The 108807-nt window shown below is 41.5% G+C and overlaps 1 protein-coding gene across 1 annotated transcript; it reads left to right on the top strand.

The window, feature by feature from the left end:
- Nucleotides 1-37278: 37278 nt before the first annotated feature.
- On the top strand, nucleotides 37279-108090 carry SMS (spermine synthase). Its single transcript, XM_008170208.4, has 11 exons — nucleotides 37279-37540; nucleotides 65373-65493; nucleotides 75905-75998; nucleotides 78413-78477; nucleotides 80459-80634; nucleotides 82147-82301; nucleotides 83106-83195; nucleotides 84305-84419; nucleotides 87775-87854; nucleotides 102818-102933; nucleotides 105013-108090. Exons 1-11 carry the CDS (start codon nucleotides 37486-37488, stop codon nucleotides 105053-105055), a joined length of 1110 nt encoding a protein of 369 aa, XP_008168430.1. The 5' UTR covers nucleotides 37279-37485; the 3' UTR covers nucleotides 105056-108090.
- The last annotated feature ends 717 nt before the right edge of the window (nucleotides 108091-108807 follow it).

Below are 108807 nucleotides of genomic sequence, written 5' to 3'. Positions count from 1 at the left end.
TGCTTCTCAAAACTGGTCCGCCGCTTGTTCAGGGAAAGCCCCATGCAGTCCAGGCTGGTTTGTTTACCTGCCACATCCGCAGGTTCGGCCGATCGTGGCTCCCACTGGCCGTGGTTCACCGCTCCAGGCCAATGGGGGCTGCGGGAAATGGCAGCCAGTACGTCCCTCGGCCCGCGCCGCTTCCCGCAGCCCCCATTGGCGAAGCTGTAGACGCGGCAGGTAAACAAACCGACCCAGACCGCCAGGGGCTTTCCCTGAACAAGCTGTGGCCCGACTTTGAGAAGCACTGGCCTATTGTGTTCATTGATGGGCCGTCAACCTAAGTATTCCCTTCACAATGTGCTGGCTACACTGGATGTAAACTACCTTGTGGGTATTACTAAGAGTGCAGTAGTGACTAGGCACAGAAACTTCCAGGCATGGATTCCAGAAGTGCTCCATGAGGAAGAAACAGTGGTGGGAGATGTACTGGGTGAGCATGGGGATCTCTGCCACCTCTGGTGGGGTTCAGGGACTTTGATCTTTTATTGAGGAGAGAAAGTTGGAAGGCTCTTGTTAAAGAGCAGGGGTGGCCAACCTGTGGCTCCGGAGCCATATGCGGCTCTTCAGAAGTTTAATATGCGGCTCCTTGTATAGGCACCGACTCTGGGGCTGGAGCTACAGGCAGCAACTTTCCACTGTGTCGGGGGTGGGGGGTGCTCACTGCTCAACCCCTGGCTCTAACGCAGGCCCTGCCCCCACTCCACCCCTTCCCACCCCCTCCCCTGAGCCTGCCATGCCCTCACTCCTTCCCCCTCCCCCCCAGAGCGTTCTGCAGGCCACAAAATAGCTGATCGGGAGGGAGGGGGAGGCACTGATTGGCAGGGCTGCCGTTGGGCAGGAGGCGCTGGGAGCGGGGGTGGAGGAGCTGATGGGGGACTGCTGACATATTACTGTGGCTCTTTGACAATGGACATTGGTAAATTCAGGCTACTTCTCAGGCTCAGGTTGGTCACCCCTGCTCAAGAGAGAGGGGAGGAATGGAAATGGGAGAAGTTTAGGGAGAGGGGGTCTGTAGAGGGGGATGATTTACTCAGCTATTCTAAGAGCTTGTCTACACCACGCAGCTTTTAGCGACAAGACTGTGTTACAGCCTTGTCGCTAAAAGTCAGTGTGTGTAAATGCTCTTGGTTGGTACTTGGTTGGCACTTTTTCCGACAAAATACTTCCAGCCCCACAAGCGGCATTAGCTTTGTGCTCCTGCTGACAAAGCGGTCTTCACACTGCCACTTGCATCGGCAAAACTTTTGTCTTTCGCAAGGGGGCTTTTTTAAGTACCCGTGAAAGACAAATGTTTTGTTGACAACTTCGCAGTGTAGACATACCCTAAGAAGGGTATCCATGTCCTTAGGGCTCTAAGAGAGAAGCTTGGGGTATACGTTTTAACACTGGGAATATAAGTGCCATTTAATAATATCTAGATTAGATCTAGTGATTAGTGTTTTGACTTTTGTCCTTGTAAAGGTGACCTGCAAATGAGATTAACAAAATTCCATCACCTTTAGTAGCATGTGCTTAATACCCCATGTAATAAATCAGGGACAGTAAAAGCCAATCCTATTAGGTGCTGAGTGCCCTTAAATCCCCCGGAAGTCCTTGGAGTTGATGGCACTATTTCAGGGGCCTGAACCTATGACTGCTGCTGCCTAGGATATTGTTAATTATAATTTCTTAAGTAATGTTTTTTAAAAGTTTTCTGCTATACAAAGTATAAACAAACAAGGCTCTTTACCTGAGCCACTCTTCCCCTTTATATTCTCCCCCTGCTCCATCTTCTGTTCTTTTCCATTTCATCCTTCGTCTGCCCTTCTTCCTTTTCCTCAGTCTTAGGAATAGTTTACATGCAAACTTTCAATGACATAACTAAATCCTTTTTAATTCACACCTCTTGTTCTGGTGCAAGTCCTTGGGTAGACATTCCTAGTTTGGAATAAAAGTGTCCTATTTTGATTTTAAATCCACAAAATGCTGACAGAGACTTGCAGGAAACAACAAAAGGTGTGAATTGAAACCAATATAGTCATTTTGGTGCATGTTAATATGTAGACTAGCCTTTTCTCCTATATATTCAGCCCCATTTAACCAATTTCCACCCCACAGCTATTTGAAAAATAACCACAATTGTTTTAAACAAACTAAAAACACCTCAGTATTTCCACAATGAACCAGCATCAAAGCCAACTCATGATCTTGTGATTGTAACCTGTGTCCTCCACTCTCTTCTCCCCATGCCTTTTATCATTGTCTTCACATATGGTATGACTATGTCTATTGTCTGTTCATCGGAGCAGGGAATTTATTTTGCCTTAACTGCTTTCAAAGCATCAAGCATGTTTTGTGTGCTACATACTGATGAGAAAAAAAAATAGGCAAAACAAAAGAAAACATATAGCATGTTCTTTTCTAGGACTAGGCCAAATTTGTTATGTTGGTTAATTGTGCCAGGTTTCGTACATAGCTGAGAGTGTTTGATCACATATTATCTTTGCAAAGGGATCAAGGCCCTGCATATGTCTTTTCAATTATTTCAAGGGAATATTCTTTAGTAAGTAACCTAACTGGCCTCTGCATAGCACTTTAAGTGCATATAAATAAATTGAAACAGCATTTTCTCACAGCCAAAAAAAAATCTACTGAAACAGTAGTGATAACACTTTAAAGTGCTATAGCTCTGTGTTTTATCACACATTTGAGTTGGATCCTGTTGTCAAGATGAAGTTCTGCATAATTGGTGTTTGCTTATTTTTCTTGTATCATCCCCTCTGATGTATCCACCTTACATTCATGAATTTAAAAAGAGAATTAAGGGGGAAATGTCTGATGAGCTTTCTTAAAGTATTATGACAGGTTCTCAGTGATGGTATTGTGTGCAAATGGCTACCTATACTCTTACAATATAGCATTTACAAATGTAACTATTTTAAAATTAATAGCTAGTCCTTTGCGAAAGTGTTGATATTTTCCTCTGGGGAGGATGATTATTTTCCTTAGTTCTTGTGCCTTCTTTTGCATACTTGCTAAGTATTGAAGATCAGCCATGGGCCTGATCTGCACTGGGATCCTCTAGTGCCAGTGTGACTCTGGTACCAGTGCAGAGTATCACTAAAGTCCCTGGGGGGTCTCCTCAGGTACAGGAATCCATGCAGAATCCTAGCCAAAACTTTTTCCCCTCAGTCTGTGTTCACTCCCTAGTTGTTAATGAAGTGAAGTCATCGTGCTGAGTTTGTGACATAATATATAATTACATGTCACACACACACACAATTCAGAAAATAAGTGGCCAGGACATTTCTTTATTGTAGAAATATTATTTTCAACATTAATATTTAATTGTGTCAAATTTTATTAAATATATCAGGTTATTAGGAAAATGTTCTCATTTAAGTTTACTCCATCATGAAAGTTCCCATTCTAGATCAAAAACATATTTAGAAGTCCAAATAAAACACAGGAAGTATATATTACACTTGAATTCACTGTGCATTTGATTAGCTACCATCAAATATGACCTGTTTTATGCAGTTGGTTATAATGACCCCTTGTAGCCTTAAAACAAACCTTCTGTGTCTGCCGTAAGAGATGTTGACATGGCACCATAGGGTTATACTGGTACAGCTATGAGTTATCAGAGGAAGGACGGTCTGGCGGGAACTAACCTAGAACTTGGGAGACCTGGGTTCAATTCACTGCTCTGCCATAGACTTCTTGGGTGACCTTTGGCAAGTCCCTTAGCCTCACTGGGCCTCATTCTTCATCTGTAAAAACAGGAATAACAGCTCTTCCCCTATCTCACAGAGATTTTGTGAGGATCAATGCATTTAATATTTTGAGGCACATTCAGTTACTGAAGGGGTCACATAGGTACTTGGGTGGATAAATCAGTATATTTTTTGCATTTCCACTATCAGTTTACCCAAAGACTGATACTGTAATAGTAGTTATGGGGAAATGCCTTTTGGAAACAATCCAGGGGAATGGGTGTCCAGATTGCTTAGGCAATATTCTAAGTGAAATTGAAGTCTTAGAATGTGCAGTAGTCTCCAGGTCAGATTAGAGGCATACTGTTAGGGACCCTTAAACTTGTGTTCTCATCTCTGCTGTGTCTGTTTTGGAATATAGAGAGCTTCAGTCTCCAGGGCTCTCAATCCAATAATATTCACAAGCGTGTGTGCATGCGCGCGCTCTCTCTCTCTCTCTCTCTCTCTCTCTGCATATATTACAAAATAAGAATATGGTATTTCTTGTTTGTGAAATGTGTTTTAAGAGACATAAGTTTGAAATCTAATCAACTTTTTTTAAGAGCTAAAATCTTAATTTAAAAATAGTACTTTAATTTTTTATGAGTGTTTTCTTCATCTGTAACAATTGATGGAAATCACCACCTTCTTCCCACAAAACAATTAACTCAACTTCATGATTTGCACATGGCTCTTTTTGGAGATAAGAGCTTACAAACAAAGGAACTTTGAAATTCTCTCTCCAACTCCTACAGTACTCCAGATGTTTGACCTTGTTGTATCTCACAAAAGAAACTGTGCCTAGCCGGCTGCTGATAAAAGATAGCTATTCTCCTGCCCTAGAGCAGTCAACTATTTCTACCAAGAACTTCAATAATTAACCAGTTGAATTAGGCATTTGAATAATAGGTTTTTATTTCTGCACATTAGTAACCTATATTTCAGGCATTAGAACACAGTGTTCTTAAATCTACCATTAAACATGGTATTTTTGTGTTAATACTGAGGTAACTATACCAGCTATCAGAAAATCATAGGTCAACAATAAATTAAGCTGATGAAATAAACAGGAAAATGTCCAAACTGAAGACATACCATTCCTAATATTCGTGCATGTTTTTGGCTATTAATCTGTAAACAGAGGGGGCCCGATTCTGCCACCCTTATTCATTACAGGCTTGAATCCTGCACCATTGAAGACAATGTGTGTTATGCCATTGATGCCAATGAGTATGGGATCAAGCCTTTAGTTCCTTAGCCTACAAGTAGTCCAACTGTACTCATTGAGACTGCTCTTGGAGTGAAGTAACAGCAGAAGTAAAAGTGGCAGAACTGGGCCTGCAGTGTAGGTCTGAACCAGTGTGTGTGTCTCTCATCCTTTTCAAATTGATAACGTACCTCTCGAAGTTAAATATTTTTACAATTTTCTGTGTGTTTCAAGACGTTGACAGAATACTTGACCTGAAAAAGTAAAGGTATGTGGGGAAGCAAGTTTTTCTTTTCTTTTGATTGTAATCATTTTTTCAAGACCTTGCCATCCCTCTGATTACCTTTTGTGACACATCCACCTCCAGAAGTCATGAGCAATAGTTTGAAAACACTCATCTAGTGGTTAGGACAGCAGGAGACCTGCATTTAATTCCTGGTATGATCTTGGGCAATTCACCTAATCTACCATGTGCTATCTGTAAAATGAGAATAATACTTTCCTACTTCCAAGGGATGTTGTGAGGATAAAATCCATTAGTGATTTGAGGTGCTCATAGCACCTCAATAAATAGCTATTTTATAGCTGATAAATGAAACCAAAGGAAGGAATTAAAAGCACAACATATAAATATTAAATTGAACAGTTTGTGACTGAGAATTAAAATATAATAATTTTAAAGTTTTAGACTGCCTTATTCCTTCTTTCTGTACATATCACACGTGAATAAATACATAGTTTGGCTTACCATAGGGCTATTTCAATGTTGGATTCTAACTGATTGCCTTACTCAAAAGGTACACTTACATCTGATGGAGGGTTCACATTGATTGCATTTCTATAAGGAGTACTGTCTCTAGTTATAAAGATTGTTGAGTGAACCTGAACCATTCTTGTATTGAAAATATTTTAGTCTAATGACATCAAAACAGAAGATCACTTTTTTGTGCGATAATGTTCATTGAAACATTATCAAGGAATGGTATAATAAATGGAGTCTATGCCAATGAGTTGGAATGGTGATGGCTGGCACTATTAACCTATACATGTTTTTAATCAATTTCACTCAAAAGTTAAATGTTTATTACTAATATAATGTTTAAAAATACTCATGAGTAATTTGGTCTTCAATTAGTTGCAGAATGCAAATCTCTCTGTAAATCAGTCTCAGGAATGCAAACCATAAAAAGCAAGGAAATAAGCAGGTAAGTCATTCAACATCCCAATTACCTTCCTTCTGCCTCCCTTAAAACCGTCTTATCTTAACTGTCAGTTAACAAAACTTTTTAGGAGGAATTTCCCAATTTTGGGGGGGGAGGGGAGACAGTAAATGGTGGCTGCGTGGATGGAGAGGTGAGAGAAGTCAGGGGCATCTGTGACCGAATGCACCCCAGGCATTCGCACCCTACACGCTACTGTAATAATCGTTGTATAAGATGTGCCTTGTGAGGTATCACTTGAAAACTACTAACTCACTGGTCAATAATACCATGATGAAATGTGTATAGCAACATTATATGTTAAGTTATAAGCTGAAATTAGGTTTTAAATGTGTTTACCAAACCAGTCTGGGTAAGCCAGTTTCTCAAAGAGAAAGGACAAGCTGACACCTCTACCCAGGTGTCATCAAAGTTGATGGCAATCTCTGTCAAGTGGTCATTCTTGGGCAAGGAAGGGGGGCAGAAACAAACAGTTCTGCATCTTAGCAAACAACAGCATAGAACTTCTTTCACCACCAGACTCCTTGTATCTCTCCTCACAGTGAGAATGAATTTTATCTAGAGGTAACCTTCAGGAAAATGCATTTCAAAGGGTGACTGAACTGCGAAAGTGAAGGGCAAAAGCATGCCAACTTCTCTATCCCTATCCATCTCTCTTTCACCTAAGAAGACAATAGAAACAGCCTTTGGGAGAAAATCTTGGCCTGAGAATTTGGTCAGCAGTGTTACTGGGAACATGTGGTAGGGGATTTCAACTTGAACCAAGTCTAGTCTGTTAAATTTTAGTATTAGGAAGCGTTTTATTTTTATTTCTCTTGTAACCATTTCTGACTATAATGCCTTATATTTGTTCTCACTAAAAATCTCTTCTTGTAGTTAAGTAAATTTGTTTTATTCTTTAATCAGAACTAATCCAGTGTTGTGTTTAAACTGAATTGTGTGGGTAACTCCAATTAAAGTAGCAAACTCTTGGACATTGATCCCCTTAAAGGACAACAAACCTAAAATATCTGAATGTCCAGGAGAGGGCTGGACAGTGCAGAACACAAGTTTTGGAGGAAAATTTGGGACTTGGAGTGTGTTGGGTCACCCTGCAAGTGGTAACAAGACTGGTGGAAACCAGTGTGAGACTAGAGTGTTCTGGCAGGCTGCAGCTATACACAGAAACTCAGGGTGTGGCCTGCATGCTGTTTGTGAGGGGCCCAGGTTGGGAGCTACATCAGCAAAGCATTGTTGCAGAGCAGGGCAAAGCATTGTTATACAGCACCTCACTGGTTAGGAGACCGCAGAAAGACACAGCATCCCAGAAAGTCATAGCACCAAAGACAGAGGTCTTGAGTTGGAGGAGATGGTAAATGAAGGTCCTGTGGAGGAAGAGAGGAAAGATGAACTGCAATGTGTGGAGCTCAGAGAAGTGGGAGGGAAGAGGGATGACAAGGGCTAGATGCTGTAGAAGGGAGATAAATAAGAACCATGCTGCTAGTAAACATATACACCTCTACCCCGATATAATGCTGTCCTCGGGAGCCAAAAAATCTTACCACGTTATAGGTGAAACCACATTATATCGAACTTGCTTTGATCCGCCGGAGTACGCAGCCCCCCCCCTCCCTCCCCCGGAGCACTGCTTTACCACGTTATATCCGAATTCGTGTTCTATCGGGTCGTGTTATATCGGGGCAGAGGTGTACTAAAGGAGTTATAACTAACCACTACTTTCCTTTCATTTTCGTGCGTCTTTGTTTTTTTCTCTCATTCTATGAGGTAAACGTAGCATTTCTGAATTTACACCAACGTTGTACAATCTGCTTTTAACGTGCCATGTTACTTCTGCAACCTCAAATGTAGCCCATGCAAAGGACTGGTTTTACAGCAACCTTTCACCGTTCCTGCCACAAAATTCCAACTCTGCTTGGATGCCTCCCTAACACAGGATTTCCAGCTCATTTCTCTCATGACTGAAATGCTGAGTGATACCATCTTTATATGTCCTACAGGAGCAGGCCAGAGCACAAACCAAATATGTACGTTTTTAGATTCTTCCCGTCACATTTTAAAAGTCAGTTTAAGCCTACAATGTTAGTTTTGTGAAACAGGTTTTGCATAATTAAATATCAATGGGAATTTCCCCATGATATTTGTAAAGTGCCTATGGCAACAGATTTTTGTTTGTAGTTAAACATTTCCTGCAGTGTTTGCAAACAAACACTCCACCCTTGTGTTCCTGCATGAGAGTCAAAAGGAAAGGGATGATGGTCCTGATCCAAAGCCCACTGAAGTTGATGGAAGTCTTTCTTTCATTGATTTAATTGTGCTTTAGATCAGGTCATATTAGAGCTGGTAAAATAGTATAGAAAGTGATTTCTGAATAAATGTAGAGATTTCACTTTACGGTTACTTTTGAGGGGCTCATGAGCATTCTGCTGACAGGAGACATTTCTGAGGATATTTGTGACTCTTGTACATGTTATGAAATTTTAGCCTGATGATTTTTCTAGAAATGTATTTGCTAATCACCATTCATATGTTTAAACAGATTGGCAATCAGAGAACAGAAGAAAATACCATATGACTCAGGTGACCCAGTGCATATAAATACCAACAAGCAGAAGTGAAGGTCAAAGAGAATTAGTTTTCAAATAACTTACAAATTGACACTTATTGCTACAGACTATTCAGTGGATACTTTGGAAACCAGAATATCCAAATTATTAAAGTATCAGAAATCTGATTCAGTTCATGAATGATTCATAAACTAAAAAGGGCTAAAATTACAACTACTATTAGTTGCAACAGATAATTTGATTAGCTTTACTGTCTATAAGCAATGAAATGAAACTGGCTAATCTATTTTCACTGTCAATAAATAAATTTATATTTTAACAGTTCTTTGTTTTAACAATCTATATAAGAACATGTAGAAACATAGTTAAAAAAATCTAACATTTTCCCTTGAATTACAAAAACACACCAACATACACAAACCACACTCTCATTGGCAAATTCCCTTAGCTTTCAGAGTTGCCACCAGTCTTCTGAACGCTTAATCACTCTATTATTAAGAAAAATTGAGAGAGAGGGGGAAAAATTCTGTCTGGAAAAATTATATTCATATGGTCTCACTACATGAAGTAAGGACCCAAGTGTAGGAATCCTGTCAGAATGACATTTTTAGAGATGCAGAATTACAAGAGTAATGTTGTCTTCTTGCGTTCCCTTTACTGCCCTCTTGGCTCACACCCTCTGAGGGTGGTTTTATGCAGCTTGTTGCTGTGAAATTACAAATTGTTCCAGTAAATAATGTTTCTATACATCTGATAAATACTGGCCTGGCACAAGCTCTGCACAAGATTGTAGGCGGGGAGGCAAAGTTTTAAGAGATTTGCCAGTCCCATCCCGTGTGCAAGTTAGGCTATTCCTGGCTGTCCACCACTCAAGGGCAATTTGGGCCTTTTTCCCCTGGGAACACTCTGCCCTGGAGTTAGGAATATCAATGGCAAAGAATCAGAGGGGTAGCCGTGTTAGTCTGAATCTGAAGAAGTGAGGTTCTTACCCACGAAAGCTTATGCTCCCAATACTTCTGTTAGTCTTAAAGGTGCCACAGGACCCTCAATGGCAAAGAAGTTGCTACAGTGGCTTTGTGCCACCCAAAGCTTCCACAGAGAAGGGAGAATCCACAGGGGTTTGAATCCACTGGCTGTTTTGTGCCTCTGAAAAGAAGCAACCATAGCAGGGCTGAAACTCTAGACACTAGTATTTTTGCACTTTTTAGACACTTAGAAGTAGGAGCCACAACTAATTAATTTGTTGGCTTTTATTGTGACTCCCACTTTAACATTTATTTTTATTTTTGAGTGCTATGAAAGTTTAGTTTGAGGCATCAGGAATAATCTAGTCTGGACTTAGAAGTCTGTGAAAATGTTTGCTGCAATTTGATGCTTGTGCCTGTCACTCAAGTAGACCCAAGCAGAAATACTGGGTTAGATCCTCAGCTGGTGTAAATCAGCATCGTTCCCCTGGCAATGATACAACTACAGTGCTTTATAGCAGCTGAAATTCTGCCCCCTCCCCCAGGTAAAAATTCTGCATTTCTGCAACAAACAGCATTGTGGTTTATGTTGCTGGTCTTTTTGAAGGGGCAGCAGGTGAGGGATGCATCTGGGAGCCATTTGCCTTCCCCCATCCTTCCAGAAGGACTGCATGCAATTCACTTTGGCTCCAGTGAGCGCCATTCTTGTAGTTGGCTAGAATGGGCCACCTGAAAGCAATAGGAAGCACTTCCTCGGTACACAGACACTGTTGAAAACTTTGCTTTTGCAATACTCCCTTCCCTTACCAGCTTTGGGAGCTTGTGGCCTGAACTTGTTTTCCCCACACTTTAACACTTTATAATTCCTTGTCCCCTACAGCACCAGGGTGGTTGATCTACAGTGCTTTCGGTATGTCCTATATTCAGATTAACTAGTTTACCACACAGAAGGCTACATGTACAGGATTCCTAGCCCCAGACGCTTAACATACTTTCTTAGGGCCAGAATCCCTTATTTACATGAGTAGTCTTTATGCTCACATTGACAAAATTATCTCCTTTAAAAATATGTAAATAGATAATAATCCTAAATTTTGGAGAGAAGTAATTTATTTGCCCTGTAAAGAAGCTAACAATAAGCAAAACCAAAATACAGTGAAGTCAGTTAGGGCTATGTGAATAGATTACTAGTGAAAGGTGACTATTAAAGACATAGCCTATGCACACTGCTTATTATGGATGCCATTGAACATATGATTACAACTCTGCTCAGACTTTCACAGATGATGCTCAGTGTGCTTAAAAATACTGCATAAAACCCAGTTATCACTTTTTTTATTTCACTTATGTAGTAGAGAGAGCTTGGGGCCTGGTGCAAGACCTGAGGCCTGAAACACAGTCACCAAAATCAGGGCCTGTCATAAAGCAGACACTTGCTTACAAGTTCACTATCCGGTACACGAACTTGGCAAAAACACAGCTAGTGCTGCAAAAACACAAGCACTCCTAAGAAGTACTAGGTATTCACAAACACATTCCAGGAAAATTGCAGAGGTTAGACCACAAAGAATTAGTGTTGCTAACAGTTAAACACCAGACGTGTGAATAGCATTGTGCTTATGTGTAAACTGTGTCTTAATTAATTACTTTACTTTTGTTAGTGCATCCAATATGAACACTGGATGAGGTGTGTAAGGTTGATGTATCTTTCTTTTTAGATTATCAGTACATATGTTAGCTTGTTTAGATGGCATCACACAATCTATATATTTCAGGCAACATTAAAAAGGATTCACGGTTACATATTTTTAAGGAAGACAGTTTTCTAAAATCGTTGAAGAACATAATTGTTGGTACAGCTTATTGTAAATGATGAGGAAATAAATTTAAAGTGGCAGGACTTCTAATACTTGTAATATTTGTCCAGAAAAATCAACAAGGGAAGACCCAATGTTTTATTGAAGAGCAGAGAAAGATTGTTTACTCTCTGAATCCCCCCTATTACAGTAGAACCCCAGAGTTACAAACACCTCGGAAATGTAAGTTGTTCATAACTCTGAAATATTGGTAACTCTGTTGGTAACATTGTGGTGGTTCTTTTCTAAATTTACAACTGAACATTGAAATCTTAATACAGCTTTGAAACTTTACTATGAAGAAAAAAAAATGCTGCTTTCCCTTTATTTTTTTAGTAGTTTATGTTAACACAGTACAGTATTTGCTTCTTTTTTTTTTGTCTCTGCTGCTGCCTCATTGTGTACTTTCGGTTCCAAATGAGGTATGTGGTTGACTGATTAGTTCATAACTCTGGTGTTCCTACCTCTGAGGTTCTCCTGTAACAGATTTAGGGATGATTTAGAGCATATGCATACAGCATAATAAAAGGACGGGTCACAGGCTGATTGTGTCCCAGAATAAAAAATCTAGGAAAAAGGTAGTTTAGAATATATGAAGTCATGCTAGTGCATAATCTTGCTACTCAAAATCTATAATATGACATTGATGGGGTCCAGGTATATGGCACTATTTGGCACAATGTTGTTCAATACATAATTTACCATACCTTCCTCTGCCCTCACCCCATTTTTCAGCCCCCAAATCTGTAATTCTCCATACACGTGGTTTAAAAAAATACATATTGCTTTTTCAATTCGCAAGCAAAAACAGTAAAAGTTGAAGGCCAATGGTCCAGTACATAAGTTTATTACTGTAGGGTTGCTTTTATGTATGCCTATGACATAGGAAAATACAATAAAATGTGCGGAGAAATCTGAGTTTTAATCTCTCAATGGTTTATTCTGCATAGTGAATTCTTAAAAATAAGCATAAGAAAAAACAGACTGTCACTTTAATGCTTTCAGGTGTCTATTCTAATCCATGGCACTTGGTGCTTCATGGATTCAGTGAGCTGTTCCACTCTTGGTCTTTTGGCACGCTGTGCATCACAACAGTGTGGTCTGTGATACAGATGGGCCTACAATAAGCAAAACAGAATATAAAGTAATTAAACATTCTGCACTTACAGCTTTAGAGTTATGTCCATAGGCATGCCCCTGCATGATGCCTTGCTGAGTCATAAGGTGTATCCCTGGCCTTCTCTCAATGGGTCAATTGTATAGCTGATGCCCCTTGATGGGCCGTCAAGCAGGCTAGCCAGTGCTGATGCCAAATTGTCTGGGGATAATCACCCAGATGCACAGCACAAGTTTGGAACTACAGACATACCATACATATAATTTACAATACAAACACATAAACGAGATTATTACACCTGGAAAATTATAACATTTTTGCAAAAAGAACAGGAGTACTTGTGGCACCTTAGAGACTAACAAATTTATTAGAGCATAAGTTTTCATGGGCTACAGCCCACTTCTTCGGATGCATATAGAATGGAACATATATTGAGGAGATATATATACACACATACAGAGAGCATGAACAGGTGGGAGTTGTCTTACCAACTCTGAGAGGCCAATTAAGTAAGAGAAAAAAAACTTTTGAAGTGATAATCAAGATATCAAACTGTCTGTACTGGGCTAAGAAGTGTGAGAATAGTTACAAGGGGAGATAGATTCAATGTTTGTAATGGCTCAGCCATTCCCAGTCCCTATTCAATCCTAAATTGATTGTATCTAGTTGGCATATCAATTCCAGCTCAGCAGTCTCTCCTTGGAGTCTGTTTTTGAAGCTTTTCTGTTGTAAAATAGCCACCCGAAGGTCAGTCATTGAATGACCAGACAGGTTAAAGTGTTCTCCCACTGGTTTTTGAGTATTATGATTCCTGATGTCAGATTTGTGTCCATTAATTCTTTTGCCTAGAGACTGTCCGATTTGGCCAATGTACATGGCAGAGGGGCATTGCTGGCACATGATGGCATATATCACATTGGTAGATGTGCAGGTGAATGAGCCCCTGATGGTATGGCTGATGTGATTAGGTCCTATGATGATGTCACTTGAATAGATATGTGGACAGAGTTGGCATCGGGCTTTGTTGCAAGGATAGGTTCCTGGGTCAGTGTTTTTGTTCAGTGATGTGTGGTTGCTGGTGAGTATTTGCTTCAGGTTGGGGGGGTTGTCTGTAAGCGAGGACAGGTCTGTCTCCCAAGATCTGTGAGAGTGAGGGATCATCTTTCAGGATAGGTTGTAGATCTTTGATGATGTGCTGGAGAGGTTTTAGTTGGGGGCTGAAGGTGACAGCTAGTGGTGTTCTGTTATTTTCTTTGTTGGGCCTGTCTTGTAGGAGGTGACTTCTGGGTACTCGTCTGGCTCTGTCAATCTGTTTTTTCACTTCAGAAGGTGGGTATTGTAGTTCTAAGAATGCTTGATACAGATCTTGTAGGTGCTTGTCTCTGTCTGAGGGATTGGAGGAAATCCGGTTGTATCTTAGAGCTTGGCTGTAGACAATGGATCATGTGGTGTGTCCTAGATGGAAGCTGGAGGCATGTAGGTAAGTATAGCGGTCAGTAGGTTTCCGGTATAGGGTGGTATTTACGTGACCATCGCTTATTAGCACAGTAGTGTCCAGGAAATGGACCGCTTGTGTGGATTGATCTAGGCTGAGGTTGATGGTGGGATGAAAATTATTGAAATCATGGTGGAATTCCTCAAGAGCTTCTTTATGGGTCCAGATGATGAAGATGTCATCAATGTAGTGCAAGTAGAGTAGGGGCGTTAGGGGATGAAAGCTAAGGAAGCGTTGTTCTAAGTCAGCCATAAAAATGTTGGCATACTGTGGGGCCATAGCAGTGCCGCCGACTTGAAGGTATATATTGTCCCCAAATGTGAAATAGTTGTGGGTGAGGACAAAGTCACAAAGTTCAGCCACCAGGTTAGCTGTGACAGTAACGGGGATACTGTTCCTGTTCCTGAAGATCACTGATGGATTGTAGTTTCCTCAGGAAGTCAGTGGTGTCTCGAAGATAGCTGGGAGTACTGGTAGCGTAGGGCCTGAGGAGAGAGTCCACATAACCAGACAATCCTGATGTTAGGGTGCCAATGCCTGAGATGATGGGGTGTCCAGGATTTCCAGTTTTATGGATCTTGGGTAGCAAACAGAATACCCCTGGTGGGGTTCTAGGCATGTGTCTGTACAGATTTGTTCCTGTGCTTTGTCAGGGAGTTTTTTTTTTAGCAGATGGTGTAGTTTCTTTAGGTAATCCTCAGTGGGATCAGAGGATAATGGCCTGTATAATGTGGTGTTAGAGAGCTGTCTAGCAGCCTCTTGGTCATATTCCAATTTATTCATGATGACGACAGCACCTCCTTTGTCAGCCATTTTGATTATGATGTCAGAGTTGTTTCTGAGGCTGTAGATGGCGTTGTGTTCAGCATGGCTGAGGTTATCGGGCAAGTGATGTTGTTTTTCCACAATTTCAGCCTTTGCACGTTGACGGAAGCAATCTATGTAGAAGTCTAGTCTGCAAAAAAAAGGTATTTTTGCAGATACCTTACACAGCATATCTGGTATAACTCATTGCAATTTTACAATATTCATAATATCCTAAAGTATCCCCCAGATTCCATACAGTGTCACACATGCAGACATCTGAAAAGCAGATAGCAGTACAGAGTGACTTGTTCAAAACCCAGCCATCCAAAACTGTTTTGGTTTTTATTGCAGTTGTCCATGCTAGAGTAATAATCTTCCTTACTCAAAAGAAAAATGTTTCCATCATTAATTTCATGCTGGAGAAACCCCACATAGCATGCAGTTGTTTTAATAAATCTATGCAGTTGCACTAATAAATAAATATTTTTTTATAAAGTGCACTGTAACTGAAGACCCTTGTTAACTTAACACTATATGATGCAGAATTTTTTTTTTCTTTTAAAGTTTGCTAATTCTGCATGGCAACATTGTGAGTATATTTCACGGATATTTTCCTTCCAATAAGAAAATAAGTTCATGGGTTTCCCTCATTACCAAAATGAAACCAAAGGTTACAAATATCTGTACATGGAAAATTCTCTTGGGAGTTAATTGTGTACACAAATCTTAACTTTCCAATTATATTTCATATGTCAGTTTTTTGTAATCTAAAGTAAATGGTAGATACTAGAAAGAAATTATCTTTAGTGGTCTGTAATCTTTTTTCACCATACTTTGCTGGGATACTATGCAGTTTTAGAAATCTACGAAGCACTGGCAAAGCATGCTATCAGATGAAACATATGTAGTAGAAGTCAAGATGAGGTTAGATAGTCAGTTTATGGCCTAAGCAATGCTGCAGTGGTTTGTTCTTTGCTTCTTGATAACTAGGGTTACCATACATCCGGATTTTCCCAGACACGTCCGGCTTTTTGGTCCTCAAATCCCCGTCCGGGGGGAATTGTCAAAAAGCCGAACATGTCCGGGAAAATACTCCCAGCTTTATTTTGCCGGCATCCCTGCCCCTGTCCCCTACTTACCTTAGAGCGGCTCCAGCAGGCTGCGAGCTGCAGGTGGATTCCCCCGCTGCTGCTGCTCCCCCAGACACCTCAGTTCTGTGCAGCTGAAGAGCCGAACTGCCCGAGTGCTACCGGCTTCACGGTTTGCCGGGCAGCCCCCAGACCTCCAGACCCTGCGCCCCCGGCTGGGCACTTCCCCTCCCGGGCTCCAGCTGTGCTGGGGACGTGCCCGGCCGGGGGGCGCAGGGTCTGGAGGTCTGGGGGCTGCCCGGCAAACCGTGAAGCTGGTAGCGCTCGGGCAGCTGTTTCGCATGGCTGGGAGGGAGGAGGGGGAATGCGGGAGGCTCAGGGGAGGGGGCGGAGTTGGGGTGGGGAAGGGGCGGGGCCAGAGCCCTGTGGAGTGTCCTCTTTTTTTAATGTTTAACTATGGTAACCCTATGATAACCAGTGTGGGGGGATCAGAAGCACAGTTTGTGACTGGTTGGAGAGTTTAACCTCAGTGTTACCCACCAGTCTTGGAAGTATCTGCTCTACCTTTTGCAGCCTGCCCTGACCTTGGCATTTCCAGTGAGAGCTGCTCTAGGCACACAGGGTCACAGCGTCTTCCTCAGTATTTTGAGACTACTCGTTTAATGTCTAATTGTCTTGCTTCCCAAACCTCCACTGAACTGCTGTTAATGCACTATTCTTGCAATTTCTATCAGGAATCCTGTATACTACTTGAAAAATCTTGCTTGCTTCTCCCTTCTTTGGAGGAAAACCTTCCAGATCCTGGGTGCTATCAGAAAGTAAAGCATGTTGCACACTGGGTTTTGTATATCTTAAACATTTATCTTTGGTGTGGCTCTTGATATTACCTAGAATCCATAAAACATAACAATAACCTCTGATAGATTTTTTGAATGTTTTGGCAACCTCCTATTCAGTAGATATTCCATACATTTTGCATCTATAGCCTTGAAGAAACCTTGTCTTTGTCAGTGGGTAAAGACAGCTTTTGAACCACTGCTTAATCATTAAGGATAGCTATGTACACAAAAATATGTCACTTTGCATTTAGCAGCAGTACCTCCAGTTTGCACTTGCCTGTCGAAGTTAGGAGGAAAGACTAAAAATATGAAATATTTGTCTATTGGCTAAGTGACAATTCAGAAGGTATAACAGTTTACAAGTATTTGAAAGATGATGGAGGGGGAGAGAAGAATTATTTGGGATATACAAGGGATGGAATTCAGAATAAGGAGATGGCATTAAGGAAAATTCGGGCTGAATATATGGAAAATCACCTACTAGAGAGATGCACTGAACTGTTGAATTCCCTTCGGAAGGAAGTGGAAGACTTGCTATTGTCATTATTTATACTACAGTAGTGTCTAGAGGCCCCAACAAGCTTTGAGACCCATTGTTCTAGGCACTGTAAGTACACAAGAAGAACTGTCCTGAAGAACTTATAATCAGAGTAGACAAGACAGCAGTGAGAGAAAGGAGGTGAGGTTACCATCGTTTTCCAAATGGGACATTGAGACACAGACTGTGGTTTTTCCAAGGAGAGACAGAAAATCTGTGGCAGAGCCAGGAATTAAACACAGATCTCCTAACTCCCAGGCAAGCGCTCTAACCGCATGACCACCCGTCCTCTTTAAGGGACACTGACCCATGTTAAAGACTGAACAAAGCACTAGCGCATTGGCTGGGGAATGGACTGGATGACCAAACAGGTGTTTTTTCCCTGGCTCCTTTGATGCTATCACTGATGTGGCTTCTGAATTTTGAAATAACTGAAATTTTACTTTGTTGACTGCTAAAGCCTCATGCCAAAATCATTTCACCTTTGATAAAAAAAACATCATTAGAAGAAAACCACTGCTTTCTCAATGACTGGCACAGTTTTGATACCTGACTATGAAAGCTTTTTTGCTCATTTATTGCCTCTCAGATTGCAAAAGACTTTCTTATAAAAGCTCAGTGGTCATTTCTTTGCTCCTATCTATTTCTTAAAATTTGCTCTAGTTACGGTTGCACTAACGGTGAAGTTGAAGAATTGAGAAGGTGAGTCACTCAGGTTGAATGTATGTATGTATAGCCCATTAACCATTCTGCTCAGCTACTCTTTATCCTATCACTTAATCACTTTGAAACCAAAGTGAAACCAAAGTGTATATTATTTCTTGTTCCATCAATCGCTAAGACAAACAAGTTTGTGTACATTTACAGCAGATAATGCTGCCCTATTCTTATTTACAATGTCACCAGAAAGTGAGAACCGGCATTTGCATGGCACTTTTGTAGCTGGCATTGCAAGGTATTTACGTGCCAGATATGCTAAACATACATATACCCCTTCATGCTTCGGCCACCATTCCAGAGGATATGCTTCCATGCTGATGAGGCTCATAAAAAAACAACGTTAGTTAAACTTGTGACTGAACTCCCTGGGGCAGAATTGTATGCCCGCTGCTCTGTTTTACCCAAATTCTGCCATATATTTCATGTTCATAGCAATCTTGGATGATGACTAAGCACATGTTGTTCCTTTTAAGAACACTTTTACTCCAGATTTCACAAAATGCAAAGTCTTAAAAGAGCAATGCTCCAATGTGAAAACTAGAGAACTCGAACCACCAAAAAAGAAAATCAACCTTCTGCTGGTAGCATTTGACTCAGATAAGGAAAATGAATATGCGTCGGTCTGCACTGCTTTGGATTGTTATCGAGCAGAACCTGTATATGCATGGATGCATGTCCCCTGGAAAAGTGGTTGAAGCACGAAGGGACATGTGAATCTTTAGCGCATCTGGCACATAAATATCTTGCGATGCCAGCTACAACAGTGCCATGCGAACGCCTGTTCTGACTTTCAGGTGACCTTGTAAATAAGAAGCAGGCAGCATTATCTCCTGCAAATGTAAACAAACTTGTTTGTCTGAGCGATTGGCTGAACAAGAAGTAGGACTGAGTGGACCTGCAGACTCTAAATTTTTACATTGTTTTATTTTTTAATGCAGTTTTTTTGTCCATAATTCTACATTTGTAAGTTCAACTTTAATGATAAAGAGATTGCACTACTGTACTTGTATTGAGTGAATTGAAAAATACTGTTTCTTTTGTTTTCTTACAGTGCAAATACTTGTAATCAAAAATAAATATAAAGTGAGTACTGTACACTTTGTATTCTGTGTTGTAATTGAAATCAATATATTTGAAAATGTAGAAAACAGCAATAAATATTTAAATAAATGGTATTCTATTATTAACAGTGCGATTAAATCAAGATTATTTTTTTTAATCGCTTGACAGCCCTAGTGATTATTAAATGCCCAGATCATAGCAGCATCTTCTTCTTCAGCAGTTAGGCATCTACCCTGCTACTTTGGATTGCGAATATTGTCAAGAAAATAAGGTGGAATAAGTGCTTGATGCATCCACTTCTTTACTGCCTGCAATTTAACTTTGTTGTGGGACATATCTTTCTTCAATGTCTCTTGAAATTCTTTCCAAATTTCAGCAGCATCAGCAGTACAGCAGCAATCTTTCTGCAGTTTGTCCAAGGCTATGGAAACTGGTTTCAGTATGTTCAGCATGTCTTCTACATTTCTCTTTAGTCCGGCATTGATTACTTTGGCTGTGATAGTTCCATCTATTTTGTCATTATTTTTTTCACAAATTGTCATCAGAATAGGCCAGTTCTTTGTAAGTAGTTCAAAATAGTCAACTACTAAATTCCATTGTACATTCGGTGGGAGAATTAGTTTGGATCCTCCTCCTCTTTTCAGCAAAGCTGAAGCAAAGTGGTTATTACAGAAGTATTTTTTTCAATTTCAGTGACATTGTCCTTTATTCCTGGAGTTGTACTTAAGATTTCTTCTCATTTTGGCTGCATTTGCATCGTCTGTGCCAAAGCTATGCACTTGACACTTGAATATTTGTTCAGTTTGTTATAGCTTTTACTTTAAATAACAAAATAAAAATCCAATTTAGATACAAACATCTGATTTTATATCTACATCTATCTATCTATTATTTTTAAATCAATTTGTATCCACCCCGCCAGGAATTCCTGGGTGAATGGTTACTATCGCACTAAACAATGCAAAAATGTCCCAAGAGGCATCATGCCGCATGGAAACATGTGGCACTCTGGGTTACCTGCCCATAGTGCACTGCACTTTACACTGATGCAAGCACTCCTGGTGAGTATGTGCTTTGCTGACACATGCAGCCAGCTCTTTATGAGCAATATACAAACTTCAGTGGTTGTACACCGATGTAAGTTGCATCAACCAAAGTTTGTAGGGTAGACATGGTCTGAGTCTGTAATCCACTGGAAAAAACAGGGCAAGGTGTGCCTCCTCAGTACCAATTGCTCGTCATAGTGCATTATTGTGCAATGATTCATTAAAAACAATTACATATAAAAATAATATGTTTAAAGAAACATAGTGTAAGTACATCCCAGAAAGGAAGCCATGGTGTTGACACTAATAAATGACACAATTACTAAAAAAAGAAGAATAGTTTCCTACAGAAATGATGACTCTACATCTTTTATATATGGACGATCACATTCATGGAACCTGGGAGGGTTCCAGTGTGCCCCTTCTGGAGAAGTCCTACGAGTTCATGAAGCCATCAGAACTGCAACAGCATTTAGGCTGGGCTTTTTCAAAGGAGCCCAAAGGAGTTAGATAGATAACACCTATTGATTTCAGTGAGAATTGGGCACTTAATTCCCTTAGTCTTCCTTTGAAAGTTCCCCCTACCCCCCAAAATAATCACATGAGGATGAGCAGAAGCCAGCCAAATAATTTCAGAGGAAAAACAATCTGCTATATAAAGAAATAAACCAAGTTTTTACATAATCCATTTCTGTTTCGGGAATGTCAAGTGTTATTTCACTATACCACATGTTGTATCGTAGCATACATATCACAGCTATTTTGTGAATATTCAGACTATGTACCAGAACAGTTTGCCATATGATGGTCATATAATGGTGATATTTCTGATGGCTGGATCACAGGACTGAAAAACTGGGAAATACTGTCATAATCTGTATTATGCAGTGGATTTTGTACCCCTTTGGTGAAAATACTGACCCATTGAAGTCTATGGCAAGACTCCTATAGACTTCAGTGGAATCAGTATTTTGCCCCTTATTTGCAGTGCTAGTGGTGATGGTGTATAATTAGAATTTTATTCTATCTGTCCATTATACATTCACCTGTTTTGCTGGGCAGATGTGCATAGGCTTACATACAAGTTCACTAAAATTATACCAGCTAGAATTAAGCCATGTGCAGTATAATAACCTTACAAAAGGGCGTGATTTCCAGGTCACGGAGGTTAGTTTTAAATATAGTCATGTTACTTAGTATTTGTATCATCATAGCACCTAGGACCCCTAGTCATGGACCTGGACCCCATTGTGCTAGGTGCTGTCAAAATACAGGATGAGAGAGTCCTTGCCCCAAAGAATTTACAATCTAAGTGCAAGACAAGAGACAACAGATGGATACAGACAACTAGATGGGGGAGTACAAGGAAACAATAAGACAATATTGGTCAGCATGACAGGAAGTAGTTTCAGCACACCAATGGCTTAACAGTTGTCAAGAGTTTTGTAGACATCATGGAAAAGGAGGGTTTTATGAAGGGGGATAATGCATTAGTTTTGTGGATGTTTATGGGGAGATCCTCTGAAATGTGAGGGGCAGCATGGGAGAAAGCACAAAGGCGGTTGTTTGATAATTTAACAATTAGGAGATGGAGGCTGGTATCATGGGTTGACTGCAAGCGGGAGTCAACATCTCAATAGCAAACGAAAGACAATAGCTCAAGTAGGGATAGACCATGAAAGGCCTTAGCAGTGAAGATAAATAGCTTGATGCTAAAGAAAATGGGGAGCTAGTGGAGGGATGAAAAGCAAGGGACTAGGATAATGAGCAGCTGCATGGATATGAGCAAGGCAAGATTGCATTTGTCAAGGTGAGAGAAAAGGAAATGACAGTTATTGAGATGTGAGCTGATAATTCTGGATGAGAGTTTTTAGCTGTGTGGCTGGATAGGAAACCATGTATTTCAGACATGTTAAGCAGAAAGAATAGGCAAGCTTAGACATACCCTATGTGAGGACCTAGAGATTGGTCTGAGTCACAGATGATACCTGGGGTACAGGCCTGAGTGTTGGTGTGGTGGTTGTGGCAGGATGATGATGGGATGGAGATGCCAACATTTCAGGACTGAATGTGAACCACTCAAGCAGTACCTGTTTACTTATGATGTTTTAAAGAGAGTCACACCACTGTGTTAATTAGTTCACTTTTTTGTTGTTCTGTTTGGCATTCTTTATGAACCCTTACCTTTGATTGGGTAAACCCCAGGATAGTTCTGCACAGCAAAAAGAAAACATTGGGCAAACCTAAAAAGGCAGGAAAGGTCACCTCACCTTGGAGGTAGAAATCTGCCCAGAAACACAAGGGCTCAGCACAGCATACTGGTTGCTGCCCACCCCAGTGGCAGTCTGTGCCTGCTCTTGGTATCATCAGAGAAGACAGAAGCTAGAAGACACCTGCAAGACATCTACCTATTCCTGACACCTACTTTTTCCTGAGATCTCCGCTGTGGCATGTCATCCTGTGGTTCCTGGTTCCCTGTTGGTCCTGGTTTGAGTTCCCGAGGCTCCGGATCCAGATTCGTTTGGCTCCATTCCTCCACAAGACTGAGTAAAGTAAATGACTTACTTGTGGTCTTTTATAACCCATGTATGCTTTTAGTTTGGGTCTGGGCTTAAAGCCTATTTGGGTATTAAACCACCAAGTGTTTATAATTAAGGCTGAGAGTTTGTCACGGAAGTCAAGATTTAGTTAGGGGTATATAGTACAAGTCATGGACAGGTCACGGACCGTGAATTTTTATTTCCTCCACATGACCTGTCCATTACTTTTACTAAAAATACCCGTGACTAAAATGTAGCCTTATTTATAATAAACCTTATTTGTTTTTGACCCTTAACACTGATTAATGTGATTTTTGGGGATTGCCATAGTTTATAGAAGCTAATTTAAGGGGGAGAACCTGTACGGGAGGGGGACATAATAAAGAATTATCCTAATCATTGGTAACAACTGAACTGGGGGAAGTCACTAGCTAAGCACCTGGAACCAGAATTTGTTGAAGGGCTAAATCAGTTTTTGACAGCAGTAGCCTCTTCTGCAGGCATGGAGAGACTATTTTCTTATTTGGACTAATTCATTCAATGTTGAAAAATCAATTGGGAGTTGAAAAAGCAGGAGAACTTGTCTTTTTCTTCTAGCATATGAATAAAAACAAGAAGGGGGTAAAAGAGATCTAGTAGCTGTAAAAGTTTGAAGGACAGCCTAAGTAACTAAAGAAACTGTCTTATTTTCAAGACACTTAGGGAGTAAGAACTTAAGGGATCGTCATTTTGTTAGGCATATTTGAAAATTTTCCCAGGCTGACCTGAAATAATCAGTTTAATTCACTGACTACAGTAAATCCCTCTGTTCCTTTAATAAATCATTTAGTTGTAAATGTGAAACATAAGAGAAGTTTATGTATCCAAAATATTTAAGATTGCTTTATTCAATAAAAATAAATTATATATGATATTTGTTTGTTGAAATTCCAGTTATCATTCTAATGCAGCTTGACACAAACCCATGAGCAAAAAGTGAATTATCTAGTAAACAAGAAATATATCATTCACCATTTTCTAACATACTAAAAGTGTACAATTAATAGGATTGAAAATATAAAAATATATATAATTGCTTAAATAAATGTATATAGGAATAGTGTACCCTCCAAGGTAGCAAAAAGATGTATCAATTCCATCAAGGCTCTATTTAGTTGTAAATCCACATATTTTAATGGTTATATCAACCTATGAGAATTGGACCTTTCTTTAGAAAATAAGTGAAGTACAAAAGTTGATTAAAACTCATGATTTAAATCCAGGCTTTCTATTTGGTGATTTAAATCACTTTGATTTAAATTAATCCACCCTGATTTCTGGGAGACAGGGATCAAGTTCCCAGCATGCAACTTTCTCTGTTCCATAATACCTTCCACATCCCATAATTTTCAGTGTTTGGGTCTCCGCCATCTCTGAGAGAAGCATGGAGCCCACAGAGTTCAGCACTAGTCTCATTAATGTTTCAAATACAGGACACACAATTCCCCAGCATTTGCAAGCCTTCGGGGAATACTACAACAACTGGGATCACATCGAGGAGAGTTTGTTGATGGACATAGTGAAAAAAATTCCAGATTATTTGTGGCATTCATGGAGCAGCTGCAGATGGCAGAGGGCCACTTCTGGGTCTGAGAAGCATTGACTGGTGGGATTGCAGATTTGGGACGATGAGAAGTGGCTACAGAATTTTTGGATGTGAAAGGCCACATTCCTGGATCTATATACTGAGTGCACTTCAGCCTTCCAATGCAGGGACACCAGGATGAGAGCTGCATTGACAGTGGAGAAGTGAGTGGTGATCATGCTCTGGAAGCTTGTAACACTAGATTGCTACCAGTCAGTGGGAAATCATTTTGGATGTGAAGAATCTACAGTGAGAGCCATTGTCTTGTAAGTGTGTAGGGCCATTAATTATCTCCTGCTAAGGAGGACTGTGACTCTTGGCAGTGTGGAAGAAACAGTAGATGGGTTTCTGAACAGTGCTGGGACATTAGACGGCGTACGCATCCCTATTTTAGTACGAGCCCACCGTGCTACTGACTATATCAACAGAAAGGAGTATTTTCCCATGGTTATGCAAGCACTAGTGGATCACCAGAGGTGCTTTGCTAAAAGTTGCATAACACTTGCACCTTTAAGAACACAGGACTCTGCAGAAAGTTGCATGCAGGAATATTCTTTCTTGATTGACGGATTTACCACTGGCAATGTGAAAATGTCAACCGTAATTCTGGAGCCTTGGTCCCCTGGCTCACGAAGCCATACACTGGCCACCTGGAGAGCCCCAAGGAAAGATTCAACTAATGGCTCAGTAGGTGCAGAATGACAGTGGAATGTGCTTTTAGTAGACTGATGGGTCACTAGCGTTGTTTACTCATTAGATTAGATCTCAGTGAGTAAAACATCCCAATGGTTATAGCTGTATGTTGTGTACTGCATAATATATGGGAAGCAAAGGGGGAAGAGCTACTCTCAGGGTAGAGGGGAGTGGTGGAGCAGATGCCTGCTGAATTTGAGAAGCCAGATGGCAGGATTATTAGAAGATCTCCACATGGAGCTATGTGTTTGAGGGAGGCTTTTTCACAGTCAGCCACCGTAGTGTACTCTTGTGCTATCTTGAGATACTGTCTGTCTTGTGTACTTTAAATTATGTATATTTTGCTTTGTGCCTGCTGGTATCTATTCCGTTGTGCCTGCTGCAAATTATAAATACTGCTGGGCTGGGGGCTTTGCTTGCCGCTGTGAACGGTGTGGTACTTGTTGTATAAATATGGCTGGGTGTTCTCCTGATGATACAAATTCTGTGGTGCCTTTTAAACATCCTCCATATAAGGGGGAGTAGAAAAATAAAACAATTAAGAAAAGACCATCTTACTGAGCAATAGTATTGCATAATTAATAACTTAGCAGGACTGGTTTCTGAACTGTGTTCTTTCCCTATCTTCTCTATTACGTTCCTTTCCCTCTGTGGACTCTGTATAGTCACTCTGCCTCCCTTGCTGTCTGAATGATTTTTATTTTTATTTCCTTTCTATTTCCCACCAGCCCCTCCCCACATGGTGCCTCCTTCTGCATGAACAGTTTGATCAGTAGTACTATTATTTTCTTCACATAATTCTAAGCGAGATTCACTGATTAAGTAGATATTCTTTTTTCTGCTTTACAAAATTTGTAAAAGGCTGAGCCGGCATGCAACCCAGCTAGAACTAGAGGGCAACCAAGAAAATAAATGGGGCAAGACCCACTGGTTGAGAACCACTTTTTTAATAACAGCATAGGCTTCATTCCACTTTCACACCACTACAATCCCAGTATGAACCTTAACTAAGTCACTCCTGATTTAAACAAGTGCACCATGTGTACAGAACTAGGGTACCAGATAACTGGTTGTAATTTACAATAGTATTTATTTAAGCAATTAACTTTTTTCTCAGTTTGCCAAAATTTTCCAGAATTGTCATGTTGTTTAAGAACCCTTAGAATCTAAGATATAATTTGACTTTCTAGGTCTCTTGTTACAGAATTGAAATAAGTAAAGACAGGTCAAACTTTGTTGTACTTTCCTAGAATTGTAAGGATGTATTTAATTATTCAACCCAACACCCAGATTTTTAAAGGTATTTAGGTGTTTCCGAAAATGAGACTTGGGGTCCTAAGTGCCTAAATCACTTTTGAAGATGGCGAAGTTACTTGGGCCCAGATCCTCACTTCCTTTGAAATCACAGGGGTTAGACGCCTAAATACCTTTGAGGATCTGGATCTTAGGCTTTTCTAATTGAGTGGACCAATGTCTAAATACTGTTCAAAATCTGTGTCTAAGTCCCTACATGAGGGGAGGGCAAGGGAGAGATCTTGTGTTTGCTTTAACAAATTGTAATATACTCAGATATACCAGGGGGGTTGGTATCAGAACCTAGATAGATAATTAATAAATTAAAGGCCCAGCTTTGTCAGAGTAGTGAATTCCATTCTTCTTTGACAAGCGTGAGCTAAACAGATGACACATTTAGAAAATACATTCTACTTAAATTCTCTCTCGCATTACAAGACATAATATATGTAAATGCTTATAAATTCTCTGTAAGCTTTACCTTCAATTCCCCACAAAATACGTTCTGAGATCCTGCCTTTTCCACATCCTTCTCTTCCAAAACAGGACCAGAAAAATTTAGCAGACTTCTATGAACCAGAAGCAAATACTAAAGACTTGGAAAGCCAGAGGCATATCACTGGTGAAAAGCCAAGCCCATGTCTGCAGCTGAAGGGAAGTGTAAAGGGGATGGGATTTCTATCAGAGCATTGCACCACAATTTTGTCATATGTGTTTCCAAGCCTAGGTATGACTACTTTTCTGTTACTAACCAGTACTCATTTTAGGGTGATCTTAAAGGTTGGCACACTTCACAGTGCATATTCACAGTGTGGTTCGCCGTCCCAGGCCAATGGGGGCTGCGGGAAGCGGCGCGGGACGAGGGATGTGCTGGCTGCCACTTCCCGCAGCCCCCATTGGCCTGGGACGAACCGCGGCCAGTGGGAGCCATGATTGGCCAAACCTGTGGACGCAGCAGGTAAACAAATCGGCCCGGCCCGCCAGGGTACTTACCCTGAAGGGCCACGGGCCAAAGGTTGCCGATCCCTGGTCTAAAGTCAGGTACGAGAACATGAGGAATACACAACATGTGAAAATTTCGTAATTTGACTAGTATCACATCAGAATTCTGTGGCACAGGCAGGAATAGAATCCAGCTCTCTAGGGCAGCACTGAACTACTTAAACCATCCCTTCTCTTTCTGCAGTCCCCTACCTCATTCACTACACCAGGGATCGGCAACCTTTTGCCTGGAATGGCGAACCACTGCCAGTGGGAGTTGCGATCGGCCGAACCTGCGGACGCTGCAGGTAAACAAACCGTCCCGGCCCACCAGCGGATTTCCCTGATGGGCCGCGTGCCAAAGGTTGCCGATCCCTGCACTACACACTTAATTTCTGCAACAAATGGAGCAGGAGTAGTGTCCTTAACTTACACAGCCCTGATTCATCCCCAAAGCAGGTCCAGTCTGAGCACTGAAAGAGGCAGGAAACCTTAATTCTGGCATTTGCTAGCTTTCAAGTGCTTGACTTTACAACCTTAATAATGTCTTTTAATGTATGTAGTATTGTGTGTGTAATATAACGAGAGAAATTGAGAAGCTTGCAGCATTCTGAATGCATACACAGCCTTCAAACTTCAGAGTGGAATATAGTTTATGTATATTGCATAACCCTCTCTCCCCCTCTAAAAATACAAAACCAACCCCACAACACTGTTAAAACACCTGGCATGGAAAATTTCAGCCCACTCACTTAAAGTCTGGCTAAATTACAATGAACAACAGGATTTATAATGGGAAGTGTCAAACAGCCTTCATAGTAGGCAGTGCTACTAGCCCCACCTATAATTAAATTCAAAATGTTTTTAATTGTATCATATAAAAATTGTCCTAGGAAGGCAATAAATGTATACTTCATGCATATATATAAATGCCAAATGAGAAAGAGTTGTTTTGGAAAATCCTATATATTTCAAGTCACAATTAGGAAAGCACTTGTTACAATTTAGATGCCATCTTCATGTCTTATTCTTGGGCAAACTCTAGCCAGAGGTAACTTTATACTTTGGATTCCAGTGCTGGGGTGAGGGTTCCCTTACCTTTTGCCCAATTACCTTCTGGAATCTGGAAACAGTTACGGTGTTCCAGTCACACCCTCATTCCCCAGCCTATTCCTAGGGCTCTTTGGGATGGTGGTTACGCCAGCTCCGTGCCACAGGCACTCCTGTGCCACAGCGGTTCCACGGGGGCTGTAACCTAAAAAGAATGTCTCAGGTGTGGGAATCTCCCTCACATCCTCACATTCTCTGCATTGAAGATTGATACAAAGACTTCATTTAGCTTTTTTGGAATGACCTTATTTTCCTTGAGTGCTCATTTAGTACCTTGATTGTCCAGTGGCCACACTCACTGTTTGGCAGGCTTCCTGCTTCTGATTTACTTATTTAATTTTGCTGTTAGTTTGTGTCTTTTGCTAGTTGCTCTTCAAATTATTTTTAGCCTGCCTAATTATACTTAACTTGTCAGAATTTATTCTCCTTTCTATTTTCCTCAGTAAGATTTGACTTTCAGTTTTAAAAGGATGCCTTTTTGCCTCCAACCACCTCTTTTACCCTATTGTTAAGCCATGGTGGCATTTTTTTGGTTTGTTTTATTTATTTATTTGGGGTATACATTTAGTTTGAGCTTCTGTTATGGTTTTTTAAAATAGTTTCCAAGCAGCTTAAAGGCATTTCACTCTTGTGACTATTCTTTTTAATTTCTGTTTAACTAGCTTCCTTGTTTTTGTGTAATTCCCCTTTTGGAAGTTAAATACTACTGTGATGGGTTTCTTTTGTATTTTCCCTACAAGAATGTTTAAATTTAGTTTCTTTATGGTCACTAGTATCAAGCAGTTCAACTACATTTTCTTGGGCCAGGTCCTGTGTTCCACTTAAGCCTTAGGCCTTGGCTACACTCAGGACTTCCCAGCGCTGCCCAGCACAAGTGTAGTCGCGCTGCCAGCGCTGCGAGAGCTCTCTCGCAGCACTGTAAGTACTCCACCTCTCCCAGGGGAATGGCTTGCAGCGCTGCGAGTGAGCGTGCAGCGCTGCAGGCTCTGATTACACTCACACTTTACAGCGCTGTACTCGCAGCGCTCGGGGGGGGGGGGGGGGGGAATGGAATGTTTTCACATCCCTGAGCGCAGCAAGTTGCAGCGCTGTACAATGCCAGTGTAGCCAAGGCCTAAATCAGGAATTGCCTCTCCCCTTGTGGGTTGAAACTGCTCCAAGTGGTCATTAATGGTGTCTAGAAATTTTCTCTGCATCCCATCCTGAGGTGACATGAACCCAATCAATATGGAGATAATTGAAATCCCCCAATATTACCGGGCTTTCTGATTTTGTAGCCTCTCCAATCTCCCTGAGCATTTCACAATCACCATCCTGATCAGTAGTATATTCCTACTGCTATATTCTTATTGTTCAAGCATGGAATTTCTATTCAGAGATTCCATGCTACTGTTTGATTCATTTCAGTTTTTTACTATATTTGACTGTTCTTTCCATCACATATCATGCCACTCCTCCACCAGCACAACCCACACAACCTACTTTGTCATTCCTATATATTTAATACTCTAGTATTACTGTGTCCCATTGATTAACATCATTCCACCAAGTTTCTGTGATGCCTATTATATCAATATCCTCATTTAATACCAGGCACTCAAGTTCATCCATCTTAGCATTTAGACTTCTAGTATTTGTAAATAAATAAGCACTTACAAAATTTGCCAACATTTAATTGTCTGCTTTCATGAGATATAATTTTTATTTGACTGTTTCTCTCCAGTTCCTATCTGTACTTTATCTACTTCTATCTTCTCCTTTTTTACTAGGATAGAGTATCCCTTTTATTAAATCCTCACCTTAAGAATGTCTGTGTCTGAACTGTGTGCTCCTCTGCACCTGTCAGCTTTCCTCCAGCCATTAAGAACTCCTCTACATCCTTTTTAATTTTACATGCCAGCAATCTGGTTCCATTTTGGTTTAGGTGGAGCCCATCTCTGCTGCAAAGGCTCCTTCTTTCCCAAAAGGTTCCCAGTAAGCCTTAATCCCTCCTCCTAACACCATTATCTCATCCAGTGAGACCCTGCAGAGCCAGTTAGACAGGCAGAACCTCATGTGGAATTGAAAGCATTTCAGAGAATGCTATCATGGAGGTCCTGGACTTTAATCTCTTACCTAGTAACCTACATTTGACCTCCAGGACCTCTCTTCTACCTTTCCCTCTGTCACTGGTACCTACATGTAGTACGACCACCACTCTTCTACAGCTCAGCTCTCCGGCCAAGTCATGTAATAATTCACTCTTCTTCTAGGGTAACTAAAGGTCCAATTTAAAGTTCAAAGTGTCCAAACTTCTGCTCATCTCAAACGCTCATGAAATCTTTTGCTTCTTGGCCCCTGTAGAGACACTCTTGAACAGCTTCTTCCCCAGCAGGGTTACCCCCGTTTCCCTTTGCTAGGGACTCTTAGGGTATGTCTACACTACGAAATTAGGTCGAATTTATAGAAGTCGGTTTTATAGAAATCGGTTGTATACAGCCGATTGTGTGTGTCCCCACATAAAATGCTCTAAGCGCATGAAGTCGGCGGACCGCGTCCACAGTACCGAGGCTAGCGTCGACTTCCGGAGCATTGCACTATGGGTAGCTATCCCACAGTTCCCGCAGTCTCCGCCGCCCATTGGAATTCTGGGTTGAGATCCCAATGCCTGAATGATGCAAAACAGTGTCGCGGGGGGTTCTGGGTACATGTCATCAGGCACCTCCCCCTCCATCAGAGCAACGGCAGACAATCGATTCATGCCTTTTTAACTGGGTTACCTGTGCAGACAACATACCACGCCAAGAATGGAGCCCGCTCAGCTCAGCTCACTGTCACCATATGTCCTCTGGGTGCCAGCAGACGTGGTACTGCATTGCTACACAGCAGCAGCTAATTGCCTTTTGGCAGTAGACGGTGCAGTATGACTGGTAGCCTTCATCAGCAATCTGGGTGCTGGCAGATGTGGGGCTGGCAGAGGTGGGGCTGCATTGCACACAACAGCAGCCCCTTGCCTTTTGGTAGAAGATGGTATATTACGACTGGTATCCGTCGTCATCGTACTGCAGTGGCTGTCAATCATGGGCACCTGGGCAGTCTCGACGATGATGGCTATCAGTCGTAGTATGCTATTTTCTGCCAAGCGCCCAGTATTTTCTGCCAAGCACCCAGAAGATGCCGAGGGCTATCAGTCATGCTGCACCGTCGTCTGCCAGTTTAAGATGTAAAAAATAGATTTGTTCTGTATTCATTTGCTTCCCCCTCCCTCCGTGAAATCAACAGCCTGCTAAACCCAGGGTTTTGAGTTTAATCTTTGGGTGGGGGGGGCATTCTGTGTGACAGTTGTTTGTGTTTCTCCCTGATGCACAGCCACCGTTGTTGATTTTAATTCCCTGTACCTGTATGCCATGTCGTCACTTGTCCCTCCCTCTCTCCCTCCGTCCATCAGATACTAGTTTCGCGCCTTTTTTCAGACCAGACGCGATAGCACTGGGATCATGGAGCCCGCTCAGATCACTGCGGCAATTATGAGCACTATGAACACCATGCGCATTGTCCTGGAGTATATGCAGAGCCAGGACACACCAAAGCAAAACCAGGACCAGGCGAGGAGGCGATTGCAGCGAGGCGACGAGAGTGATGAGGAAATTGACATGGACATAGACCTCTCACAAAGTACAGGCCCCAGCAATGTGCAAATCATGGTGTTACTGGGGCAGGTTCATGCCGTGAAATGCCAATTCTGGGCCTGGGAAACAAGCACAGACTGGTGGGATTGCATCGTGCTGCAGGTGTGGGACGATTCCCAGTGGCTGCGAAACTTTCGCATGCGTAAGGGCACTTTCATGGAACTTTGTGACTTGCTTTCCCCTGCCCTGAAGCGCCAGAATACCAGGATGAGAGCAGCCCTCACAGTTGAGAAGCGAGTGGCGATAGCCCTGTGGAAGCTTGCAACGCCAGACAGCTACTGGTCAGTTGGGAATCAATTTGGAGTGGACAAATCTCCTGTGGGGACTGCTGTGATCCAAGTTGCCAGGGCAATGAAAGACCTGGTGATATCAAGGGTAGTGACTCTGGGAAACGTGCAGGCCATAATGGATGGTTTTGCTGAAATGGGATTCCCAAACTGTGGTGGGGCAATAGACGGAATCCATCTCCCTATCTTGGCACCAGAGCACCAAGCCACCAAGTACATAAACCGCAAGGGGTACTTTTCAATGCTGCTGCAAGCCCTGGTGGATCACAAGGGACGTTTCACCAACATCAACGTGGGATGGCCGGGAAAGGTACATGATGCTCACGTCTTCAGGAACTCTGCTCTGTTTCGAAAGCTGGAGGAAGGGACTTTCTTCCCGGACCAGAAAATAACTGTTGGGATGTTGAAATGCCTATAGTTATCCTTGGGGACCCAGCCTACCCCTTAATGCCATGGCTCATGAAGCCATACACAGGCAGCCTGGACAGTAGTCAGGACCTGTTCAACTACAGGCTGAGCAAGTGCCGAATGGTGGTGGAATGTGCATTTGGACGTTTAAAAGCGCGCTGGCGCAGCTTACTGACTCGCTCAGACCTCAGCGAAAAGAATATCCCCATTGTTATTGCTGCTTGCTGTGCGCTCCACAATATCTGTGAGAGTAAGGGGGAGACATTTATGGCGGGGTGGGAGGTTGAGGCACATCGCCTGGCCGCTGATTACGCGCAGCCAGACACCAGGGCGGTTAGAGGAGCACAGCAGGGCGCGGTGCGCATCAGAGAAGCTTTGAAAACGAGTTTTGTGACTGGCCAGGCTACAATGTGAGACTTCTGTTTGTTTCTCCTTGATGAACCCTCCGCCCCACTCGGTTCACTCTACTTCCCTGTAAACCAAAAACCCAACCCTCCCCTCCCCCTTCGAGCACCGCTTGCAGAGACAATAAAGTCATTGTTACTTCACATTCATACATTCTTTATTAATTCATCACACAACTAGGGGGATAATTGCCAAGGTAGCCCGGGATGAGTGCGGGAGGAGGGAAGGAAAAGGACACACTGCAGTTTAAAACTTTAACTCTTATTGAAGGCCAGCCTTCTGATGCTCGGGCAATCATCTGGGGTGGAGTGATTGGGTGGCCGGAGGCCCCCCCACCGTGTTCTTGGGCGTCTGGGTGAGGAGGCAGTGGGACTTGAGGAGGAGGGCTGTTGGTTACACAGGGGCTGTGGCGGTGGTCTCTGCTCCTGCTGCCTTTCCTGCAGCTCAACCATACGCTGAAGCATATCAGTTTGATGCTCCAGCAGCCGGAGCATCGACTCTTGCCTTCTGTCTGCAAGCTGACGCCACCTATCATCTTCAGCCCGCCACTTGCTCTGTTCATCCCGCGATTCAGCCTGCCACCTCTCCTCTCGTTCATACTATGCTTTTCTGTAGTCTGACATTGACTGCCTCCACGCATTCTGCTGTGCTCTTTCAGCGTGGGAGGACATCTGGAGCTCCGTGAACATGTCATCCCGAGTCCGCCGTTTTCTCCTTCTAATCTTCACTAGCCTCTGTGAAGGAGAAACATTTGCAGCTGGTGGAGGAGAAGGGAGAGGTGGTTAAAAAAGACACATTTTAGAGAACAATGGGTACACTCTTTCACGTTAAATTTTGCTGTTCACATTACACAGCACATGTGCTTTCGTTACAAGGTCGCATTTTTCCTCTTATATTGTGGGCCTGCTGGTTTGGTGTGAGAGATCACTCACGCAGTGCCAGGCAACAGATTTCGGCTTGCAGGCAGCCATGGTAAGCCACAGTCTTTTGGCTTTTTTCACCTTCTTAACATGTGGGAATGGTTTCAAACAGTAGCGCCCTCATTTCCCATACCAAGCACTCATTGGGTTGGCCATTTAAAATGGGTTTGCAATGTAAAAGGAGGGGCTGCGGTTCCCGGGTTAACATGCAGCACAAACCCAACTAACCCCCCTCACTCCCAATTCTCTGGGATGATCACTTCACCCCTCCCCCACCACCGCGTGGCTAACAGCGGGGAACATTTCTGTTCAGCCGAGCAGGAACGGGCACATCTGAATGTCCCCTTAATAAAATCACCCCATTTCAACCAGGTGACCGTGAATGATATCACTCTCCTGAGGATAACAAAGAGAGATAAGGAATGGATGTTGTCTGCATGCCAGCAAACACCAGGACCATACGCTGCCATGCTTTGCTATGCAATGATTCCAGACTACGTGCTACTGGCCTGGCGTGGTAAAGTGTCCTACCATGGCGGACGGGATAAGGCAGCCCTCCCCAGAAACCTTTTGCAAAGGCTTTGGGAGTACATGAAGGAGAGCTTTCTGGAGATGTCCCTGGAGGATTTCCGCTCCATTCCCATACACGTTAACAGACTTTTCCAGTAGCTGTACTGGCCGTGATTGCCAGGGCAAATGAATCATTAATCATTAAACACGCTTGCTTTTAAACCATGTGTAATATTTACAAAGGTACACTCACTAGAGGTCTCCGGTGTGCCCTCAGGGTCTGGGAGCACGCCTTGGGTGAGTTCAGGGGTTACTGGCTCCAGGTCCAGGGTGATAAACATATCCTGGCTGTTGGGGAAACCGGTTTCTCCGCTTCCTTGCTGCTGTGAGCTATCCACATTATCTTCATCTTCCTTTTCCTCATACCCCGAACCCTCTTCCCTTTGTGTTTCTCCAGTGAAGGAGTCATAGCACACGGTTGGGGTAGTGGTGGCGGCACCCCCTAGCATGGCATGCAGCTCTGCGTAGAAGCGGCATGTTTGCGGCTGTGCCCCGAACCTTCCGTTTGCCTCTCTGGCTTTGTGGTAGGCTTGCCTTAGCTCCTTAATTTTCACGCGGCACTGCTGTGTGTCCTTGTTATGGCCTCTGTCCTTCATGACCTTGGAGACCTTTTCTAATATTTTGCCATTTCTTTTACTGCTACGGAGTTCAGCTAGCACTGATTCATCTCCCCATATGGCGAGCAGATCCCGTACCTCCCGTTCAGTCCATGCTGGAGCTCTTTTGCGATCCTGGGACTCTATCATGGTTACCTGTGCTGATGAGCTCTGCGTGGTCACCTGTGCTCTCCACGCTGGGCAAACAGGAAATGAAATTCAAACGTTCGCGGGGCTTTTCCTGTCTACCTGGTCAGTGCATCTGAGTTGAGAGTGCTGTCCAGAGCGGTCATAATGAAGCACTGTGGGATAGCTCCCGGAGGCCAATAACGTCAAATTCCATCCACACTACCCCAATTCCGACCCGCTAAGGCCGATTTTATCGCTAATCCCCTCGTCAGAGGTGGAGTAAAGAAACTGGTTTAAAGGGCCCCTTAAGTCGATAGAAAGGGCTTCGTCGTGTGGACGTGTCCAGGCTTAATTCGATTTAACGCTGCTAAAGTCGACCTAAACTCGTAGTGTAGACCAGGCCTTAGCAGTTTACCTCTGAGGAACTCCCTGCTACTTTTAGGCCCTAACTCATTGCTCTTCCCCTCCTCCCCTAAGCCTCTCCTCTCCTCTCCTCTCCAGGTGATTCAGCTTGACTGCCTCAGACTCTTCCTGGAGGGGAACTCCTCTTGTTTCTTTCTCTAGAGTCCACCTTTCTTCTGAGTTCCCAGCTCTGTTTGAATAGTACTCACCCTGCTTCACCAGCACAGCTGGGGTTAGTCTTTCTAATTAAGCCCCATTACACCCAGTGGGGTCATTAATGAACTAATGGCAGCTCCTCAGTAACTCTAGGGATAGCTGCTAAATGATGGGCAGAGCTTGCCTCAAAGGGCCAGCTAGTCCATGACACATGTCTTATTGGCTGCTATGGTCTGGTTGCATGTTTCAGTCGAGTTTTTGGTAACCATGCCACAAAATGATACATTTCTAGATGTCAAATCAGCCACAGCTGCTTGAACTAAAATTTTTACTACCACCCATTGTTTACATGTTGCCTCTTTCATCTGCTGTTTGTGGTATGCATCGTCTCATCTTGCAATTCTAATTTTATTCAAAGATTTTAAAAGTTTCCTTACAGCAGCCTTTCTTAAATGTTTTGAAGGAGAGTGACAGCAGCCTTCCTACTAGGCAATGAAGTTAGGACTGGGAGAACACTGGGAACTCTGTGGTATTTCTGTGAAACAAGTCCCTGGGAGAACTCAGGGGGTGGGAGTGTATTTTTGTTGTGGCAGCACAGGTGGCATCTGTCTGCTCCAAAAACAACTGAAGGTTTGGGAAGGGTCCAACTCTAGAATCCATCATGTTCCAAAGAGAGGCGCAGGGCAGCAAAGGAAGCACATAAAACTAATACAATCAGTTCTTTTGCAGTACTGTTGTACATAGGAGCCCCAGTCATGGGCTGGGCACTGAACAAGCACAATAAAAAGATGGTTATAGGTTCTTACTGTGTCCCTAAACCTCTGACTGCCTTCTGGCTCACTTGATGATTACCTGTTGTGTTCATTCCCTCTGGGGCGCCTGGCATTGGCCAGTCGGAAGACAGGATACTGGGCTACAGGGACCTTTGCTCTGACCCAATATGGCTGTTCTTTCGTTCCTTGCTGGGCTTACAACCCAAGGAACCAAAGTATTGCGCTCACTCTTCCCCTCTCCTGGTGCTGGTACAGCGTGGGCGTGCCAGGGAGGGAGAGGGGATATTGCCTGGGCTGGGAGCGCAGCAGGGCGCCAGGGTTTGTTTGCTGTTTAATTACTGCCCAGTGTCTCCCAGACCTATGGGCGGCAGTGAAGGGGGAAGGCTGGGACCCCCCCCCCGCAAGGTTGGGACTCCGCGGCCCGCCTGCAGCACAGCCTCGCCGCCGCGGTTGCGCTCCCCTCCGTGTGGGCTGGGCGGCGCTGGCGGGTCCCTCCCCCTGCGCTCCCCCAGCCCGCCGCACACGCGGCAACGCAGCAGCCCCACGCCGCACACAGGCTCTGGCAGTGGCACTCGCAGCGCAGCAGCAGCGGCCGCCGCCACCAGGCATGGCACAGGGCTCCGCCTCGCCATGGCAGCAGCAGCAGCGCGACACAGAACCCTGGACTTCCTGCTCAGCGCCCCAGGTCAGCGCCCCCGCCCGCCCCGCTCCCCACTTGCTAGCGCCCCCCGCTTGCACCTCCCCGCCCCGAGCGGCGGCTGGTGCTCCGCCTCTGGCCAGTCAGACAGCGGGCCAGGGGGAGCCGGCCCCGGCCCGCTCCTTGCTGCAGGCCCTCCTGCTGCTCCAGCCGCCGCCGGGCTCTGCCCATCAGCCAGCGGCCACATGCGAGCGCTTCCCTCCCCAAATCCTTGCGCTCCTTCCTTCCAGATCTCCCCCCCCCGCACCCCACTCCTTCCAGGCACGCAGCTGATTCCCCCGTGCAGGCATCCGGCTGCCCCTCCCCCCGGTGTGTAGGTTGCTCCCCCACCCCCGCCTGCACGTCTCCTGTGGTCTCCCCTCCCCCATGTTGTAGGGCCCCCTGGGGTAACCCCCCTCAGGCATGCAGATCTCCCTGTCCTTTATATATGCAATTGCCCTCGCCCTTCAGGCGTGCAGGTTCCCCTTGCCCTGTGTCTCCCCGTACATGCGGAGCTCCCCCGCCTCTCCCCAGGCATGCAGATACGTCCGCCACTCCGGGCGCGCAGCTCCCCTCGTGCCTCGCCATGCAACCCCTTTGCTGTCCGTCTCTGCACAATTCATCTCCCCGACCCGTAGGGAAAAAAATACAAAGTCCGCTCGGCATCGGCAGCCAGCCTAGCAACGCACCTAGTGCAACTCTGCTTCGCCAGCCTAGAGTGTTAATGCAAGTGTTTAGTGCAAATAAGTGGATTGTCACTTAAAATTGTGTGCGTCTGGGGGAAGGATGTTGCTTCTATTAAGCATTTCTTTGCCGCGTGCGTGACCTTTTTCTGTCCCTTGGCTGGGTGACTTTCTCTTGGCGAGATTATTTTTATTTTTCTGCGTTTATCCTGGTGGGAAATGGGATCTGGCCAAGGTAATGCTTGGCCTAGTGTGGAAGTAAAGCGAGGCAAAATGAAGTATTTGTGTTTGGGAGGGTTGGAGGGAAATACAACAATATGATATAGAGAGAGGAAACAAGGAAGTGCCCGGATTGGATTTTCGGAGACCTGGTTTGGAAATGTACATTGTCGGCCTCTTGCAAATGACAGGGGTAGCTAAGCTAGAAAAGACTCAAGTTTTGTTTTTAATTGTTTATCCCTTTGTTATGGTGCTATAGGAAGGGAGTTGGTGGGGGTGTGCATTCATGGCTTACATGCTGTGATTTAGCATGATGACTTCAGTCTGTGGGGTTGACTTATGTATGTACTTGTCTGTTGGACCATATGAACTGGAACCATAAACTCACTGAACATTATATCTCACCAAATGAGGGTCAATCCATCCTCATCATTGTATCCACTCATGATACTCCACACCTGAATGTAGCCATTATATGAACAACATACTCTCTTATCTCAATATCTGTACTTTGACCTGTTAACCTTTGATCCCCCAATCGGGGATACTGCCGATTATGTATTCCTTAGCCATCAAATCTTAAATTGAACTTTGCGCCCCTTGATAATCTGTACGTTATTCCCTGATAACCAGAAACTTCTACACTTAAACTCTGTACCGTTCACTTTTTAAAAAACATCTTAATAAAATGTTTAGATCTGTTCTTATTAAAAACTAGATATTTTTGATAAAAACCTCCTATCCATATTAGGCTTTCTGAGGTTGCCTTGGGGAGGAGACATTACTGGTAAAATGGGATGTCCTGAAAATTTGACCTGTGGCATTTCATTATTTAGTCTGTTATGACTTGTCAGTGAAATGCTAAAAGTGGCATTTTTCTCTTATTTAAAATGGGGTAACAGGAAATGACCTGCTGATTTTTTTCTGGGTCAAAACAAAGTAGAGGGACACACATCCAACATAATTTATTATAATTTTGTAAGCTATTCCTGAATTTCTTATCAGATGATGGTGTGCAGAATTCCTGGCAGTAAGTAGTGATAAAAGTGAGCTGGGGATCAGATTTTAACTACTGACTACAGCCACAGACTGGTCAGTTGCAGGATGGGGAGGCAGGTTCGAGCCAAAACTCAATAAAAGTATTAACTTCATTTGGTAAACTAGGTGGGTGATATATTTCACTTATGGAGAGCGTTGTAGTAAACTTTGAGTGCCAATCAAAGTCTGTAAATTGAAATTGATAGCTTTGTAAGGAGGCAAGTAAACACTTGATTACCTTGCTAGTTATTAATTACTCTGACAATATTTATTTTAAATAATTTTTTTTTTAGTTGTTGAATGCACCCTTTTTTACTCCTGGGGGAATTCTGCGCTACTGCGCATGCACATAATTTATGTCCCTTGCAGTTTTCTTTGCTTCCCTGCAGAAAAATGACTTTCTATCGGGAAAGCAAACGGAAGCCACAAGTGCGGTCATGTGACCCTCCCCAGAAGTATGTTGCGGGGCAGCTGTCAGAGAGGTAGGGGTAGGGGGTGGGGCTGGGGAAGACCTGGCTGGTGGCTCCTATCCTGCGCCTGACTCAGCTGCTAATCCCAGCTGGGCTGGGGAGGATAGGACTCCCTCTTCCCCTGCACTGCATCTAGGGCTGGGTAAGACCCACCCCCAGATTTCTCCACCAGCTACAGGAAGCTCTGCACACTTACCCTCACCCACCACTTCCTGCATCCATCGCTAGGGGAGGAGGTATTCATGTACAGGGAGCTGCTCCCCCATCCACTCAACCCCCATGCATCCAGATCCCCTTGTACCCAGACCCTCCCGCTGAGCCTCACTCCCTGACTTGGAACCCCCCTGATGAGCCCACTCCCCCTGCACCTGGACCACTCCAACGAGCCACCCGCACCCAGATCCCCACATCACTGAGCCCCAGCCAGTTGCACCTGAATCTCCACTCCAATGAGCCCCACTCCCCCAGCATCTGGACCCCTCACTTAGCCCCCCACATCCAGACGCCCCTGTCAAGCTCTATATCCCCCCACACCCAGATCCCCAACCACATTCAGCTGGACCCCCCTGCAGAGTCCCATTACCTTTGCCCCCGCAACCCTCTCCACCCACCAACAAGCCCCTGTGCGTCCAGATCCCACCCACACCCGGATCCCTGAGCCGCCCGCACCCATATTGCCCCACACAGAACCCCCTCAACCCACACTTGGATCCCCCCGCACTAAGCCTCTCCATGCTTGGATCTTGCCTGGCCACACCTAGTGCACCTGACATGGAGGGGCAGGGTCCTGGGGTGGTTCTGGGGCAGGCCCATTCCTTGAGCTGTGTGTGGATTGAGTGCAGCCTCACCGCTGAGTCTGTGTGTGTCGGGGGGGGGGGGGGGGGGGGGCTGCACAATGATCTCCCACCTCTGCAGTCAGTGGCCTGTGCTCCCCAATGCCACGCTGAAGTCGCTACATTTATTTGACAAATATAATTTGCAGAATTTTGCACGGAGTTTTTATTTTTTTGGTGCAGAATGCCCCCAGGAGTACTTTTTCCAGGCTGTTTGGGTTGGGGACAGTGTTAAACAAATCCTTTTTGGGAATTCTGTTTCAGTGAAGATATCATAGATTCTAGAAGCTTCATTGCAATCCATAGCATTTTTGACAGTGCAGGATAATACATTTTTAGAGAACCATCAAGATATCACAGAAGGGAAAATAATTGTAAAAGTTTGTGTACTTTAACAACATAGTCTGTCCTTAATACTTTTCTGTGTCTGCCCCCCTCCCCCGTCTATGCCTGTCCCCGTTAACAGGGGCAGTGTTTTCAGGTGTTACATCTGCCTTATTGTGTCTTTAAAATCCTACTTTCCTATTGTTTTTACAACACTTTTCTCTTTCTAGTTAGTGTGTGTGAAGTACTCACCTTAACAACAAAAGGGGAAGTTGACTAAACAGGGAAGAGTTGTCCAATACATAAGTGAATGAAGAAAACTACTTTTATTCTTGTGTGTTTCTGCAACAACAGTAGGTTAACAGTCTTTGGAGAAAGAACAGGAGTACTTGTGGCACCTTAGAGACTAACAAATTTGTTAGAGCATAAGCTTTCGTGGACTATGCATATCCGAAGAAGTGGGCTGTAGTCCACGAAAGCTTATGCTCTAATAAATTTGTTAGTCTCTAAGGTGCCACAAGTACTCCTGTTCTTTTTGCGGATACAGACTAACACGGCTGCTACTCTGAAACCAGTCTTTGGAGAGGAGTGAGTCTCTTTTCCCCAGATGACAGTGTCCTCAACTCAAGTTGTGTTTTTTTTTTTTTTATATTGAATTTCACCTCTAATATAGTTGTGGCCCAAAACAAAATATTGGTATGATTTCTGTAATGAAACCAGTACATATAATCTATAGAAATAAGTTGGATATAAAGGCTGAATCAAAGGTTATTAACTAGCTTGTTTTTTATCTCCTATATGGGCAATACAATTTTTGAACAGAAAAATAACAGCTGCAGCTAGCAGTGTTGCAGGGTGATGGTAATGTGCTCTGGAATGTCATGAAACTACTAACAAACTGTTGATGTATCTTTGAACTGTTTTTGTTCGTTAGAGTAATGTGCGTTATCTGTACGCCTTACATTGCTCTGCAATCGGACAGCAACTGGAGAGTCTTGTTTTTAGTATATAACTTTTCAAGTGTCTCCTGCTCCCAAATATATCATTCCAGGCTATTGAATGATATTGTGGTTTAGGAAATGTTAATGTATAGTAATATATTCAGTCTTTAAAATCATGACTCTCTCTCTGAATGGACAGTTTATATAAAAGTAAGAAGACGGTGTGATACCTAATTATATCTAGTAACCGCGTGATACCTAATTATATCTAGTACTTGCAGTAGCTGAAATCTACCTAGACAATATAAAGCAGATGATTAAAAAGTATACTTAGGCTTCTTTCCTCTGGATACAAGCTAGACTGGGCTTTTTTATAGCAGCCTGTGAGGGATTTAGGCATTGCAGCACCTACTGGAATTCCTAATCCTGAGTTAGGCAGCCAGGCCAGCTATACAATGTATGGGGAGAGAGAACCTAAGAAAGGGATTAACAAAAGACAACATGTTCAGTGGGGAGCCACCTAAACTCATCATTTCCCATTTGGCTAGGGGAGGGGTATTATTGTGTAAGCTCCTCCCCTCAAAGTGGGTTAGGCAACTAACTCCAGGCCAGAGGGAGACATCTTCCTCCACTCAAGGTTCACAGTTGTGAATCCTCTCATAGAGTTAGGTGCCTGAACAGGGTCAGCCCTCTCTGCTTGGTGATCTCAGAACTTGGGTGACTGTGCATGTGCCTAGCTGCTGAAATGTAGGTGCCTCAGGGACTCTTAACTATGGAAACTTTGGTGCCTAAAGTGCCTGGGTGCCTACAGGATTAAGCAGTGGCCAAGAGGATTTTTATGAATTCCAATGGTATCTAAATGTTGGTATGTAAAAGGTGGCATTTACAAAACTCCTGGCAGGTACTGCTTAATCCTGTAGGCACCTAAATTTCCCCCCTGTTAATTCCACCCTTAATATTTGGGAACCTAACTCCCTAAGGCATTTATGAAAATCTGATTGTGTAAGCATATGCATAACTTTACAAACTATGATTAAGCACATGTATAGATCTCCATAGGATTGGAGTCATAGAGATTTAAACAATATAAAGTACTAGCTACCTGTTGGACCAGCAGTTCACAAACTCTCTGTTGAATGAACACTTGCATTTATTTGGCAGACCAGTGCTTCCTCCATCTAGCTTCTCCTGTACCTCATGGCATTGCAGAAAGACAAATCTGATCTCCATCTTTCCCACCCGTAATTTGAAATGGGAGAGGATATGATTTTGTATTTAAAACTCTTAAGTGGGAGGGGAGGGATGGAACGTTTAGTTGAAATACCTGTCAACAAGAACATGCAAAGTCTCCATCCTTCTCCCACCAGCTTGTGGGATCATGACATAACAATTAGCTAGTCCTCCAGAGCCTCATCTAGGAAAAACAAGGAATTCAAGACTTTATGGTTATCTAGGCTGACTTCCTGTATAATATAAGTCTGGTAAGTCCTGGACCAGAAAAATATTCAGGCTCCCAAGTGACAGAAAACAAACCACATCCCTTGCTAAAGAGATGGCAAGAGCTATACTCTACTTTAGAGCTTTGATAGAGAACTTGGCTGTAGACCAGGTTAACTAATACAAGAACTGTGACGTTAAATATGGTGGTGTTTGAAGCTTGTTAGGGTGAGGGCCAGATGAAGTATTTTCATTTTGTTCTTGTCCCTCTATTCGGCACATCTTGGATTCTTTTCTGTACACAAATCTGTGTTTCTTGAGTGCTCTTTATGGACTTGTTCTCTGCTACACTGTCCTGTATTAGTTATTTTAAACAATTTTTTTTTGTTGGGGGGGGGGAGGGAAGAGGTACTGTATTAGCATCTTCATTTCCTTTGAGGTTTTATAATTTCCTCTTCCTGTTCTTTTAATGGGTTTTTCTTTTCCTTCTTGCTGGATGAAAGACCCACAGAAACAGGAGTAAGTGTCTGTGTGGGAGGAAGAGTGAAACTAACTCCACATAGTCAATTATCACAGTAAACAAAAGGGACTTTGCCCTCTACTCTTTTGGTTATTGTAATAATGGTAGTGGTTTTTAATTAGATGTGTTGTGTGGATTTTTAAGTTGATATCCCTTTAATGCTTCCTCCTGTTAGATAATTTCTGTTACATATTGTAGAAATAGATAACATTTCTTGCATCTAAAGAAACCATGATAAACTGCTCAGGGTGGTTGTGACAGGGTGCTGAGTGATAAGCACTTGATCAGCCCCACTCCAGCCTCAATCAAGGGGAATGGATTGGAGCTGGTTGCTTGTCTGCCTGGTAACGAGCAGCACCTGCCAGCCTCATTAGCCAGGGCTATAAAGGCAGGGAGGGAGTGGGGAGCCGGGAGCCTTCTGGTTTGTTGCTGGTCAGGCCTGCACTTGGCAAAGCTGGCTGCGAAACCTCTATGTAGGTGGAAAGTGGTGGTGGGAAAACAACTGTAAATAAAGAACACTGGTTTTGCATCAAGCTGAGGCATTCCTGACTGATTGAAGAGGGCAACAGGGGCCAAAACCAGAGGGACCTAGCATGCACCCCGCTACAGTGGTAAACTGCTTCATCAGTCCAGATTTTCTGCAGTTAGCAACGGAGCTCAGCCCCAACTGCTGTGAAGAACTATGCTCCTACCTAGCGCATCTTCCCTGCCCCCAGTTGGTCTCATTCAGGAAATCTAGTCAGGTGTCATTGGTCCATTCCTCCTCTGCAGTCCAACAAACAGCCTGTATTCATTCCAGGGTTCAGCAGCCCATTTACAACACTGAAAGTACTAGACATGACAAATACTAATCATGTTGCTTAGGCCGTGGCTACACTCGAAACTTCAAAGCGCTGCTGCAGGTACTCCACCTCCACGAGGGGATTAGCTTACAGCGCCCAGCGCTGGGGCACTGTTTACACTGGCGCTTTACAGCACTGTAACTTGCTGCGCTCAGGGAGGTGTTTTTTCACTCCCCTGAGCGAGAAAGTTGCAGCGCTGTAAAGCACCAATGTAGCCAAGCCCTTAATGTACTTCTGGAAGGCTCTTGGATACTGTGGTTTAAGAATCTGACAAGAATACAACTCTACCCCTATATAACGCGACCTGATATAACACGAATTCGGATATAACACGGTAAAGCAGTGCTCCGGGGGGGCTGTGCATTCCGGCGGATCAAAGCAAGTTTGATATAACGCAGTACGATTTTTTGGCTCCCGAGGACAGCGTTATATCAGGGTAGAGGTGTAGTAATAGAGCTGGTGTTGTATGAACAGACATATCAAAGTCCTGAATCAAACAGCTTTGTCTGCTAGTTCTATTTAATATTTTTGGATGAAAGGGCCAGGTGACATTATGTAAAATGTGAACAATTTTGGTGTGCTAATTGCTATAACAAAATAGTGGGCCGGATCCTCAGCTGCTGTGAATAGACATGGATCTAAAGAACTCAGTGGAGGGGAGCTATTCTATCTACCAATAGAGTTGAGTTTGGAAAAACATTCTGCTTCTTAGGAAAACCTGTGTTAAACATTCATTCTTTTTTATCAGCTCTAGTTACAAGTGGCAGTCAAGAAGAAGCAAATATCTTCTATTAAATCTGTTAAGCTTGTGGAGTGGGGTGGAGCTTCATTCAAGCACACTACTACCAGGAAACTGTTTCTTGGGGCAACCAGGTGCAGAGTTTACCATGCACACAATTATTTTATGAATTTGTACTAATTAATTTACAAGCATACTGAGAGAATATTTTTTTTGGTCTTTGGTCAATCAGTGAATTTCAGGCACTTAGATGCATTCTCTTCCTCATGCATTGGGATTTGTAAGTAACATCCCAGGCATGTTTACCTCAGTACGTTCTCCAGTGTTGGTATTGGAGAACTTGAAATACTAAGTGGGCTTGAAATGTTCAGTTTGTAGGCTTTCCCTTACCATCTGCTGTTTGGTCTCTTGCAGTAGGAGTTCATTAAATATCTCCCTTCTTCCCACAGCAAGATGTTAATTGGACCAAACACGAACACCATCCATATGGTCCTAAATGGGGATATGCCCATTATAAGGCTAGATGTGTAAAGCATAAAAGGATAATGCATCCGAAGAAGTGGGCTGTAGTCCACGAAAGCTTATGCTCTAATAAATTTGTTAGTCTCTAAGGTGCCACAAGTACTCCTGTTCTTTTTGCGGATACAGACTAACACGGCTGCTACTCTGAAAAAAGGATAATGTCACTCACTGGGTTAGCCCAAAATGAGACCTATCTTTTCCTTAACTGTTTGCAAAGTCTATACAAAGTTCTCTCTGTAGTTAAAAAGGCCGCCAAGTAAGAATTGGGAACCCTATAATAATGAGTGTGTGCGCGCACATGACTTTTGGGGTGGGGGAGAAATGATAAAAACATTCATACTTCAGTTTTAAAGTGTTAGTGGGCTTATTAATGCTAAGCAAATAGAGAAGGGGAAATGATTTTAAAATACCTACTGTTATGATTGGAAGCCCATCAGCAGTACTTGCTACTCTGTTGGTTCTGCAATATCTGTTAGCTGCTATTTCCCAGAGCATTGCTGGCATTATGAAGCTGTTGTACAAACAATAATGCTTAGCTGTAATAGGATGCTATGTAAATTGAAGTCCATTTTTTAAATGGTATACTTCAGCCTCACTCAAATTCTAGGAGAAACAATTTTTTTTCTTTTACAAGCCACGCTCTTTTTTTTATACTTTTTAGACTATTAGTCTAAGACTAATTTAAATAAAATAAAAAATTAAATAAAATAAAAAACAAAACTTGCCCAATAGTCTACTGTATTGTCTACTGTAAAAATAATTGATGACAATAATAATGTCTTGTGTTTGTATGTAAAGAGCCTATTTCCCCTATTATGATAATGATGTACTACTTGGTGATTACTCCCTCAATAGCCACGCTAATGATTCGAATGTATCTGATGGCAGAAAAGCAGACTTCTTTGAGGAAGAAACTTGATCTGAAAGGTTCTGAGACTGGTTATTTCCTTAAAGTACTAGCACTAATTAGAACAGTAATTGAAAGAAATTAAAATATAATCTCCAGTCTTAAAACTCAGGATGACTTGTGTTTATTCCCACCAGGGTGTGTTTGTCTCCTCCTCTTCCCCACCCCAAGACTACATTTGCAGAGCACCGGTGGTGGGACTGCTAGTGTAGACAGTTGTTCATTGGCATTTTAACCACCGTGTTGCGTATTCCTGCTCTGAGGAGTTTTGGATGACACAGTGGACAAAGGGCTAGTGGGTGCCTAGGTCTAAGTATGCTCCTGCTAGGAGTGGCAGAGCTGAACCACTGGCAGAACTTTGCCAAAACAGCCTAGCTTAGATACTGCTGATGTTTTTCCATGGCATCTGCAGTCTGTGTCAGGACTGTGGAGAAGATGATACAATCTACAGTCACTTGCATGGAGTGCTTGACTCATAAGTACTGCTTGCTTACAAAAGGTTGGCTAATGCTGGTGGGGTGGGGGGGAAGGGAGGATGGGAAGGGTGCACTGTTGCAGTCATCCCAGTGTAAACTACAGTAGTGCAATTCTCCGGCATAGATGCAGCTAGAAAGAAACTGAGTTGTATTCAGTTTCACTCATTGCAGGGATAACTTCCTGTGGTGCAATAGAGCAGGAGTGAATTCTCCTACAGGCTTGGGAACCAGTGTTTTAGTCTGCTGTTTCTATACTCTCCTCCAGGATTGGCCTTCCAAGGAGTTGCTGAAAGTATGTGTGAAACTTGATTTCAGATTACAGGCACTCTGTTTTTGTCTTGACTTGTTTTTGTTTGCTAACTATGAGTATGTTTACACTTTGCTAACTATGAGTATGTTTACACTGCAACTCCCCTCTGCCCCTCAAGTAGTGAGTCTCAGGCCTGGTCTACACTAGGAGGTTATGTCGAATTTAGCAGTGTTATTTTGAATTAACCCTGCACCCGTCCACACAACGAAGCTATTTAGTTCGACATAGAGGTCTCTTTAAATCGATTTCTGTACTCCTCCCCGACCAGGGGAGTAGCGCTAAATTTGACATGGCCATGTCGAATTAGGGTTAGTGTGGATGGAATTCGACGCTAATAGCTCCGGGAGCTATCCCACAGTGCACCACTCTGTTGACACTCTGGACAGCAGTCCGAGCTCGGATGCTCTGACCAGCCACACAGGAAAAGCCCCGGGAAAATTTGAATTCCTTTTCCTGTCTGGCCAGTTTGAATCTCATTTCCTGTTTGGACATCGTGGCGAGCTCAGCAGCACTGGCAACGATGCAGAGCTCTCCAGCAGAAGTGACCATGCAATCGCTGAATAGAAAGAGGGCACCAGCATGGACTGATCGGGAAGTCTTGGATCTGATCGCTGTGTGGGGCGATGAGTCCGTGCTTTCAGAGCTGCGATTGAAAAGACAGAATGCGAAGATCTCCAAAGCCATGACGGAGAGAGGATAAGCCGGGATGCAACGCAGTGCTGCGTGAAAATCAAGGAGCTGAGACAAGCGTACCAGAAGACCAGAGAGTCAAACGGACGCTCTGTATCCCAGCCCCAGACATGCCGTTTCTACGAGGCACTGCATTCCATTCTAGGTGCGGCCGCCACAACTACCCCACCACTGTCCGTGGAGTCTGACGATGGGGTATTGTCGACGGCCGCTTCCTCGGAGCTGTTCGCGGACGGGGAAGATGAGGAAGGAGATGAGGCGGACGAGGCAGTCGACAGCGCTTTCAACGCTGATTTCCCCGACAGCCAGGATCTCTTCATCACCCTCACGGAGATCCCCTACCAACCCTCCCAAGGCGGTAACCCGGACCGTGAATCAGGGGAAACATCAGTAGGTAAGTGTTTTAAACATTTATTTTGAATAGAATAGGCCTGGTATGTTAGCGATGGGTTTTTAATGATTAGTTTGCCCTAGGCGCTTAACTTTTTAGTCCTTGCCAGTGCAGCTATTGGAAAAGACTATTAACACGTCTGGGGATAGAGTAGAAATCCTCCTGGGACATCTCCACGAAGCTCTCCTGGAGGTAGGGTGAAAGCCTTTGCATCAGGTTCCTGGGGAGAGCGGCCTTATTGCCTCCTCCATGGTAGAAAACTTTTCTGTGCCAGGCTAGCAGCAGGTACTCCGGTATCATTGCCTGGCAAAGCATGGCGGCATACGGCCCTCGTGTTTGCTGGCATTCATGCAGCATGCGGTCTTTCTCTGCCTCCGTAATCCTCTTCAGAGTGATATCACTCATGGTGACCTGCTTTGAATTAGGGGAATTTTAATATGGGGACTGATTGCCTGTTCCTTTAAATAACTGTAACCAGCGGTTTACAGCCACGCGGTAGGGGCGGGGAGGCGAACCGTTCCTGCTGAGCGGTTCACGGGCAGCATGCAGGGATCTTTCCCGGGGACAGCCGCGACGGGGGTGGGACGGGGTAGAGTTCATGCCGGCCAGATCGCCGGCAGCAGGAACTGGCCAACGCTAGGAGCATTGCTTGGAACATGAAAGGAGGGGACTGCTGTAAATTAAGCTTTAAGCAGCCAAAAGTCTACGGCTTACCATGGCCGGCTGCTGGCAGAATTCCGTTGTCTGGCCCCGCTTGTGTGATCTGTACAGCAAGACCCCAGGCACTCAAGGTGAAAACAGAAAATTCGACCTTGTACTGAGTGCATATGTGATAGGTACTGTGCATGGTCTTGTTCACAGAGAGAGACTATATTCATTGTTTGCAAAAATGTATCTTTTTGAGGCATTCACTCCCTTTTTCCCATCCCACAGCTGCGAGTGTCTCCTGAGCTACCCCAGCATCCTCCTCCCAGAGGCTGGCGCAGATCAGGCACCGAAAGAAAAGGACACGGGACGAGATGTTCTCAGACTTACGGTCTGTTCCCGAGCCGAGGCGGCACAGCAGACCCAGGGGAGGGAGAACATGTCGCAATACCAGCGATCACACAGCGAACGGGAGGACAGGTGGCGGCAGGAAGACCAGCAGGCAACTCAAACGCTGCTTGGACTAATGAGGGAGCGAACGGACACGCTCCGGCGCCTTGTAGATGTTCTGCAGGACCGGAGGCAGGAGGACAGAGCCCCGCTGCATTCTGTCTCTAACCACCCTCCCCTGCCACAAAGTCCCATCCCCCCCTCACCCAAAGTCCCAAGAAGGAGGGGTGGCAGGGGCCGTGAAAACAGTCACTCTACCCCTGCTGACTGCTCAAATTGCAGAAGGCTCTTATTCCCAAAGATTTGATACGTCCTCTCCTTCCCTCCAAATGCACCTCACCCAAGCCCCCGTCCCAGTTTCATCCCCTAACTGTGTAGTTCTTAATAAAAAATACGTTTCTGTTAATTACTGTTTCCGTCATGTTCTTTTAGAGGACAGTGTGTTTGAAGGGTGGGAAGGGGGTTGGTAATTGGAGAGGACAGTCACCTTTACCAGGGTACAGACATGGGGGCAGGTTCAGCAGAAGGTCACACACACATTGCAGTCACTAGGCACACTGGTCAGTCTGGGAGGTGGTTTTCATGTTCTGTGTGGGGGGGCTATGTGAGTTTGTGGCGGGGGAGGGCGGTTACAGATCTTGTGCAGCGGTCCTTAGCCTGATTTCCATTTTTTTTTTTTTAGCACACATTTCTTTGCTGAACCTGCCTCTTCTGCTGCTTTCTTCTTATTATTTATCCTTTCTTTTATTTCCTTTACCCTAAATAAACAGGAACAAATGAAAACTCTAACCTTGAATCTGTTATGGTCTGCTTAGCAAGTGTTTGGCGTGTGAACCTCAGCTTGCTGATATCGGCGTGCAACTCCTGACTACGCTGGAATGTTTTCTCGAGGCATCCAGAACTGTAGGTTGCAGCGTAACCCCTCTGCCTCAGTGTGAAACAGAGATGCTGGTGCTAAACTCAGCAGGCCATGCTATGCTCCTTATTTATTTATTTATTTATTTATTTATTTATTTATATATATATATATATATATATATAAATGTATAACCCTCTTGTGTACAATGGGGTTGTACCAAGGTAGCTGGGTGGCAAACAGAATGACAATCATTCTATTCAAAGTACAAAAAGGATTAGAATCCAGCTCCCCTTTTTGCTGTGTTGGCATTGCAATACAAAGAATACTAGAAATCAATAAAAACTTGAGTAGACACGTAGTAGATATGCTGAATGAGGTGCCTTTTCACATGTTACATTCTGAAAAGTGACGACTGCTTTAAGCAGAGTGGATACAAATCAGTTAACAGATTTTGTATTTAAATACATTTTTCTTTTTAAAAATAAACCTGTCAAATTAAACTTGAAATTATGACAACTTACATTAATGCCTACGTTTAGTTTAATCTTTTAACCATTTAAATAAATATGCGTTAGATGCTAAGGAGGGGAAAAGTACTTTCAATTTCTGTTGGACAGAAAATCTTTTGCCTCTGGCTGCAAAAGCACCACCTTCCAGGCTTCCGCAGTCCTCGTTCTCTCTGTACAGGTAGTGATAGGCACACACCAACACCCGAATCCTTGGAGCGATCTCTGCCGTGTTCAGTCCCGTATCCACTGGACACTCTACACAGTTACCAGATCTGCCAATCACAAAGGAACAGCACTTGCCAGGTTGTTAGTTTCAGCTCAGGATCAGCATTTTGCTTAACATCACAGTTAGATAGATGTATATTGAAAACAAGAATAAATTTATTATCGAAGATTCAAGTAATAGTGAGTAAGAATAGTGGAAAGAAATGCCTTCATCTTAAACAAAATCATTAGATTCTTTCTAGAAACTAAATTCAACTAAAAGGTTAACCTCCTGTCAAAAGACGCTTATCTCACCCAAAGTCTTGTGCAGCCAAGATTGGCTGAGACCCCTACTCTTATGAATGCAAACATGCTGACTGTTTATTTCATAGGTGCAGAATACCAGGTTATCTTCTTTGCCATCTAGAAATACCCCCCCAAAGTTTCATTGTCTTTACTCCTAGACAGGATAACTCTCCAATGTTTTTTTTTTTCCTGCAGGCTCCTTTCCTGTTGACATTCTTTGTTAACATTTGACTTTGTATGTAAATTGGCAACCATTGTGTTAGCTAACAATGCTTAATTTATATCCCGACAGAGAGATGCACATTTCTTACCTCCTGTCTGGAGGAACTTGTCTGAGGCATGTCACCTTTTGATGACCTATTTTTTACCTTATGTGCTTAAGAACATAATTTTCTGGTACAGATACATAAGTCTTTGCATAATACATGTACATACATTTCACAATGACATTTTATGACCAGTGTGATACTGGCTTTCATTTGAAACCTCACATGACATGCTTTGGCGAACTAGAATGTGCACACCAGATTTGAGATTTGTGTAACCCCTCTCTGTTGACTTTAAGAGGTTCTTGGGTCACATGCATATTCCAACAGTAATAAAAAAATCTGAATAAATGTATACTTAAACTATATAACTACTTAAATGTGTATAGATAGTGCCTCCTCTTAGTTAACAACAACAAAAAAAAAAGTACCGAATTTTGGTACTTGGTTGCATATCAATGAGTTTTAATTGTTATATCAGCCAATGAGAATGAACCAGTACTTATTTCCCTAAACAAAATACGATTGCAGAGTGAGATTAAAATCGAAGTGCCTTAAATCATTATTAAAATCAGCAAGCAGGAAACCTTGCTTTCATCACTGATGTTAATCAATTCATCCTGGCTTTAAGTAATTATATAATAGTACAGTAAAGTCCTTGGTCTTGCCCTTAGGTACCCTGTATCTTGGAAATGGAATTAAGTAGTTAATATCTTGCAGTATTTTATTTTCCAAGACACAGAGGTTGACAGTACAGTGGCATGACTTGAATACTCAACTACCAGTGCTCGAAAAAGTTATTGGATGCCTACTAGCAGAAGGCCTGAATCTGATAGTCAAAGGTAGATATGAAAGATGAGGGAAGCTCAACAGGCGTATATGGGGGATCAATAACATTCGAACAAGGCCAGAACCCCTGCTACCTTGGATTCTGGGTAGGGGGAGGTGCTTGAGGCTTCATCTCTCAGCGTCTGGGTAATAGGTGTTTGAAACTCAATCCTTCCCTAGCTGCTGGAGGAAAGCAGCTTTTTGTCTTTCATTCCCTCATAGCTGCTGAAAGAATGGATGGAGGGTTTCTGTTATTGAATCCCTCTCTCACAACTGTTAGTTGCAAGGGAGAGATCGTGGGTCTCTGCTAGTGTATTATTTCCCCCCTCCCTCCCTTCTTCCCCTGCCTCTCTTTTACTGGGACATATCCAGTGTCTGCCTATGATGCTGCTGGGTTGCTTTCCCAAGGATCAGTAGCTTGAAACTGATGTGATTCTTGATAATGTCACAGGTGTCAGTAGGGTTCTGAATAGCAGCAGGGAAACTGGTCAGTCTCATTTAATTTCACTCTGCTGCTACTTGGCAAACTTAAGGATGGCAAAAGGGACTGGAGCGCATCTGCGAGCCCAGAAAACACATTGCTTTGTCTTACATTTGGATAGTTTATCATTTTAGCCAGAAGGACTAGTAAACTTTTTTTAATGAAAGATTAGATTCTGTAGAAATGGCTGGCTTAAGACCTCACGCTTGCCGGGAAAAGTTTTCCATTTACCATTGCTGAGTAGTTTTTGCATAGTGGTGTGGTGTGTTCAACCCAGGCTTTGCTTGAAGAACAGGTCTACATGCAAACTGTTGCTGTAAAAAACAATCCGTTGTTCTAATTACAGCTGGTTGGGTGGCAAAACAGCCCTTTCTTTATTTCTGTCAATATCAAACTTTTGGAAAATCTCTATTTTTATTTGCACCCTTTTGTTTTGGTGCAAGTCTCTGTGAGCATTGTCTATGAAAGAAGTGGTATGTCACTGTGCCAGTGCGCGCGCGCGCTCTCTCTCTCTCTCTCTCTCTCTGCTATCTTGCAAGAAGTATATCTTTTATGGAATCAGCATGCCAAATTCTGACAGGCATGATTAGTGTCTTTTCCCTCTTGGCTAAACTAAGCAAAACCATAAAATACACCTCTACCCCGATATAGCGTTATATCCGAATTCGTGTTCTATCGGGTCATGTTATATCGGGGTAGAGGGGTACTTAAGACAATAAGAAACAACTTGTGTGTGTGTGTGTGTGTGTGTGTTTTAATTGCATTAGGGCAACTGTTAAGTAGGAGGAGTCAAAAATAGAAAAGGGATGGAGCGGGGTCATTGAATTCCAATGAGCAAGGAATATTATTTGTACTGTACACAAGCCAGGAAAAGTACTTCTCATATTGAGGAAATGTAGTTAGGTTCGGTGAGTCAAGCAACTGTTTTGGAGATCAATTTATCATCTCTGACAAGTGAGGCTAATGCATGTTTATGCAACTAAAAATCAAAGCAGATACTGAAGGGTGTGACCTTTGTTTGTGTTTCAAACTGTGAAACAAATGGCCCTCCCTTCCCAAATAGCTTAAATCTCAACCACCCTGAAAGTATTTTAAATCTGGCTTTGCTAGATCCTGAACTGGCTGTAGGATAGGCAGACTTTTATTGGGATGAAGATTTTTCTAGTGATGACCAGTTACAAAAAACATCCTGTGGGCTGGTGACTCTTGGGTCTGATTTGATTTGTCTGTCTACGCTGGCCCTGATCCTTCAAGGAGCACTGTAATGGTGAACTCTAATGCCCACTCAGAGCGGCCTTGCGGGATCATGGCTTAAGATGGTTAAACTCCTCAAGGCAGGGAGCATGTCTTCCTTGTGTCCTCATGAGCTCCCAGTGCTTAGCAAATAAAAACATGGGTGGGACTTCAGATGAGCAGGAGTCCAGAGGCCAATAAATACACCCCATACAAAAGGAAAAGTTTTTTTTTTTTTTTTTTAAAGAATTTAATGCCAAAATTGAGACATTTTGTAGCCAAATAGACCAACTCAAAGCAAGATTTAGGCAGATTATGTCTAAGGCCTTGGCTACACTTACCAGCTAGTTCGACGGCTGGAAATCGAAGTTCTGGGTTCGACTTATCGCGTCTAGTCTGGACGCGATAAGTCGAACCCGGAAGTGCTTGCCGTCGACTGCGGTACTCCAGCTCGGCGAGAGGAGTACCGCGGAGTCGATGGGGGAGCCTGCCTGCCCAGTGTGGACCAAGGTAAGTTCGAACTAAGGTAGCTGAAGTTGCGTACCTTAGTTCGAATTAGGGGGGTAGTGTAGACTAAGCCTAAGCCACATAGTAAAAACACCAGCACCTTGTCTAAGCGAGTGTTCCCACTGTTAGAGTTGCACCAGTGGTCTCAAGAATAGGTCCCTACCCCCACCTCCCGTAGACAAAATGCCTAGATTTAAGTACATTATTTGGGCACTGCAGTACTATTTCCCATGTTTTAAATAACACCAATAGTACACTAGATGGTTTGACTTGGTATTCCGTCGACCTAGCACTGTCTACATGGGGATTTGGGTCAGCATAGCAACAACACTCACGGGCGTGCATTTTTCACACCCCTGAGCGACCTAGGTTATGCCGACCTAACTTTCTAGTGTGGATCATGCCTAAGTCTCCTCATGTTTATTTGCAACTCTGGCTTTCTCTGTCGTACGTTATCCAGTTTAGCTTCTAAACTTGTTGGGGCAGTGACCATATCTCTCATCTGTAAAGAGCCATGCAAACTATGGTACTATATAACCAATGCTTATACAGCTATGCGATTGTTAAGAATGGGAAGTAAAAAATGGGCTATCCAATTGAAACTTTAGATAGGCAGAATGGAATTTCCTCAGGATACTGGGATTATGGTTTCTAACAGACTTCACATTCTGCTTTTACTGTGTTTAATTATAGGCTATGATGTGGGGGGCTGGCTACCAGTTTCTCAGTACACAGTCATGACTTGTATAGGTTTGAAACATTTTAATCCATGATAACTGTTCTTGTGGCAAAAGTTTGCCATTCATCTTGTTTAAAATGAAGTTTTTGTCTTTGAAGCCAGACAGAAATATGTCCTTTAGTGTCCTTTTTAAAGACTGAGTAAATACATCCTGCCATGTCACTTTATCAATTCTCTCAGAGCCGAAGTCATTAGATGCAGTTGGTGCAGAACTTCAAGCGATTAGATGTCTCACAAAACTAATGCCACTGTGAACATACACATTTTTAATTATTATCAAGACTTTCACCCATGTTTTAGAACAATGTCCTCTAACTTTTGTATCTAGCACAATGGGACTCTGATACTGATTGGGATTCCTGGATGCTACTCTAATACCAGTAATTATTAACAGTTTTTTAATTCTATAATCTGAGAATTGGGACTATAAATGTGCTTTAAAGGGACCTCAATTTATACATCACATTGGATTTTTTACCTGACCCTTTACAGTTTACTTCATGCATCTGACAACCCCTTAAGGTATTTGCAATGTGAGCAAAGGCAGAGTGTAGCAACTAAACAGTCGTGCTTTGTTTTGTTTTACATGTACTGATGTCTTAATTTTCACAACTGTCCACTCATTTGTGTATCTTGGAGGGGAGGGAAAGGGAGGGAGAGACTTTTTTTTTTATTTTAAATGTTATTTCAGTTGACAAAAATTATCAGGGAATTCAGGCACACAGTTGCTCCAGATCTCCTCCTAACAGCATGGCTTGCAGCAACATTTTAAAAAAGAGACAAGGTTTCTCTTATACTCCCCTTCCTGTGTGAATACAAAGAGAAAAGTGAACATCTTCCTTACTAGGATTCAAGAAAAAAAGACAACTACTTGAGTAGCTGTAATATAATGGAATGCAAATAGACTAGATCCATAACTATGGTGAATCTTGTTCATGTTCATTATGTTGAATTGCTGGCAGTGGTCCCAGTCCTGTAGCTCCTACTCATTTGTATCATATTGGCCTTGTAGCTGGAACTCATCAAAGCATTTTTGTTTCAATACACATGAAAGAATAGAATCGTGCTTGCGTCTCATAACTATATTCAGTTTGCACTGCTTGTGAGAATTAAACTTAGCAAAAACTTTAGTCACTAAGGCCTTTTCTACACTGCCACTTTACAGCTCTGCAACTTTCTCGCACAGGGGTGTGATAAAAGCACCCCCATGAGCACTGCAAGTTACAGCTCTATAAAGTGGTAGCGTAGACAGTGCACCAACGCTGGGAGCTAGTCCCCTCATGGGGGTGGTTTTTTTACAGCACTGGGAGAGCTCTCTCCCAGCGCTGGTGCCGCGACTACACAGCCAAGTTAAAGCACTGCCGCGGCAGCGCTTTAATGTTGCTAGTGAAGACATACCCTTAGGAAAGCTGATGTTGCTCTGAATTCCCACAGGTAGCAAAAGTTTCAGAGCTAAGGTGCAGTTTTTACACAGGCCTGGTTTGCAGTAAAAAATTAGGTTGACCCAGCTACATCACTCGTGCGGAAAAAAAATAATCCATGTTTCTGAGCCCTGTAGTTAAGCCAACCTAACCCCCGGTATAGGCAGTGCTAGGTTGATGAAAGAATTATTTCATTGACCTAGCTACTGTGCCTCAGGGAGGTGGATTACCTATGCTCACAGGGGAATCCCTCCCATTGGCATAGGTAGTGTCTACACTGAAGCACTGTAGCAGCGCAGCTGTGCCGCTGTAGCATTTCAAGTGCACACAAGCCTTTAGTCACTTTTCAAAGTAGAATAGCAGTTCAACGTTAACCGGCAAAAAGTAAAAGTTCTCTCTTCTTGGTTTATGATATGTAAATAAGATCTGACCCAAATTATAATCCTCCCAACCCCCCCAAAGTAATTAACTTCTTTTTCGGTGACTTGGTTGGAGATATGGATAGGTAGGACTGGAGTAGAAGATTTCTCAGTTTGAAAAGTAATCTTCTGAAAGCAGTTCTACCACCTGCAATGGCTTTATCATTTTTTTTTAAACTCAGTTTCAAACAGCGTACATAAAAATTCCTTCCTTTCTGGGTTGCTCTTGTTTTCACTGTCTTACCACATCACTCCCTAGTGGGGTGTGGTATTTTGTTTTGGTTTTTACTTTCTCCCTCTCCAGTCCACCAAGGAGTACTTCAGCAAAAACAGTGAAGTCAAGACATGCAAACATAAAAAGCAAAGAAGAAATCCTTTTAGGTCTTCTCCATGCAAAATTTCCCTTTCTTTAGCAGTCACCTTACTTTTATTACACTATCTCCTAGAAGCTCCAAGTGGGCTAAGCATTATGAGTATTAAAGAAATTCACTTTTACTCTTGGTCTGTGTACATTGTGTAGTTTCTATATTCCTATTTTGGTAGCGTAATTTTAGAACTTCACTACTACTGTGACAATCTATTAAGAAAATGTAGCCCTCTGAACCCATCTCCCATATTCTAGACGTGAGAAACCTAATAAAACAGAGCAGGTGCACAGGAAAACCCAATGTTGATCCACTTTCCTATGTACAATTGTATAATAGGTGGGTCATTTCCACCCAGCTTCATGAGTATTCTGCTTATTCAGAGATATAAATCAACTTGAAATATTGGGTGGCTGCTCACATGTGGAAATTATTAAAAATTCAGTTCCCAAATGTCTTGATAGTCTTGGTACAGAGCTGTGCTTCCTGCATTCTGTGTCTGCATGGACCTAGTGTGCATAAAACAAAGCATTTTCCTATGGTGTTTTTCTTTCAGAGAACAGAATGCTTCTAAACTTAGTATTGGGGGAGGTGTTTGTTGCCAAGGCCAATTGTTTTTAGTGGACATATTTTCACCAACTTGAAGCAAAAAGTAGCTCAGTTGTTTGAAAGCTCATGTTAGAATGGGGTTTGTTATGCTCTTCAGTTTCTTCTTAAAAACATCCCTTCAACAAAAGCTACAATTAAAAGCTATTAATACAAGAACGAACAGCCTCCCTACACTTTAGAAAACCTGGAAGCCTAAGACTCTACTCAAAATAAGTAAATATGAGAAACATAGTTAATGAATAAATTGTATTGCTGTTCTGAGAACCATCACGTTTAGAGATGAAGTCTCTTCGGAGGTGGCTGACCTCCAAAATTGCCACCTCTTCTTAAGAGTATATAAATTCTTAGTTTTATAAGCTCCGCTCCTGTAATCTGCTCAAGTGGGTGAATTTGCCCTTCCTTCCCCCCACCACAGCACTAAATTACTTGTGGGATGGGGCCAGAAATATTGCATGCTATCAGTTAAATGAAAATGTACCTCTTAATTATATGACTAATGCACTTGATTTCTGTCATTTCTTCAGCCGTACATAATCCACAGATTTATTTGCCACTTCCTAAATCAAAAGAGTGCAGTGGGGGGCCTCTGCCCTTCCCCCTCAACCCCAATTCCTGAATGTACATGTGCTGACAAATACACATGTTGGTAATACACATAGCTAGTGTCTCTATAGATATAAATTTCATAGGGCCACACTGTTATATCATGGGATATATACAAGGTAAGAGAAAATGATATTGTGTGGTAAAGGATCAGACTTGCTGCTATTGGAGCCATGTAACTATGGACTACAGAGCACTGGTTTTATATATTTGCAAGTTCAAACTCATGCAGCCAATGCCTTGAACTGTCACAAGTTGTCAGGCACTCAGATTGCTTTGCCCAGGCCACTTATATATTTTCATTGTGTGGAGGGTGAATACATACTAACACCCATTGGCATAAATATGTGTGCTTATACAGTAGTATTTGCATAGGTACGATGTTTCAAACCATGCATATTCAGTGTCATATCTTACATTAGGTTTATGAATTTTGCTTTGTGACTTAGTCCATGGATTTATTTAGGAAAACAGTCTTCAAAATTGGAGAGGTATTAAACAGTGGGGTCTTTGTGACACTCTATACCTTGGGGATGGGGGAGGCGCCTTGAAAGCCCCATATTCATAATTTTTATGTAATTGTGATATTTCATATAAAGCATGCCAGGTAAGGACTCATGGGAAGGGCTATGATCTGCTGAAAGCCATTGTTCTATCTAAATGTGTATATAATTAGCACATCTGACGTTATGAAATTTGTGTTGTATGGTTGTCAATAAAATATGCTGTGAATTGGGAAATTGCCCAGATATTAGATCCCCAGAAACAACAACAAGTGAGCTAACCAATGCCTGTAGTCCAGCAAGGGAGTTACAGATCAGTGTTTCACCTGCACAGGGCCACACCAAGGGAATTTCTCAATCTTGCCTGGTAACTTTGCCCATCAGACATACCTGGACTTGTGTTCTCCAAGCACATGGAATGAGGATATAAAATAGAGGACAGAGGCCTCATGGTTTGTCCTGCATCTTCCCCCCCACTACGCTGAAGGCAACAAGAACGCTGGAGCTGAGGAGACTAGTCCCGAGACTAACAGGAAGAGCCTGCATATGAAAGATTGTAACCAACCTGCAGTATCCAGTGGGGTGAGAAAAACTGCTTAGTCCAGATTGCCTAGTCTAATAAAGTTGAGAATTTAGACTGCGTGTTTATCTTTTATTTTCCTTAGGCAAAAGTCAGAGTAGTTACCAGTCACTTAACATTTAAAATCCATCTTTTGTAATCAATAAACTTATTCTAATGTTTGTCCTTATCAGTGAGTTTGACTGAAGTGCTTGGTAAATCTGCTCAGGTAAATCTGCACTTTCCTTTGATGAAGTAGTGAACCAATTAATAAACTTGGATTGCTCCAGAAAGGGTCTTGAGCAGTTCAAGATGGTATATTCCCTAGGGTACAAGGCTAGGAGTGGGGGGGATTTGGCTGGTGCCTTTCTCTTGTGATTCATGAGTGGCTCTGGGAGCATTCATGCAATCTAGCTGGGTGTGGGGCTCCACATGCAATTGTACTGAGTGGTAACAGCACATGGAGGAGTTTGCTGCTTGTCACCAGTAAGTAGGGTGACCAGACAGCAAATGTGAAAAACTGGGACGGGGTGATGGGGTAATAGGAGCCTATATAAGAAAAAGACCCCAAAATAGGGACTGTCCCTACAAAATAGGGACATCTGGTCACCCCTACCAGGAAGACATTGTGAGAGACAACCAAAATTAGTGAGTTAAGGGGGCACAGTGGTCCCACTGTCCCTGGTTGCACCCCGTCACAGTCTTATTTAATTTGTTTTATCTGACTAGCAAGAACTAAACAGATAGAAGTTGATGTTGTATTTTTGGAACCATCACATTAATTGTGTTCATACCTTGCAATGAGTTTTAAGGAGCCTCAGTCTGTTTATCTTACAGAAAAGTTTAAGACGCAACTTAATTGTGGTGCAGGAGTACCTACAAAGAGAGAACAAACCAGAAATTTAGAGGGCTTTTTTTAATTCAGAGGATAAAGACATAACAAGATCAAATGGCTCAAAATTAAAACTGGAACAACTGAAACTGGAAAAAAGATGTGTAATAAACAAGACGGTAATAAACTATTGGAACAGATTACCAAGGGATGTTGTTGGAAACTCTGTCTTACATGGAGACTTTAAATCAAGGTTGGATGTCTTTCTAAAAGAGATGGTCTGGTTCAGCTGCAAATTATGGGGCTGAATGCTGGAATTACAGTGAAATTCTATGGCTTGTATTGTGCAAGAGGTCAGATTAGCAGATCATAATGTTTTTTTTTTCTTTTTTTCCATTTTGGCCTTAAGACAGCATTTAAATTCATTGATTTTTATCAGTGAGCAGCCTTTTGGCAACTGTAACTTCAGAGGAATGTCTGTAGCTATTCCAAACTGCCTCTTCTAGAAGCATGTTGTTATGCACAGACTGGATGCTTAAAACTTATGCAGATGTGACATCATTGTACATAATAGTAATTCTTGTTTTGTATTCTTTGATATCTAATCCCTTGCATCTCCTTTCCTTTCAATGCATAAATGCCAAATACTTAGATAATTATTAATTCTGTACTTGACATTTTAAATAAATGCAGTTTGTTAAATTTCCATGTGAACTGTAAAGAAATTTCTCTGGCCTGAACATGCATCAAAATTTGAGCTGAATGGAAAGGCTTTCTTTCACTTGAGTTGCTGTTATGGTCAGAGGATACACTTTGCCTTGCCTGGGGTTGCTCACTATATTGATCCTCCCGCTCTGAACTGGGGTAGGGGGGCAAGTTCACTTATTTTTAAAACTGGGTTTGGGGGGGGGGGGGGGACGGACGAGGTGGTGGGTGTCAATATTCCAAATACTTCTTGGCTACCCAGTGGTTTTGATGATGCAGCTGCTGCAGCAGTATCCAAGTGAAGGTCTGGAATTTATTTAGGGCATGTCTACACTTAGCTTCAGTGTAAACACTGCCTACTCTGACAGGAGGAGTTGCTCAGTTGGCATGAGTAATCCACTTCCCTGAGTGTGTTAAATAGGTCAGCGGAAGAATTCTACTGTCAACCTTGTGCTCTCTACACGGAACTTAGGTTGGCTTAACTATGCTTCTCAGGGGTTTGGATTTTTCACATCCCTGAGCGATGTAGTTATGCCGACCTAATTTTCAAATGTAGACCAGGCCTTTGTGGTTTTCACTCTAATCTGCTGGCCTGGAAAGTGCTGTGTGTATAATTAAATTAACTAAGCACCCTCAGTTTCATTTTCATGCTCCTGTAGCACTCTTATGATCTTGTAGGAGAAAGCAAGAAGGAAAGGAAAGAAAGTGGGAGGGAAAAGATGACGGGAGGGGGTAGTAGTGGGGAGGATGTGTGCGGGATGGGATGGACAACACAAGAGACAACACCGAGGGCAGAGTCTAAATTAAAAAATGCAGAACCAGTTTTCTTGCCAGGGAGTGGCTGTACCAGTACTAGCAGTGCAGACAACAGGCACAGGGGAGGGTGTTCAACACCCAGTCATGAAAAACTTCTTTCATGACACTGCTATAAACTCCTGAGTCTAGTCTGTGCTAGTGCTTACACCAATGGTGTATCTATACTGCTGCTGGATAGGAAGTATAAAAATTGCTAGTGGATATGGAGCCAGGGAGAGGTCTAAAACTTCCTAGAAAATGTGGAGTATGAAAGAAGGCAAAAAAAAAGTTGTTTTTTTGAGGAGAGAGGGTAGAGATTGCATTTGATTGTTTCAGTTATCATTATAATGGGAATAGTTAATTGAGCTAATTTGCCAAAGAAACTCGTAAATAAAATCTCCCCAGTAAAGTGTTTGAATTTACACCGCCGCTTAACACTGCATGCATATTGTGGAGGTTTGGAAGGAGAGTCCACGTTCACTTGTGCACATGTGAACATTACACATGAGTAAAATTAGTAGCCATGTCAGCACACACATTCTTCAGTGCTTTTCAGTAGAACTTGTTTTGTCTTAATTCTAATTAAGCATAAATTGAAACCGCGGGGAGTGTAATGAATGAGATGGAGAAGATAAAAGGTAAATGTGAACTCTTGCTTTGTTAGCTCTAACATTATTTGATCTTTATCTAAAAGGCAGTGCCTTCCCAGATTAATACATTTGGCAAGAGAGATGAATCACATCATTCTTGTGACCTGGTTGACAGAGAAAAATAAGGGAAATATTTTTTTGTTCCTCTCTAGTATTTCAGTTGGTTTGGTAAAATTATATGGATGATAGCCGACACGTCTGAGTACAGCTCTTACATAATGTCAATCAATAATCAGATTGGCAGTGTAGTCTTTGTACATGGTGGAAGATAGAGGTTCCTAAATTTTAGGGCTTGTCTACCTGGGGAAACTGATCATCTAAAGCAGAGTAATTGTTGAATCGTGTCTGCATATAGCTATATTGGCATAGCTATAGTTATAATTATTCCACTGTAGCTAAACAATACATTTCCCTGTGTAGACTAGCTGCTTGTTTTGCTATGCCTGTCTTGCTGGATGGTCTTAGGGCAACCGAGGTTTAATTGGGGCTTGGTGTCTTTTTTTTTTTTTTTTTTTTAAACTCGTCTCAGGTTTAGTGCAATGTACATCAAAACCTGAGTTGTATGACACTTTTCTACTAGTTTTGCACTGGGTCCCATGTAATTTTATCAGAGTCACTATTTTAGCATGGAAAACTAATTCCAAGGTCAACTAACTTAAGTCACAATTTAGTTTTAGCATTTCACTCTGATGCAGCTTCTAAAATACCGTAACGAGGAAGCAAAAGATGCAATCTCTTTATTTTATGCACACCAGACTTTTGTGCTGTAACTGATTGTTTTAGCTATAAAGGGATGATTACTGATTTACAAAAGTAGATTTATCTCTTTTTTTGGAGATAACAGAGCAAACGAGTCTCAGATGTTACTTGCATTAAACTCAATGCGATCACACTAGGGTTGACTTTGGACAAATGTTTATGTATATTGGATATGAACTCTAGCAGAATAACTGGATTATCGTTGGCAGGTTATAATGGCCTCCTCTTAAATAAGGGAATGACAATTCTGCTCCTCCATCTTTTGGGATTGTCTAATTAATATAAGTAAATAACTAAGGGAACAGGCTCTAAGTAATTTCATTTTAGTTTAGATTTCGCCTGTGAAAGTACTAAACCCTGGAACATCTTTAGTTTGATGACTAAGGTCCTGAGCCTTTATTGAGTTCTGTGCAAACAGACCTCTCTGTACCACAGACAGGGATCAGCGCATAAATCACTATTTTCTTGATTGAAAAGTGATGACCAACAGAGAGCACCTGCAGATTGAAGTCTCAGTTGGAGGGCTTCTTGACAGTCAATTAAAAAATATAACTCACTGTTGGTATTGGTGGTGGTGGTGTGAAACGTGCTTTAGCACTTACTATTGCTTTGTATCCCTTAGCTACAAACTTTCACCTTAGAGCTTCCTTCTTCTCCTGAGGAAAATCGTCTTATTGCTCCAAAAAGGAATCAGGAAAAGCTTGACTTGTGTTTTGAGTAGAATTGGTTGGCCCATCTTGCCCAGTCAGTCATTGTTATTGGAGAGAATGTTAAAAGTCCCAACCTGGGGAGAAATGTTTTCACCCCTCAGCCAAAAGGCCAAGATTGCGAGGTCATCCAGTACAGTAGCTTTTCTATTATCAGGTCTCATAATAATTAAAATAGTACAAGTCTGGAGTCTTGCTTTCATGATGGTAGAAGTGGTTGAGTAATATTAATCCTATTAAACTACACTTTGCCCTATAGTCACCGAAATCTTAAAAAAAAAAATATGTCTGATGGAACTTCCTTGACCAGAAAGATGTCATAAAGGAGGGGACAAGGCACCCCCATAGGGTAAGGTTGCAGACTCAAAGCCATTGCCTCAGTGGGGGGACAAGGGCGGTCCAGAGTATAGCTGCCAGACTGCAGCCAAGAACTATAGAACCTTTTTAAAATATAAATAAAGCAGCAGGTGTGTGTAGTAAACTTAACCTTTGTTTGAGAATGTCTTAACTGACTGTATTTTCCCTCCCTTCCCTTCATCTTGCAGCTGATTGCAATGCCGTTCTTAAAGGTCTACAGCCTGTTTTTCAAGAGCAGGGAATGACAGAAACAATTCATAACTGGGAGGATCATGGTTACTTAGCAACTTACATCAACAAAAATGGCAGGTGAGTTGGATATTGGACCCTGGGTTCATATTCTGTCCAGATGAGTGAAGGCATCTATGAGCATAGTTATAACTGTGTAAGAAAAGCAGCATTAACACCATCTGAGCTTCTGAAAGCAATCTATAAAAGGAACTGTATATCTGAAAACCTCTGCCCAATCCTTCATCCCCTAACAAAACCACACACACGCACCCAAAGGAACAAAACAGTTGAGTACTGGCTGAGACATAGTTTAAATACCGTACCTACCTAAAACTTTTTTGAACATATTACATTTAAAAGGTGTCTTGCTGTGTCCTTGTAGTTTTCATTTTACCTTCTTCCCTATCTTTATTTGTTTTTTTTCCTTATTTTAGATCATGGGGTGTCTCTTCCTGTTTTTCAACCTTATTTTTCTCCCTGTCCATGCAGTACTTGCTTTACTTCCTTCGCTATATATTTTTTCTCTTATTTTATTTCTCCCTTGTGGCTCCCAAAAGGATCATGGAATCTCCTCGGCTGAGCTGATCCACCGCACCTGTGTATGTGGGTGGGTGTAGGGGGGTCCTCCTGTTGTAGCAGAATGAAATTAACCCAAACTTTGTCCAGTCCCATTGCTGCCCAAAACTCTGAACAGTAGCAGTGAAAACTGACCACTCTAATCAGTTTACCCTCTGTTGCAGCATAGGAAACATCTCAGAAACAGACAGCCAGGAACTATTTCTCTTCAGACTTAGGTCAACCTGCATTAAATCACTTAACATTCCCAGTGTGAACTGAATTCCATCTTTGCAGTCAAAATGGCTAGGTATTTTTTGTAATGAGATCATAAATTCTGCAGAAATCCAAAGTTACACTCCTTCCAACTCCCTTTGAGAGAACTTCCTACTTGCCATGGATTACTGTGTTTGAAGCCCTGCCATCATTAATCACTGCTGCTTTAGCCTCAGGAGTCTCAATTTTCCAACGATAAGATCGTTATATGTTTAACCACGTTTTAGCTTTAGAAAATTACAGCATGTGAATGATACATGTACTAACTGAAGTGCATTCTCTGGAGAGAAGAAAAATGAAGTCCTCAGGGCTTCTGTTTTCCCCAGATCTGAGGAAGAGTTCTGTGTAGTTGGAAAGCTTGTCTCTCTCACCAATAGAAGTTGGTCCAATAAGGTCACCCCTCCCTGGTCTCTCTAGATGTATTAACTTGGTATTTTTGCCCCTTTATTGCCATCGCTTTTGGCTATTTTACAAACCCATTGTTAATTCCTCCCCCCCCCCCCCAAAATGGTTATGGTATGAGTGGGACACACTTTCATATAAGCAGATCTAATTGAGACAAACTAATAAAACCAGGCTCAGTTTATGCCCCTTAGCTGTTTTACCATGCAGAAATAGATTTTTTTTTTTTGAAGGACTGCATATTTAAGTATAATTGGCCTATTTGACGCTTCACATCACCAATTAGATTAGCTTTACTGCATTCATGCCTGACCATTTTGTAACTTTGGCTCATCCTTGAGGGCAGAAACCAAAAGCTGTGCAGCTTGACATGGGTTTTATGCTTTGTGGGTTTTGTTGACTTTTTCATTTTTGTTTGTTTGTGCTGGCATAGGCATGCTAATCTAAATGCAGTGGTGCAAGCTCAGAGTATGGAGATGTTGCAGTTTATCCTAGTTTGCAAAGTGAGAAGTGTCACCATGGCTGTATGGGGTTTTCTTGTGGGACTTCTTTTCTTTCTCTCTTTCTTACCCAATTTTGAGCTGTACCAGTGCAAAATCATGGTTTACACTATGGCAGGGAGTTTGTGATAGGAACTTGCACACACTGTTATATCAGTTTAGCTACACAGGTACAAAAATACTCAGTGCAGAAAAGGCCTTATATCTTCCACTAAAAAAGATGCTTCTTGAATCTTCTGTTATCTAGAGGCTTGCAAGACTGCAGTGCTCTCTCTCTCTCTCTTTTTCTTTTTTTTTTTTTTTTTTTGTAAACTGAACCCTCTTTACTAAAAAGGTTAAAAGGAAACTCCAAATTTTGTAACTTTTGTTACAGCCCATTAAAACATTCGTGGACATAGTTATACGTTTAGTCAAATGTTAGCTGGACTTAAGAAAACCCTAAGGCCGTATATATACTAGAATGTACTGCTTTAATTATACATGTAGAATTTGTACGTTAATAAAACAATGTCTTGACGTTTACAGTTAGTAACTTCGTACATTGTTCTGTCATGCAGCTGTAGTTTGGCCTTTGTCAAAAGACCTTCATATTATTCCATAGGCAGTGGCTGGAGTTAGTTACCTAACAAAACTATTTTGGCTTTGGCAGGAAACCTTGTAACTCTGATATTAAGGCCTCAGTAGAGGGTGCTGTAATCGGACCCATCTTGCTGAACAATGTCTCTTCTTTGTGGGCCTGAACAAGGAGCTTTCATACTGGATTTCTGGGTCTTGTCAGGCACAAACACTCCACGCTGAGTGGGAGGTGAAGCCCAGGAGGGAGAATAGTCAGCCTTAATATCAAAGTAATTGCTTTGGGTAGTTTCAGTACTTCTCTATGCCCTGAACCAGGCAAAGAAAGCTGGGCCAATGCAGAGCTACATGCAAAAGCGCTAAACCTAGAAAAACGAAAATGTTTTGAACAACTCACAAAAATATTGTTAAACACTGTGTACGCAATACAAACTGTAAAATGAGCATGCTACTCTTTAGTTGTAGTATATTAGAGATTCAGAGTATTACCGTTGCTGTCGACAAAAATTTGTCTGACAAAGACATTATCTGAACGGCCCTTTGGAAAGCTGCAGCTGTTAAATGAATCAGAGCTGATTTGCGGATTAAGCCACACTTTCCTGTTGTCATTGCCAAAATAACAGAGCCCCGTTCTTCTTTGTCTGAAGTTAAGCTAGCAAAAGTCACATTTGGCAACTCTACCTGGTCCATTTAATTCATGATTTACTCTGACAAAGAACCTAATTGAAGAAGGCTCACTTGAAAAACATTCACTAATCATTTTGTCAACACAAACGTAGGGGAAATAGCCATTCACACCCCACACAGAGGCAAGACACTGCCCACTTTAACCAATCAAATCATTGCCAGTAGTGGTGTGAATGAATATTTTCTTTGCTGTACCAGCCTCATTGACCAAACACTGAGCCGGCAAATACACCAAAGCTCTCACAAGTGCATTGTGGGACCTCAGCAATTTTTGTTTCTGATCAATACCTTTAAAGTCACTTATGTAAATTGCATTAACTTTTAAAAGGGTGCCTTGTGTTAAGCAGCACATTTCTACCTGAAATGTTACTGACTCTCATTACAGGTAGTACATCACATTGTAGGGAAAATCATTACTGCACTTTCAGTGTATTTTTACTTTGGAAGGTGCCAGCACATATGCACATACAGCAAATGAACAAGAAAATAATGATGAAAAGAAAATGTAAAACTTCAAAAATTGGCAACGGAATTCAGGGTGAAGGGGGTACTAAAGATAGTATCTGTAACTGTTTGTTTTATTTTTTTTAATTGATGGTGCCATATAAACGAATGCTGTATCTTACTGTGTTCTAGTGGCAGCTTTGATAGTGTGTGTGGGTAAACTTGAGACTTGCATGTGGTGCCTGGGCAGGCAGTGTATCGTCTGCCTGCACAACTGCTTTAAAAGCAAAATCCTTCTTTCTCATAAAAAAATAAATAAATAGATGAGATACTTCTCTGAGTAACTGTGACCTTCACTGTTTTTTAAACCTCTGTTCAGCCTTGGAACAGAGTAGAGCACTGTGATTTATTGGCGTTTGTGTCAACCACGCTGGTGGTTCTGTAGATTATGATTCTGTGTTGTCCTACAGCAGGAGGGTGAAGGATGTTTTTCATCTCATGTTAACATCTCATTAAAAAAAGCTAGTCTGGACACTCTCCAACCCTTTGTTTCAGGGCTTGTCTTCACATACAGCGCTTTAGTGGAGACGCTCCTACTCTGACGGGAGAGCTTCTCCTGTCCGTGTAGTGAATCCACCTCCTTGAGAGGCAGTAGCTATGTCGTGGGAAGAAGCCCTCCCATTGACAAAGCACTGTCTACACTGGGGGTTAGGTGGGTTTAACTTTGGCCCTCAGGAGTGTGGATTTTTCACACCCCTGAGCAACTTAGTTTATACCACGATAGGTCTGTAGTGAAGACCTGGCCTCAGGCTATAAATTGTGTGGTTTACCCTCGGAATCATCCTAAGGTCAGAAGGCATAATCAGATCTGTAGTCACTTGCTAGCCCTGTCACTGTCTCTTGTAACATTGGGTATTTCTTAAATGCCTTCATTTTCCTATCTGTATAACTAAAATAACTACTATGCAGGAGTGATGTAGCAATGGCTTTCATTCATGTTTGTTGAACGCTCTGAGATTCGGTGGGAAATGCTAATAGATGTGCAAAGTTTGATTTATTAAAATAATACCATTGAAATGTCTCAATCAGGATTGGCTTCTGTTCCCTCCCCTATTATGAGGAATACCTAAGTTACAGAAGACAACATTTTAAAAGTGACCTGTCTAGGAAAATATTTAGGCTGCTGTATGATATGCAAAGAAGGCCTGAAATGGGGGTGTGATGTGTTGTCTCCCTCCTCTCTCCCCCATAGTCCTCTCTCAACCCTTAATTGAAGGGGTGAGGGTGCTGAATCCTTCGCAAGGCGGACTTCTCTTTCAGTTTTTTTTTTTAATTTAACAGGACTTAACTAAACTCTTGACCCCAAATCTCTGTCCCACAGCTTCAAGCGGTATAAATAAGTCACTTCCTAGTTCACAAGTGTAAAGATGTCCTCTAAAAGATCTCCAACCACCCCTAGCAGAAGGCCTGACAAATCAACCAATGTAGGCGAGACCTGAATGTCAAATGTTAGAAACAAATAAAACAAGCAAACCCTGCTCCCATGACATATGCATGCTCTCACCCCATCTCTCCCCCCCCCCCCCCCCAAAAAAAAGCAGCTCTGTGATTCCTTCAACCTGTGTAGAGAGAAGGGAAGGGTGGCTGGCAGCATCCAGGCCCACAGCTGCAGCAGCACCAAGGCCCCATGGCTGAGCCTGATTTCTGTTCAGACTCTACCTCCACTAGCACTTATAGGAGGGAAAGACTTGCTTGACTTGGGCTGCTTCTCATCTCTTTTCACTTCCCCTCTACACTGCCACCCCCCACCGCCGAAACTGAATTTTAATTACAGAAGTAAGGTGTGGGAAAGGAGAATAAAGCAGTTTTCTTCATAATCTTGTAGATGAAAAATGTGTTGCCTCTGTTAAAATATGAACAGTATAATCTGGCATTTAAACAGGCAGGACTATTTTATATATGCAGCATTCTGCCAAGTGGACTCTTCTAGCATATTAAATAGTTGAAGTACCATCTAAACAGGCCAACAATTGCTTGCATCTGGAATTACTAGAAAACAAAATCTTTGTATATATGTTCCTGTGCGCAGGGAGTGTCACTTCAGGAGCCTCAACCTGATAGACCTCTAAGTGCTACCATAATAATAAATGTTTGAATATTTCTATTTTACAGACTACATTGACTATTTTCAACTAGTCTCGTCATTAATGTAAAAATTAGTCTTGTTTTAGAACTTACAACATTTAAACTCCAGTATTAATCTACTTTTCAATCTTAAAAATTGCTGATCTTAGAAGTGACACCTTGAAAATTCTCTAATGATGTAAGTAACTACAGGTCTAATGCAATACCATTTCAAGTTGCTGAAACGTCTCCCTTTGATTTCAGTGAGCTTTAGATCTGGCTCCAAAGAGGACTGAGTTGGTGGGATGTGGTAACAAGATACTGGGTTAGATTCTGCTCTCATTTGCTTCCCGATAATTTTGTGACTTCAGTGGGGTTAAACTAGTGAGTGTGTCTTATTGAAACACACACACACACACATGCGCACACACACACTCTCTCTACCTACCTACCTACTTACTGACCTACCTACCTTTAGGTGAGAGGAGACTAGCCCATTGAGCCAAGTATCCCCTTCTGGTTGTCTAACCAACTCAAAGTTAGATCTAACTTAATAATGACAAAAATTTGTTTCCTTCTCTATAGTCTTTTTTTTATATATATATATGAGAAATACTGAGGCAATTCTACCAATTCAAGAAAATTGAACAGCTTTTGATGGCAGCCACCCTATGGTTACTTACAGTGTGATCTCTCACAGTGTGACCGGTAGTAAGAGAACACTTACCTTAGGAAAGAGGATGAACTTTGAACAGAAATGCATAGTAACCGTTTTTGATTTTGCTGAGTCTTATTTACTGAGGAAGCTAACAAGTCTCCTGGCCACACCCTTGGACTGTTGCTGCCCTACTGTTGTTAATGGGTGTTTTTCTAAACCCTATGATTGCAGTGATTTGACTATATCTGTTTTTAAACCTGCTTAGTTAGTGGACACACTTAAATCAGTTTTAGCTTAACTTGGTAAACAAGTAAATCAGTAGCCAGCAGGGGTTTCCATCAGTTTAGCTAACCAGATTTAAAAACTAACTTTAGTTAAACTGGTGCAACTTGCCTTCAGAAAAAGGCTAAGTGTGTCTTCTGTTTAGAGGCAGGAAGTATGGGTTAGATTTACAATTTGAATTAGGGGGACCCTATGAACTACTCAGATGCCAGTTTTGGGGAAGAAAGGAGGCGTGACAGCAATCTTTCACTCATGTAAAGCCTAAAAAGTCCTGTGGCAACAGTTAAAATAACAAATAGATAAAATCCATGTAGGTCTAGAAAAGCCTCTGCTTTATATTCTAATACCTGCTATAAAATAACCTTGCCTTTATATTGTGTCTTTACTTTAAATTTTTTACAAAATATGTATGTATTGAGGAAGCACCTCCCGCAGCTCTGAAATGAGCCACATTGGAGGTGAAACATGGCAGTTGTTAAACCGTAATAGCAATGCCTCACTTTAGGACAAGAAATTGAAATTGCAGGGGGGGAATTTGGGTAGAGGAGATGACTACCCAAATTAATAACTGGTCAATGGGAGGTGAAATACCTCCAATTGTTACAGTATGGGGATAAATGTCTGAAATGGCACATTTGATAGTGCAGCATTCTATGGCACCACCTGGGAGCATGGGTTTAGTACAGAATAGTAAGAGTGCCACCTAGCTACATGCTCTAGCACTACGGGTCGTGGTTAGGGATTGGTCTGAATCAATTGACTTAAAAAGTCAACAGGAGTACTTCCATTTAAGTATTTGATCAAAAACCATGTAGTCTCCTGGACTGAAGGCATTGTACATACCTATAGGGCTAGTCTATTGCATGCTTGGGCACAGGCGCGCCGCCAGCTTTTCTGACGCCCTAGGCGGTGGAAGGTGCCTCCCCCCCCCCCCTCAGAGGCTCTGAAATACCGCCGCGGTCGCCGCCCCCCCAAGTTGTAGTGCCCTAGGCGACCGCCTAGGTCACCTAATGGGTTGCGCCGGCCCTTCTTGGGCAAGCACACTTTATTAAAATCCTTTTCTGTAGTGGAGGGTGTCCAGCTGTTGGAAAAAGTTGTCATGCAGTCTTCTGCATCCATGTTTGACTACTTCTTTCCAGCAGCATTGTTGCCAGCCAGGGTTTCTTTTGTAATGTGCCCAGAGTGCCTTAAGAAACGGACCAAGAGAAAGGGCTAAAAATGCTTTTAGGGACACACATGCATAAAGGCTACAGAACGGTAATGGCAGCTCTTTATAGAACTGTTTTTTGGGAAAAAGAGGAAAAGATCACAAATGTTTTCAGTCTTTTATGTTTCTCCCCTGATAGGTGGCCTGAAATCTTGAATGTCAAAATGTTTTGACCATCTCTAGGTTCTTAATTTAATAAGTTCTATATATGACTGAGGAGTTATCCTTTTCTGGTAGCCGAAGACTTGCTTATACTATAGCAAATCTTGCTTTGCTGGAGCCAATCTCCTGCTAACTTTTACCAGATCCTAGCCATCCCACTCACAAAACAAAAACTACTCCAGAGTTTCCTGGCTTTGATGTTGCTTCTGTAGCATTTGTGTACACGGCAATGCTATAGTGTGAAGAATCTTGCAAAAACACCAGCTCTTACACCCAAGCATTGATACTGGTGGAGTGTTCAAGGCGGTCAAAGTAAAATTGGGGAACATTCTGATGGGCTGGCTCTGCCATATAAGAATGGATGGGGGGAAAGATGGTGAATCTGAAGACTGCAGTCCCCATGATTGCTTTAAAAATAAATGGCATAACTTTGTTGGTTTTTACTGTTGTACATATTTCTGAAAAGCTGAAGAAAGTCTCAGTGTGCGTGTTTTGCTATTGCTCATGTCCATCAATGCACTGAACATGCTTATAACTAAGTTGCTCTATTGAGGATTGTCACTAACTTTTTACTAGAGTATTGATATGGAAGAAAGAACCAAACCATTATTATTAGAACAAAGTACCTGAGAGTGCTTTCTCCTGAGAGAGTGGTAATCTCACAGTGTTTCTAAAGTGATGGAGCAGCATCCTAGTGACTAAGCTGATCTTAGAATTACAGGACAAACATGAATCTATCACAGGAGTGGCCAAACTTACTGACCTTCCGAGCCGCATACAATAATCTTCAGAAGTTTCAGAGCTGCAGGACGTGCACAACCTGCCCTGTGGGACGGCACCTGCTAAGGTGCAGTTCTTCTGGCCCACCGCCCCCTTGTGGGGCTGAAGCCCTTAGATTCCCCTCCCTGCAGGGCAGAAGCCCCTAATCCTCCCACCTTGCTGCAGGGCAGATGCTCCGAGCTCCCCTCCCTCCCCTCCCCCCATCTGGTAGGCAGAGAATGGAGAGTGCGTGCGGGGTCCATGAGCTGCACTTTAACTGTAAAAGAGCCGCATGTGGCTCACAAGCCACAGTTTGGCCACAGCTGATCTGTCACATCACTGTTCGTCTACTTTCCTCCATCAAACTGAACTAGCAGGTTGCTTATTATGCAGAAGTTATTTACTAGATAGTAGGAGGAAAAAGACTGGTCCAGTGGCTTTGGTGAACCATGGTTTTAATGGTGTTAGTTTACAGATGTCTCATAGATAGTCTTAAATATTAGTGGGAAAGGCCTTGGGTGGACTGTTTCTGATACCACCTGGTTCAGAGGGAAAACTATAAATCTACATATTTTAAAAAGTACTTTATAGACCAGGGGTCGGCAACCTTTCAGAAGTGGTGTGCTGAGTCTTCATTTATTCATTCTAATTTAAGGTTTCACATGCCAGTAATACATTTTAACGTTTTTAGAAGGTCTCTTTCTATAAGTCTATAATATATAACTAAACTATTGATGTATGTAAAGTAAATAAGGTTTTTAAAATATTTAAGAAGCTTCCTTTAAAATTAAATTAAAATGCAAAGCCCCCCTGACCGGTGGCCAGGACCCAGGCAGTGTGAATGCCACTGAAAATCAGTTCGCGTGCCACCTTTGACACACGTGCCATAGGTTGCCTACACCTGTTATAGACGTTACTGTAGATTTTTAAAAAAATTACTCCAAAGAGGTTATGCTGCATATCCTTCTCCTAAGTCAGGTCCTGTAATAGAGACTTTGGTGAACTGAGACATTGTAGGCTCTCTCTTAAAGGGACTGGAGTTCCATCTTAAAGGCCTTCTCTTCTTTGCTTAAAAAACCCCAACAAACCAAACCAAACCGAACCCCACTGATATCCAAAGCAAATGGCCGATTGATGGCCACTAGAATAGAGCAAATGGTTTTGTTGTTGTTGGTTCAGTTCATGTCATCCATGACCTCTCCCTTTTTAGTTTTTAGGGTAATCGCTTTGAAGCTAAAATTACTGGAAACTTTTAATCACTTAAAAAGTTTCCAGTAATTAAACTTGTAGAAACTAATTACCCGCTCTTTACTTAGTACTCGTTTTGTCACTTAATTGTGTGTGGTCATCTTCTCCCCCCCACATTCCCCCAATACGCTTTTTATTTATTATGAATAGTCATTAATCTGTTAACATGAAAGCTGTCTGCATGAGGTGGCTCTAATACTTTAAGTTCTCTTGAAGTGAAAGGGAAGGGAATAGCTAATTGTTTTCTGAAACTTGTTTTGTTTTTAAATATCTAACTCTCTCAACAAATTAACACATGCAAAGAATAGAGACTGATGTGCAGTGCATTTTCCTTCTTGTTATGTCTGTGTTGGTTTTTATGCACTGCTGCGGGTTTGTTTGTTTGTTTTAAGATTAGTTGTATGATCCTTATAGGGTGGCTGGCATGCCCCTGTCAACTCTGTTGTTCAGTTACTTTTTGAAAGAAACAGAGAGAAAATCATTTGTTGACAGTGGAGCTGGATAAATTACCAGACTTCTGAATTGCATTGTATTACGAAACAGTGTTTCCTTTTGGTAAACCACAATGTTGTTAATAAATGAAATCCTAATCACTATAACTTTGCTTTGTAGTTTTTCCAATCTGAGAATTTACCCTCATGGATTAGTATTGGTGGATCTGCAGAGCCACAGCGATGATATGAAAGGAAGAGATGAAATTGATCATGTAAGTATACCGTTAGCCATCTCAAAGCACATAAAAGAAATCCTAGCAGCTTCTTTGAATATGTCAGGGTGGATCCTACTATAGGTTCATGTGTCCACAAGATCTGAGTCTTTTAAATAGCAGTGTCTGTTGGGGCTGGCCATGCATCCTGTTACGTCGTTGTCCTCTCATGCAAGAGTAAAAGTGGCTGCCACCCTCCCCTTGCCTCTTACCACCCGTGGCAACAAAATAAAACCATGGCGTCCAACCCACTACCTCTTAATGTTGGGTAAATCTTCTGCCTAACTCAGTCTACCTGATTTAGACTCAGGAACTAACTAACTAACTTACTCTCTCTGTGTATATATACACATACTTGCTCTAGTATATTAATAGAACAAAATCTTTCAGGATGTCTTTTTGTGGCCATATGAGGCTGCTTAGGACATTTTATCTAGATAGGTCACCAGAAGGCTGGTGTACCTCTCCCTCCAGATATGAAGGCCCACTCCACCAGGGCACAAACAGTGTCTTCTGCCAGTTTCAGGGATATCTGCAAGGCAGCAGTGTGGAGTAAACCACTGACTTTTGTCAAGCTTCATGCCCTTAAGTTAGCAGCCAGGTCAGATGCCCAGTTTGGGAGAGCTGTACTGCAACTGCCGTTGAACTGAAGCACCTTATTCACCATCCAGAGGTGACGCTGCTTAGTGGTAGTGCAACCTTCCACATGCTGCTGTGTCTTAATGCCAAGTTGGAGAATCAACTACCTTTTTACTTAGAGAGAGAGCCTCTGTATGCCCATTTGATCCTTGGCCTGCAGGCTGATATTGTCAATAAATGTGCCAATTGTGATCGTAGCTGCTGTAATGTGGATACTGTTCACTAGGAATTGGGCTAAGACTGCTAACTTCACATTGGCTTCTTATTGTCATAACATTGACCAGATCTGTATTGGTAACTTACAAGTGAAAGGCTGTGTGTCATTACTTTCCTCTTGAGATACCCAGTGTAACAGGGTGTGTAAACACCGCACTGAAAGGGCCAGGGCCAGTGTGGGCTCTGTGTGCTAAGGTAGCTATGCCAGTCATGCATGGTAAAAAGGAAGTTGCCGTCAGCAAGGAGGAAGCCCTGAGAAGGAAGTGGCTGCTGAAGCATTAGGAGGAACCTCCCAATGCCAGAGATCCTACACCTCCCTTGCTTCTCCTCCTCCCCCTCTCCCCCCCCCCCCCCCCCTCTGCGAGGAGTCAGGTGAAGCCCAGGAGAGAGAGACTGGCTTGGCCACCTGGCCAAGAGTCCATAAAGCTGCTACCCAGGCACTCCCAAAGTAAGGTGGTGCTACTGACCTCTTTCAAACTCAGCCTCAAGCCTAACCCCGTCCTTCCATCTAAACACAAATTGTGTTAACCCAGGGCTTGGACCCAGGCTCTCAGGCTTGGACCCAGGCTCTCAGGACTCCACGAGCCTGAGCCAAGCCAGGATTCAGGGTTCGAGACCTGTTGCTTTACAGGGTAGACATAGCCCCACTGGACTTGTCCACCAAAGGCATTCCATGCTCCCATGTGCTGACTTTCTTTGTCCTCTTGACAGTCATGTGTGGTGGTCACTCATGGTTTCCCACACTACACCATGAACCAAGGGTTAGAGGGGCCATGTGTTGGGAGGGTACTAAGAAAGTTGGGTGGCTGGACTCAGGCCCACATAATGCAGTGTAGATGCTGGTTGGGACCCAGGGTTCAACAATTCCTAACCTGGGGTTACAAATGAGTGTAGACACTCAAGCCGTAAGTTAACAAACTCATGGACTGCTAACTGGAGTTCTGCTGGCTCTGGGCTTTTACCTGTCGGATATATCTTCTCAGCAATTAAACATCTGTGGCTGGCTGGGTCAGATGACTTGGACTTGTGGGGCTGTAAAATTTCTGTGCAGACATTCAGGCCCAAGCCTGATCATCTGTACTGCAAGTTTTCAGCCCTGCAAGGCTGACTCAGGCCATTTGACTCGGGCTTATGGGGCTCGGGTTGCAGGGCTGATAAATTGTGGTGTAGGAGGTGTTCTAGCTCAGGCTGCAGCTTGAGTCCTGGGACCCTCCCACCTCACAGGGTCCTAGAGTCCAACAGCCAGCCTGAGCTGGAAGTCTGCACTACTGTTGAACAGCCCCACAGCCTGAGCCTGGCGAGCCCAAGTCAGCTCGCACGGGCCAGCCACGGGTGTCTAATTGCAGTGTAGACATACCCTAAAAGGCTGGGGGCTTGGCTGGGCTGACCTGACCTCGGGGTGATAATTGGGCATGGCCAGGGGCCCCAACCCAGCTGTATAGACACCACAGGGAGACTCTTTTGACACCTTATTTAACACTATTTCAAATTACTGTATTGTGGGTGGGGAAGTGTATTTCTGACCTTTGTAAACTCAACATCTTTCATGTTTCTTACAGCTACTAAATAAGATAGAAGAAAAAATGAAAGAGTTGTTTCACAGCAGTATCAAAAGGGTAAAGCGGTATGTTTTTTTTAATGTATCATCGCCTTTTAACTTGATTTACATTAACATTGAAAGTGAGTCAAATCCTGCTTTGTTACACAGGTATAAATAGGGCCTAATTCTTCTGAAGCCAGGGAATCACTCTGGATTGACAGAGAATTTGGTTTTGATCCTGTAGTGTAGTGGACAGGTCTGTGGACATACCTTTTGATTTACTGTTAATTTTTGTTTCTAATCCTCAGATTTATTCAAACAGATATGTAAATATATTTTTGTATACTCATTTGAAAATTTCATATGGCAGTTAATTTCTACAATAAATTACCTGTTCAAAGAAACACTGTCAAGCTTGGTAGGTGCAAAATTGACTTTTTTGTATCTAGCAAATTCCACGACTTTTTTTTAACTGAGAGATTTTTGGTTCCCAGACACATTCTATAGTGCTGTGTTGGAGTTTGTAAGAAAACGCAGTTTTAAGTTTCTAAGAGGCTATTAAAATCAGCAATAATAAATTATTGCCTGTATAAAAAACTGTAAATAGTCAGTGTGTGTTTATATATATATATTAGTGGGAGCATGTCTGCTTTTTCAGTTCCTATAAATGTGGTGGTTTTATTTCAGAATTGATAAATATCGCCACTAGGCTTGTTAAATTGTGTATAGCTTAAGCCATTGTGTAATACTAATCCTTTGTATACTATGTAATAATTATGGTGCATGAAGAGAGAAAGGGAATCCAAAATGAAGAAAAAGTAGTCTGAAATATTTTCATAACAATTGAGTTGAATAAATAAAAAATTGGAGAAAATAGCATTTTAATTTGTTTGATATTTTGATGTGCTCAAATGGTGAGGCTATCTTGTCCATGTGTGTTAATTTTATAAGGATAGCAAAGGTCTTTCACTCTGGACGCAGAACAGCCAGAAATTGCAGTTCCTGATTTTTTTTTTTTTGCTTTCTCGTATTTGTGCATGTGTGTGTAATATATAGATTTTTTATTTTTTTACTTTCTCCCACCGTGTATTGCCATCTAGTGTCTCTCAGAAGGTATAATTTTGATTTTTGTCCTTTAGAATCACTGGAAATTCAAAAGATGAATTCATTTATTTTTTCAAAAAGCATAATTCTCCTCAATAGGAAACAAATTAAATCAGTGTTTATGCACAGACGCATAACAAAAGCATTTTGATCTGTTGGTGTCACCTTAACGTGAACATTGAATGTGAATTTGTCTTTTTAAAGCTAACTCATTTTTTAAAACTGAACTTATACTCGATTAAGAAATTGTAAAATGACTTATTAGATTCATCCAACTTTGAGGCTACATATCTGAGCCAGACTTTCAGAAATTAATGCAAATTCTGGTGAAAACATCCAAATGTGTTTCACATCTACGTTAAGAATAAAGGCAGACAGTACTTAAACTTGTTTGGTGTCTTTTTGCCCATGTTCTGCATTTGTGTTATTAATTTCGGTTTCTAGTTTCAAATTAAGTGTCTAGTGTTACACAAATCCTCTTCCCTGCTATAAAAGACTGATTCACACACAGGTTTTGCTAGAATAGTGCTAAATTAAAGTATCAACACCCAGATTCTCCTGTAGACACTAGCAATCCTTGTATATTTGACTGCTCGCTAAAATATTTAAAATAACCTTCATGACATTACACACAAATTGGAATAACTTTGTATACAGTGCAATCTTACTGAATACAAGAAAAATGTAAAAATCACATTTGCAGATTTTTATTTTTTTGTATGAATACTATTTGGATAGTATTTTCTTGCAAAATCGTAGATTAAACATGTATTTGAGTAGGTGTCCACTACATTCAGTTATGTAGTACTGCGTTCCTAATGATGATAAGAAAATGTTAAGTACTATGGGGGTGGGAGAGCATCTCTCATGTACTGCATTTATGCTAAATTAAAGGAGAATGAGGAATGTTTGTTAACTTTCAGATTGAATTGTGAATAGTTTTTGTTTTTCCCTTCTTTAGATTGCCAGCAATTGTGAGAGGAGAAGCCATTGATAGATACTGGCCCACGGCTGATGGGCGTTTGGTAGAGTATGACATAGATGAGGTTGTTTATGATGAAGAGTCGCCTTATCAGAATATTAAAATTCTACATTCGAAACAGTTTGGGAATATTCTTATCCTCAGTGGGGATGTTAGTAAGTATGGTCTCTTTACAATGTGCTGTTGGTCTGAAGCTGTAGGTTATTTGGATTCTATCTTATCAGAACACACCTTTGTAAGTTTCCCATGGATGTTGTGTGGAGTTATTGGAGGGAGGGAGGGAATGAGTGAGAGAGAGAGAGAGAGAGAGAGAGAGTGTGTGTGTCTGTGTCTTAAAGGCATTTTTTTCAAAGTATCAAACAAAGTATCAGAGAATAGTGAAGAGACCTCTCTTATATTTATTTAACCCTTTCCCAGTCTATGCAACCTCTGACAGTTACTTTAAGGGACAGGAAAGCAAACTCAGTCATCCATCTTCTAAACAACTGCCCATTATTTTAAAGGACTAATGAAATGATTTTCCCTAGTCTGCCTTAGGGTTTCATAACCTTGTTAGTTGGCTTATTTTTCCCTTTAAAATATTTGGGCCTTTGGCCACTTGCTTTCTCTTTGTTAACTGATTTTCTTTGGTTGAGGCCAGCTAGGGGCAGCCAATTAGCGGTCTCAACCTCCCCATCAATACTACTACTTCTTCGAGTGCTTGTACTTGTCCATTCCGATTTAGGTGTGCATGCCCTGAGCACAGCTGTCAGAAATTTTCCCCTAGTTGGCTCAGCTCTGGCGCCTCCTGGTGCTGCGTGAACATAGAACCGATATAAGGGGCCCCGCTGAGCCTGCGGTCTTCAGTTCCTTCTTACTGCCCGTGAGGGCTGTTGGAACTGCCCTCTTTGCCTTTGCAAAGTGCCTTTAGTGGTTCTTGCTATAGTTTTCCTGTACATAGTTTCTTAGTCTAGTTTTTAGTTGTTTTAGTGTAGTAGGAGTAGGGCTCTTTTCCATGCCCGGAGCGGCTGTCCGTTCCTCCCCCAGTACCAGGGCATGCCTCGGTCACTGGGGCTTAAACAGTGTGCTTCCTGTGGCAAGCCTAGGCCTACCAGCGACCCTCACTTGAGTTGTCTCAAGTGTCTGGAGGAGGGCCACAGGAAAGAACACTGCCAGATCTGCCGTGATTTCAAACCCCTCTGGTGTGCTTTGCAGGCATCGTGAAGACATATATATATATCTAATAAAATGATAGCCCAGGGAACTGCTCAATTAACTGAGGTGTAAGAAAAAGTCAGTGAATTAGCAGAGGGTATGCAGTAATGCCCCCACCTGCAATTGGCTGCTTGCGGTCACATCTGCACAGAGTTCATTGACTCTAATGGGGTCATCATGCAGATCTACCCATGCAGAGTAAATGATGGGATGGGGGCGGAAGTAGCCGTAAAAATTCCATGCCGGGAAAGCCCTTAGTTCTGGCATGTCCTCACTTTGGAGAGCTGGACTTTATAACATTAACACTTGTAAGCATGTTGGTTTTTTTTGTTCTGGAAGAATATAAAATCCATGCTGGTTTTCTCACAGACAATACACAGCATTGCTTTAAGATGCATCTGGTCTACTGTATTTAGTGATTAATGACTTAAAAATGCAAAGCTTCTGACCAACTTTCTCTTTGTTCCTTCTAGATCTGGCAGAGAGTGACTTGGCGTATACGCAAGCCATAATGGGCAGTGGGAAAGAAGACTACACTGGGAAAGAAGTGCTGATCCTAGGAGGTGGTGATGGGGGTATACTATATGAAATAGTCAAACTGAAACCAAAGATGGTCACCATGGTGGAGATATCCTTTCAACAAATGACCATTCATTTTAATAATACAGCATACTCTTCCTTTTGTATCTTGGGACCTCAAATTAAATGTCTCGTATATGAACTTGTGTTGGGAGACTGGCTCTCTCTAAGCCAAAAAATAGGCATGGTTTTAGACCCAATCACTGCAGCATGCAGGCACTGACTGTGAGATTTGATCCTGGCCATGGAATATATAGTTCCAAGTTCCTAATCCAAACCGTAGCTCTGGGACAGCATTTTCTGCACTTTGAGCTGAATCCCGGTTTTCTTATTTAGGTAACTTAAAGCCATTGATGTCAGTGGGAATGTCACCTGATTAAAGACTTCAGGATTTGGTTCTTAATGATGATGGCACATGTGTCTACCGTATCCTCTTTCTCAGATATCAGTTAAAGAAAATGATCCAAAGGTGGCTTCATAAATAAGATTTCAAAGTTCCATTTTCCAGATATGATTTGCTGTTAGTCACTGTACATAGGAAATTTCATTAGCTATAAACCAAAATAATTATCATCATCATTGTACTAAAACATTACGCTTTTAAAATGTATGGTAAATTATGGTGCCAACAGTGCTGGTTGGAAAGAATTTTTTTTTTTAATATAAATAATATCTTAAACCTCTAATTGAGGTTGGGAATTAATTCCTAAACCTAGATGTTGCAGGAAATTATATTACTATTACTATTCCTCCATAAGTTTGACTGTATCTCTTTGATAAAGGGGAAAAAAACCCCAAAACTTTGGTTAATAAAAGGTGAACAGAATTTAATGCTCCTTAACAAACATCAAACATTGACCAAATGGTGATCGACGGGTGTAAAAAATACATGCGTAAAACATGTGGAGATGTATTAGACAATCTTAAAGGAGAATGCTATCAGGTAATTTATCTGTTACCTTCATTGCAAGTAACATCTAGATTTAGATCTGGCATGAATTGTTTTGGGAAGTTTTTTGTATGCCATCTGGCTTAACATTTTCTTTCCTACTATTTTAGGTTTAATCCATATCTGCATTTCTGAATCAGAGTATATTTTGCACGAGGGTTTAGATTAAAAACACTGATCCATTAATTTTGAAATATTTAACTCTCCATCTCCAAACCCACTCTGCTTTTTTAATATTTACAACTCACACTTGGAATAATAAAGAAACTTGAGGCATAATAATGCATATTGCCATCTCCAAACCTTGTTAGTAGCTGAGTGAAAATAGGTAATATTAATATAAAAATAGAGTGTGGTATCTAATATCTCCCAGTATAAACTGTCTGAGAAGTAATGCAAATCATAAACTTAAATCAATGCTAGTGCATCATTCAGAATCTCAGGTATAGTTCACATGATTGGGGGGTTAATTTAGTTTTATCTGTGCTATTATTTGCTTGAAATCTGTTGGCAAATTCTATTCATATGAGTAAATATTCTATACCTCCTCCCCATTGGAAAAAAGAAGAAACAGGGTTACTGAGAAGGGTATGTAACATATCTCGTCTGTCAGAGCAGGTAAACTAGCCCATATCTACTGGATCATAGTTCGGTATCTGAACTGCAAGGTTATTCTTCCTAATGACACATCCTTGAACACTAGCTAGTTTTCTTGGAGAAAAACTAGCAAAAATTGCATGATATTTTGTGTGTGTCAAGTGCCGTTCATCCAAGGATCTCAAAACTTGCAATTATCTTGTGAGGCTATTAACTACTTCCCCATCTACAAAATTGGGAATAACAGAGGCACAAATGATCTAAGTGGTCACCCAGCAGTCGGTGACAGAGCCGGGAATGGAAATTCTGGTTCGCTGCTGCATCACTCTGCTGCCCCATCCCCCCAGCATTGCCTTCTATATGGAGATATAAAAAGCTAAGATTAGAACCTTATGTTAAAGTCAGGCTTAATTCTGACCCTTTTCCCTATTTTAATTCCTATACATCATATTAGTCTAGTCAGTTTAAGAGGATTTTGATCACTTATTAAAACAATAATTTTTTAGGTTCTAATAGAAGACTGTGTTCCAGTACTGAAGAGGTATGCCAAAGAAGGAAGGATGTTTGATTATGTAATTAATGATCTGACAGCTGTTCCAATCTCCACATCTCCTGAAGAAGGTTAATTCTTTGTTTATAGTAACTGTTTTTAACACTTTGCTTTCTTGACAGTTTGCAGCAAAATATTATTTTGGGGGTTAAAATGAGGGGGATTTTTTTTACCTTATGTGATGCTTCTTGGGGGTACCCTGGGCTGTGAGGAACTTTGCTGCCGCTTCTGCCCCACCCCCTGCCCCTCCTGGCTTCACCTTGAGGAAACCTTGTCTGTACCTGCCATGGGTCAGCTCCCCAACTCCATGGGCAACACAAGCACACTCGTCTAGGCCTACTCAGCCCTGCTGACATTCTGCAGGTTAGTGAAAGGCACACTCCAACTCCGGAGCATCTGTCTGGATTGCCTAGCTCTGTGGGGCTCTTGGGTCACAACTAGTTCTATCAAAAGCTAAATAGCAGAGTGCAGCGATGGGGTACATCTACACTGCAAAAAAACGCCAAAACAAAACCTGTGGCAGTGAATCTCAGCCTGGGTCATTTGATGCAGGGCTAAAAATAGTGTTGATGTTCCCACTTGGGCTGGAGCTCAGGCTCTCAGACCCCCGCCCTCCCGCTGTGGGTTTCAGAGCCTGAGCTCCAGCCCAAGTGGGAACATCTGCACTGCTATTTTTACCCCTGTAGTGTGAGTCTGAGTCAGTTGATGTGGGCTCTAAGATTCTGCCATGGCTTTTTTTCCCCTGCAGTAGTGTAGACATATATCCACAAGTACGTCGTTCCCCCCCCCTCCCCCCTTTTCTGGATGTTGGTGGTGACAGGGACCTAGTCACTGCACAGCAGTGAAGCCAACTGTACACTTACTAAGAGTTTATTTCAGTCATGTCAGAGTCTCATTCAGGGGTATGTGGGGTGGTATTCACAGCAGTTTCTATAAGTAACATGCTCTTTTGAGACAAGAGATGTTCTCATAATTAGGAGCACTAGGAAGAAAAGTAAGGGGTGGGGGGAAAAGAGTGCACATGCATGCAGGTGGAGAGAAGAATTGTGACGATCAGGACTTCTAAATTTTAGCATTCAGTTCCTGAATTGGGAGAAGGAGGAAGTGAGAAGTACTTTCCTTGCAAATTTTGAAGTAAATGTCATAGCAGGATCTTTATTTTCCCCCACCTCCACTTCTCGAGTTGAATTTAAACAGTACAGCTAGTTTATAAACTATGGAAGACTTTGGAAACACAAATCTGTTTTTTACAGCTTGCCATAGATTTGTGACCTACAGAACTTGAATGTACATTTTCTTTAATTGGGTCTTATGAAATTGGGGGACACACTATATTTTATGTTCTCAGGAAGGGAGATATGTTTTATGTTTTTGAAAATAAATATAATAGTGTCGCACTATATTTGAGTTGCTGCTCTAGCATGTACGTTTTTGGAGCATTTTTTGCCCAGATTTCTTTTCTCTTTGGAGCATTTCTTCCCTCTCCTTCCTCCCGCCCCCCAGGAATTTACTTCCTCTCTGGGTGATGGTACAATATAAACTACTGTACTCATACTGTAAGTTTTGGCAATTATTTTATACAGAACCCAGAAGTATGCTGAGCTCTGCTTGAAGACAGCCACTGCCTTAAATAGCACCAAGACTCAGACCTTGATCTTGTAGTTTACCCCATCAGGCACATCCCTGAACTCATGCACAATGAACTGCATGATCGGGGCCTATATTTAGCTATGATGCAGTGAATGATTACAGCAATGTCCTTCCTCATTCCAGTGTGAGTGCCACTGAAAATCAGCTCGCGTGCCGACTTCGGCACGCGTGCCATAGGTTGCCTACCCCTGCTTTGGAGTAATAATTTTTAGGCTTTTGTATATTAGAATACATTTCTAAAAGGTCAATGTTTAAGCTTCTGATTTTTATTTTTAAAATACTGCTTTTGTTTCATATCAGCCCAGATATCACGTAGAGAAAATTGTGCGAAAGAGGATTTTTATAGATTGTTTAAAAACATTTTTTGGAGAATGCAAACGTTTGATATGTTTAGATTCAGTGTTACTAGTACCAACTCAGGGCATTTTTCGGCTATATTTGGATTACAGTCCAGATGACTCATTACACTGAGTAGGGGGGATACAGTATGCAGGCAGACTAGGGAAATACCCTTTTGTATTTCCCTAGTCTGTATTTTGTCAGTAATATGGAATAACTGCAAAAGACCCTGCCTTTCAGTGCATATTAGATAAAGATGGGTTGATTTCATAGCACAGCATGAAAAAACTGTCTCCAAACATTCTATAATGGCTCCTGGTCCTAATTCTACTGGTTGTTGTTGTTTTTTTTAACTCCCATGCTGTTGCTTATTCCTTGATTGATATTTTTGGGGGGCGGATAAATCCAATAGCAGCCCCCAAGCAAGACAGACAAAAAGCAAATATGGAAGGTTGCTGAGCAAGTCTGAAAGTTGAGGTAGTTTTTTTTCAAAACAGTTGAGGACTTCAGAATTATTATGTGCTATATCACTATTCTATTAAAATATGGATATGGAACACTTTAGGGAACATACGATACCTTAACTATGGAGAATAGAATTTTCCTGGCAGAAGACACGGTGTGGATGGAATGGCTAGAAGAAGTTGAAGTCTTATTGTGCTGTATGTTGAAGGACAGCAAGATCTCAATATTTTCATTAGGTGGCGCTATTTTAGATTTCTCTCCAGTAATGCCTTCAAGATGACAGATAACTATTGGCTTGAGTTGCCGATTGCAGTTATGCTTGCGAAACAAGTTAAACCTTCATGAGGGTTAGTTTAATGCCTGCATCCAATGACTTAAAGAATCACCATTACATTCTTTCTCCTGCATATTTTTCTTATTTTCAGGACTCTGGAGCTTTTCATCCTGAACTGCTTACCAATATGCACCTGGCAGTGTGAAAAATTAGAACTGAGGGGGGAATGTCACTTACGCATCTAACCTCCGTAGTTTAGGATTGCATCCTTGCTTCCTCTGTGCCCTTGGCTGAGTGGAAACTGCATTACCTTATTGGTAATGAAATACTTTTCTATTTGCATTCTGGGCTTAAAAAGTCCAGTTACTGGCATTGAAGACTTGATTTTTTTTTTCCTGAAATTTTCTTTGTTTACCACTTTAGTTTGACTTTAAGCACAGTCAGCTGAATAGTGGGAACTCATGAAAATAAGTGTGGGAATTCACACTACAAGCTATGCAAAGTCTCTCAGAAATTCTAAAAAAACCTGACAAAAATCCCAGGAGCCCAAGTGCTGGTAATCAACACTTTATTTAAACTAATGATAGAGAAAAATAATCATCCCGCTGAAATACTCAGCAGCAGTGCTTAAATATTAGTTATGTAATGCTTAACAAGCCACTAGTACTTGAAGATTCTAATTCATTCTTTATATCCAGATTCTACGTGGGAGTTTCTACGATTGATTCTTGACCTTTCAATGAAAGTCCTGAAACATGATGGAAAATATTTCACGCAGGTATGACACTGTGATTAAAAGAAATAATTCTACATTCCTTCTCTATATATAGTGACTTACATTTTCAGATCCTGAAAAAATACTGGCTGACTTTTTCTTTAATATATTGCTAGGGATATTTATATGAAACATGGTCTTTGCTGCTGCTGACTCATTTGTTTCTGGTGGTGCATGTTCTCAGCTGAGGTCATAGTGTATTTGTTTTGACATTTATAAACACTTCTTCAGGAACTAGTTGGCTTGTCACAGAGGATTATGGCTTCAAGTGGTGTTTAAAAAAGCAAGAATTGGTGAATTGTTAAACAAAGAACCATATTCATGCCAGTGGCTCTAGTAATATAAACAAAAGATGAAAACTTATGTTGTCCATAAGGCATGAGTGAGTTGAAAACTGACTTACTGGATGCTGAACCAGCAATAAATGGAGAGTTAATAATAAAGAACACCTCCCCATAGTATGTTTAGATTGCTAGCTCCAACTTCAAGGACCAGATTTGCAAATATAAATTTTTGCCTGCATTTTTTCATCCACAAAATTAGAGGCAACTTTTGAAAACCTGGTCTAATTTTGGCACTTGTAAAAACACTTCAGGTGAAGACAGTGGCAAAACTCTGATTTCCAAGGGCCCATTAATGTTGAAACCTTTGGCCTAATATTTATTAACTTAAAGTTTTTAAAAAATATAAAAGCCCTTTAATATATTAACTGATGTAAAACCACTTCAAGTGTAATTCTAATCAAAATTTCACTGGAAGAGACTTTTTAAATATTGTGATGCTTGCTCGGGGTGCCCCAAACCATAAGCCACTGTTACCCCTCTGCCTCAGCAAGAGAGAGTTTTGCTGGAGCTTTAACTGTGTGTCAGCTCCCTGCCATACCAGTGTGTCCACCTCACCAACAAACTCCTTGAGATTCTGTCAGTCGTAACCTAGCTTTGCAGGTAACATTCAGTGAACCCCAGTTCCCAAACCCCCAGGAGAGCGTTCCTCTGCAGTATCCAGCTCTGGATATCACTGGACGTTCACAGAAATCACCAAGTTTACTGCCTCTAAAGAGACAGTGCGTGCACCAGCCTGTTAATTTAGCTGAGGATCCACACTTTAATGCACAACACGGGGATGATTTTCTGATAAAACCAAAAGTAAGTCTATTAATAAGAATAGTGATGTAAGTGAGAGTAAGCAAGGATAATAGAAACAGAAAATGGTGACAAAAATAAAACACATTTTCTAGTGTCTAAAATTTAACAGATTACAATCTTGGTCTCAGGCAATTTCACTGTTACAGTCAGATCAGTGTCTTTAACCCACCCACCTTTCACAGATTTCTGTGTTCATTAAGTGATGGCTTCTTGGTTCTCTTTATACTTCTCCAAACTCACTGTTTTGTCTCCAGAAGCAGGATGACCCCCTGCTGTTCATCTCATCCCCCTGTTGACTCATATGTAAATGGAGTTTCCATTGTTTTGGTTCCATATTGCCTTATTTACATTAGGGAGAGGGAGATAGCTACCTTCCCTCCGGTCTGAGAGAAACCCTTTGTCTGATCAGACTTGAATGCACAATATCAATAAGTATCCATGCTTCCTCACAGTGTTAATACATACATTTCACAATGATATTCATGATCAGTGTGTTGCTGGCTTTCATAAAAGACCTTACTTAATACACATTTATACAGTAACTCCTCACTTAGAGTTGTCCCGGTTAATGTTGTTTCGTTGCTGATCAATTAGGGAACATGCTCATTTAAAGTTGCGCAATGTTACCTTATAACGTTGTTTGGCAGCTGCCTGCTTTGTCCACTGCTTGCAGAAAGAGCAGCATGTTGGAGCTAACTGGTGGGGGCTTGGAACCAGGGTGGACTGGTAGCCCTCCTATCAGCTTCCTGCTCTCTCAAGTTCCCTGTGCAGCAGCCGCCCAACAGGCTATCAGTTGCCGGCAGTTCAGCTGTCCCTCCCCCCTCTGCCTTGGAGCTGCTCCCGGGAGCCTCCTGCTTGCTGTGGCGGGATGGAGGGGGGCACTAATATCAGGGTGTCCCCCTCCCCCTGCCACCTGCTTATCCTATCTCCATAGAGCAGGGGGCGGAGGGACAACAAGACAGGGCTCAGGACAAGGGAGGGAGCTTGCAGGCAGTAGCTGCTGTCTCAACTTCCTGATCTAAAAAGGTAATGTACTTAGAGTGGGGTCAGCATACTTAAAGGGGCAATGCACGTCTCTCTCACAGGGTGTGTGTCTCTGTCAGCCATGCTGTCTCCCCTCCCTGCATTCGTGCTGCCTTGTAGAGTGTGGGGCTACATTAACAACAAGGTGTTAACCCTTGAGGGCTCAGCCGAGTGCTAGTTCATCATTTAGCAGTAAGGCATTCCCTGGGAAATATCCCACCCTCTTCCACCTTTTGACTTCACCACCTCAACCAAGCTTCATAATCATCATTGTTGTGTACAGTATTAAATTGTTTGCTTAAAACTTATACTGTTTTTATACATATATAATACAGTCTTTTGTCTGGTGAAAAAAATGTCCCTGGAACCTAGCCCCCCGCCATTTACATTAATTCTTATGGGGAAATTGGATTTGCTTAACATCATTTTGCTTAAAGTTGCATTTTTCAGGAACATAACTACAACATTAAGCAAGGAGTTACTGTAGTAAAATAGTATTGTATACAGTATTCAGTTGTTTGTTTGGGAGGTTTCAGGCCCCTGTTCTTCCTCTGGGATGTCTGGACTCTGCTTATCACAAATATGTAGTCATAACTGCACATACAGTTTTGTATCATTGTTTTAAACATAAAATGTTTGCTGCTATTTTCTGTTCTCCAGCACATATCTGAACTGTAACTCTTAAGGTATTTTTTCCTCCCTATGAACTCAGCATAACTTGTCTTTTAATATATCTATCATGCAGGTGTAGTATGTTGAAATATTTGTTTTCACTTAGTACTCTACAATAATTCTTGAATGGCGAACAAGCCATTTGTTGGTCTGTCTGTGAACTTAATGTCTGTCTAAGCTAGGTGTTTGTAAAGGAAATGGCTTTTATGCTAGATTGCAGTGCATAAATGCACAAAAAAATAAGGTTGGCCTACAAAACCTCCACTCACCACCACCGCCACTTATTTTGTGTTGGTTTTCATTATTGCCCACTTTAATGTCATCAGAGTTTAACTCATTTCACTTGTATAATGTAGTAAAATCAGCCTTCTATAACTGTAAACTTTAAATTGTATCCATGGTTTTAGGTATTCATGACGAATCTGCCAATTTTAATTATTTTAGTAAAAGTTAACATTACCAACAGTAACCACTGTGGTATTGGAGCCTAGTTTAAGTATATGTTGAAAACTGCAGCGTGTTGAATGCTATGATGTGTTGATAAATGCTGACTCTTTAATTTGTCTCTGTATTGCAGTTTGCCAATCCTTGTGGTTTGGTAGTGGAGGGTTGTTTAGTTTATAGATTCTGTTACATAGTGTTACTCCAATTTGCTATGTCTTAGACTGCTGTCTGGGTCTGTATGGTGTAGCTTGTATTTACTTAGCAAAATAACTTCATTTTCTCAAAGAAGGCATTTGTAAAAACTGAGATTGCCTTCCCCAGGGAGCTAAAAACTATGGGTAAGCCTAAAAATAATGTATTAAGTGGCACCAGAAAAAATAATGGTTTATTTGCCCATCTATTCATTCTGGCTTGTCGCGACTCCCTATGTTACATCTTGGCTTTTTCCGTGATGAGCAGACACTTCGCAGTAGAAACCAGGGTGTAATAATGGAGTAGACCTCCTACTTATTACTGGCCAGCTGCCTCACCGTAGCTGACTCTACAGGGCTCCAGCTGGAATCTGCTGTGCTTTGTGCTGTAGTGCTGGTGTTTGAACACTGGCTGTAGGGGTCGCCAAGCTTTCAGTACAGTCAGCCTTTCAAGTTGGAAAGCTGTCAGATGAAGGGCTGTCAGTTTAGAATATTGTTTCTTCCCAGTGTCTGGGCAAACTTGCTGCAACAACATAGCTTTATTTACAAACCCAAACCTTCCATCTACTTTGGGGTATGACTTTCTCAATGTCTAGCTTGTGTTACAGACTCAGATTACTTGTTAGCAATGATTTGTACATATTTCACTGTGCTAAAGTTTACCTTTTTAGTATCTTAATGCTTTTTAAAGCAAATACACCTGGGGGTGGATTGATTTTTTTTTTTTTTTTTTTTTTAAATCAGCAAGCTGGAAACCTTAATTTAAATAATCACTGGTTCTTAATTTTGTTTTGCATATGTACCTTTTTAGTTATTCTCCTAAAGAAAGGTTGATTCTCATGGGATAATAATAATTAAAACATGTTGATTTGCAAACAAATATAGTCTTTTACACTAAATTAGGAACTTTATGCTAACCAGGTGGGTACACTATATCTGTACATGTTAATTTAAGCAATTATATAGGTTAACATGTGTTTAGGAAGATATTTTTTATGTTAGAAAATGGTGAATGATATATTTCTTATTAACTAGATTCATTTTTTACTTGTGATTTGTGTTTAAGCTGAATTTGGATGGAAATTTGCATTCAATTAAAAAGGCACAAAAACAGCATTTAACATTTTTGTTTTTATTAGTTAAATAAAAACTACCTTACATGTGATGGATATAGAAAAAAAAAGTTTATACACACTGATTATACTATACCAGAGGTGTATCACTATAAGCTAACAGTACAATTATATGTATTGCACTACTTTAGGCTCAGCAGACTGCACCTGCAGATACAGTTTTATGTAGTGCAAATGCACATGATGTAGAGCCCAAGGGTATCAAATAGATAGCTCCTTAACAGTAGCTAGGGAAGTTAAAGAAATATCAGCAGTTACTAGCAGGTAAATAAATACAGAAGTGCTAGCGGGAGGGAGGTGGTAATAACTGTAGGCCGCAGGATGAAAGTCTGAAAGAGTAGTAATTGAGTGTACCTTGATATTGCTTCATGATTTTTATCCTCCACATCTAGCTGTATAATATCCTCCTTTTCCAATATTCTAATTACTGTTCCCAGGTTAATTCAGTCTTTTATGAATTTGTTTATGTGCGGTACATATGTAGTGCTTTGGTTTGTTCTGAAATCAGAACTTGCTGTTTTTCCCCTTATTTCTTAGGGGTTTTTTTTTTTTTTTGAGAGAGAGAGAGAGTATAATATGCATTAAGGGAAACTGGTCACGTGCTACTATTTCTAATTAAATAACTTAAGTTCCAAATTCATGAAAGCTTCACTGGCACACCAACATCCTTGTTTCTGCATGACTGTGTTGAGCAGATAATACATCTGTATACTTCGCATGAGCAAGAGGGCATGAAATAAATGGAACTGTAGGTGTAATTGGCTAGGAGTTTGTCCATCAGTGTTCTTCAGGAAAGTTGTGAAATATATGCAGAGGCAGTCTATTGTTTATCTCTCAGGTCTTCATTGCCAACTGGAGTTGAAAGACTCCAAAGGGAACTACATCTGGGGCCAGATCCAAAGCCCACTGAAATCAATGGGAGGCTTTCTGTTGATTTCAGTGGGCTTTGGATTAGGTTCTTGCAGAGAAGAATTATCCAGACAAGATGTATGTCTCTTGGAGGGTGCGCGCAATGAAGGTAGTAAAATGGAGTGAGGCTTCATTTGTTTGTCTTTTTTTCCTCTCCTGCAAAATTTGCACGTTATTCTCAACAGAATTGCATAATAGAGAGGATTGGGGGAACATTTAGCCAGGTTCTGTGATGTAAGATTTGTTCATTATGCTTTTAAACAAGGCGGGTTTGGTATTTTTCTAGGGTTTGGCAGGAGGCTCTGTTGTACCAGGAATACATCATGAAAAGGGGTAGAAATTAGATTGTATCTTACATTCTTTTTACAACTGTGATTTACATAGTTATACTGCCCTCTCAAGATTCTCGAAGTATACTTGTTCTTTCCAAATTTTTCTTCGCATGCATTCCATTCCACAGCTTGATCATTCCTTAGACATTCAGAGACTGAATACAGCAGTGGCTCTCAACCTTTCCAGACCCCTTTTAGGAGTCTGATTTGTCTTGCAAACCCCAAGTTTCACCTCACTTAAAAATTACTTTTTTGCTTACAAAATCAGACGTAAAAATACAAGTATCACAGCACATTGTCACTGAAAAATTGCTTACGTTCTCATTTTTACCATATAATTATAAAATAAATTAATTGGAATGTAAATATTGTACTTACATTTCAGTGTATAGAGCAGTATAAACAAGTCCTTGTCTGTATGAAATATTAGTTTGCACTGACTTCATTAGTGCTTTTTATGTATCTTGTTGTAAAACTAGGCAAATATCTAGTGACCTCTGGAAGACCTCTGAGTACCCCCAGGAGTACATGTACCCCTGGTTGAGAACCACTGACTTAGAGAATCTATGAGTATTGTGCAGTATGATCTTGTACCACTAGGTGGAGACAAAAGACTAATATTGGCTAGCAACTTCTCAGCACACCAGAGTCCATGGAAAAGTTTTGTGTGAGAGAATTTTGAAGATTTATTTGCATTAACAAGAGTGCTAGGACAGACTTGGCTAGTTGTAGGATTTGTTTTTATATTGTAGATAGTTATGGAAGACAGTTTGAAAAGAGAGGATTAGATTTTTAACATGGCTAATAGTTGTGGTAGTGTAGTAGTAACCATGTGACTTTTTATCTCCGAATATGCTTGACACATGCGTACAGCACATGAAAACTATTCAGTTTCCTCTCAGTTGTTCAGCTTGCACTCTTGGCTCTTATAACCTCACTCTTTCAGTAGTTCCTCAGGCATCATAGTTCTCCAGCCATACACAAGACCTGAATCTCCAATGCAAAAAATCAAACCAGCAACTTCCCCCAGCATGTTGTGAGGTGCGGAGAGACCCTGTCAGTCCTTTATATATCATAAAGAAGCAAAAAGGGCCTGAAGACATACTACTGAACACAGTCCCATTGATTTGAATAGGAATGCATGCAGTACTAAGGGTTTAAAGGGTTGGCCCATGGTGTAATTACTGTTTCTTTCATCGTTTCCTCTCCCTGTGAAGCAGAGAAGTGAAGTGATTTGCCAAAGGCTACATGGTGAGGGCTTGATCCTATGAGGGGCTGAGTACCCTCCTCTCTTATTGGAGATAGTGGGAGTTGAGGGTGCTCAGGATCTTGAAGAATAGAGCCCTGAGTCATTGACCAATCTTAGAACTTGGGACCTCCTGACTGAGTCCCATATGGTCATTCTTTCCAGACCTCACTAGTTACAATGTTGTTTGGGCCATGTTTCTGTTTCATGCAGGGTAAAATATCCTTTTCCTAAAGGAATAGGGTTGGATTTTCAAAATTGCCTAAGTCAGTCCGTTTTAACCTGTGATCTGTGGATCCCTGGGGGTTCACAGACTATGTGTAAGATTTCCAAAGGGGTCTGCACCTCTATTTGAAAAATTTTAGGGGTCTGCAAATAAAAAAAGGTTAAAAACCACTGACCTAAGTGACATAGGAGCATAAGTTCCACTCCTAAATCACTTATGTGCTTTTGAAGTGCTTTTGAAAATCTCACTCAGAGTTGTCCTAACTGCCTCAAAACTACCGTTTTGCATGCTGTCCAAACCTGTTGGAAGGTTCTCTAACAGCTGATGTATGATGGTTGTTTTGTTATCAGTCATCAGCTGTTTTGTATAACCCAACCATTTTAACTGATAGCCACTATTCTTGATGCCAGATACTTGCCCTGCCAATCTAACCTTCTCAGCCAATAGCTGTCATCTTGAGCCTGTTTATGAAATGAAAACTTCAAAAATATTTTTGTATGGGAACTGCACTTCCTTGTCTGGGTCATCTTTCCTGTCCAGATAAAAATGTTCTCGGAATGTTTATGGTGGGTTTTTGTGCATTCCACTAACTACTGTTGTGAGGATCAGATTTCTTCCCCCCATCGCCATCTGTCATGCTGCTCCTTCCCAACCACTCTCCAATATAATAGAAGTCTGCCCTTGTAGATTCTTCAGACCCGTTGGGCCATTGCCTCATAGCTGCTCTTCTCTGTGTGTGTGTGTAATTTCTTGTCAGTTCTTTCAAAATTCTTCTGACCAACACTACTACTTTTGAGGCATGGTTCCTGTGTGTGTGTTTGTGTGTGTGGTCCACACATGGGTATGCATGTGCACCATGCACACCCACATATGGAATCTCCCACCACACATAAACACTTACTTAGCCAAAATGATTTTCTGTCTTGCTGTAGAATAGATATCTTCTGGCCCTTAGTCACGCTGAAATAAAAGGGAATATTGGCCGAATTCAACTGCTTCCTTTGTCCTAGTCCCATGTAAGAAAAGAGCTATTGATATTACCCTTCCTTTTTCCTTCTAGTAGGAAACCTGGCTGCTACCACACAAAGCATGGTGGTAGGGTGTGCAGTCATGTGGCAGAGGAAAGAAAAAATGTTGCAAGGGATAGGTTTATCTTAAAATATGAGGTGGGGAATTGTTGACACTAATATTGTGTATGTTGTGGGGATTTAACTGGAGCTGATTGAAGGTTTTTGAGGAGCTTCCTGGAGGCGGGATGGGGTAGGGTATGGTGCATAAGAAAGGGACAAACTTTTCATGAAAAGTTTTGACCCTCTCTGTATTCGCTATTCATATTGCAATAGTGCTTTGAGGTCAGCCTGGCTGGTTCTTCACTGTGCATATAATAAATGATAGCCTCTGTCCCAAAGAGCTTACAGTCTCTAAAAGGTGAGACAATTTACATTTGGGGAAAGGCATGGACAGTGAAAGGTGTAAGTATTCTAATCCATGTAAGAATGTATGGGGTGTTTAAATCTTACTATATAGAAATATGTAGTCTTTTTATAATGCAAGTAAGCTTACTTAAAATTCCCCATGTCTAATATGCTTGAGAGTTACAAATCATGGTAGGTACTCTCCTGTTCAGAAAGCTGCAGAGCTATCTCATCGTGGCACCTATAAAGAAAAAGCCAAAACAAAAATAAATTGGGAAAAATTCCCTCAAGACGGTTACAGTACAAAATAGAAAAGACTTCTCCAACTCTGTGGTGTGCTGAAAGCTTTTGCTGAACAAAAAGGGGAAAAATTAAGGGCCTGATTCTGATTTCACGTATTACTGTATAAAACAGGAGTAATTCCATTAGTCAACCTGTTTAAACTGCATTAAACGCAGTATAAGTGAGATGGAATGAAGCCTCTCGTTTTGTCTAATATTGCCCATTACTGAATACAAAATGATGGAAGAAAAAGTGTATTGCTTCAGCCTTGAATTGTGTTCCTTAAACCTACACTCATTTTTTAACTATTTCCCCTATCTGACTGAAGATGGTCATTTGTGTATTAGTCTTGATCCTTGTCTGAATAATTTCAGTGGTGCAGGAACGTCTCCTAAATTTGCTCTAACTTGGCATCATAACTGCAACCTAGAAGTAATCTAAGTGAAACTTTTTGCTACAATTCATTAAACTATTCTGTTTGCCTGTCAACTCTGGTTGTCTGTCAACTGTTAGCGAGGGGGGATGTTTTTGGATAATTTGTTTGATAATTGGAATATCCATATCTAAATTTTCTAGGCAGTGTTTTTTGTTTTGTTTTTGGCTTGTTAAATAAAAATAGACAATTACTTTGAAACAAAAGCAATATAAAACCTACATTTCTATATGTCAATTCAAACAGGGTGTTAAAAATACTGTAAAATGGAATGTGTCTGACCACTCTTAGGGCAAGTCTTGATTTGAGGAGTGGGAGTTTGTGGGTTTGACAAAATGTAGAAATTACACACTGAAGTGTTTTGTTCTTTCCTGTAATTTGTTTGCCACATTGGCTATAGTGATTCCTCTGTCGTATATGAAGACAGGAGAAGAGATTGGATACTAAGATGACAGTCTGGGAAACTAGTTATAGCGATATATATATTTTTTGTGTGTCATTGTGTGCCTTATTGGTCTCACCATTAAACTTCCTCCGTAATGGTGGTATGTTCCATAAATTACCAAGAGCTATTTTCTATTTGTGAATCTTAAATTACACACACAAGCTGTTTTGGTACTCTCATTGAATTTGATGTCAAAACAAAATTATATGGTTGGGAAAGGACAGCTGAACCAAATAACCACTGCAGTCCTCTGGATAATAATAGGTTACTAAACGAGTACTACAGTAGTCTCTTCAGTGTATTGCTTTATACAGTTGTGCTAAGTTAAAGTGCCCAACTCTTACCTTTTATAAATTTCTTCTTTTCCATTTCTTGATACCTATAGTATTCGTAAACCTGTTCAGAAATAAGTATGAAATATTGCAATGTGATGTGTGCAGTCTTGGGCCATGTAATCAAGAGTGTGTTTGCAAATGAAATATCATATCAGTTTTAATGATCACTGTTTTACCCAACTCTCTTTGGCATTCCAGCAAACTGAAAGTGAGCACATTAAGGGTAAAAGATGACGTTTAAAAAAATACTTTGTAAGACAGAAAGCTTTCTTTATTTCATCCATGGAACTTACAGTATAATGCAAAAAGTCAAGGTACAATAAAATAAAAGTGGGATGGCATCTCTCCCTATCTCCCTTCCAAACTTCTCTGAACACTTTCAGATTTGTTTCAAATACACCATAGTGGAGAGGATCCCTGTAATAGTAGGAAGCAAAGAAACTGTTTCATACCTTTTCATTCCCAAAGTCAAAACAGACAGGTTGAGCTTACTTTCTAGATATTATCTGGGGCTGCCACACAGAAGAAACAGTTTTGAAAGAAACTGCTCAACTATACTAGATTAAATATAAGATTTGCTTGGTTCAGTCTGTTCTCATTATGTATGTCTGTTGTTCGGGCTGACTTTTTTGTGTCTGTGTCCAAAAATAAGCTTATATTAAGTTAGGGCTATTTTTTAACAAATTAGAAGTCGTCTTGGAAGAAGAAACACAATAGTAAAATTCTCATTGGTGTCTTAAGTAAAGTCTATTCTCAAAAAACAAAACTCTGTAATGCTTTAGCAAAACATATGAATATTGTATGTGAAAGATCATTTGAAAGTGCTGTGTTAATTAATTCTGTGTTTTTATCATCAAAGTCATTAAAAGAGCTTGATCCGCTTCAGATGAGAGGACTTTGAGAATACCCAATAAAGGGTGACATTTAAGTCTTTAGAATGAGAACCAGCTATATAGCAGTGGTAGTATTTCATGTCTTTCCAGTCAGGTACAAATCATGCAAGTAGTCTGGAAGGAAAAAAAGAAGATACCTTAATTTTTTTTAAATCTCGGACTACTCCAAAAGTTTCTCAAAACAGGTGAAAAAAATTGCTTTTGCTTAGGCAGAGTTTGTTACTTTAGGCTTTTCTGCCTTTGTCTCTTTTCCATGCAAATTTAAGATTTAAAGGTCTTCTAGGGTTATGATGGGTAGGTTTTGGGGCATGTAAGGAGAAGGTCATTCTAGAAACTGTGAAGCTGGTGCTGATGGTTGAATTATCCAATTCTTAAAAATGTTTGAAAGATTAGAATACAGCTTAGTGTCTGTTTAATTAAGACTAATGGTCTATTATTATGAGCTCTACAGTAAATAGTGACAATGTTGAGGCTTAGTTCTTCTCAGGAACATGTTTTTAGGGACTTTTGCTCAGACCATATGTCAGTAAGATTTGATTATACTGTTACATATAAGTTCCTTTTTTTTTGTCTTCTATGATAAATGTGACATATCCATTGGAAATTATAAAAGGGTTAAAAAGCTATTGTTGCTACTGAAAGTAGACTTGAAGATCTGTTAGTTCGTGCTTCTAGTGACTGGAGGTCTGCAAAATATAATCTCTTTTCCTGCCACTAAGTTAGGCAGCATTGCCTTTTGTTTAAGTGACAGAGGTAAGTAGCTTTTCTCTCTTAGATGGAAGGTTTTCTGTTCCAGTCCTCATCTAGATAGCTGATAACCATATCTACTTACCTGTGTGGTCCTGGGCTCCCTGTGCCGCACTGCAGAGTCGGCAGAATCCAGACGAGGAGCAAATAAGGGAGTCTGCAACTGTATAGATCACCTGCCATTATGATGGGGGAGGGGGAAGGAATGCAGTAGTGATTCCTTGTGCAGGTCTGCAAATCTGGAGAAAGGATCCACTCCCTTCTTCCGACCCTTCTTGGAGATCTCCAGTACAGGCTCAGAGTGTGTGTGTGTGATGTTATTGATTTATATATATTTATTTATATTATATGTTATTTAATTATATATAAATAACATCACACACTCTCTCTCTCTCTCTCTCTCTCTCTCTCACCCTCTCTCCCTACTGGAGATTTCCAAAAAGGATCAGAAGAAGGGGATGGATCCTTTCTCCAGAGTTTCAGACCTGCACCGGAATCACTACTGCATCCTCAGCCACACCACTCCTCCCCCCCTCCCATAGTGTGCGTGTGTATATGTATACATATATATAATGCCAGCTCAGGTTTTATTGTTCATTTTTTTTCTCACTTGGACCATCTGGATTTTTTTATTTCATACAAGTCTAAGTCCGATGTAGCTATGTTTGTTCCTTGAAGAAGAAACACCTTTTCAAGTGCCCTCCCATGTTCCCCTTCCCTCCTCACCCCAAACACACACACACACACACACACTGCTCATATTTGTTTTACAGGTTTAGTTTATTGCAGCAGGGGTAAAATCTTACTAAGCTGACCCCAAAGATTAGAGATCTCAAATTTACCTTTAGCAAGAATGTGCCAATAAAGATTTCTTGTATTAATCTATTGAGGAGAAAACTGAATAAAACAAAAACCTTGCATTTACCCTCTATGTAACTCATAACAAAAGGGAATTTCCTTAAGCAAGGGCTGTAATGCTGAGAGACCTCAGCAGACCAGCCAAGGCTAACTTCATTTTTTTTGTTTTTGTTTTGGTTTAGTATTCTTAGCATATCAACAGATGACATCTAAAGCAATGTTTAGTGTCTTCCAATTAAGAGTATTTTTGAAGTATAAGATGCACTCAGATACTCTGCTGAATGCTAACATAAAAGTCCAGACGTAAGATTGATTTGAGAAATAAAGGGAGTGTTTTCTAGTGTGGAATAACTAAACATTCTACTTGTAAAGAACCAATAGACTTTTTGTTATAGACCATTTTCTTAGATGTTCCCTTAAAATAGAACATATGCATGTTGTGAAGGAAATTGTTGATTGTTTGAGACAGTAGAGATCCTGAATTAGTTCCCCAGTTGACTTTTCTCTAACAGGGATGTGCTGAATGGGACTCCTGGAAACCTTTTGGTAAATCTCTGGCACAACCAAATTTAAATGAAGACTTCCTTGTTTCTGATGGAGTCTTGGGGGCTGCTGAACTATCCCTGTCAGATGACTTATCTCTGGGAGTCATAAAAATACTTCTGAAGAACCCTTTAAAAATAAATAAAAGGAAAAAACCCTAGAACTTTAGAATGAGCAGATTGCACCAAATGTATGGTGTGTTTGTATCTGTCTCTTGAAGGAGGAAATGCCTCTGCTGAATCTTCATCCCATGTCCCTTCAATGGGTACAAGCCTGGGTTGGACTGTCAATATATGCTCAATATATCTTTCAGGAATAAAATATAAACATTTCCAGCAAATGTCACTGAATAAATTTGTTTATCTAGCAACATTACAGCTTTTCCTAGTTAACGTGATGAGAGAGCATGTTTTTGTTTAGCTGGGAAAACAAATGAACTGCAAGTACGTGCTTAAATGGGGAATTGTTATTGGGGCACTTTGTTAAAACATTGGCAGAGCATCTACTGCTTCAAAATTGGTTGTATTGCCTGCAGTTCTAGAATTGGTACCAAAATCCACAAGTGGGATGGCTACCATGGAACAAATGACAAACATTTTTGATATGGAACTCTTTCTTAGACTTTCAGTTACTACCTAAAATAATAGCCTACACTATGGACTTACCTTCTTTTCCTGAGATATTCAGAAGGGATTGACTTATCCCTAATTTTTTCCAAACCAGGTACAGAGAAGTGGCTACATGCCTTCCACTTACCACCCTCTTTACATGGTGACCTCATATCTCACTTTCTCAATTGCCTGTTGAAGAGTATGATTTTTAAACCATGGCTTTTCAGTTTTTCAAGTTAGTCTCATAAAAGGGTGTATACCACAAGAACTGCCTGGCTGGTTGGGGTGGGTGGTTGTTGTGGAGTTTGTTACTTGGAATGAAAGTATACGATTTTTAGTTTGTCCTTCTGTGGAGGTGGTGGTGTCTTGGCAATAGTCTTACGAGGGGAAATAATAGCAGGTCATTTAGATTTTACTTTCTTTTGATAAGCAAATAATTGCGAATATCTTTGGAGGGGAGAAAACCACTGTTGGTTGCTTAGATACCAAAAAAAAGTATTCTTTGGGAAGCACCTGCATTTCAGTAGCATGACACAAAGGAACTGAAGGTAAGGCAGAAATCCCTCTGCTGAATCTCTGTTGTTTCAACATTGTTTTATGGATGAGTAGATTAAATTGTTAAACGTAGATTGACTCATGCAACATAGTCTGGTTAAGATTTTAATTAAGAAAAACCTGACTTATAATGCTTTTTACTAATGTATGGAAGCAATCATAAAGAAAATGATTATGCTGTTCATATAAATATCATTAATGTCTGCTGTAATTGGAAGCACTGATGCAGTGAATGCTCCTGCTAATGAGAAGGGAGTCAGACAATCCTCTAGTACTTACAAATTGTGATTGGATAGGTGTCTTTACATGAAAGGGTAAGTGAGATGGAAAAACAAGTTATTCAGACTTCATCTTGCATTTAACGTTGGAAGCACTGTGTATTAAGAAGAGCTCAAACATATCTCGGTAGTGCAGAGCAGCCTAGAATTAATTTATACATGTGTTTGTGCCTATGCACCTATAATTTTTCTTTACTTCATTGTAACTAGGACTTGATATATATTTTTTTTGTTTTTGTCCTCCTCTCAGGGAAACTGTATCAATCTGACTGAAGCTTTGACCCTCTATGAAGAACAGCTCGGCAGGCTTTATTGCCCTGTGGAGTTCTCAAAGGAAACTGTATGTGTACCCTCATACATGGAATTGTATCCTTGACAAATATAAAAGGTTGAGCCTGTATGATTAATAAATCAAACAACCCCAGTTCGTCGGGTTGGAGTGAACTAAATAGTTCTTTTCTTTAAATGAACAAGACAACACTTTTAAATGCCCTAACCTAATCACATTTTGTAATTACTAAACAGGAAGTGAACTACTGTAGTAGTGGTTGGGCGGAGGGAGGGAACGGCTTAAAAGTGCCATGAAACCACAGCTCCCATTTGATGTCCTTATGAGAGGGGCCCGGCACCTTTCAAAATTGGGCCACTTGTTCCTTAACTCTCCTATAAAGTTGTCAGCTGTGGGGTATACCTCCACAGGATAAACTCATAAACCTGTGGGAATGAAAAATCAAGGAGTCAGGGACTCAGCCAGGATTTTCAAGGCCCAGGACAAGCTGCTCCTCCCTCCCCTCAAGTCTCATCCCTTCAACTTGTCTTTGTCTCTGTCCCTTCACCTTGATGATTATTTCCCCTCCTTGGTCTAAATAGCCACTTCCTGTGGAGAAACAGAGGAAGGAGGGTCAGGAAATGTTTCCTCTGAGCTTCTTGTATGGTTTTTTCCCCCCTCTCTCCCATCAAGGGAAGAGGTTTGAGGCATGGAAAGGCTGCCCAAGTTTTCAGCTTGCCAACTATGCATCAATATTCAGATAGCATCTTAAAGCATCTTTAAGACAAATAGAAAAGGCATAAATGCCATCTCTTTTGGCTTTACCCTTATGATTAACAGCTTTAATGTATTCAGTAGACAATATTTTTCACTGTCTATTATATAGGCCATGCCTTGCTTAATTTAACTCTGTAAATGGTTTGGGTGCATTTTCTATTAAAGACGTTTAAGTGTTTGTTGTGTTGTTTGTGCAGTAGTATTGCAAAATGCTTCTACATGAACTATGGCAAGAAGTGCTACTGCATTCCTCTGGAGAGTATATTTAAATGTTTCTAGTGAGGTAATTGGCATGAAATGCCACTAAAGCTAATTCTGTTAATTCTGGCTACTAAATAGGCATAATCAGGCTTCAAAGTGAACAGCTCTTATAAAGGTCAAGTTTTCATTCATTCTGTCTGTCAACATGACAAGATAACACCATATATTCAGAAATGCTAATAAGGGCGGCAGGAGTCATGCTGCCTTCAGACTAGCCTCTAGCATGTTTGCAGGACATTACTTTTGTTTGTTTAACTTAGACTTCTGGTATGCATTAATGTTAATAGCATACATTTTATTCTAAAAAAAGGAAAACTAGATATTAAAACTAATAAGTATTCCAGATAAGTTGACATAAGAATGGGAAGGAAATTCCATCTGTACTCTGTTTAAATCACTGTCATCTGTTAGTGCTGCAGAGCAATGCACACTACTCTCATCCTAAAATTTGCCCGTGTCTTCACCTTACCTCCCTCCTTCCCATGCCACAAGGGGGCAAGTAGATTTACACAGAAGTGGATCTAATCTTCCTCATACCCCATGAATATCAGAAAGCAGGGAGCTCAAGCAGATCACTTGCCATTCAGGAGATACGCTGCCTCTTCATATCTTCTGCACAGTGGAAGTGTGTTGGTTTTGCTGTATCTGGATCCTTCTGCACTCATGGAGAAGGGACTAGAATCTGCTCCCAGCAGAACAAAATGTTGTGCTAACTGCTTCCAGGCCAATGTACAACAAGAAGAGGGAAACATTATGGGGAATACCCAAGATCAAAACCAAGAAAGTGTGATGGCAGTCAAAATAAGAAAGGGACAGAAATGACAGAAACTATAAGTAGAAGTCCTGGCAGTTGTGGAACAAATCTTTTCATATAAATACAGGAAAAATCCATGTCACTAAATTAAAAACATGAGTGTGAGGCAAAAAAGTACTTCACAAAAATGGCATCTAGCCCTAAGTGTCAAAGGGGTCCTACTTCCTGGGATCAAGAAGGAATGGTGGGGATATTACCCATCCTATCTTTCTGAGCTATAATAAACAGGGCTTATTTGGAGATTTATTTCACTTTAGTTCTAAAAGTGCTTCTTTGACAATATACTACACAGTTTGCTTTGTTCCTTGACTTTTTTTTTCTTCAGATGGGTTTTCTACGCTATTTGGAAGACAAGAACTGAAGTGTGAAGATCAAGATATTCTAATTGTGTGCTGCATGGAGCATATAGGCTTGCCGCGTGCTGCATATTGGCATCTTGAGCCTTTAAATTATATGCTGTAGATGATCCTGAAACTTAGTCATGCTATTGATTGTGAATTCTTTAAATGTTTTTTATTATTATTTTAATTTAAAAGCAAATGGAAAATGTATATTTTGATGAGGTAGGGTGTTATTTTTGAAAGTCAACTTAAAGATGAATTAGCAGCAAAACTATAGCTGCTGAATGCACTGAACCTTTAGAATGTGATCCTTTTTATTTTTTTGTAGATCTTCACAAACTGATTAAAAAAAGACATCTTTAGCATTTCATTCCTGAGGGTGGTCCATGTATTTTTTTTCTCCAGATATTAACTCCCTTATAGATTATGGTGCTTTTAAAGGATGGCGGGTTTCTCTTAAGTGAATACCACAATGCTTCCATTACAGAAAATGTGAAGGGCATAACATTTTTAAAGAATACCCTATGCCCTTAGTTATAAAGGGAAGGAGCTAATTTGAGGTTTCATTTGTTTATGCCTTAGTTTAATTCATCATGCTACTGTAGTCTCTTCAGCAGACAAAGCTCTGATGTGTCACCGTTTAGAATTACTTAGCCCTGTCACATTTATTAGTTTGATTTTAATATGGATTAAGAGTAGGTTATAGAGGCATTTTCAGCACCATAACTTTGAAAATTAAAGCCTATTTTCATTCCCACCAGAATGTGGGATGTTGAAATGTGTAATGAGGCTTCTAGTAGGCAGACGCTCCTTACTTAGCTTTATGGCAGAACATTATGTCCATAGAGAATGAAAGTCGAGTAAAAGGGAAGACGAGAGAAAGTGATTTAGGTCCTTGTGCATTCGTATTCTGTGTGTGCTTAGATGTATTCACTTCACTAGGTTAAACTCTGATCATATGGATTCAGGTGTCCACAGTGACACTAATTCAGGATTAGGCCCAGACGCTTCCTGGCTCGCCGAGCTCTGGTCAAGTGAAAAAATTCACTGGTAAGTCAAAATTCCAATAGAAGGAAGATTGCATTATTTTTTGTGGGATTTTTTAAAGAAAAAAATTTCTGCCCTTCAATATTTCTGCACATTATCTGAAATTATATTTTTGTAAAAGCTTGCTATTTACCGATTGCCAACTTTATTGTAAGCAGAACATTAAAAAGATTCCACCTCAGAGGAGGTAAGAAGTCTAACCCTTTGGGATGTCTGAGAGAATAAAAAAATTCACTGTCCCTCCCTGAGTATCCAACATCGTGGACCAAAATGAGACTATCTTTAAACACCAGGTTTCCTATGTACTGTAGTTTGAGGCAAAGTGGTTTCCCTCCCCTCCCCACCTCTCCCCCCCATTAATAATGAATTCAGATTGTCAAAAAACTAGATTTCCAATTATTACGCTCTGAAGAAACAGTACAACTGATGTGTTCTGTTATATGTGTCAAAACTACTAATGAATGTAAGTAGCCTCTGAAGAAATCCAAAATGATATTAGTTAGAACCCTTGCAAAAAAAATCTCCTTTGCTCTTCACTTGGTGTATATTTTTGTATGTATGGTTATGCTATTAGAGACACCACTTTAACTTCGGAAGCTAAGTGAAGTTCTTTGTATTCCCTGTTTTAATTTACCGCTTTAAGTGATTGCAAGCAGCATTACTTATTTCATACACCTGGGGCCAAATCACTCCTTGATTTACAGCCTGTGCAGTCCTATCAACTCTTCAAGAATAGCCTCCTTGTAGGAAAGTGGAAAGAGCCTTCTCCTGGTCCCTAGGCATTCGTGGCAGTGTCACATCCAGAGCACAGAACATTGTAGTGATCATACTGCTAGACCCTGAACAGTTGTAATTGTGCATTTGTGGCTGAAGGTTGAAGTCAGTGGGATTATATATGGGGTGAAAACTAAGGCCCTGATCCTGCCAAAACACCTGTGCTTAACTTCACATGCATGAGTAGTGCCGTTTCCTTGGTTGTGATGACTCATGTATGTAATGTTAAGTGTGCATGCATGGATGCATGCAGGATTGAGGCTTAAGATAGCCCGTGTCTTGATGTTTGGAGTGATTCTACCACACACCCCTGCCCCCCCAAGCTTGTGGATTAGAACGTGATCTAATACACTTTATAGGTTTGTAGCACCAAGACTATTGCTTTGTTTTGCATAGATACATGGAATTAGAGCTGTTTGAAAGTGGAAAGATGCTGTGAAATCAGTCCCTGGAATGTTCAGTGAGGGAGAGGAGTCCTAAATTGGTGGGTGATGGGGAGGTGAGAGGAAGCATTGTTTTGAAAGCTGATCAGTACATATGACAATTTTTCCTCTCATATTGATATTGTGAAAAGAGGGTGGGGAGTGTAACTTTTGTTTTGGAATGTTTTTATGTAGACTTTCTTAAAGTGATAGATGTAGTAGAAAACAGACAGGCAAACAGTGAACACTGCTGTTTTTCTCTTTACATTACTACCTTGTTTAAAGCACTGTTGTTCATTATTTATTTGTTATTTCTGTAGTGTAAACTTGAAACAAAATCAGCTTCATGTGAATGTCAGATGAAACTTGCTATAGTTGAACAACACCTTACATTTAAAGCCAGTTGGGACATAGTTACGAGTGCCTCACTACACATGGAAACAGAGACTGAAAAAATGGTTTTTATTCTTTGCACTAAATGCTGCTTCCACCAAGAAATGTGATTAAATATTTAAAAACTTGATTGGTAGTAATTTGACTGTGCTGAAAGAAGACTGCTGGCATTGTATCTACTGCACGAGTGCAGTGCACATGTTAAAATAAAGGTACACTCTTATTATCTGTATGACTGAATTGTTAAATTCACTTGTGGATTCCCGTATTCAGTATTAAAGACCATGCAATGGTCTAATGTGGTGACCATCAATGTGTCTCCATTCCTTTCCAATCCCCACCCAATATATATGCACAATATTGTTGAGTTTTGTGTCCTTTTATTGAGACATTAAAGGAGTTTTTCCTGCCTCTCATGATCAGCAATTTACGTTTTTTTGGTTTTTTTACCATCACGCAAGAATGTGCTAGGAACTTTATTGTGACCTATAAAAGAAGAGGTCCTTGCCATGAACAGCTTACAGTAAAATTCCGGCCTGCCCTGTGATGGGGAAACAAAACGACAGGACTGTGGGAGGACATGGGTTCCAGCAATATAATCGTATGGTTACTTGGTATTGACAATGGCAAGTGCAAAACTGCATTTATATATACATATGTAATGTTAACTCGTAGGAGAAATTGTAGAAGTGACTATTCAGAAGGGATTTAAATGGAAGTTGATGGTTTGTATGTATGCTGGGTTGGCAAAATGGCTTTAGAAGGACATTCCATACATGGGGAGGTATAGAGAAAGATGCTGAGGAAGGGACATCAGAAGAAAAAGAGGCATCAAGAATAGCATAGTTTGTAGGAGATAGGGCCTTCTGAAAGAGAGAACAAGTTTGAACCTGCTAACAGGACAATGAGCTAACAACGGGTTTTAAAGAGGGGATTCCTCTGGTCAGTGCTAGAAGAAGGTGACTTTAGAGGCATAATGCTGGATGGATTTTGGTGAGTGGGATCAAGATAACTGGAGAAAAGGAAGTTGTAGATGTCCTGGTGGGTGATTATGACATTGGTGCAGAAAAGAAGAGAGCAAGTTCTAGATACTTTGGGGAAGAAGGCAAGATCTGTTTGCAACTGTGTATGGCGAGAGGAATT

The sequence above is a fragment of the Chrysemys picta genome, chromosome 1 (genome assembly GCF_011386835.1).
Source record: "Chrysemys picta bellii isolate R12L10 chromosome 1, ASM1138683v2, whole genome shotgun sequence".
NCBI classification, from domain to species: domain Eukaryota; kingdom Metazoa; phylum Chordata; order Testudines; family Emydidae; genus Chrysemys; species Chrysemys picta.
The sequence above is the reverse complement of the archived record's forward strand: the minus strand, read 5'-3'. Positions and strand labels throughout refer to the sequence as shown.

Excerpts from the sequence above, each read along its gene's own strand:
- SMS (XM_008170208.4), top strand. The coding sequence starts at position 37,486 with ATGGCAGCAGCAGCAGCGCGACACAGAACCCTGGACTTCCTGCTCAGC. Across the intron at positions 80,635-82,146 it reads TATCCTCAGTGGGGATGTTA|ATCTGGCAGAGAGTGACTTG; the intron begins GTAAGTATGGTC and ends TGTTCCTTCTAG. Across the intron at positions 84,420-87,774 it reads CTCCACATCTCCTGAAGAAG|ATTCTACGTGGGAGTTTCTA; the intron begins GTTAATTCTTTG and ends CTTTATATCCAG.